General features: G+C 48.7%; 5 protein-coding genes across 5 annotated transcripts; 3 read left to right on the top strand and 2 right to left on the bottom strand.

Moving 5' to 3' along the window:
* Positions 1-12479: 12479 nt before the first annotated feature.
* AGPAT1 (1-acylglycerol-3-phosphate O-acyltransferase 1) lies at positions 12480-24850 on the top strand. Its single transcript, XM_056846137.1, has 6 exons — positions 12480-12666; positions 17354-17487; positions 20521-20696; positions 21717-21812; positions 22090-22162; positions 24521-24850. Exons 1-6 carry the CDS (start codon positions 12482-12484, stop codon positions 24661-24663), a joined length of 807 nt encoding a protein of 268 aa, XP_056702115.1. The 5' UTR covers positions 12480-12481; the 3' UTR covers positions 24664-24850.
* Positions 24851-33711: 8861 nt separating this feature from the next.
* On the bottom strand, positions 33712-51885 carry EGFL8 (EGF like domain multiple 8). Its single transcript, XM_056846087.1, has 9 exons — positions 51785-51885; positions 48560-48679; positions 46517-46629; positions 44622-44717; positions 42131-42295; positions 40425-40520; positions 39428-39504; positions 36343-36484; positions 33712-33822 (listed from the first exon to the last, which is right to left on the bottom strand). Exons 1-9 carry the CDS (start codon positions 51883-51885, stop codon positions 33773-33775), a joined length of 960 nt encoding a protein of 319 aa, XP_056702065.1. The 3' UTR covers positions 33712-33772.
* A 13031-nt stretch (positions 51886-64916) lies between these two features.
* GPSM3 (G protein signaling modulator 3) lies at positions 64917-69934 on the top strand. Its single transcript, XM_056846222.1, has 4 exons — positions 64917-64997; positions 66284-66431; positions 68153-68328; positions 69731-69934. Exons 1-4 carry the CDS (start codon positions 64917-64919, stop codon positions 69896-69898), a joined length of 573 nt encoding a protein of 190 aa, XP_056702200.1. The 3' UTR covers positions 69899-69934.
* A 5199-nt stretch (positions 69935-75133) lies between these two features.
* LOC130474533 (vesicle-trafficking protein SEC22b-like) lies at positions 75134-86321 on the top strand. Its single transcript, XM_056846198.1, has 5 exons — positions 75134-75225; positions 79070-79179; positions 80693-80853; positions 84525-84671; positions 86161-86321. Exons 1-5 carry the CDS (start codon positions 75151-75153, stop codon positions 86316-86318), a joined length of 651 nt encoding a protein of 216 aa, XP_056702176.1. The 5' UTR covers positions 75134-75150; the 3' UTR covers positions 86319-86321.
* A 4502-nt stretch (positions 86322-90823) lies between these two features.
* NOTCH4 (notch receptor 4) lies at positions 90824-122621 on the bottom strand. The gene is made up of 21 exons (XM_056845702.1): positions 122605-122621; positions 121143-121498; positions 118576-118698; positions 116998-117225; positions 115113-115268; positions 114191-114376; positions 112461-112574; positions 111781-111982; positions 110158-110303; positions 109669-109821; positions 108981-109129; positions 108348-108435; positions 107950-108183; positions 107197-107309; positions 104840-105252; positions 100994-101317; positions 98376-98539; positions 96572-96794; positions 94217-94307; positions 94029-94085; positions 90824-90921 (listed from the first exon to the last, which is right to left on the bottom strand). Exons 1-21 carry the CDS (start codon positions 122610-122612, stop codon positions 90883-90885), a joined length of 3567 nt encoding a protein of 1188 aa, XP_056701680.1. The 5' UTR covers positions 122613-122621; the 3' UTR covers positions 90824-90882.
* Between the last annotated feature and the right edge of the window lie 10783 nt (positions 122622-133404).

Consider the following 133404-nt stretch of genomic DNA (forward strand, 5'->3'; position numbering starts at 1 on the left):
GGGTGCTGAACCCGTTTGTTGTGAGAGCCGGAATTGATATAAGCCTCACTTGGTCAAGCCGGGCCATGCCTCACCAGCCCAGATTGAGAGGGGGGGGCTGCCTTTGCTGGCTCGCGGGCCGGATAAGAGCTCTCAAGGGTCCGGATCCGGCCCGCGGGCCTTATGTTTGACACCCCTGCCCTAAAGTGTCTTTTGCCATTTCTACTTCCCTGGTCTCCCAGGTAACCAGCATTTATTGCCATCCCGTGGGGTGGGGGAGAAACTAAGAATGGTGATGCCAGTGTGGTGTAGTGGTTAAGAGCGGTGGTTTGGAGTGGTGGACTTTAATCTGGAGAACCGGGTTTGATTCCTCGTTCCTCCACTTGAGCGGTGGAGGCTTATCTGGTGAACTCCTCCACATGAAGCTGGCTGGGTGACTTTGGGCTAGTCACAGCTCTCTCAGAGCTCTCTCAGCCCCACCTACCTCACAGGGTGTCTGTTGTAGGAAGGGGAAGGGAAGATGATTGTAAGCCGGTTTGATTCTTCTTTAAGTGGTAGAGAAAGTCGGCATATAAAAAACAACTCTTCTTTCTTCTTCTTCTTTTTCCCTCTTCTCCTTCTCCTTCTGAGCCGGGGGCATGGTGCTCCCTTTTGGCATAGAGGGGGGCAGAGGAGCACATGTATTCTTCCCAGCGGCGCTGAGGTATAAGCCAAAGGGTTGGTGGGGGGCCATGCCTGGGTTTGAAACGGGGATTCTTCTTGAACGCCGCAACCCGCGGGCCGGTAGACCATTGTGTCAGGCTCAAGGCGCACGCTGGGACGGGCGAAGCTGTCTCTGTTCTGGAAATTTCCACAGGAACGAGCAGTGCAGGAGAATTGCAGGGGAGTCCCCAGTCCCGTTTTCTCTCCCCCACCCCACCCCAGTCTTCAACTCCTTCCTCAGTATGGAAACGATGGCCCAGAGCTATTTGATAGTAGTTCTCAAAGTCATCCACCTGAAGAAACGTTTCTGTGTAGGCCTGGTCTTCTTCTGGGGCAGTGCCCTGATTGTAGAACCACCGTCCTCAGGGACCATGGCGTTGGCACCTGGGCCGCAGCATAAGCCGAAAATGTAAAAATTGACCGACACTCTTCCTTCCCCACACAAACACAGTCCACAACGCTTGTGAATCTGGGGAAGGGGGCTCTGGTCGATGGCTCTGGTACTGCGAAGCCTCCAGGTGCATTGAAAAGCCTCCTCTTGAGTTACTATATGGGAACACACACGAAGCTGCCTTAGAATCAGACCGCTGGTCCATCAGTGTCAGTATTGTCTGCTCTCAAGACTGGTAACGTTTTGGTGTCTGGTTATGTTTCCATCGTCTGTGAGCACAGAGGAAGGGCTTCATGCTCAGGGTTGGCTTTCTCGTCTCCTAATGGGGGAAGGCCCTTGTGTGAGATTCTCTTCTGACTACGGCAGGGCGCCCGCTGGAAGAGCCCATCTTGACTTTAAATCCCTAAACCTCCTGGGTCTGGTGTCTCTGAAGGCCCAGGTTTTTCTGTTTGTGCCTGTCCCGTTCACTGAAGTCGTCATCTGACCACCAAAGGTGCCTTCTACCTTCGGAGGCTGAGAGGTTACCGGGGACTGGTCGTCTTCTGGGGCAGTGGCCTGATTGTAGAACCACCCAGCGTGGTGTGGTGGTTAAGAGCGGTGGTTTGACAGACATTCAAAAGGAGTTTGTATCTTTTTACACTAAATTGTATCAAAAAGATGAAATATCAACTAAAAAGATGGAAAAATTTCTACATTCTACAAATATCAAAAAATTATCATCAGCCCAACAGAAACTTATCGATGAACCAATTTCTTCAGAGGAGCTAGAAGAAGCTTTTAATAAGCAAAAAACAGATAAAACTCCTGGCCCAGATGGAATAACAGCTTTGTTTTACCGTACCTTTAAACAGTTACTGCTGAATCCATTTTTGATGCTTTGTAATACAATAATGGAAACAGGAATGTCACCTGAAACATGGTCACATGATTTTATCTCATTAATTCATAAGTCTGGAAGAGATCCTGAAAAAGTAACTAATTATAGACCTATTTCATTCTTGAATGTGGATTACAAAATTTATGCCTCAGTTTTATCAGCTAGAATCCAAAAGTTGATTAAAGATCTGATTCATGAAGACCAAGCAGGGTTTGTTCCGGGAAGACAAATTAAGGACAATGTCAGGGTACTCTTAGATGTTTTGGAGTACTATGAACAGAATATTCAACATAAAGCAGCTTTTGTCTTCTTAGATGCAGAGAAAGCTTTTGACATGGTCTCTTGGGATTACATGAAAAAGACTTTGGAAGTTATGAATTTTGGAGACAATTTTAGAAGAGGTATAGATGCTATTTATACCAAACAGCAAGCGAAAATATTGGTTAATGAATCAATGTCAGGAGAATGTAATATACAAAAAGGGACGAGACAAGGATGTCCACTTTCTCCTTTACTTTTTATTTTGGTTTTGGAGTCCTTGTGTTGTAAAATTCGTGAATCCAAGGATGTAAATGGACTAAAAATAAACAAACAGGAATTTAAAATGAGGGCATTTGCTGATGATTTAGTATTGATTCTAGATGATCCTAATCAATCTACATTTAAATTGAAAGAGATACTGGACTCTTGTAATGTTTCAGAATTTAGAATTAACCAAGAGAAAACACAAACTATTTTTAAGAATGTTTCAGGATTGGAACAACATTTTATTGTTATGACAGGATGGCAGAAAGCGACTAAAGTGAAATACTTGGGAAATTGGATTTCTATAAAAAATGCGGATTTGATTACTAATAATTACTTCAGACTATGGGAAGAAATAAAGAAGGATATGATGATTTGGACTAATAAGAATCTGTCCCTGCTTGGCCGCATTTCAGCAATACAAATGAATGTATTATCAACATACGGTTAAATCATCCCTTTATAGGATATGGATTTGATACAAACGTCTATTAGAAACAAAAGCGCCATTATGGATTTCATCACAAGAAATGTTAACATTACGCCCATTAAGACCAGCTCAATTTGTAACATATCAAGATCTTTTGAAATGGGAAGGCACAAAATGTTCACTAAAAGAATATGAAGAAGTTAAAGACTTACTATCTTGGTTCCAGTATCATCAAATAAACTCGGTCTTTTTACAGGATGTGAAAATAGGATTTTCTAAAACTAAATCAACTTTACAGAAACTTTTGCTGGATACAAATGATCATCTTATTTCCAAGATGTATAAACTATTGTTAGAACTTTATTGTGAACAAGATCGAATAAAACCTACCATGATTAGCTGGGCACAAATGCTGGGTCATGATATAATGTTATAAAAATGGGAAAGGCTTTGGACGAGAGATTTGAAACTTATATCTTCTCAATCACTAAGAGAAAATGTATACAAAATGATGTATAAATGGTATTTAACACCGAAGAAACTAGCAAAATCATTTGCTTCAATGTCACCAAACTGTTGGAAATGCAATAAAGAAATAGGATCTTTTCATCATATGTGGTGGACTTTTGAAAAAGCTAAGAAATTTTGGGAGATGATATATAATGAGATAAGGTTGATTTTACAACAAAATATTCCTAAAACACCTGAAATGATGCTATTAAGTATGATACCGGATACCATTTTTAACCCATCAAACCTTTTTGATTTATGCCACCACAGCTGCACGATTGATATATGCGGCTAAATGGACGACAGTTGAGATACCAGACAAAAAAGATTGGATAAAAAAGATGCTGGAATTAACTGAGATGGCGAAGCTTACAGCTTTGATAAACCAGAATGATAATGTACAATTTTGGGGGGAATGGGAGGCTTGGAGAACTTATTGTGAAAAGCAGTTTTCAATGGGATCATTTAAAGGATATTCTTTGAACTAATCCCTTATCTATACTTTGTATTAATTTTATATTAGGTATTGATTTAATAATGTTGGCTAGGATAAGAACAGGTTAAAAATAATATCAGGATTAGCTCCATTAGCAAAGGTTTATACAATTTATTTCTAGATGGAAGAAGGAGAGGGGGAAGTCATTTTATTGTTAAATTAGTGATATTATTTGTTTTTTTATTTTTATTATTACTATTTAGTACTGGATGCTGTTTTTATGTTGATATATTAAATGAAGAAAATAAAAAATTATTTAAAAACAAAAGAGCGGTGGTTTGGAGCGGTGGACTCTGATCTGGAGAACCTGGTTTGGTTCTCCACTCCACATGAGCGTCAGAGGCTAATCTGGTGAACTGGATTGGTTTCCCCACTTGTGCACATGAACCCAGCTGGGTGCCCTTGGGCTAGTCACACTCTCTCAGCCCCACCTACCACACAGGGTGTCTGTTGTGGGGAGGGGAAGGTGATTGTAAGCCAATTTGATTCTTCCTTAAGTGGTAGAGAAAGTTGGCATATAAAAACCAACTCTTCTTCTTCCACCCTCCTTCGGGACCATGGTTTGGCACCTAATCTGAGGCGCCTGGTCAGACCAATTCATGTTGGCTGGCTGGATGAATTTTTGTTATAATCTTTGTTTCCTTTTGCTGCTGCTAGATGCGCTATGGGGGGGAAGGTTTTTTCGTGTTCTAAAACTGCCCAAAACACTCTGGCAGGAGGGTGGGATATAAATCCAGGAAGGGAAATATCAGGGCCCTACCCTACCAGCTTTTACACAGGCCAAAAGAGGGAGGAGTCTGTGGGAGCCATGTGAACAAAAGCCATGTGGGGCAGTGGCTACATGTCAGGCTGTTATCTCGGTTTCTCTGTTGCCTCTGTTCCTGTGCTGAACTGTCCAGACTTCAAGGACGACTCCACATACCAAAGCCTGGGAACACTACCCCTGGGAAAGTATGCTCTGTTGATGCTTTGTGTGCTCTGTAATCTCCCGCCGATTTCAAGCTTTATATTGCCAACTAACGAGCAAGGCCCTCATAGCTGTCATCTTATCCTATATGCACTGTATTGCCTATTTGACCAGTAAAGCCATCTGCTTGGATTCTAACTGTCTCTGTGGTGATTTCTGGTTCTTTGGGTCAAGAGCTGACATTATGACAGCTATCCCTACAACTCTTCTTCAACGATCCCCTAGTCAGGCTAGAGCCCTGGAGGGTTCGCCTGCCACTCAGATAGGAGCTAGGAGGTCGCTCTCCGAGTGAACCGGGACTACTACTTCTTGGAACCCTGGAGTCCTCATGTGGGGACCCTACCCTTCTACAGGACATAGTCGCTGAACTTTTTAGAACCACTCTAGAGGCTTGCTGCTTGGAGGGACTGGTACAGACACAGTGGCAATCCCTAGTGAAAGTTCTCTGGATGTTAACCTCGGATGATGCTAATACTCGATTAGATCTCCAGGATTTTGATCAGTTGTTGGATGATGCCCGGCTGGCAACTGAGGACTTACAGGTACTAACCGGATTATTGGACGAACTTATTGCCCGTGAGTCTCTCCCATTCACGGCCCCCACTACCCTGGGAAAAGGTACCATGGCAGGAGCCTCAGGTCTTTCCCTAATACCCGATGCAGCTAGCTGTCAAGCTGAAGCCAAGCGGGCCGCTGTCCATACGGCCCTCCTCTTTGCGGATTGTATAAAGGATACTATGGTAGCCACCTTGGCCCAACGTTTGGCCTCGACGTTTGGGGCCGACGCACCCGCTATCGCGGTTCGGATACAACCATTGCTGGGCGGGGAACCCGACCCCATACTCTCACTCCTGGAAACGGAACTTTTACCGCACGTTACCGCAGCTGAAGCTCTGAAACTTGAAGCCCGAAAGGTTCTCGAGGATAAAGAAGCTGCTGAAGCGGCTAAGGCGGCGGCCGAAGCCCAAGCCGCAATGGATAAGGAGTTACAATTGGCTGCGGATCGTGCGCGGACCGGCGGTCGCCCTAAGGACACTGTAAAGAGCGGCCCTCCGTTAGGTCTGTCTTTTTCCCCGGTGTTTGTCCCGTCGCGCACGACCCAACGCGCACGCCGCCTTGCAGACCGACGCCAAGACTCGGGAGTCTGCAGACGAGGACCTATATGGGGACAGTTCTCAATGGGCCACGAGTTTCCGGACAAGTAAACCTCATCGTACCGGTGGCCCAGGAGAGGATGTTCACCTGTTACGAGCCCAGAATCGAGAGTTATCTGACCGTGTCGATCAACTCCAAGAGCTAATGGAACAAATGCTTCAGGACAACAGGCAGTTGCAGCAAGCCCTGATAGCCCAGGCACAGCCCGTCCCAATACCGGGTCAGGGGGGACCAGTCCAACCTCCTGCACCACCTCCACCTCCCGGAGGCCCCGTTTTACCTGCACCCGGAGCACCTGTGCAACCGGGTCAGCTTGTGAAACCCGGTCAACCCATACCCGGTCCTTGGAAACAGCTCAAGTTGAAAACTACGTATGATGGATCTCTTGAAGCCCTACCCTGTTTCTTGCATCAGGTGGACAGTTATATGCGAGAACAGGGACAATTATTCCCTACCGAGGACAGCCGGGTGCGCTACGTAGCTTCCCTTTTAACAGGCAAAGCGGCCGACTGGATGGTCCTCCAATTCGACACCCGATCCCGCTCTATCCGTTCCCTCAACATTTCATGACTGCTTTACGTAGGAGGTTTGAGGACCCCTTTCTGGGGAAACGGGCCAAAGCAGAGCTGCTACAACTAAGACAGGGCTCTATTCCAGTCCGAGAATTTGCCGATGAATTTCAAAGACTGGCGAGCAAAATTGTAGGCTGGCCCGAGGCCACCCTAATTCACCATTTTAGGGAAGCCTTACACCCCGACGTCCTGAACTGGTCGTACATGCGGGGCGATCCCGACACTCTCAAGGATTGGATTCTATTAGCCGAAGAAGTGGAAAGCCGCCGGCGCTTTATTTCCCTTGTCTGCCAAAAACACAAGGAGAAAAGCGCCCAAAAGCCCCAGCCCAAGGCACCACCCCCCGCTATACGGAAGCCGACGCGTCCACCCCAGGATCGCGAAACCCGATTTCAAAGGGGTGCCTGCCTCATTTGTGGGGAACAGGGCCACTTTGCAGCGGTCTGCCCATACCGCCCTGAACCCTTTCGTCCCAGCACGTCAACTCGAGCTAGGGGACGACCGCAACGCAGAGGCACCGCGGCCACCCGCAGCGCAGCGCCGGGAAGACCCACACCCTCTGCACTTCACGCTGGAGACTCATCCGTTCTGCCTGCATCAACTGACCCAGCCGGGTCCCGGATTACAATTGCCCCAATGGGGGACAACTTTCCCTCTTCGGACGAAGAAAACCCATGGACTTCTCCGGCTTTAAACCTGGAATCTCCCCTTGATCTGTCAAAAAACGGCTCCGGTCTGTGGTGAGTGGAGCGTCTCCACAGACCTCTGCAGATTCTCCTGCTAAACCGACAGCTCCCACCAAAATAAAGGAAGTAGAAACCACCGTTTCTGTAGACGCCGTTCTACAACATCACGAAGGTGGCCCCCAATTACCCGTTAAAGCACTTATTGACTCTGGTTGCAGTCGCACTCTCATAAGCGCTGCCACATTTGCAGCACTCAAAGTCGAGTCCGAGGCTTTACCAGCCCCCGTCCAGTTTGCCCAAATGGATGGGAGCCATTTCAAAGGGGTTCCAGTTGATCATTGCACTATAGGGGTAGCGATGGGAATTGGCTCCCACTGGGAACAAATCGACTTTACCATAGCCCCTATTCGATTCGAGGTGGTCCTGGGAATTAACTGGATTAAAGGTCATTGTCCCAGTATCGATTGGGACACGAACACAATCTCCTTTGACAACCCTAAATGCGATCAGCACCGACAGCAAGTTGCGGTGCTGTCTCCACCCACTTCGGCTTTACTCTCCGAGGTCCCATCAACACCAGCCCTCCCTGAAATATACCAAGACTTCGCAGATGTCTTTAACATTAAAGAATGTGATGCCTTACCCCCTCACCGGGCTACTGACTGTGCCATTGAAGTGGTGAAGGACTGCACATTAACCAAAAGTAAAATCTACCCAATGAGCACTTCCGAGCGCACTGTGCTTCGGGACTTTTTGGACAAAAACCTTGCCAGAGGGTTCATTCGCCCATCGAATGCTCCCAACTCAGCTCCCGCGTTTTTTGTCCGAAAAAAGGAGGGCGACCTACGCCTCTGCATTGACTTCCGAAAACTCAATGCAGTTACTCAAACCAACGCCTATCCTATACCACTAATTTCAGATATCCTGGGACAACTACAAGAAGGACGTATTTTTTCTAAATTGGACCTAGTAGAAGCCTACTACCGCGTCTGCATCCGAGAGGGGGACGAACCCCTCACTGCCTTCTCTAGCTGCTTTGGAATGTTTGAATTCCTTGTGATGCCCTTCGGGTTGAAAGGGGCCCCGGGGGTCTTCATGCAACTCATCAATGAAATCCTTCATGATTTACTTTACCGCGGGGTAGTGGTTTATTTAGACGACATTCTCATTTATTCAAAAACCATGGACGAGCATGTCGCATTGGTCCGAGAAGTTCTACGCCGCCTACGCAACCACCAACTCTTCGCAAAGCTGGCTAAATGCGAATTTCACCAAAGCAAAATAACTTTCTTGGGATACATAATCTCCCACCATGGCCTTAGCATGGATCCGGCCAAGGTCCGTTCCGTCCTTGAATGGGCGCCTCCCTCCAACCGCAAGCAAGTACAACAATTCCTGGGCTTTGCTAATTTCTACCGCGGATTTATTCCAAACTTCGCCCAAATAGCACTGCCCATCACCGACCTTCTAAAAACCAAAGGGAAAGAAAACTCTGCCACATTGCCCTCCGCTAAAATACTGTGGACTGATCAATGCCAAGCCGCCTTTGTAGCTCTCAAACGCCTTTTCACATCGGAACCGGTGCTACGGCACCCAGACCCTAATCGAATGTTTATTGTACAAGTCGATGCCTCCGACGTAGCCATGGGGGGGGGCCCTGCTGCAAAAGGGACCTAATGGTCTCCTTCATCCGTGCGCTTATTTCTCTAAAAAAATTGCGCACTCCCAATTGAACTGGCCTATTTGGGAGAAAGAAGCTTCAGCTGTTCACCATGCTCTTATTCTTTGGCGACAATTCCTAGAAGGGTCCAAAGTCCCCTTCGAAGTTTGGACCGATCACAAGAATCTGGCCGCCCTCACAGGAACCCATAAGTTATCCGCAAAACAACAACGTTGGGCGGAATTCTTTGCTCAGTTTCGTTTTATCCTGAAGCATGTCCCAGGAAAACAAAACGTTCTCGCGGATGCTCTCTCCCGATTGCCTCAATACCCGGCAAAACTCGATCGGCCAACAGACTCTTTATTTACGCCCGCACAAAGAGAAGCCCTACCCGTATTGGCTGTACAAACCCGATCCCAAACGCTGCCCCAGAGACAGCACACGGTCACCAGCGGGCAAACTCCTCCAACCCTACCGGCTGCCCTGCTGCCTCCTCAACGGAACACCACGATGGCTCCAGCTCCGGCTCCTCCAACCCAACCAGCCGCTCAGCCACCCGAAGTCTGCGCACCGCAACACGTAAGCGTTTCCCCCTCGCCAGCCCCCCTACCTGCTCCTACTACTACTTTGAACGAGGGGGGGGGGTTCCCGTCTCCGATTCTTTCTTAAAGTCCCTGCGGGAACACTGCCTTATGGAACATTCTGATCAACCCTGCCTCCTGGTGTTATTGAACAAGGGGGCTCTTGGTTCAAAGACTCGAAATTGTATGTACCCAAGGCGCTCCGAAAAGACGTCTTACACTTGGCCCATGGAATGAAAACCGCAGGGCACTTTGGGTTCCTAAAGACCCTTCACCTGTTGCGCAGACAGTTTTGGTGGGGGGGAATGCGTTCTGATATTGACTCTTTTATTCGCAGCTGTCCTATTTGCGCCACAGTCAAACGATCTCAAGGCAAACCCCCAGGACTACTGCAACCACTTGAAATACCCTCCAAACCCTGGGAAGTAATTGCTATGGATTTTATGACAGATCTCCCTCTCAGCGGGGGAAAAACTGTACTATGGGTTATCACTGACTTATTTTCTAAGCAAATACATTTGGTTCCATGCGCAGGGATCCCCTCCGCTCAGAAATTGGCCCGCCTCTTCGTGTCACATGTCTTTAGACTACATTTGTTTCCGCGCAAAATAATCTGCGACCGCGGCAGTAGCTTTGTTGCAAAGTTTTGGAAAGCTTTTCTCAAATTAGTGGGGGTGGAACAGGGATTGTCTAGTGCATACCATCCCCAAACGGATGGCCAAACCGAACGTGTTAATGCTGTACTTGAATGTTATTTGCGCTGTTATGTCAATTACCACCAAGATAACTGGGTAGAACTGTTACCTTTTGCGGAATATGCTTACAATAATGCTGTACATCAGTCCACTGGTTTCAGCCCGTTTTATGCAATATATGGACAGGACTTCGGTCCTATCCCCCCTGTGGAGGATGTGGAAGGGGAGGGGGATGCCGACATTGCCTCTTGGGCACACACCCTCCGCACCACATGGCCCTGGCTGATTAGCAATCTTGCCCGAGCCAAGCGCATTTACAAAGCACAAGCCGATAAACACCGGTCCCCCGGTGGGGACCTGCAAGTAGGTAACCTGGTGTACCTATCCACCAAAAATCTGCGTTCCACCCGCCCGTGCCATAAGCTCAACGCTAAGTACATTGGCCCATTTCCTATCACTCGGATCATAAATCCTGTTATGGTGGAACTATCTCTCCCCAAAACCTTGAGGCGTGTGCACCCCGTTTTCCACATCAGCCTCCTGAAACCCCACATTGCTTCTCCGCAATGGCATCCAGAACTGCCTCCCGAACAGCCCATAATGGTGGGGGGGGGAGAACATTGCGAGGTTTCCAAGGTCCTAGACTCCCGTATTCACCATGGAGTTTTACAATACCTAGTTCGCTGGAAACACTTCCCCCCTGCCTATGACGAGTGGGTCCGCGCACGAGATGTCTCCGCCCCCAAGCTCGTCAACGCCTTTCACATTGCCTACCCAGACAAACCAGCCCCCTTGCAGGATGGGAGGGGGCCTTAAGGGGAGCAGGATGTCAGGCTGTTATCTCGGTTTCTCTGTTGCCTCTGTTCCTGTGCTGAACTGTCCAGACTTCAAGGACGACTCCACATACCAAAGCCTGGGAACACTACCCCTGGGAAAGTATGCTCTGTTGATGCTTTGTGTGCTCTGTAATCTCCCGCCGATTTCAAGCTTTATATTGCCAACTAACGAGCAAGGCCCTTATAGCTGTCATAATGTCAGCTCTTGACCCAAAGAACCAGAAATCACCACAGAGACAGTTAGAATCCAAGCAGATGGCTTTACTGGTCAAATAGGCAATACAGTGCATATAGGATAAGATGACAGCTATGAGGGCCTTGCTCGTTAGTTGGCAATATAAAGCTTGAAATCGGCGGGAGATTACAGAGCACACAAAGCATCAACAGAGCATACTTTCCCAGGGGTAGTGTTCCCAGGCTTTGGTATGTGGAGTCGTCCTTGAAGTCTGGACAGTTCAGCACAGGAACAGAGGCAACAGAGAAACCGAGATAACAGCCTGACTACAGCAAAGAGGCGCTAGGAAGAGATCGAGCAGGAAAAGCTGGTTGCATCCAACTGAACACAGCCTGCTTGGTGGTGGCCCCTTCAACATGGCACTCACCCCACCCTAGTCAGCAGGCATTCCATGAATGCAAGGCCTTCAGAGAATTCTTGAGGCGCCTAACTTTGGTACATTGTTCCTTTTGGTTCTGCCTCTTGTTTCTGAAAAATATATGTTCTTTACATTGGTGGCCTTCAAATTTATTACCTTTATTTGGGGGGGACCTTTTTCCATGATAGTTGGTCTGCCCAACAAGCCTGTGTTCCGGCAACAGAACCACTGAATGTTGCAGAGGATTCTGGGACACATTTTGGGGCTCACGTTTTTCTGCAGGACGTTGACCAGGCCTGTTGGGCCTCGCCGCTGCTTTGCTGGAATTAAGAATGCACTCTTAACGCTCTCATGTGGCTGTGAAGAGCTCTCTTTTAGCCAAGTTATATTCTCTTCCCTCCCCCCTTTTTTTTGCCATCGTCACAGATGACTTATGGTGACCCCTTGGTGGGGTTCTCAAGGCAAGAGACGTTCAGAGGTGGTTTGCCATTGCCTGCCTCTGCGTTGCAACCCCGGACTTCCTTGGTGGTCTCCCATCCAAATACTGACCAGAACTGACCCTGCCTAATTTCCAAGGTCTGGCAAGATCAGGCTAGTCTGGGCCATCCAGGTCAGGGCATTCTCATTTAGGACCCCCTAATAAAGTTCCTTGGAACACAGTATAAAAACACCCTTTTAGATGTCAGTTTGTGTTAAAGGTCGTTGTTGGCTCAAAACGTGTTTTGAGCAGGTTTGGAAGAGAGCAAGTTAATAAAAACCGAGCAGATGGAGCTGAAAACGAAGCTGATTCCTCTTCCTCTTCTTCCCCTCTCTTGTTGCAGGGACGATGGAGATCTCTCTGGGCCAGTGGCTGCTTATCCTGTTCCTGGTGGTGGTCCCACTTCTGTACGAATGGAGCGCCACCTTCAAGTATTTCTGCAAGATGGCCTTCTACAACAGTTACATCCTCTTCCTGGCCATCATCGTCATCCCAGTCTGCGCGCTTCGCGGACGCAACGTGGAAAACATGAAGTGAGTTTCTTGCCCTCAGCTCCCTTATTCGCACGAGCACATGAAGCTGCCTTATACTGAACGAGACCCTCGGTCTATCAAAGCCAGTACTGTCTACTCAGACCAGCAGCGGCCCTCCATGGTCTCAGGCGGACGTCTTTCACATCACCTACTTGCCTGGTTCCTTTAACTGGAGATGCTAGGGATTGAACCTGGGACCTTCTGCATATCAAGCAGATGCTCTACCACTGAGCCATGGCCCCTTCCCTATGCCCCGCAACACCTCCCCCCCCCCCCCGATACCTCTGTCCTGTCCATGGTCTCTTCTGTCCAAAATAAGCTTTCTTGCTTGGACACATTATAATTTTGTATTGTAATCCTTTCACCCATGAGTTGTAACTCCCGGCGGGATGACTTGTTTGGAGTGACCCACATTCGTATATATGTGGTGGTGGACAGCACCATCAAAGCCAACTTACTGCAACCCAGCAGGGTTTTCAAGGCAAGATATGCTCAGAGGTGGTTTGCTATTGCCTGCCTCTGCGTAGCAACACTGGACTTCCTTGGAGGTCTCCCATCCAAGTACTAACCAGGGCGGACCCTGCTTAGCTTCTAAAGATCTGACGGGATCAGGCTAGCCTGACCCATCCAGGTCAGGGTGCATATGTATGTACAGGAATAGATTGCAGTTTGCCTACTAAAGGAACAGTAAACATTTTCCTAGTTTCCCAAAGCAGTAGCCATCTACTGTACCCTACATGAAGGCCTCCTTTGGAACTGAAATATTAGAGTCATAGAATCATAGAGTTGGAAGGGATCACCAGGGTCATCTAGTCCAATCCCCTGTACAATGCAGGAAATTCACAACTACCTCCCCCACACACCCCCAGTGACCCCTACTCCATGTCCAGAAGATGGTCAAGATGCCTTCCCTTTCATCATCTGCTTAAGGTCATCGAATCAACATTGCTGACAGATGGCCATCTAACCTCTTAAAAACCTCCAGGGAAGAAGAGCCCACCACCTCCCGAGGAAGCCTGTTCCACTGAGGAACTGCTCTAACTGTTAGAAAATTCTTCCTAATGTCTAGATGGAAGATTAAGATATTAAGATATGCATGCAACTTGGAGGGGTGGGGGAATGTAGAACTTAGGAGCCATTGACATTTTCTGTCAGTCATATTTAAGGCAATCTCTGCAATAACCCAGGTGTCGGCCACCAGGCATTTTTCTTTGCATCCCCAATATACAAGGCGTGTGCTTGCATGGGGGTATTTATATGCATTGGTCTTCAGAGTCCATCCTCTTTGGCTAGGCTGCTGTGATGTCATGGAGGCGTCACAAACATCATAATGCCTACAGGTGGGTTTTTCAGAGGGGGGGAAAAAGAACGCTGACAAATAGCACGCTGACAAATAGAACGAGGGATGTGAAAGGTCTCTTTTGGCCAGCGGGTGTTGGGGGGAGCTCATACAACTTTGGTAACAGTGTATGAAAGATAATTGTAGTACACACATGCACACGCTGTGACAGGTGTGAAATAGTGATTAAGGCCGTCGTTCAGTCTTAGCACATCCAGCAAGATCTTCTCCCACCGTAAGTTTGGATTTGGTTCAGTTTTGGCAAGGTTCCTTCAGGCACAGGTGTGATGACTAGATGTGGCTAAGTGATAGCAAGAACCCCCGGCTCGTCTGCAATCCGCTGACAGAAGACTTAACTCTGCCACAATTATGCAGAGCTGGGTCACAGAGTCACGCCAGGATGTGCCACTAACCAGGCTGCCAGGCTGAGCGCTTCTGGTGAAGGGCGGGGTTTACATCAGCAGCAGTAGTAGAGAAACCGAAGGCCGGAAGGGGTTGGCTGGCTGGCCGCCCATCCTTGACCTGGGAATATGGGAGGAGAAAGCCTTGGGTCACGGCTAAAGTATCTGAAAGCAGACGTGACTCAGAAGCTTCCTGTGAACTGCTTGAACTTCTCACGCAGGAAGAGGAGGAGGTGGAGCAGGCCTTCCGAGATGGGACAGCAGATAACGAGTCAAACTGCAGAAGGTTCTTGTAGCATCCTGGGAGCCTGAGGGCACATCAGGCCTCCAGAAGAAGAAGAAGAAGAGTTGGTTTTTATATCCTGCTTCTCTCTACCACTTACAGTCACTCCCCCCCACACACACACACAACAGGCACCTTGTGTGATAGGGGGGACTGAGAGAGTTCTCAGAGAACTGTGACTAGCCCATGGTCACCCAGCTGGCTTCGTAGACTCATAGAGTTGTAAGGGACCACCAGGGTCATCTGGACCAACCCCCTGCCCAATGCAGGAAATTAACAACTACCTCCCTCCCCCCCCCCCGTGTAGGTGTAGGGAAACAAATGCGGTTCACCAGATTAGCCTCAGTTGCTCATGTGGAGGAGTGGGGAATCAAACCCAGCTCTCCAGATCAGACTCCACCGCTTTTCTGGGGAAAGCTGACATTTTGAGGAAACTGAAATATATACAATACTTACTTTGTAATAGAAATTAAACTTACAACAACATAAAAATGCATTATTTTATAATTTAAGTGAGGAGCCCCATGGCGCAGAGAAGTAAACTGCAGTCCTGTAGTCCAAGCTCTGCTCACGACCTGAGTTCGATCCCGATGGAAGTTGGTTTCAGGTAACCGGCTCAAGGTTGACTCAGCCTTCCATCCTTCCGAGGTCGGTAAAATGAGTACCCAGCTTGCTGGGGGTAAAGGGAAGATGACTGGGGAAGGCACTGGCAAACCACCCCGTAAACAATCTGCCTAGGAAACGTCAGGATGTTACTTCACCCCGTGGGCTTGCACAGGGGACCTTTACCTTTTATAATTTTAAGTACAATTTTATACATGATCTGGCATATTTATTGGGCGTGGATCTGACATCAAAAATCACAGCCCTCACAAACTGGTAGATTCTTATGGAGAAGTCCTTGTAGGGCCTGTTCCGAGTAAGTAAAACCTTGTCTTAAAAACATTTCATTCATTCCAAAGAAGAATTGCATAGCTTTATTCTTATTTTCCAATACTTTACTGTATTTCCAATTTTTCCATTGGAAATGTTGGGGGAGAGGAATCCTCAAGGAGCGAGAGAATATTTCTCTTCCCCCACCCTCCAGGATTTCTGGGGTACAGCAATAATTCCTCCTATGCCAATAAAGGTGTCTGAATCTGAATAATTCCTGGTGTGTGTACCCCAAATCGTTGCAGTTTGTACACCAGTCTGTGATGCCGGATTTAAAAATGGACTCCTTCTGCATTCCCGTGCAGCTGTGCAAAGGGCCTGAGGCTGAAAGCAGTGAGCGTAGCTGGGTAGTGAGCAAGCCATACTGGATCGGCATGCGTTCATTTGTCTCTGAGTCATGTCTTCCCTGGCAGAAGCGCTCTGTGGTGCGTGCACGTGCTGAACACTCACACAGGCATGCGCAGGGGTTGCTGGGATTGTTTGGCTTCAGGCTGAGTTTATGGGATTGAATACTTCCTCGAATTCCCCCCCCCCTATAGCTCCTTATCTCCCACGTGTGCTGACATACTAGCTTTCCACACAGAGCTCGGGAGGTGAACTGAGTCGAACTCTTGGTCTGTCTGTCCTGTCAGTTCTCTGTGGTTCTTAGAAGCCTTTGTCAGACAGGCGTGGTGTACATAAGAACATAAGAAAGGCCCTGCACATAAGAAAGGCCCTGCTGGATCAGACCAAGGCCCATCAAGTCCAGTAGTCTGTTCACACAGTGGCCAACCAGGTGCCTCTAGGAAGCCCCTAAACAAGACGACTGTAGTGTTTAAGGGTGGTGGTTTGGAGTGGTGGACTCTGATCTGGTGAACTGGATTTAACTGGAGATCCCCGGCATCTCCAGTTAAAGGGACTAGGCAAGTAGGTGATGTGAAAGACCCCTGCCTGAGACCCCGGAGAGCAGCTGCCGGTCTGAGTAAACAGTACTGACTTTGATGGACCAAGGGTCTCTGATTCAGTATAGGGCAGCTTCATGTGTGTGTGTGTTCAACCACCTCTGCTTAATCCCTTGCCTTGAAAGCCCCTTGCTGGGATCGCCGTAAGTCGGCTGTGACTTGATGGCACTGTACACACAGGCAAAAGAATCACGTTTCCTGTTTCTCCTGGGTCTTCATACATCTGTCTACCCATGTGACTTGCCTCTGTACAAATGCCCCTAGACATTTACAGGTTGTAAAAATGAAATCGGGGGGGGGGGAAATAACCATGTGCGAACTGGACAAGGTGACAGTCAGGGAGGGGAGGCCATCCATGAAGTAATGTAGGAAGGGGAAGGGCTGGGAACGTAGTGAAAGAGAGAGAGAGAGAGAGAGAGAGAGAGAGAGAAAGAGATGCTTCTGCTTCCCTCTTGTGTAGCTTCCTTCTTCCCTCCTCTTTTCAGTGTACAGATCCGCCTGTAGTGAGGATGGTTTTAAGAACATGTGTATTTATTGTAAATATGCAATCTCGGGCGGGAGATGGAGGTGGGTGGAGTTAGTGCACCAGTGATGATGACCTGTAGGGGGAGCCCCTCTGTTAGGGATAAGGTAGGTTTGTTCTTCCAGGACCACATAGCGCTCTTCTTGGCCACAAGGGGGATTGTGGTAACCCCTTGACAGGTCCCAACAGTTGGGCCTGTAGAAATGTGTGACATCTGTTCCCTATTCCAAGCGTCACCCGCTTTCTTTTCCTCCTCCTCATGTCCAGAGTAATCAGATCCATGATGCTGCATGTGAAGTACCTGTACGGGATCAAGATTGAGGTGCGGGGGATAGAGAACTTCAATATCAAGGAACCTTACGTGGTGGTCTCCAACCACCAGAGCTCGTTGGACTTGCTAGGTATGCTGGGGGGAATTCGCCAGACTGCCAGAAGACTACCCACGTGTGTGTGTGTCTGTTCATCATCATTGGCCAAACGTTTTTGTCCCATTCCAATGTCGAGGTTGAGTGTTAAGGAATCGTATGTTTTTTGCATAGATTGGCCAGTCCAATTAAATTGCGAATTTAATCATCATCATTACCTTTATTAGGCATTTACATCAGTATACCATAAACAGAATTACAAAATCGGTTAAAACAGATTACATTAAAAGGACATTACTTAGAAGTATGTACAAACTGCTCGCGAATCCTTTGTGCAGATAGGAGAAAACTAGCTACTTGTTGGGTAACGGTAGGGTTTCTATCAGATAAAAGGTACATCACCGACTGCTGATCTGAAAGACTCTGTTCACTAGGCAGTAGGGGTTTAATATAAGTATTCCTCGGCCTCATGTAAAGCTGGCAGTACAACAGCACGTGAGTTAAGTGTTCAGGATCCCCAGTCTTACATGGACAATACCTATCAATAAAAGGGATTCCTTTGTATCTTCCTTGTAAATTGTGAATTTAAAAAGGGGGGGTGCATGGAGAGGGGAAAGCATGTGTTGCTTTTGGACAACGCACCTGTGTGTTGCTGCTGGCATTGTTCACACATGCAGGAGACTTGGGTGGTGGAATAGACCATACCACTTCAGACTGCCGGTGGCGGGCTTTAGCTTTTTCTCATAGAGAAACTCTGTGCAAATATAAATTGCACTGCTGACACCAAGCCCTGCCTCTGTTTTTCTTCTAGCGTTGGTATTCTCTTTGCAAGGAGTTTATCATGCTGGAGCATTCCGACACGCAATCCTTCCCTGGCATAGCTGATTCTTCTGCCTCTGCCCCATGCTACCTCTGTCCCTTGCGTACGTCAACGGAGCCCCTACCAAAGACCTTCCCTCCTGTGCCTAAAGGAGAGAAGGCCTCTGAAACGGGGCTCCTTCAGCACACTCTGTGCTTGGCTGTTCCCCTGAAGCCATTCAAAGGGGCAGGTTTTTGGATGTAACATGGACCCATGATGTATTTCAACTGGGATTAGTTTCTGAAACCCAGATTGGCTCAAAGGCGATCATTCAAGCCCTGATTGGCCTTTACAAACGCTGATGTCATCGCTTTCTCTTTGTCCCCCAGCAGAGAATCTGCTGGTGTACTGGCCTAAGTTGTAATGAGAATGGTGCCGAGGAACAAGCCAGGCTGTCCCCATTCTGGCATCTTGCGTAACCGTAGCCAAGGCTAACTGGTTTAGAAGCCAGCTTCCAACTTGGGTTCCTGATGCACCCTCGCAAATCATAGTCATGGACTGGGCTTGTCTTTGGATGATCAGACTAAACACTCATTAAATCAAGTCACGGTTTTGCGTGACATCTGGACTATATTTTAAAAGTAGATCTGACCCCCCCCCCATCCTGCAGGAAAGCTCACTTGAGACTTGAATGGGCTGCTGGCTTGTAAAAAAGAAAAATGTATAATGCGTGACTACTGAGAATGGCCAGCTGTTAAACACTTGCCTCCAGAAAGATGGGTGAACTGGGAGAATCAGCCACAGGCTTCTCTTTTGCACGACAATGTTTAGAAGCTTGCTTGTCCCCCCCTCCCCCCCCCACAAGCCGCAGTCACTTACCTGTCCACAAACATCACCTGTTAACAGTCCGTTGGAACACCAGGAACCAGCTCTTTTTTTCCAACTCTCAGAAATGTGTTGTTTTGGTCACCTGGAAGTGGGTTTTTTAGTTACCCCAGGCGATCAGGCAGACATCCTGGGGTGGAGGAGCAGGGTTCAAGGCAAGTTCAGCTGCTGAATATGTAAATCTTGCTGGGTGACAGAATAGTGACTATTCGTGGATATTATTATTACTGTTATTATATTTATTATATATTATATAATAAATATATAAATATTATTAATTAAATAAATATTATAAATATCAATATTTATTTAATAACATTTATATATTTTATTAGTAGTATTAATAATTAAGTGTAAGGATAATAATAATAGTAATAATAATAGTAATACTGAAGTGTAAGGATGTGTCACTGGCCACCAAGATTAGATTAATTCATGCCATCGTATTCCCTATTGCTATGTTTGGGTGTGAAAGCTGGACATTGAAGAAAGCTGATAGGAAGAGAATAGATTCCTTTGAAATATGGTGTTGGAGGAGAGTGTTTCAGATACCGTGGACTGCCAAAAAAACAAATCAGTGGGTTATAGATCAAATCAAACCTGAACTGACCCTAGAAGCTAAAGTGACTAAATTGAGGCTGTGGTACTTTGTTCACATTATGAGAAGACAGGAGTCACTGGAGAAGACAGTCATGCTAGGAAAAGTCGAAGGCAGCAGGAAAAGAGGAAAACCCAACAAGAGGTGGATGGACTCTATAAAGGAAGCCTTAATTTGCCCTTAATTTGCAAGATCTGAGCAAGGCTGTCAAAGATAGGACATTTTGGACATTGATTCATATGGTCACCATGAGTCAGAAGCGACTTGACGGCACTTAACACACACTTATTATTATTAATAATAATAATAACAATAACAGTAGAATTTATACCCCACCGTCCCAGCCAAGGCAGGGCTCAGGGTGGCTTCCAGCAAAAATATACAACTACAAATGCATTGATTAAAACATACCCTATTAAAATCACAAATCTAGACTCAATTTAAAACACAGACGGTGCCCTAATTCCATAACCCCTATAAAATATACACCAAGGAGGTTGGCAAAGACAGACCTCTGCGAGGCCCAAATCCCTCCAAGAGGCCAGGAGGGCAAGGGTGGAGAAGGCACAGCAAGGAGAGGATCAGGAACAGTAGGACAGGGAGTATGGGGAAAGGGGCAAAGAAAAGGAAGGGGCAGGGGAGGATACCAGCAGGGGGCGCTTTCCAGGTGGGCAGGGGCTTGTGTAGCCTCCGGCCTGTGCAGGGCCATGGTGGGAAGGCCCCACCCTGGAGTGGTCGGGGCTGCCTCGGCCATTGCCGCGACTGACCTCGGCCGTTTCCTCCCCAGGGTTGATGGAGGTGCTTCCAGACCGGTGCGTGCCGATCGCCAAGAAGGAGCTGATGTACATGGGCACGGTGGGCTTGGCCTGCTGGCTGGGGGGCATCATCTTCATCAACCGCAAGAAGACGGACGACGCCATCAGCGTCATGTCAGAGGCCGCCCAGACGATGCTGCGTGAGGATGTGAGTCCCGTGGGGTGGGGGAGCAGAGGATCATGGGAGATCTCGGAGGAAGGCAGGTGGGGGAAGAAAGGGATGGGGCAGCTGGGGAGCTTCTTCATAATGAGGGAGAGGGAAGGGCAAGCATGGATGGAGGGCCCAAGAGAGAGGTGCCGGTGGAAAGTTGTCCAATTTAAAATTTCTGTTTAAGAACATCAGAAGAGCTCTGCATGATCAGACCAGTGGTCCATCTAGTCCGGCATCCCTGTCTCACACAGTTGCCAACCAGTTCCTCTAGAGAGAACAACAGGACACAGAGACCTGAGGCGTTCCCCCTGATGTTGTCTCCTGACGCTGAGATTCAGAGGTTGAGTGCCTCAGAATGTGGTGTCCATGCAAAATTTATGGCGTAGTCCTCTGTTCGGCCACAGTGTATCCAGGGGCCAGGGAAAATGCTTTTGGGAAATAGCAGAAGGCAGGGTCAGCTGCTGAAGTTGGAGGGTGAGAGATTCAAAACAGAGAAAATGAAGTATTTCTTCACACAATGCATAGTTAAATCGTGGAACTCCCTGCCCCAGGATGTGGTGATGGCTGCCAACTTGGAAGACTTTAAGAGGGGAGTGGGCATGTTCATGGAGGAGAGGGGTATTCATGGCGACTAGAGGAGCATGCCTATTATATTGGGTGCTGTGAAACACAGGCAGGATGGTGCTGCTGCAGTTGTCTTGTTTGGGGGCTTTCCAGAGGCACCTGGTTGGCCACTGTGTGAACAGACTGCTGGACTTGATGGGTCTTGGTCTGATCCAGCATGGCCTTTCTTACGTTCTTATTGCGCTGTGATCCCAAGGCAGGGGAATCTGGAGCAAGTGATCAAAGGGTTGCTGGCTTGGCGGGGCGCTGCAGTAATCTCTCGCCACCTTTAAAAAGCTAATCTCTAGAGGGGCTTGGGGGGGGCGATGACGGTGACTTTGCCCCAGGTGTATGTCTGTAGGTGGTTGAAGGCAGCAACTCACGTGGTCTCCTTTGCCCCCCCACCCCCCACAGGTCCGGGTCTGGGTGTTCCCAGAAGGCACCAGGAATCACAGCGGCTCCATGCTGCCCTTCAAGCGGGGTGCCTTCCACTTGGCCGTGCAGGCCCAGGTAAGGGACGGGGCATCTTCTGCTTCTCCGCATTCCCTCTGCTCCACCTCGACAAACTCAGCCCGTGCTCAGAATTCGCAACACCTGGCACCTCTACATGCCTGGGGTGTGCCCCTTTCTCTGCTGTGCTGTTCAGACCGGTTCATCAGCTTTTTGCCACATTGGCACCACAGCCTTGTATCTAAATTTGGGCAGGTGAGGGGTTTTTTTTTTTAACCGTTCTCTTAGTTTTGTTTTTTACCTTTTTTTCCTCTGGTCCCTCCCCTCGCCCCCCTAGGTTCCAGTCATCCCAGTTGTGATCTCCTCCTACCGGGATTTCTACAGTAAGAAGGAAAGGCGCTTTACTACGGGTGAGTCTGACTCTCTGGCCTTTCGTTAACCTGTAAAATCTATAACAAAAGAATTATTTTTATTATATGGTGTACACCAGCGGTTCCCAAACTGTGTTCCACGGAGTGGTGCTCCACGAAATATCTCCTAGTGTTCTGTGAAGAGATTGGAAAGAAAAATACTGCTGTCATTCGGTTTAGTATATAGGTACTAGGTGAAAATTAGTGCTTCATGATAAATTTATCTCCTGAAAAGTGCTCCATGACTCAAAAAGTTTGGGAACCACTGGTGTACACAATTCGTTAGTTAAAAACACAGGGCCTGGGATACAGGCTACATATAAAACCATCAGTATAAACTGTTACAGAGATCTCAAACACAGTTGATAATACACTCATTATAAATGACCAATACACGACCATACTTGTTTCGATCTATTGAGCCTTCCTCAGTGGTCATAAATACAAAACATGATTATTAAAGGCACATCCAGAAATACACCTTACAAGGTATTTTTTAATCTGAAATTAGAAAACCTTATATCTTGTGTGGCCTGATACTGTTAACACAAACCACGGGTCTTGCAACGCGGAAACTTGCTCACACAAAAATCTGGTATGAAATTACCAATGTTTACGGATGTATGTAATGCCAACCAGTGATAAAATGTATTGGCACCTGGCCTGACCCCAAAAGGGTGGCAGGGAGACAAATTGAAGTTTAAGGATAATGTCTGTGGCCTCTTGAGAGAAGAACATCCTGCAGAATTCAAACACCAAGCACTTTGCTGCTCCCGAGCCAGACATTGGCCCTTGGGGCACCTGTGAAATCCATTGCCCCTTGGCGAAGTCACTGTTTTGATAAGGGGAAGGGAAACTGAGTTGGTGGGGCAATGGGGCACGATCCTCGGCAAGGGATAAAGCCGATGATATGTAATTTCCACATTAAAATTGCAAAAAGAAGGAGTTTTTTTAAGGAATACTCGCTGTGATCGCTTCATAATTGAGCAGTAATCGACACAAACAAGATCTTTCACCTTTTAAAATCAAAAGCCAAGGTGTGCTTAGCTGGCATGCCAGGGTGTGCCGGCCCACTTGATTTGATTTTAATTATCACACAGCGTATCGAACCAGTGAGCCGGCCAGAGATGTTGGTCAGAGGAAGAGGGGATGTTGATTCGTAGCCTGAGATACGGGGGTGCCGAAGAGCAGGTTGAGATGGAGGATTAAGCATGTTTGGTCTCTTTGCCACAGTTCATATATTGCAGAGTCCAATAGGCTGCTCCCGATTGGCTGATGTGCTCCTTCCCCCTTTCCCATTGGCTGGCCCTTTGCGCCTCTCCTGGTTAGCGATGACTAATGGCTGAACCAGCATGGCCACTATTGTGACTCACAGTACCTTGAAATCAGCAAGTTCTCAGTCTCTGGTTTGAGAGTCTTCAGCAGGATTCGGGTCCAGTAGCACCTTAGAGACCAACAAGTTTTTGGGGGGCTTAAGCTTTTGGGAGTCAAAGCTCCATTCGTCAGATGGGAAAGGCGCTTTGACTTTCGAAGTCTTACGCCCAGAAAGTCTTGTCGGTCTCTAATGTGCTACTGGACCCAAATCTACTGCAGACCAATATGGCTACCCTCTGAAACTCTCTTGAGCAGTAACTGTGATAACTGGTTTGGGTGTTATGAATAAGCCAAAGGGCACAAGGCCTGGCAGGGTGGGGTGCTCCTGGCAGTTCAACCGGGCCTTGGAGTTTGGGTCCTGTGATATCTGTATGGATGGACACGATTTTCCTTAGACAGGTGCCCTGTTGTAGAGGGCAACAAGCAGGAAAGCTCTTGGAGGAGCCCTTTTGTTTGTTGGGGGGGGGGAAGTGCAGACAATAGCCTTCCTCTCCCTCTCCACTTTTTAGAAGGCTGCGGGGAGGAGGCGGTTTCAGAAGGGGCGGCTGCGTTGGTCCTCTGGCAGGAGAATCGAGCAGGAGTCCAGCGGCACCTTTTGAGGGCTGACAGAAATGGACCCCGGCGTGAGCTTTTCGTGAGTCCATGCTTACTTCCTTGGATCGAGGCCCCCTTCGAGCATCTGAGGAAGAGCGCTCCGACTCGGAGGAAAGCTCACACTCCATGGAATAATATTTTGTTAGGGAGTCGGTTGACATGTTGAGGACTTGTTTAATTTTACCAGAGTTCAAGGAATCGGTGGGCATTCCTCCTGCCAGGCCTCTTGCCATCTCCACTCTAATGCCATTTCTGTTTTTTCTCTTCCCTCCCTCCTCTTGTTTCCATCTGTACTCCCGCTGAATTCCCATCCCCTTGCCTGCCCCGGATTTCCCTCTCTGCCGTCTGCTGCTGCCGCTGCTGCTTCCCCGTCTGTCTTCTCCATCACAGGGCGCTGCCCCGTCCAGGTCTTGCCTCCCATGGCCACACGGGGGCTGAGCGCCGACGACGTGCCAGCCCTGACGGACCGGGTGCGCCAGGCCATGCTCGTTGCCTTTGAGGGGCTCTCGGGGGAGCTGGGTGCCCCACAGTGACCCCCCTTCTCCCCCGACTCTCCAGCCCTAGAGAGCTCCAGGGTGGGGTCTGGGAGCTGCTTGTGCCCGTGAGGAGCAGAGGAGGCGGGGCCGCAATGGAAGAGGGCGGAGCTTATTCCCAGCAACAGGACCAGGAGTGTGAGAGTCGTGCTACCGTCAAGCATGGAGAGGATGGATTGGCGGCGGTGTCTTGCATGGGGGTGGGGCTTAACTCGGCCACGCCCACAAGGAGCTGCCTAGGCAGAGTTGATCCCAGCCGTGCCCGTTTCTTCCTTCAGTTCTGGACCGGAATACTAGCCTATTCTCCTCCCCCCCTTTCCCCTTCTGACCCCAGGTACGTGGTACAGTCCCTCCCTCCACTCCTTGTTTTGTTGCTGTGAACCATTCCGCTTGGACCTCTTGGACTCAACCGCTCCAATCCCCACATGGGGGGGTAGAGACACTCTCTCATGAACTGGATCCCAGACATCGTGTGAACTGGAACCCCCCCCCCCCTTGAATTCTAATGGGAGGGAAGCAGAGGGGGAGATGGGTCCAAGTAGTGGCGGGGGAGGGGGAGGCTAGCGTGATCCCCTCCGCACTTAAACCGAATTGATGGTCCGGGACTGACCCCATCCCAGCTTTTTGTGAAAGGGAGCTTGAAGGAACGGCTTCATCAACCTCGATCTGCTCCATCCTCTCCCAGAGGGATCCGTTTCCGACTCAGCCCGAGAAGAAAGCTGTGTACTTGGATCTGTCCTCCTCTCCAGCGAGGACAGGTTGGGTTTTCTTTTGTTTTTTGCCTGAAGATGACCTCCTGGGACTGAAGGGAGGCTCTAATTAAAAAAAAAAAAATCATGGACAAGACGGCTTCCCTCGCTGAAGGAGAACGATGGGGTGGGAGAATGGGGTATGCACTTGAGCTCTGAATCCCTCGCCTGAACGGGTGAGGGAGAGCAAGAAGGAGATCTTTGTGTGCGTGCGTGTGTGTTTGGGGAGGGGGCCGAGATCATGTGACTTTCTGCTCCGGTTGAATTTTGTTTGAGAGGTAAGTCTTGGGGTGTTCCACTTTTGGGGGGGGGAGAAATGGGGGAGGGGAGCGATGGATCCTACTACGGCAGCGAGGGGGGGGTTGGAGAATATGACATTCATGCCCTCCTGTCCCTTTCTCAGTGTTGAAAAATAACCCTCCTTTCTCCTGTCCCCCCACTTCTTCTTAACCCGAGGTCAGTGTGGGATCAATAAATACAGCGCCCCCCCCCCAGCAGAAATTTACAGGGGGAGGGAAGGAGAGCCATGCAGCGGACTCTCTGAGGTGAGGAAGGCGGCCTTAATCTCAGGTGAAAGTCTCCCCAGAGGGCAAGAAGCCGAAAGAATTGGGAGGGCGTGAAGGGAACAGACCTGAGAAAGGATTGGCGCAAGCTGTGGGGGGGGGGGCTTCCTCTTGGGGGTGCATGACAGGCCAGGGGGGGAGTCAAAGACTTTAGGGACTGCAAACGTCTTTGTGCCAAGGCACCCCCACTTCTTGTGGGGGTAGAGAGAAGGGAATGACCAGGCAGGGACCCAGAAAGAAATATGGGTGGGGAAGGGGAGAACTGATGCTGGATACGTAGAGTTTCCCCCAGGCCGGAAGGAGGCAGAACTGTGTAAGGATTCAAGATCTGGGGTAAAACGGGGGAGAGAGATTGCAAATGGTGGTTACTGGACCTGCCTATATCTCTGGTGGGTGAAGTGCCCGGAAGATGAGAGAAGTGGTACAGTGTTTATTCACTGAACGGTAGGGGTTGGGTTTTGGTTTTTTTGCCAAATATTCCCTGTTTTTGGTGGGGGGGACTAGCCTCTGCTCCTGTTCTGCCTTTGGGGAATCTTTTTGCGTTCCCCCACCTCCCTCTCCGGAATATCTCTGAACTCTCCCCAGTCGAAGACCCCCATTTGCCTGTCCTTCCTCCGGTGAAGTGTGATGCCTTGCCTTGGGAGAAGGGGCAGGGGGAGAACCGTTGCTGGAGGGGGGGCGGGAAACGCCGATCGAAGGGGGCGTCGCCAAGTCTGTGTTCCCGAGATCTTCCTGCTTTTAATAAAGACCCTCAAACGAGCCCCATCCTCGTGTGTCGCCTCTTGTTCTGCCGGCGTGCGGCGAAGAGCAGTGGATGGTCATGCCTGTGTATGCCCTACCCCTCTGGGTGGGGGCAGAGGAAGCTTTTATGAAGCCAGCTGGGTGACCTTGGGCTAGTCACACTCTCTCAGCCCCACCTACCTCACTGGGTGTCTGTTGTGGGGAGGGGTGGTGATTGTAAGCCGGTGGTTTGGAGCGGTAAAGTCTGATCTGGAGAACCGGGTTTGATTCCCCACTCCTCCACATGAGCAGGGAAGGGGAGGCGATTGTAAGCCGGTTTGATTCTTCCTTAAGTGGTAGAAAAAGTCAGCATGTAAAATCCAACTCTTCTTTTTCTTCCCCCTCTTCCTCCTCCTCCCCCGAGGCTGTTGAAAACTGGCGATTGCTCTGCATTTCAGGGCTGTGGATAGCATGTGATGCCACGCGGACCCTCGTATTCTGCGGCACCCCATCGGACACAGTACAGAAGTCGCTAGTAACCTCTACCCTTGTGAAGATGTAGGTTTTTTAAAAGGGGTGTAGGGCAGGTGTCTCCCGATATGGTGCCTGTGGGCGCCGTGGCACCTGCTGACTCCCTTTCCTGGTGCCCACCAAGTGGGTGGAGCCAGGTGGGGCTTCTGCCCACCAAGACTTCTGATTGGCCCTGCAGATTTTTTAAAAAACGTGCTGTGGCTGCAGCTGCTGCCAAAACCACGAGGATCTTCACTGGGTAACCAAAGCTCAGCTGTAGCAGCTGTTTCCCGACTGGTTGTGCCTCCTGCGGCAGCCGTTTCGTGTCAGCCATCTTGTGTTGGGATTCTTCTTTTTTTTTAATATATAGTTTTATTATTTTTTCAATCATTGCTCTACATCTCATTTGACAATACATCCTATATACCAATCTTTGACTCGATAAAAAAATTAAAGAATTATTAGGTGTATGTCTTCAGTATTAAATATAATTAATTATAATTGACTTCCCCACCGACTTCCTCCCTCCCTACAAATATCTGGTGTCTCCTTTGTATTAATATTTTCTAATCCTTATAAGTCATTATTTTAATGTTATATGTGTTGGGATTCTGAAGGGGTCTGCTGGCTCGAAAAGGTTAAGGACCTCTGGTGTAGGGAATCCCTGTTTTGCCCAGGTTGCTTCGTGGCCTCCTGTCCCTGGACTACACAATAGAGTAAGGAGGGGCCTGGTCGAGATGAGGAAAGGTTGAAGGAGCTGGGTATGTTTAGCCTGAAGAGGAGAAGACTGAGAGGGGATATGATAACCATCTTCAAGTACTTGAAGGGCTGTCATACAGAGGAGGGTGCCGAGTTGTTTTCTGTTGCTCAAGAAGGTCGGACCAGAACCAACGGGTTGAAATTAAATCAGAAGAGTTTCCGTCTAGACATTAGGAAGAATTTTCTAAGTTAGAGCGGTTCCTCAGTGGAACAGGCTTCCTCAGGAGGTGGTAAGCTCTCCTTCCCTGGAGGTTTTTAAGAAGAGGTTAGATGGCCATCTGTCAGCAGTGCTGATGCTATGACCTTGGGCAGTTCATGGGAGGGAGGGCATCTTGGCCACCTTCTGGACACAGAGTAGGGGTCAGGGTGTGGGGTGGGAGGTAGTTGTGAGTTTCCTGCATTGTGCAGGGGGTTGGACTAGATGACCCTGGTGGTCCCTTCCAGCTCTATGATTCTATGAGATCTAGTCCAAAGTTAGAGCATTCCCAACAGATGGCTGCCCAGCCTTTGGCAAGGGACAGCCTGCCCTCTCCCCATGTTCTCCGTGGCCAAACACAGCCCTGTTAACCATGTGTGGCGGCTCACCGCAGGATCTGTTGAAAACCAAAACGGGGTTTTACGAACACCTGGCAAAGTCATACTTCGTGTTTGGCTGGGTGGTTTGCAGTGAGTTGCATTGTCTTGTAACTGTAGTCTGGCTGTCGTTCTGACCAAGAAGGCCTTTGCCTTCTTCCGAGCGTTATGAATGACAATCTGGCTTCCCGTTCACATTTAGAGCTTCCACCCACGATGTGTCACCCAGCGTGATTTCACTGTAATGAAAACTCTTCCTCAGTAAAACCCCTCCTTCGATAAACCCCTTCCTTATGGAAAATGATCTTTTACTATTTTTAACAATGAATTTGCTCCGCTTTGGCTGACGCTGCTGTTGGCTGCATCGTTCGGACTGGATTACCTGTGGCGCAGGGTCATAAGGACGTAAGAAAAGCCCCGCGGGATCAGACCCAGGCCCATCAAGTCCAGCCATCTGTTCACACGGTGGCCAAACCAGGTGCCTCTAGGAAGCACCCAAACAAGGCTGCAGCAGCACCATCCTGCCTGTGTTCCACAGCACCTAAGATAATAGGTCCTCTGACCTGGCCACTCCACAAGGTAACGTGTGTACCAGGGACACGGCGGCAGGCTCTCTCATCCGTTTTCTCAGCCGTCGATACCCGTAAAATAGCAGCACGATTATCCTGCCCTTCTCGCTAAAGGCAGCGGCAGGAGCACAGCAACCTGCACAGAAAGGGGAAGGAGGCAGGAGACTGCTCTGAGAGCCGAAGAGCGATGGAGTGCCCCGAAATCGAGTGCTGACAGGTGACAAGGGCTTCACAGAGCATGCTGGAGGCGGTCAGCTTTGAGATTCATTCTGTTCCCAGGCCATCCTGAGGCGGTTTTGTGGGAAACCTGTCAACATGGGAGCATTCTGTTTTGCGCTGTGTTGGCTTCTCTCCGTTGGCGCATGCTCCCTGGGGCTGCAGACCTTGGACGCTTTGGAGCACGCATTTTCCGGCCAGCCGTGGGTACCCCACCCCCTTTTTACATCCAGGTACCGCTCTTGAAAATCAGGACGGAGCCTTAGTAGGCGTGCTAGTTCCCCAGAACGAAAGCGGCTCCCTTCTCTGAACCAATTACTACTCAAATGTGTATATGTTTAAAACGTACTTTTTAATTTGATATATATTTATATAGAAACGGTGTGAAAAGCGGCTGGGTCAGATCCAAAAGTCATCTAAAACGGTTCTCTGGGCTCCAGCAGTAGCCAACCAGGTGTCCCCAGATTGATCCAAACCAGGTCACAAATTCAGAAACCATCCCCCTTATTTTTGAGACCCAGCGCTAAGAATTCAGGGCAGTGTGTACATTTTATATCTTATGCTGGCCTTTGGCTGTAATAAAGATGAACGAATGAGGGCAGCGTGTGCAGACGGATCTGTTTTTAGCCTCAGTGAGAGATGGCACGTAGCCCCCAAGTGATAAAACAAGGGTCACGGGTGTAGATTTGAACCCAGGTCTCCCTGATGCAATCTCTTCCGCAACACACTGGGTTCACAAGCAGGATTTGGCCTCAGTCCAGCTAAATTAGTCACAACTAATGAATAGATAGTGTGTCATCAAGTGGCAACTGACTCACGGCAACCCCATCTGCAGAGTGTTCAAGGCAAGAGACGTGCAGAGGTGGTTTACCGCTGCCTTCCTTTGCACAGCAACCCCTATCTTCCTTGGTGGTCTCCCATCTAAGTGCCGACTGTGGCCAACCCTGCTTAGCTAAAAAAAGTTCTGACAAACTGGCTAAGCTGAGCTGTTTGGCCTGCTAGTTACAGCTAAGCCCCACTGAATCCACCAAAGCAGTTTCTTCGGACGGCCGTGTCCGTCTGCAGTAGAACAGCTAGATTCAAGTCCAGTAGTGGAAGATATATACAATATGAATCATAGAATCATAGAGTTGGAAGGGACCACCTGGGCCATTAAGTCCAACCCCCTGCACAATGCAGGAAATTCACAAGTACCTCCCCCCTCCACACCCCTAGTGACCAGAAGATGGCCAAGATGCCCTCTCTGTCATCATCTGCCTAAGGTCACAGAATCAGCAGTGCTGACAGGTGGCCATCTAGCCTCTGCTTCAAAACCTCCAGGGAAGGAGAGCCCACCACCTCCCGAGGAAGCCTGTTCCACTGAGGAACCACTCTAACTTAGAAAATTCTTCCTAATGTCTAGACAGAAACTCTTTTGATTTAATTTCAACCCGTTGGTTCTGGTCCGACCTTCTTGGGTAACAGAAAACAACTCGAAGAGAAACCAGAGTATAACACCTTAGAGAGCAACAAGAGTTTCAGGGTGTGTGCTTCCAAGGGTCAAAGCTTCCTTTGTCAGATACAAGATTTGCCTTTTGAGAGTCAAAGCTCCAACCCTGATAAACCTTGTTGGTTTCTAAGGGGCTACTGGACTCGAATTTTAACAGAAACCACCAAGAGGTCCACAGGTTTGTGAGGAGGTGGCCCAGGGTTCAGTCCCTGGCATTCACATGAACACATGAAGCTGCCTTATACTGGGTCCATCGAAGTCGGTCTACTCAGACCGGCAGCGGCTCTCCAGGGTCTCCGGCAGGGGTCTTTCACATCACCTACTCGCCTAGTCCCTTTAACTGGAGATGCCGGGGATTGAACCTGGGACCTTCTGCAGGTTAAAAGGGCACCTGGGTGTTGGGAAAGCCTGAGACCCTGGAGAGCTGCTGCCTATCAGAGCACTGTTGTGGTGTGGAAGAACTAGAGTTGAGTCCACTAGCCCCTTAGAAACCAACAAGAGTCTAAGCTTCAGATACTAAGAAAAGGAGCTTTGACTCTCAAAAATTCATATCCCGAAAATCTTGTTGGTCTCTAAAAACACAAGAAAAGCCCTGCTGGATCAGACCAAGGCCCATCAAGTCCAGCAGTCTGTTCACACAGTGGTCAACCAGGTGCCTCTAGGAAGCCCACAAACAAGACGTCTGCAGCAGCACCATCCTGCCTGTGTTCCACAGCACCTCGTATGATAGGCATGCTCCTCTGATCCTAGAGAGAACAGATATGAATCAAGACTAGTAGCCCTGGATAGCCCTCTCCTCCATGAACATGTCCACTCCCCTCTTAAAGCCTTCCAAGTTGGCAGCCATCACCACATCCTGGGGCAGGGAGTTCCACAATTTAACTATGTGTCTAAAGTGCAACTGGACTTGAATCTAGCTCTTCTGCAGACCAACATGGGTACCCTCTGAAACTATCTGGGAGTATAACAGAAATTCATATGTGCATAAATGAATTTAAATTTGGTTATGGCTCTAGTTTCATTGGGGTTTAGGCATGACTATGTAGCAGGATTGGAGCCTCTATTTCTAAATAATACTCATTTACTTCATTTATGCCCTGCCTTTCTCCCCAACGGGGACCCAAACTGGCTTACTTTGTTCTCCTCTCCTCCATTTTATCCTCACAGCAGCCCTGTGAGGTAGGTTAGGCAGTGTGTGTGTAACAGACCTGAGGTCACCCAGCAAGTTTCCGTGGCAGAATGGGGCTTTGAACCTGGGTCCCCCCACCCGATCCTAGTTCAACACTCTAGCCACTACACCACACAGACTGCCTAATAGCTGGGATTTGCCAAAGCCATCCTCGCTGGAGACATTTCAGAATCAAGTAGCAAATAGAAGATCCATCAGATGAACAACAGTTACAGGTAATGAAACTCTGTTTTTCCATTGGCAACCTTTGGAAGAACCACACTGACTGACAGTAAGGTTACCAGCTCCAGGTTGGGAAATACCTGGAGATTTTGGGGGTGGAGCCTGTGGGGTTTCGGGAGCAGAGGGACTTCAATGCCATAGAGTCCAATTGCCAAAGCAGCCATTTTCTCCAGGCAAAGTGATCTCTATATCACTGTATCGGGGAAATTTTTCTGGGGCATATTGGCAGGAGACTCATCGAAATAAATGTTGTTAGCCACTGGATTTTTGCTTTCTATTGCTATGTCAGACCAACACAGCTACCCTTTTGCCATTTACAGGGCAGTCATCAGGGACAAGTTAAATACTTGACTAATAATACATTAGGAGCCCTGCGGCACAGAGTGGTAAGCTGCAGTATTGCAGTCCAAGCTCTGCTCACGTCCTGAGTTCGATCCCGACGGAAGTTGGTTTCAGGTAGCTGGCTCAAGGTTGACTCAGCCTTCTATCCTTCCGAGGTCGGTAAAATGAGGACCCAGCTTGCTGGGGGTAAAAGGAAGATGACTGGGGAAGGCACTGGCAAACCACCCCGCAAACAAAGTCTGCCTTGGAAATGTGACGTCACCCCATGGGTCAGGAATGACTTGGTGCTTGCACAGGGGATATCTTTACCTTTTAATAATGCATTACCATTTCAAACAGAACGTTAAATGTGTTCGCATCCAGTGGTTTTCAAAACAAAGGCCTAAAAGAGGAACGGCGTGGGTAGCTGGCCTTGCTGGAGGTTGCCGGTGATGCGACTCGACAGAAACACGGTGTTGGAAACAAAATAACCGAGCAAAGCAAATACCAACTCTGGATTTTGGCAAGGAAATTTAAAAGGGGGGAATGGCTCTTTTTGGCACATGAAGGCCTGAGTTAATTCACTGTTTGGACTGGTCACTTGACTTTTACTTATTCTTTAAAACACGGGAATGGTCCAACCCAAGCGAGACACTTTTAAGTAACCTTGAGTTCAGTCAGGTGAGTTCAGCTTGTGCCTTCGTGAAGTAAAGAGGGCTTAAATGGCTATAAAGTGGGCTGGAGCAGGCCTGGTGTCTTGCTCTGGCCTGGAACGCTCCCAGATGGATCCTGTGCAGATCATAGGATTGCCAGGTCCCTGTTTGCCATCGGTGGGAGATTTTTGGGGTGGAGCCTGAGGAAAGCAGGGTTTGGGTAGGGACTTCAGTGCCATAGAGTCCAATGGCCAAAGTGGCCATTTTCTCCAGGCAAAGTGATCTCTATCGGCTGGAGATCGGCTGTAATTGCAGGAGATCTCCAGCTAGTACCTGGAGGTTGGCAACCCTAGCAATTCAGAAGCTTGCCTCCAGCATCTCCAACCCTCATTTATTCACCTGAGGGCGTCCCTATCACTCTGCGAAAGTTGCTTTTAATGGTTTACCCAGCGGTGCTCATTTAGCATAAATAAAGGGCCAGGTGTTAATGGCAGCGCCACGTAGCCACTATAGTTAGGAGTCATCAAGGCGGGGGGAGGGGGAGGTCGACCTCGAAATCCATGTTGCGTCCTGGCATCACCGGGCGATATTGTAGCCAAAGCTGTTTTTGCCATTCTGACAGGCACCTGGAAGGGAAGAGCAGAAAAACAAGGTTTTTTTGGGGGTGGGGGGATAATTCATAATTGACAATGCCGTGGAGGGGTGATAAAGTTGCCAGTTCCACTGGAATAGTTGCCAGTTCCACAAATGAAGAGTTTCACCTTGATTGACCTCACAGGGACATCTACGCCAGCTTCCGGGGAAATGGCTTCCATTAAAAAAAAAAAAGTAGTCTGTGGCCCCTGAAAGACAGATCTATTGTGGCAGAAGCTTTTGAGGCTTGGTGGTAGTGGAAAGGGCTGTCAAATCACAGCTGACTTGCAGCAAAACCCTGATGGGGTTTTCAAGGCAAGAGCCAAGCAGAGGTGGTTTGCCGTTGTCCACCTCTGTGTAGCAGACCCTGGACTTTCCTTGGTGGTCTCCCATCCAAGTAGAGGCCAGGGCCGATCCTGCTTGGCTTCCAAGATCTAGGAGTTCCTTTTGTGATTAGATGTTAAATTAGCACAGCAAACCTAGGATGAGTGTATGGCGATCGATAAGAAACAGTAGAGAAGCTGGGTGGCCATAAACCAGGTTTGGGATTTAAAAAAAAAACCAAAAACCCCATATTGTGCCAAAGTTAACTAGGCCAAAGACTCCATGACAGCTTTCCCGATAAGAGTGTAGCTGTGTGTGTGTTGATAATCTATTTTTATCTTGTCTACGCTGGAGCTTTGCACAGGCTTGCCACAAAACTCCTGTACCTCTTGCATTGCTGGGTTGTTGGGCTCTACTATTTAAAGATTGTGTGTGTACACGGGTGTAAGTAGGGTTGGGAAATTCTTGCAAGATTTGGAGAGCCTGAGGAAGAAGAAGAAGAGTTGGTTTTTATATGCTACTTTCTCTACCACTTAAGGGAGACTCAAACCGGCTTACAATCGCCTTCCCTTCCCCCTTCCCACAACAGACACCCTGTGAGGTAGGTGGGGCTGAGAGAGCTCTAACAGAGCTGTAACTTGCCCAAGGTCACCCAGCTGGCTTTGTGTGTAGGAGCGGGGAAACAAATCCCCAGATTAGCGTCCGCCACTCATGTGGAAGAGTAGGGAATCAAACCTGGTTCTCCAGTTTAGAGTCCACCACTCCAAACCACCGCTCTTAACCATTACACCATGCTGGCAAGGTTCGGGGAGGGACTATAATGCCAAGTAGTTTGCCATCTAAAGCAGCCAAATTTCTCCAGGGGACCTAAGGTCTGCAGACTGGAGATCAACTGTAATCCCTGGAGATCTCCAGGCCCACGGGTAGTTTCCGTGGCTATCACCCCCACCCAACTACTTCAGGGCTTCATTTTCATTATGCACGTCTTTTCTGACCTTTAGAAGTCACTTCTCTCTCCCACGTTTGCCCCATGTTTTCTGGATGCTGCCAGAAACAGCATCCAGAAAATGCGGGGAAAACATGGGGAGAGAGCGGAGTGACTTCTAAAGTTCAGAAAAGAAATGAAAATGAAGCCCCGAAGCAGTCGGGGGCGGTGGGGGGTGGGTGATCACCATGCAAACAACCCGTGCATAAAAGGCCTATGAGAAATTTCTGTTTCAGAAAACCTTCTTGGCTTCAAGGTGCCACCAGACTTTCTCGAGCTGTGCTGCAATTGGCTGATTTCGCTGGCTATTAGGGAGCGGGGCCTTGTCCTTGCATCTTCAACAACGATTTGCAAATCTAGCCAATGAAGTTAATTCTGGCAATGCAGACTACGCCACTGAGAAGGGGCCACGGCTCAGTGGTAAAGCATCTGCTTGGCGTGCAGAACGTCCTGGGTTCGATCCCCTGAATCTCCAGCTAAAAGGATCAGGTAGAAAGCGACGTGAGAGCCCTCAGCCTGAGACCCTGGAGAGCCTCCGCCAGTAGACAATACTGATCTTGATAATCTGACTAAGTAGAAGGCCGATTCATGCATTCAAAAGCTGCTCCTGTTACCTGTTCAGTTTCTTGGACTGCTGTTAAAAAGGAGGTAGGGTTGCCAGGTCCCTCTTCACCACAGGCAGGAGATTTGGGGGCGGAGCCTGAGGAGGGCAAGGTTTGGGGAGGGGAGGGACTTCAATGCCATAGAGTCCAATTGCCAAAGCGGCCATTTCCTCCAGGGGAACTGATCTCTATCGGCTGGTGATCAGCTGTAATAGCAGGAGATCTCCAGCTAGTACCTGGAGGTTGGCAACCTTTGGAGGAGGACCAGGAAGAAAAGGGGGCAACCTTTCCCCCTGGCCTAATGGGCGCCGGTTTTTAGTGCCTGGATGTATTCCCAAACCACCCAGGCGCCTTAAGGCAAAAGGGGGCACCATGAAAAGGTTGAAGAGGGTAGCCAAGGGGCAGGACGAGGCTGCCTGAATGAATGGAAGTGATTTTTCCTGTTGTGAAGGAAGTGTTACATTTCTGCCAGTCTGTCTTCTACCTGGACAACTCCTAGCGGAAGCGAGAAACCCAGTCAAGTAGAGGAATGTTTTCTCAGGGCTGCTAGCCATCGTTGGTAGGAGGGAGGTATTGGGGGGTGGGGTCTTTCTGGTACTCACAGTCCCCCAGTTTCTCTTCCAGAAAGAGGAGCTGGTCGCTGAGGGATTCCACCTGGTCCAGGTACTGAAGGCGACCCCACAACTCTTTCATCTGGGTGGGTTCCAGGAGGGGCGGCAAGGCGGAAACGGCACGATCCAGGCGCTGCGGAGAGAGGGAGGGAATGACAGTAGAGTATTGGAAAAACACAAATCCCAACCCATCAGACTCCCCGCCTCAGTTCACTGGCTAGGCATAGGGTTGCCAGCTCTGGGTTGGGAAATACCTGAAGGCGGTGGAGCCTGAGGAAGGCGGGGTCAGGGGAGGGACCTCAGCAGGGTATAAATGCCATAATCCACCTGATGGTTACATTTGCTAAGGTTACCCTTCGTGGGATCTGTTATGCATGCAGCACTTTGAAATTGATTACTATGGATGTGCAATAACAGAGGAATATGCTTGAAAGACTGATGAAGAATCCAAAGAATTTGAAACGGACGTATCTTCCTTGAAGCAAATCCTCCTTGAACCTATTATTGTCAGAACTACTCATTTACCTGTATGATACTTATACAGAAGATTGGTGTACATACAGTGAGAGACATTGCACTCTTGTTCAGATATATTCCTTGTCTTACCGTCCATGAGATGGGTTGTATAGTTGATGTATAAGATTTCTTGTTAATATGTATGTGTAATTGTTTGTGCGTAATTGTTAGACACAGTAGCTCATAAAAATATTTTTTGCACTTCATTATACTGGTTCGCTCCTAACCTCCAGGTGGTGGCTGGCGCTCTCCCGCTATTACATCTGATCTACAGGTGACAGAGATCAGTTTGCCTGGAGGAAATGGCCACTTTGAAAGATGGACTCTATGGCATTATACCTCCCCTCCCCAAACCCATCCTCCTCAGGCCTCACCCCCAAAATCTCCAGATATTTCCCAACCCACCTGGCAATCCTAAGGTGAACTGATCTCTGTTGTCTGGAGATCAGTTGTAACCCCAAGAGTAGGGTTGCCAACTGCCAGGTAGTAGCAGGTGATCTCCTGCTAATTCAACTGATCTCCAGCCGATAGAGATCAGTTCACCTGGAGAAAAATGGCCGCTTTGGCATTTGGACTCTATGGCATTGAAGTCCCTCCCCTCCCCAAACCAAGCCCTCAGGCTCCGCCCCCAAAATCTCCCACCGGTTGAGAAGAGGGACCTGGCAACCCTACCCAAGAGATCTCCAGCCACCATCTGGAGGTTGGCAACCCTAACTAAGCCTCATCCCAACTTGCACAGTCTTCTTAGGGGAATACTGACAGAGCGGTAGTGCTAACTGTTTGAAGCGGCCTGCTGGGGCTAGATTCTGTCACATGCACAACACCCATCTCTCCATCACTGCTTTGACCCTCATCCCGCAGATCTTTTCTGTCGCAAGGTCATCTCACTTCACCAGACAACAGCTGTCCCTGGGGGGAAGCCACCCAACAGCGTCAAAAAAGCTGCCGCCTCTCTCCCAAAGAGAGCTGCCAACTCCGGCCTGGGAAATTCCTGGACATTTTGGGGAGGCAGAATTTAGGGGGAGATTTCACCCAGAATCTGTGGTCCACTATAGAGCTGGGGTCCCCAATGGGGTGACTGGGCGTAGGGTTGCCAGGTGCCTGTTGGCAGCAGGCAAACCCCCGGTATGGTGCCCCTCTGCCCGCCGACCAGCTGAGGGCTGGCGGGCAATTGCGCACACGCGCACTGACGCGAACCTCTGATTTGCAACCGGAAGTGCCATGTCGCGAGGAGCCTTTGAACGCTCAAACTCTTAGTTTGAGTGGTAAAGGGCCGCTGTAGCCCAGTGGTCTAAAGGCTCCTCGCGACGCGGCACTTCGGGCTGAAAACTGGAAGTGCAATTCGGCGCTCGCATGTGAGTGTGAGAGAGAGGTCTTCTTGGAAACCTCCCGCCGAAGGTAAGGGGGGACCTGGCAACCCTATGTGGGCGCCATAGCACCTGCCACCACTTTTCCTGGTGCCCGCCAAGTGTTTTTAGACCGTGGCTGGGGGCCAGATGGGGTTTTTGCCTCGCACGGCTTCCGATAGCCCACTGGAGACTTGATTGGCTGTGCAGATTTTGGGCTGCAACTGCTAACACAGTGCAAGGGTCTTCATTGTGTGGCTGAAGGTAAGATGGGGCAGCCATTTTGTGGCTGGTTACGCTGCCTGTGGCAGCCATTTTGTGGCGGTGCTCACTGCGTTGTGTCAGAATTCCAAAGGAGTGGAAGGAAAAAAGGAGGGGAATAAAACCCAACCTAAAAACAAAAGCTTTTCACCCAAGGTTGGGTGAAAAGAATATATTTATAAGTCTATGTATAAATACCGAAAGTATAATTTATTAGAAGCGCGATGTAAAATTTAAATTATTTAAAAGCATTCAAATAGCACAATGGCATTTCCTGACGTTGATAACTATAACCACATACCAAACGCGTTTCGGCCTATGGGGCCTTCATCAGTGGTTAATTAAAACCCTTTGTTAAACCTGCACACATTTACAGAAATACATTAATGAATACAAATGCAAACACAAACAGTTCAAACCCAACCAGGCATGTGTATATGTTGCAAATTCTATTCCCAATTACTCAAACGTCTGGTGTAATAGGTTCTTGTTGTAATACTGGTTAGTATAAGTCTCTCAAATACTATGTGTGCAGGTATCAACCTAGTAAAGCAGTGCAAGGGTCTTCATTGTGTGGCTGAAGGTAAGATGGGGCAGCCATTTTGTGGCTGGTTACGCCGCCTGCGGCAGCCATTTTGTGGCGGTGCTCACAGCGTTGTGTCAGAGTTCCAAAGGAGCCCACCAGCTCAAAAAGGTTGGGGACCCCTGCCATAGGCTGCCATTTTCCCCAGCTGCCATTTCCCCCCGGCGAACCGATCCCTGTAGTCTGGAGATCAACTGTAAGTTCAGGAGAACTCCTGGCCCCACCTGGAGGTTGGCAACCATACTCCCAAACAGCTGCTTGCTCATCCGCCACTTATACATTCAAGAGTTTGCAGCCCCTTCGTTTCAAAACCGTTTACGGAGGCAGATGAACATAATACTCTTCTTTCTTTCTGTTTAAAAAATCTCACCTTTTCCAGCTGCTCTAGTTTCACTTGAAGTTCCTGGACTTCGTTGGAAATCCTCTCCTGCGTCTCGAACGTTTGCTCTGGGAGGAAGGGAAGGAGAAGGGTAATGGTGAAGAGGATGCGAGATTGGAACGACAGCACATCAGTTGTGTTTGGGGCTGCCAGCTCCAGGTTGGGAATTATCTGGAGATTTGGGGTGTGGGGTCTGAGGAGGGCGGGGTTTGGAGAGGGGAGGGACTTCAATGCCATAGAGTCCAATCGCCAAAGCGGCCATTTTCTCCAGGGGAACTGATCTCTATCGGCTGGAGATCAGTTGTAATAGCAGGAGATCTCCAGTCACCACCTGGAGGCAACCCTAGATCGAACCCAGGACTTTTCCCCACGCCAAGCAGATGCAAGTTGATGGGAGATCTCCAGCCACCACCTGGAGGTTGGCTGTTGTGTATGTAAGTAAGTATGTTAACAGTAAGCAGGGGAAACCCGCTGAGCTTGGGGTTCTCCAAGGCTCCTAAGACTGTAAGTGCCCAGTCACGGTCTAGGGGAAGTAGCCGCAAGCGGCCAGGGGGGCATATAAGCGGGGGGTCTGACCACTGTAGTTCAGTTCTGTTTTATTCGCAATAAAGCGGTTGCCGTTGGAACTCCATCTCCGACCTCGTGTGTCCTCCCCACGCGGACTTAACATTGGCAACCCTAGTTCTAGATCAAACCAAGCCTGAATTGTCCCTAGAAGCTAAAATGGTCAAACGGAGGCTAGCATACTTTGGTCACATCCTGAGAAGAGAAGAGTCACTGGAAAAGACAATAATGGTAGGAAAAGGAAAAGGCAGCAGGAAAAGAGGAAGACCCAACAGCCTCATCTCACCTACCTCACAGGGTTGTTGTGAGGATCAAACAGGCAAGGGAGAACTATGTTCAATGCCGAGATCCTCTGAGGGATAAAAATGTCTGAGATAAACACTGTACGGAGGAGCATATTCCCTCCTGCAATCGACACCCTTACCTGTGTGTTTGCTGTGAGAACCAGGCCCGATTCGTTGCTCCTCTGCCTCCTTGGTTCCCCAGTCCTCAGCACCCTTGTCTCTCCACACACGCACCCCTGCAAATACAGAGTTGTTAATGCCTCATGCCCTCCTTCTGTGAGGGATTTCTTTCTCTCTCTTTCTCATGTTGGGACAAAGAATCTCAAGAGTCCCACAATCAATGGAAAGCATAGGGTTGCCAGCCTCCAGGTGAACATAAGAAAGGCCCTGCTGGATCAGACCAAGGCCCATCAAGTCCAGCAGTCTGTTCACACAGTGGCCAAGCAGCTGCCTCTAGGAAGCCCCCAAACAAGACGACTGTAGCAGCACCATCCTGCCTGGGTTCCACAGCACCTGATATAATAGGCCTGCTCCTCTGATCCTGGAGAGAATAGGTATGCAGCACGACTAGTATCCATTCTAACTAATAGCCATGAATACCCCTTTCCTCCATGAATATGTCCACTCCCCTCTTAAAGCCCTCCAAGCTGGCATCCATCACCACATCCTGGGGCAGGGAGTTCCACAATTTAACTATGCGTTGTGTGAAAAAATACTTCCTTTTATCTGTTTTGAATCTCTTACCCTCCAGCTTCAGCAGATGACCCCGTGTTCTAGTATTATGGGAGAGGGAGAAAAACATCTCCCTGTCCACTCTCTCCAAACCATGCATAATTTCATAGACTTCTATCATGTCTCCCCTTAGCCGCCTTCTTTCCAAGCTAAACAGCCCTAAGCGTCTTAACCGCTCCCCATAGGACAGTTGCTCTAGTCCCCTAGGCACCTGGAGATCTCTTGGAATTACAATGGATGTCCAGACTGGAGAGATCTGTTCCCCTGGAGAAAATGGCTGCTTTGGAGGGCGGAATCTATGGCAGTATGTGTGTGTGTAAAGTGCCGTCAAGTCGCAGCCGACTTATGGCGAGCCCTTTTTTGGGTTTTCATGGCAAGAGACTAACAGAGGTGGTTTGCCAGTGCCTTCCTCTGCACAGCAACCCTGGTATTCCTTGGTGGTCTCCCATCAAAATACTAACCAGGGCTGACCCTGCTTAGCTTCTGAGATCTGATAAGATCAGGCTAGCCTGGGCCGTCCAGGTCAGGGCCGTATACCCCGCTGTATATGGCAGTATTTCCCCCACCAATCCTTGATGGCCTGGTGGGCAACAGAGAGAGAGGCCAGGAGATCTCACAAAACCTTAGAGCTTACTGGTTAGAGTGCCAGATTATGACCTGGGAGATCCAAGTTCAAATCCCCACTTCTGCCATGATCTTCACTCACCTCGGGCCAATCACACACCGTCTCTCATCCTAACCTACCTCACAGTGAGGGTGGAGGGTAAAACGGAGGAGAACAGAACAACGTTGTAAGTCACTTTGGGTCCACATTAGGGAGAAAAGTGCGGTATGAATATCTCAATGAATACATATGGCGTTCCAAGTCTCTTATGACAGTCAGATTGTCTCTGGTTGTTCTGTGACATCACAGCAGCTCAACCAATGCCTGAGGCAGACAGAGATTTAGATGATTCAGAAACTGTCAGCAAGAGGATTTGGCTAAACTGCTTTTAGGGAAATTGCCACCGCTCTCCAAAGTGCTTTTTGAATGCGAGACAATTAAGCACACGCTACAGCTCATTCCTGCCCCAAAAGGAACCCAGCCCAGCAGCCGTGCCACTGTAGTACCCGCCTTTGCTGTTGGGCCCGGGGGCAGCCTGGGCCGTAGGAAGCAGGTGGCAGCTTTTGCCATCTGGAGCCAGCATATAGCCAGGGTCGCACTGGCAATAGTAGCTCCCTGGGGTGTTGACGCAGTGCTGTGCGCACAGCGGGACAGGTGCCCGGCACTCATCCAGATCTGAAAAAAGAAAATAAAAAAAGAGAGGAACCAAATTTAGGAGTCTGCAGGTTCATGAAGCATGACACATAGATTCAGACAAAGAGTATGCCCACCTGCAAAGATCGAGAGTATCTTAAGGTAGTTTTAAGAACAGTGACTTTTTTCTCCTTGTGACAATTCATAGTACCGGGATCTCTAACAAAGACTGTTAATCTGCAGCAAATTTTAGAAGAAATAAGAAAATACGCAGGCACTTTCTGGCCAAGTACATTGGGCATTCAGACTAGGGGTGGTCTTAAACCCATGGGCAGCAGGACAGCTGCCGTGGCCCCCACACTAGAGGGGACTGACCACCCACAGGCCCCATCCTGCCTCACAGAGGGAGGAAAAAGGGCAGGGTTCCTCAGCGTCCAAAAGTAATATTAGTATATCACTCTGGCCTTTTATGTATGGGTTGTTTCCATTGCCGTCAGGCCCCGAGTACTTCGGGCCTTTGTTTTCATTATTCATTTCTGACCATCAGAATCATAGGATCAAAGAGTTGGAAGGGACCACCAGGGTCATCTAGTCCAACCCCACACACAATGCAGGAAGTTCACAACCTCCCCCTGCCCCCACAACCCCAGTGACCCTTACTCCATGCCCAGAAGATGCCCAAGATGCCCTCCCTCTCATCATCTGCCTAAGGTCATAGAATCAGCATTGCTGACAGATGGCCATCCAACCTCTGCTTAAAAAACCTCCAGGGAAGGAGAGCCCACCACCTCCCAAGGAAGCCTGTTCCACTGAGGAACCACTGAGTCTCCCTTAAGTGGTAGAGAAAGTCATCATATAAAAACCAACTCTTCTTCTTCTTCTAACTGTTAGAAAATTCTTCCTAAAGTTTAGCCTGAACCTCTTTTGATTTAATTTCAACCCATTGGTTCTGGTCCGACCTTCTGGGGCAACAGAAAACAACTCGGCACCATCCTCTATATGATACCCTTTCAAGTACTTGAAGCTGGTTATCATATCCCCTCTCAAGTCTTCTCCTCTCCAGGCTAAACATCCCCAGCTCCTTCAACCTTTCCTCATAGGACTTGGTCTCCAGACCCCTCACCATCTTTGTAGCCCTCCAGCTTGTCTACATACTTCTTAATTTGCAGCGCCCAAAACTGAACACAATACTCTAGGTGAGGTCTATCCAGAGCAGAGTAAAGCGATACCATCACTTTGCGTAATCTGGACACTATACTTCTGTTGATACAGCCCAAGTCGCCTCACTCTCCCCTCACAGTTTCCCGGATTTTGTGGATGCTGTTTTACCCCAAGTTTAATATCTGCCTTGATCCCAAATTGAAAGCTGGTCCTGTGTGTACTTGTCAATTCAGGGTTTTCTCCACATGCCAATTCTTGCTTCTCCCTCCCACTTGTCTTTCCCTCCCATCCATCCCCTCCCCTCCAAGCTGGAATACTATTCAGCTGCTTATTTGGTCAGTTTCACAGTGAGTGTGGGTCAGTTTCAGACCTCTGCCAGATGGACAAGTGTGAGAAAATGGTTTACACAGCCCAACGGATGTGGAGACACACAAAAAGAGAATCTACACACACACACACACACATATGGATGCACACAAGAAGGGAAGCACGTGGTCAAAAGGGCAGCAGGAAAGGGGGGGAATTCAAACAACAGAAACTGGCCAGGGAAAGAAAACAGAGGAAAACAAAGGAATAAGTCGGGTGTGGGAGGGTTTGCAGTGAATTATGGCTACTCGGTTCAGTTAAAATGAATGAATCTCGCTGGGTGGCTGGTGGGGGCTGGTGACATATTTTTTTAAAAAATAGACTACAGCCAATCACAAAGCAGTATTTGAAGGGGGAGAAGAATAACTCCTCCACCATTAGTTCTGAAGCTCCACAGTCCCCCTGGTGATGCATAAATTTAACCCCAAACACTCCGCGAATTTCTTCAGGAGCCCCTGTGCATACTGATTTGAGAATTCAAGATCAAATCCTGTGCGTCGAGAGCTGCTGCCCTCTGTGGGGAAATGGCAGCCCTAACCACGCGGAGCGACGGAGAAGTTTTAAAGGCTGGTCCCCATGTGAATGTGTGACTGAGAGTCGAGTTGGGCTCCTTTTACCTGACTTGTGTCATACCTAACATGCATTTTTGGCCCTGAAAAAGATCAGACTTGATATTTTGTTAAAGAGTCACTCCTATGGATCTTTCGCCATAAATTTAGCCACATGCAAATCGGGATGTCATTGGCTTTTCACCATGCCTATGGTAAGTGAGACCCAGTGGATGAAAGAGAAAGAGGGAAACGGCTGGGCTGGGAGCCCACAGCTCCAGGCTTCCACTCACCGACATGGCAGTACCGTCCCCCCCAGCCTGGCGGGCACTGGCACTGGTTTGGTTGGACGCAGGTGCCTCCGTTCTGACATGGTTTGTGGCAGACAGCTGCGAAGGGAAAGGAGCAGATGCAACTAAGTTTGTTGTGACACATTTAGAATCATAGAATCGTAGAGTTGGGAGGGGCCAAACAGGCCATCTAGTCCAACCCCCTGCTCAATGCAGCCTACAGCATCTCTGACAAATGTTCATCCAGCCTCTGCTTAAAGACTGCCAGTGATGGGGGAGCTCACCACCTCCCTAGGTAGCTGATTCCACTGTTGAACAACTCTTACTGTAAATTCCCCCCCTAATATCCAGCCAGTACCTTTCCACCTGTAATTTTAATGCATTACTGTGGATCCTATCCTCTGCTGCCAACAGGAACAGCTCCCTGCCCTCCTCTAAGTGGCAGCCCTTCAAATACTGAAAGAGAGCAATCATGTCCCCCCTCAACCTCCTCTTCTCCAGATTGCACATTCCCAGCTCCCTCAGCCTTTCCTCATGGGGCTTGGTCTCCAGGACGGCATTTATCCTGGACAGCATCTTTGCTAGTGATGCTTTTAACTCTGACATGTGAAAAGCTGTTAGCGTGGCAGGAGGTGCCATTGAAAAAGCATGTGTATATCTCGAAATGTAGTTTTTCACTTGAACAGAAGCCTATGCACGCAGGTTTCGGAGGGTAGCCATGTTGGTCTGCAGTGGAACAGCTAGAATCAAGTCCAGTAGCGCCTTAGAGACCAACAAGGAAGGGATCTTTGACTCTAAAAGCTTATGCCAAGAAAATCTTATTGGTCTCTAAGGTGCTACTGGACTCAAAGCTAGCTATTCTACGCAAGCAAGAGATGCTGGGGCGGGGGGATCCAGTTACTTGAAAAAAACATCAGAGCAGTAATTCCCAAACCATGCCAAGGGATACAGTCATTAAATGATGAAAGATTTCTCTCAACTCCCAAATACCCACTCATGGAGGGGGAAGAAGAGGCTGCCTGCTATGTCTATGCGTGAGTGCCTGCTCTGCCTTTGCCTCCTTCCAATCAGCCGCCACCAAAGTGAGGTGACTGGCATGTCACCACATCAGGTGAGTGACTGGATGATTGCACGATTCCCAAGGTGAGGACACCACAGAGGCAGTTGCTCTCAGAGGAGGCTGTACATTGTGTCTCTGCATGATTCTTGCCTCTTTTCTGCTGTTGATGTTGGACAGGATGCTGTCCCACCACTATTATCAGGTGTCTCCCGATACAGAGACACAACAGAATTGCTCCTCATCAAAGGAAACTGGAATTTCTGAGCTGTCCTCAGAAGGCAGAACAGGAACTCACACAGGAAACAGAGCCTCAGCCCACCATGCTGAGAGCCTGATCCAGCTTTTCATAGAATCAAAGAGTTGGAAGGGACCACCAGGGTCATCTAGTCTAACCCCCTGCACAATTCACAAGTACCTCCCACACACACACCCAGTGACCCCCTCTCCATGCCCAGAAGATGGCCAAGGTGCCCTCCCTCTCATGATCTTCCTAAGGACACAGAATCAGCATTGCTGACAGGTGGCCATCTAGCCTCTGCTTAAAAACCTCCAGGGAAGCTCACCACCTCCCGAGGAAGCCTGTTCCACTGAGGAACCGCTCTAACTGTTAGAAAGTTCTTCTTAATGTCTAGACAGAAACTCTTTTGATTTAATTTCAACCTGTTGGTTCTGGTCCAACTTTCTGGGGCAACACAACCAGAGGACTGTGCTCCGGTTGTACTGGAGCTTGACTTTAAAATGGTGGTGGCAGCTTCACGGCAGCCATGACAATGTCGTGATGTCTAGTTTGGCCCTCAGTTGAACAGGATGAATAAAGCTGCACCGTCCTTGGACTAACCTTCCTCACACTTCTGGTCCCCCAAGTGCCGTTTCTTCCATCCTTGGCAGCAGATGGCGTTGGCCTGCAGGATCTCCTTCTTCACTTGCCGCGTGGCCACCCGGTACATAGTCCTAGGGGAGAGAAGCCGATTGTCCTTGGAGGCCCCCCCCCATTCTCCCCTCCCCAGGGGTCCAGAGCCCTTGGCCTCAGATCCACAGCCACTGGGCACAGGTAGATAGCTGGGCCTTGGGCTTTGTTCCCAGCATTTAGCAACTAGAGATATACTGCCTCTGAACATGGAGGCTCCAATCATAGCCCCTTCAGTTAATAGTCAGCATGGGTCGTGGATGGATCTATTCCCCCAATGAATAGGTCTTTAAAGACAGCTTATTTCTATTAATGATTCAACACAGTTCTGGTCCTTGACAGTAGAACAGTCCTGATTTCTACCATATTTTGCTTTGACTACTAGACCACCCTTCCCTCCTGAAGACCCCTAGACTCCCCCAAACACACACACGAGATCCTACCAGAGTTCACTATTTCCTGCTCTAAACACTAGACCAGAGCATAAATTAATTTGCAAAAAAAATATTCTTTTCAAGGGAACCCCCCCCCCCCCAATCTGGGTGGACTTTGGAGTTGGAATATTTGGGAACGTTTCAGAGCTAAAATCCACATTTTGAAAACTCTCAAGTGTTCTGGATGTATGCCCGTGGCTGCAATCCTTGAGATGTTTACTGGAGAGTAACTCCTACTGAATTCCAGAAGGAAGACAGATGATTTTGATTCCACCCTTCATATTAAAGCAAGGCTATTAAACAGTCCTTATCGGCTACAGAAATTAAGCCTCACCCACACACAGCTCAGCCTGCCTCTGTTGCACCCCCCACTCCAATCATGAATCTTAGATTGGAAGCTCTTTGGGGCAGGGATCGTGCATTTTTGAGCTCGCATTTTAAACTACAGGCATTTTCTTAAGGAAGGGGGGTGTCAGTCGGGTTTTGTTGTACTGCCTGTGTTTTTAATCTTGGAACGGTCAGCCTCCTTCAGCCAAAAAGGAAAGGAGGAGTATAAATATTTTAATAAATAACTATTAGAAGAGTTTTTAAAAATAACAGACCTCTTGTGGGCTTCTTCTGTCACAGTTTGGCCCTTCCTTCAAGGATGGGTTATGAGATTCTCCCATCCTCTTGTTTATCCTCACAACGACCTTGCGAGGTAGGCAAAGCTAAAAGAAGGTGACTGCCTTAAGGCCACCCGGCGAACTTCATGGTGAGTAGGTATTTGAATGTGGGTCACCCAGATCCTAGACCAACATTTTAACCACCGCGTCTCACTGCTTTAGCTTAAGTAGAGATATACGTAGGCCACCTTGGGTTCCCATGGTTGAGAAAGGTGGGATATAAGTGAAGTAAATAAATAAATTCAGTGCCACACACACCAAAGGTGTCAACTTCATAAAAATAAGTGCCCTTGTCTCCATGCTGGAATAGTGTAGTGGCTAAGACCGTGAACTGTGATCTGGGAGACACCGGTTCAAATCTTGCCTCTGCCACAAACCTACTCAGTGGCCGTGGGCAAGCCTCTCTCTCCCCCTCAGGCTGCACCCCTCACCTGCCGTATCATGATAATGACACTGTCCTACCTTACAGGGATGTCATAACACTTACTGTCATGAGCTGTTTTGAACACTGAAAGTGCTATAGAGATGCTAAGGATTACTTTCATAACATTGTGAAATTTGGTATTTCTACATCACCGTATTTCACCCCATGACATCATCAGGCCACAGCCTATACAGCTCAAGATCTGGGACGCAGATCTGTGCACCCCTACAAGGTGGCTGACGTGATTCTGGTGCCAGTCCAGCAGGGGAACCCCCTATGCTTGAAGTGGGTCAAGGAGACGGTGCCAGAGTAGGGCCAAGGCTGAGAAGCCGTGTGTGTGTGTGCGGGGCGGGGGGAGTTTTCAAAGGGAGCAGCAATAAAACCTGCCACAGCTTCCACCCACCCCAAAAAACAATCTGGGACGCAGGAGATCTGGCAAGCCTTCGCTTACCTGTAGGTGCTGCAGACCCGGGGCCCAGGGCACAGCGTCAGGTAGGGTTGATGCTGAGGCTTGGCATACGTTTCATTGTAGACGAGAGGGATGCGTACGACGTGGCGGGAGCACACCTGGCTGCAGGTAGAGAAGGAAGAGAACTGAGAACCCAAACTTCATGGCAGGCTGGTCAACACCAATTCCTGAACCAGCCCCGGCCTGGAGATTGAAATAGTTTAAACCAGGGCTGGGTAGTAGGGTTGCCAACCTCCCGGTGGGGCCTGATGTTCACCAGGAATTATAATTCATCTCCGGAGTAAGGAGATCAGCTCCCTTGGAGAAAATGGCATCTTGAGAGGTATGGTTTTGGTATAGCAGAGATTCTCGATGAAATCCCTCCCCAAATTCTCTCCTCCGCAGATGTCACTCCCAAATTTCCAGGACTTTCCCTGGCCAGAGTTGGCAAGCTACCTGTGTAGAGCGCTAAATTCATTGGCCTACCAATCCACATTCTTTCTGCAGTCCTTCACAACAAATTTACAAATCACATGCAAATACACTAAATGGTGTCCCTGTAGGGTGGTTTCAGTCCTGGCTCTGACTTTTTTCTTTAATGAAAAGAATCTGGGGGAGGGCGCTTTGAGCAGAGAAATGGGCTGCTTCCACACACAGCTTATTCTGTGCTTTGCTTTCCAAACTGGAATACTTTTTTGGGGGGGGTGGCACAGTCTAGGATTTTCTGGGACTTTCTGCATGCTGAGCAGATGCTCTAGCGCTGAGCCACAGCCCCTCCCCATCTGCAATATATTATCATAGATTGCAAGTCGCACAACACCTGGCCTCATCGTCTCGCCTGTCAAATGAAGCAGGACAGCAGGGCTTTTTAAAAGATAAATTCGGAACTGTAGAGCGGTGTGTGTGTTAAGTGTTGTTGAGTTGCTTGCGACTTATGAATTAACGTCCTCCCAAGTGCCCTATCCTCAACGGCCTTGCTCAGGTCTTACAGACTGAGGGCCGTGGCTTCCTTGACTGACTCCATCCACCTCATGTTGGGCCTTCTCCTTCCGCTGCCTTCGACTTTTCCCAGCATGGTTGTCTTTTCCAGGGACTCTTGTCTTCGCATAATGTGACCAAAGCACAAGAGCCTCAGTTTAGTCATTTTAGCTAGGGAGAATGCAGGCTTGATTGGATCCAGAACGTACTTATTTGTTGGTTCTTGTAGGTTATCCGGGCTGTGTGACCGTGGTCTTGGTATTTTCTTTCCTGACGTTTCGCCAGCAGCTGTGGCCGACATCTTCAGAGGAGTAACACTGAAGGACAGTGTCTCTCTTATTTGTCTTTTTGGTGGTTTACTGTAATTTGCCCGCACAGCATGCTATGCTACAAAACACCTGTCCGCTTTCTTTGTACCCACACACATGCTTTGCCGCTTAGAGTTGCATTCCATGACATTTAGAAGCCCACACAGAATGGCAGGAAATCCCCAGAAAATGGGAATTTGACCTCACTAATGCAAAAGAATTGCTGTGTTCAAGCCTCACACGTAGGTAGGGTTGTCAGGTCCTTCTTCGCCACTGGTGGGAGGTTTTTGGGGCAGAACCTGAGGGAGGGAGGGGTTTGGGGAGGAGAGGGACTTCAATGCCATAGAGTCCAATGGCCAATGCAGCCATTTTCTCCAGGGGAACGGATCTCTGTCGCCTAGAGACCAGTTGTAACAGCAGGAGATCTCCAACCACCACTTGGAGGTTACTGGTAAGTAACAAAAAAACAAAAATACAAAGAAGGCAGCACAGAGGCTCAATAAACAAAAATATATAATGTAATATACAATATAATGTAATATAATGATAATATAATGTAATATACAATATAATGCAATGTACAATATATATACAAAAATATATAATGTAATGTAATATATAACAGTATACTACCAAAGCTAACATCCATGAAACAAAACATAAAACATCAAAGAATCTATATGTCTACAATGCCACCAATAATAGATGAAGATTGCAGCAATAGTCCAAAAGTCCACAAATCCAATATTCAAAAATATAACATATCAGAGCTAGGGTTGCCAAATGCCAGGTAGTTGTCTGGAGATCAGTTGTAACCCCAAGAGTAGGGTTGCCAACTGCCAGGTAGTGGCAGGAGATCTCCTGCTAATTCAACTGATCTCCAGGCGATAGAGATCAGATCACCTGGAGAAAAATGGCCGCTTTGGCAATTGAGCTCTATGGCATTGAAGTCCCTCCCCTCCCCAAACCCCTCCCTCTTCAGGCTCCGCCCCCAAAAAACCTCCCGCCGGTTGCGAAGAGGGACCTGGCAGCCCTAATCAGAGCAAAACTGCTGGAAGTGAAAGCACAAGGAAACCTGAATCTAGCAAAAACTAAGTCCTGCTGGGGAGACCCCCGCAGGGTCCGGTTATCTTCTGGGCATGTAGTGGGGAGTCACTGGGGGTGTGTGGGGGGGAGGTAGTTGTGAATTTCCTCCATTGTGCAGGGGGTTGGACTAGATGACCCTGGTGGTCCCTTCCAACTCTATGATTCTATGATTCTAAGAACGTGAATTCCGGATAATTCCATGTTTCGATTCTCCTTCTTCAGCTTGCCGTGAGACTTTAATGCTGATTCCGTGCATAAAAACCCGGGATTGACATAACAGCTTATAAAGCTCCAAAATGCAGCTGGCATAGAAATAGAAGAGTTAGACCGCAGAGGGTTCAGCCCAATTCACCCCGAGTACTCGTGCTGACAGGGCTCCTATGTCTTCTGCTTTCTGCACAACAGGCAGAAAAGTCAACGGGTGAACCATTTTCCATATGTGTCTCCACTGTCGAAAAACAGCATCTGCGGTATTTCAGCCTAGCAGGTAGCTGCCAGACAACCAGACCCCCACCCCGTGTGTGTGTGTGTGTGTGTGTGTGTGTGTAAACCTAGATAGGCCTATCTTCTATTGAATAATTTAATCCTTTGATTTAAAAAACATTCACACAAGTGGCCATCAGAATATCCTGTGGCAGTGAGTTCCCCAGGTAGACCACATTGAGTGAGGAAGTGCTTCTTTATGTTGGTCATTAATTTCTAGTTTAATGGCACAGTCTCAGGTTTTCAGCCTTTCCCATTGTCTTCACACCTTTTTGTCAACCTCTGGTTTCTTCCCATTGAACCTGGAGAATTTATAGATACCCTGCTTGTGCTCTCCCACTGGCTGATCCCCCTTGTCATCTCTTCAACTTACCTCTCTGGCTGCTTGCTTTGCCCAGATGCCTCCCTTAAGAGGAAGGCAGTGAGGAGTCCCCCACAGAGGAAGGCTGTGGAGCCAACTCTTGGCCACCCCATATCACAGTAGGAATGAGGGGTTCCAAACGAAGGACCTGTGAGATAGAAAAGGACCGATTAACTGTGTTGACATGATAAACTAAATATCCAGGAAAAAATACCTCATGCATGTTGAGAGTTAATGTCAAGATAGCATAAGTGACGTCATCTTTATTTTCTGCTGGGTCCCTTTGTACCCTGGCTAAAAATGAACCTTTGTACCCTGACAAGTATGGTTGACAGGTCCCTCTTTGCCTCTGGCGGGAGGTTTTTGGGGTGGAGCCTGAGGAGGACAGGGTTTGGGAATGGAAGGGACTTCAATGCCATAGAGTCCAATTGCCAAAGCAGCCATTTTCTCCAGGTGAATTGATCTCTATCGGCTGGAGTTCAGTTGAAATAGCAGGAGATCTCAAGCTATTACCTGGAGGTTGGCTACCCTACTGACAAGTGTTTCTGCTGGCTTTGCTTTCCTAAAAAGACTAATTGTCAAAAAAGAATCATAGAATCATAGAGTTGGAAGGGACCACCAGGGTCATCAAGTCCAACCCCCTGCACAATGCAGGAAATTCACAACTACCTCCCCCCGATAGTGACCAGAAGATGGCCAAGATGCCCTCCCTCTCATCATCTGCCTAACGTCACAGAATCAGCATTGCTGACAGATGGCCATCCAACCTCTTCTTAAAAACCGCCAGGGAAGGAGAGCTTACCACCTCCTGAGGAAGCCCGTTCCACTGAGGAACTGCTCTGTTAGAAAATTCTTCCTAATGTCTAGATGGAAACTCTATTGATTTAATTTCAACCCATCGGTTCTGGTCCGACCCTCTCAGTCAACAGAAAATAACTCAGCCCCATCCTCTATATGACAGCCCCTCAAGAACTTGAAGATGGTTATCATATCCCCTCTCAGTCTTCTCCTCTTCAGGCTAAACATACCCAGCTCCTTCAACCTTTCCTCACAGGACTTGGTCTCCAGACCCTTCACCATCTTTGTTGCCCTCCTCTGGAAATGTTCCAGCTTGTCTACATCTTTCTTAAATTGTGGTGCCCAAAACTGAACACAGTACTCTAGGTTTGGTCTAACCAGAGCAGAGTAAAGTGATACCATCACTTCACGTGATCTGGACACTATACGTCTGTTGATGCAGCCCAAGATCGCACTTGCCTTTTTAGCTACCACATCATACTGCTGACTCGTGTTCAGTGTTTGGTCTACCAAGACCCCAAGATCCTTTTCACACACACTACTGCTCAAACAAGTCTCCCCCATCCTATAATTATGCATTTGATTTTTCCTACCTAAATGCAGAACTTCACATTTGACTTTGTTGAAGTGCATTTTATTAATTCTAGCCCAGTTCTCCAGCCTGTCATCCTGTATCTTGGCTCTGTCTTCTACCGTATTTGCTACCCCTCCCAAATACCCCTCCCAAAGACCAGGCGTGCATCCTTGAGTGCTGATAAGGGGGAACAGAGTAGAATTTTGACTAACCCTTCCTGCAGTTTCAAGAAGCTAGATACAATTCTTAAGCTGCATTAATACATCAATACGTGCTTATTTCTAATAGGATGAGATCATTTTTCTTCCCTAGTAATGCTGAGATGTCATCAAAACTATAAAAGTACTATTCAAAATGAACTTAGTAGAACTTCCCTTGTTTTCAAGGTGCTACTTAGACTAGGGCCTTCTATGCATGTCTGTTTCCTTCATGGTCACCCCTCCAATGACTTCAGGTCTGTGGTTTCTACACATGCCGTTTCCGACCGCCAGAGGTTGCCTTGCCCTCCCCCTGCCTTTCCCCGCATTTTCAGCGTCCTGTTTTATCTTGAATTTGAAAACGCAGGCAGAGGGGTGACCGCGAAGGAAACCGCCATGCATAAAAGGTCCAGGTAAACTTCTCAGCTCGAGCCGCTGTGAAAATATTACTTTTGTTGTGTATGTATACAGTTGGGGAGTAAGCAAGGGGAGACCTAGGAGCTTGAGTTCTGCACGAAGGATCCTAAACCCTGCTCACCCTATTGGTCAAGCAAACGGACCCCATTGGCTCTAAGCCAATATGTATCATTGGTCACCAGGAGGTTATGTCCCCTTATCACGGATCAAGGGGGGAGTGGCCGCAGGCGACCAAGGGGGCATATAAACAGGGGTCGCTCATTGTGTTAGGCAGTTCTGTTCCTGTAATCAATAAATGCAGTTGTTGTTTGAACTCTGTCTCCGACCTCGTGAATCCTTCCCACGCGGACATAACAACTTTCAGGGCTGTTTTGTTTGGAATGCATCATTTGGAACCTAAGGTAAAATTCCCCGTCAACATACACAGCAGAGTTGCCAAATGTCCATTGGCTTCTGTAGTTGTGTCATTAGAAGGAGCTTGAACTGCTGCAGCCATGAGCAGGTGATCCTGCTTAGCTCCAAGCCATGAGATTCACTGGTTGATCCCTTTATTTCAGACAGATGTTAAAGTCCCAGGAGCAGGCGAGGCTTTTGTTCTATCTGGTCAGTTGGCAGCCCGAACCTACACATTCCTGATGTTACTGAACACTAAGCGGTTTCTTAAACTCTCCCTTCTTCTTTCATTGAGACTTCCCAATCAACCCTCAGATTGGGGAAGGGCTGTGGCTCAGTGGTAGAGCCTCTGCTTGGCATGCAGAAGGTCCCAGGTTCAATCCCTGGCATCTCCAGTTAAAGGGGCTAGGAAGGTAGGTGATGTGAAAGACCTCCGCCTGAGACCATGGAGAGCCACTGCCGGTCTGAGTAGACAATACTGACTTCGATGGACCAAGGGTCTGAGTCAGTATCAGGCAGCTTCATGTGTTCATGTGACTGCCCACAAGTTGAATCATAGAATCATAGAGTTGGAAGGGACCACCAGGGTCATCTAGTCCAACCCCCTGCACAATGCAGGAAATTAACAACTACCTCCCCCCACATCCCAAGTGACCCCAACCCTCCCCCCGCCAAGTAGAGAAGAACACAAACATTTCCATAAGTTGGCAATGCAGAACAAAAAGGTTCACCCATGCCAAATAATGCACTTTCAATCCACTTTCAATGCACTTTAAAGCTGGGTTTTACAGTGTGAAATGGCAAAATCCACTTGCAAACTATCGTTAAAGTGCATTGAAAGAGTATTGAAAGTGCATTATTCAGCATGTGTGAAAGCATCATGAGTCTGCGGCTGACTGGGGGTTTGAACCTGCGGCAGCTCCTGATTCTAGCTTAACACAATAGCCACTACGTCATTGGTGAGCCAAATCTTTCCCTCCCCTTCCAACACACACACATACACAAACCTACCTGCTTCTTCTTATCTTTCTATCAGCCTCCAGGGCTTCTCTCAGTCTCGGCTGCCTTCGCAATCCCAACCTGACGGCTGCCGAGTCCGGCTGGCTGTTCCAACCCAGCTGGGCTTTGTGCGTGTGAAAAGAAACCGCCAAATCCCCACCTCTCTTGGACCGCATCCATCCAGACACCCCTGCAGCAGCGGCGGCAAAGGCTAGCAGTGCCCCCACCCACCTCTGGCTGCTGCCCCCTGGCATTTCATCCCTTGGCATGAGTCACGGCCCCCCTGACCCCGAACCCGCCAAAGAGGCGAGCGGCCCAAACAGGGCTCCATTGTCCCCTTTCCTCCTCTTTGGATTCCTCGCCCCCAGAACAAACCAGCCCATTGTCGGCGAGGCCTCGAAGCCATTGTGAGGAAAGGTTTCCCCCCCACCCCTTACGAGATCAAGATATTTGGGGTCTGGGCAAGCGACGTGTTGGGACCAGGGGGGTGTTTGCGGCGGGAGGCGGTGGGAGGTTTTGGGCTTTGAGCGAGGGCACCGTCAGGCCCGTCACAATCGCACAAAGGCAGGAACTGGTCCTCAGCCGGGACGGAAAATCTCTCCCACAGATGTCGGCCTTTAAAACAAACTGACCGGCCGCAGCCACACATTGTCTCAGCACAGACCCTTCAGATGCCAGGGCTGGGTGCCTGGGGGGTGGGAAGCAACTGCAGACACTCCCCCCACGCCGAGGCCTACTTTCAGCTCAGCAGACAAGACTCGGTGCCAACCGCAAGCCCACCTTCACTTCAAAGCGGTCCTACTGCTGAATGCCAGGGTAGGGGGTATTACCTCCCCCATGTATATAACAGAACTTCAACAGGTGACGCTGTCCCCGCATGGAATTGCAGCAACCAGAAACAGTTTTCTCAATCAGCGGGTTTTTTTTAACACTGTTCTTTTAATGCTGAAATGCCTGCAAACACATTACAGCGACAGGACAGGGAAAGCACCCCCCCCCCATTATACAGGGAAGTGGCTTCACGGGTTGAATTTGTGCCTGCTGTAAGGAGAGATGATTGGGGTGGGGGAGAGACGATCGTGGGGAATGAGCTTAGATTTCCAAACGCTAACGTTTTTAAAATATATACCCTGCTCCCTCTAGCCTAAAATGAAAATTATAGCATTACCGAACCAGCCCAACAATAGCCAGATGTTATATAGGGTTGCCAGGTCCCCTCTGGCCACCAGCAGGGAGTGGGGGGTGGGTGGGCAGTGTGGCCAGATCCAGGTTGGGAAACTCCTGGAGATTTGGGGGTGAAGCCTGCGGAGGACAGGGACCTCAGTGGGGTATAGACTCTTAATACGTTGGTGGGGATGCATAGAAAGTGCGAACAGTATTTTTCATAACATTTTCAAACTCTTAATACATCGCTGGGAATACAAAGTGCGGTAACAGCCGTTAACTAGTAAATCACAAATATATTCCAATGTCTAAATCTACAAAATGGTAAAAAGTACAATAAACATAGTCATGCGATATATAGAAACATACAAAAAAAGATAATTTCACATCAAATCCACACAAGTGTAAATACAGGTAAGTGTAGAGAGTGTCTCATAAGAACATAAGAAAAGCCCTGCTGGATCAGACCAAGGTCCATCAAGTCCAGCAGTCCATTCACACAATGGCCAACCAGGTGCCTCTAGGAAGCCACTAACAAGACGAGTGCAGCAGCACCGTCCTGCCTGTGCTCCACAGCAGCTAAGATAACAGGCATGCTCCTCTGATACTAGAGAGAATAGGTATGCAGCATGTCTAGTATCCAAATAGTACTCCTTCAAGTAGTACTCCTGTAATAAATATATGGTGTGTTTTTTTTCTTTCATAACAGGGTCAAAATTCATCAGATGTCAGGCTGGCGAGGAAGATGGCCGTTTCAGTTCTTCAACAGTTCCTCTCCCGAAACCTTAATTTCTTCAATTGTTGTATGTCTCCTTTAACCTATTATTCAAAAAGGGCAAGAGTCCAGTAGCACCTTAAAGACTAACAAAAATATTTTCTGGTAGGGTATGAGCTTTCGTGAGCCACAGCTCACTTCTTCAGAAGAAGTGATCTGAAGAAGTGAGCTGTGGCTCACGAAAGCTCATACCCTACCAGAAAATATTTTTGTTAGTCTTTAAGGTGCTACTGGACTCTTGCCCTTTTTGACTACTGCAAACAGACTAACACGGCGACCCACTGTGAATTAACCTATTATTGATAGATATAAACTCCCCATGGGTAGAAACTGGTCCTCCTGCCTAGAAAGGCTAGTCAAATCAATAGGAAATCAATACAGGTTCCCTGTAGCCTTGGCCTGAATTGGGCCTCGTTCATAGCACAAATCGGATCAACGGGGCTCGGGGAGGACTGCAGGAAAATATAACTTGCCAGAGATGCCCTCAGAGACACAGAATCCAGTGAACTCACATGCCTGCATTGATCCTTCATGGCTAAGTGGGGTTAGTTTTGGGATTCCTTCATTGCAGTCCATGTGAGAAGTGAGGGGGAGGAGGGAAGACCAGACAAAGGCACGAGCCCGGCAAGGAGCCAGGGTTGTGCCCGTTTCCACTGAATTGGGGTTAAATTTGGGTAAGGAAGGCAGGTTGGTGGGATCCGGGCACCTGCAAAACTCCCCCTCCCCGCCCTGTCTTTTCCTCTTGCTCCTGAGGAGACGGTCTCCACCCTTGGGGGGAGAGACCAACAAACCGCAGCCTGGCTGGTTTCTGACCTCTGGGCTAGTTGCCAGGATGCTTTGTGTGAAAGTCAGCATTAAATTGCGTAGCCCACGCACCCCACAACAGAGGGCCAGCTTGTTTGTTTCAGCCCTGTACGCGCTACGGGTCAGACTGGAGGGTCCAGGACATGCCCTCCTCAGGACGGATGAGGGCTAGCGACATGGCGGCGTGGCTGCAGCAGCTGCGGGTACGATTTTCACATCTGCTTCCGTCCATAACCCTTCCTTCATTTGCCCCCCGGCTCCATGCTGCGGCCACCCAGGCACCAGAACTTTGTAAATCAAAAGTTGTCTGCTCTGTAAGGAATTGGAGAAGCTGGTGAAAGGTGACGTCGGGGATTAGGTCGGCTCTCTCCTGGTTCCCCCAACCCTCTGCTGTAGATCGGGTCAGACCCTGTTGAATCTGGATCTATTCTAAAGATGCCAAAATTAGGGATCTGCCAAGAGTGCTTTGTGATGGAGGGCTGCCAGCTCTGGGTTGGGAAAAACCTGGAAGTTTTGGGGATGGAGCCTGAGGAGGGTGGGGTTTGGGGAGGTGAGGGACCTCAGTGGGGTACAATTAGGGTTGCCAGGTCCCTCTTCACCACTGGCAGGAGGTTCTTGGGGCGGAGCCTGAGGAGGGCGGGGTTTGGGGAGGGACTTCAATGCCATAGAGTCCAATTGCTAAAGCGGCCGTTTTCTCCAGGTGAACTGCTCTCTTGGCTCGAGATCAGTTGTAATAGCAGATCTCCAGCCACCACCTGGAGGTTGGCAACCCTAGGTATAATGCCATAGAGTCATAGAATCAAAGAGTTGGAAGGGACCACCAGGGTCATCTAGTCTAACCCCCTGCACAATTCACAAGTACCTCCCACACCCACACCCAGTGACCCCTACTCCATGCCCAGAAGATGGCCAAGATGCCTTCCCTCTCATGATGTGCCTAAGGTCACAGAATCAGCACTGCTGACAGGTGGCCATCTAGCCTCTGCTTAAAAACCTCCAGGGAAGTAGAGCTCACCACCTCCCGAGGAAGCCTGTTCCACTGAGGAACCGCTCTGTTAGAAAATTCTTCCTATTCTAGGACAACTGATGAATTTCGACGTAAATGGGAAGGCTATTTTGATTATGTTCAACAATGGGGATAGATTAGCAGGAATAATGTTTAGATTTATATAATGTAAGAATTAGCATAGATGGAAATTATAAGGGTAATGAAAAACTCTTGAGATGTAAGATGAACAGACTATCCGAAGGAGTATAAACTGTGTATGAATGTATGAGAGATTATATGTTTGTTTGTTTGAAAAAACTTAATAAAATTATGTTACAAAAAAAAAAATAGAAAGAAAATTCTTCCTACTCTAGACGGAAGTCCACCCTTCACAGCTGCCATTTTCTGCAGACGAACTGATCTCTGTCATCTGGAGACCAGCCACCATCTGGAGGTTAGTAGGAAGACAGCAGTCTTAAATCCTGGGCAGTTCAGTCTGCTTTATTACAATGACCCTTTATTAATGTGACCCTCAGGTTCTATATGTGCTTGATGCTGTTGTTACAGCTTAACTTTGATGCAGAAGGATCAGCAGCCCTTTTTTGGGGGAGCTAAAAAATAATTTATGTTAAAAATACTAACAAATTGCAAACGTTAAAATACTATTGAAGCAATTATTGATTGAAATTTATTTTTAAAGAAGACCTAAAAAGACCATAAACCTCCCTAATTGTATGCTTCTGACACATCGTGAGGTAAGCTAACATTGCCCAATACATTTTCGCATAATGTTTCGTAAGCATTAATGGAGGCGAAAGGAATGTTGTAATATTTATATAAATTTTATAGGCTGATGAAGCTATGCTTTGGTGAAAGAGCTACAGAGGTATCCGGAATAGTGTTTCCTCCTTCTTCGGATCGGACTTCGTGCCAACTAATTTTTGACACTGTCGACCACATTTGGATTAGAAGAAAATTTGCCTCGGATAGACTTTTGGACTTTGCTATTAGGCTTGTGATAATCAAGTGTAAATAACTGCATATATTTGTACACCTTGTGGTTGTTTTTCACTGTTTGCACGTTGTTAGTGAATTGTTGAATCTATTGAGTCGTGCTGGGTTTTTCCCCCCCTTAGCTTTTGGTTACCAGTATTGTGAGTAATTTTTACATTGGTTCTTGTAGGTTATCCGGGCTGTGTGACCGTGGTCTTGGTATTTTCTTTCCTGACGTTTCGCCAGCAGCTGTGGCAGGCATCTTCAGAGGAGGAACACTGAAGGACAGTGTCTGTGGCAGGCACTCCTCTGAAGATGCCGGCCACAGCTGCTGGCGAAACGTCAGGAAAGAAAATACCAAGACCACGGTCACACAGCCCGGATAACCTACAAGAACCAATGAACTCTGACCATGAAAGCCTTCGACAATTTTTACATTATCTTGATTTAGTACCTGGAGGTTGGCAACGCTACTTAGAGACTAACAAGATTTGGGGGGCGTATAAGCTTTTGAGAGTAAAAGTTCTCATACCCCCCAAATCGTCTTGGCCTACTGGACTCAAATGTAGCTTTTAAACTCGAGCGTACTAAGTGTCACATTCAGCTTTCAAAGAGGGACAGGAAAGGGATGCAAAATCAAACCGAAGATTATTTCGACACCCGTCGCGGGCAGACAGGCCCACGGTGGTTGATTTCCCAGCAGGCCTTGCAGCCGCCCCAGAATAAGGTGCCGTTTCGGAAAGCGAAGGCTGAACAAGTGAAGGGGAAGAGAAAGCACCTGTCCCCTTCTTTGGCTGAATTTGCTGGCCGGTGTGGAAGAGGAAGGCCGACGTGGGAAAGCGCCTGTAGGCCCGGAGAGCGTGAGCAGCCCCTGCAACAGCGGCAGCGGGAGGAAGTGGTGGTTTCCCGTGTCGAAACCGGGGCGTAGCCAGAGAGAAGCAAGAGATGAAACAAGCCAAGGAAGAAGGAACAAACAAACAGCCCGCGGCAGGACGGAAGAGAAGGGCCGGACGGCTGCGACGCGACGGGAAAGATGGGGACGTGGCACCCCCGGCGGACGCGGGAGTGACCTCGACGGTGAACCTGAAGGGCGGGGAGAAAGGTGAGGAGAAGCAACAGAGGTGTGGAAGCGACCGAGATGGTTGACAGATTTCCCACGCGTGAGCTGCTTCAGTGTAGGAAGCGGCGGCCTAGACGGGCAAGACGCCGGCCCCGAGGCCTTGGAGCGCCACTGCCGGACAGAGCCGGCAGCCCTCGGTTGGATGGACCGAGCCGGACCCAGCGTTGGGTGCGAAATTCATGCGTGTGGCCATGCATGCATTTCCACTAGGGCGGCCCAAAACCCGGAGAAAGGAAGGTCCTTCCCCCTTTAACAGAGGCTCTATGGGGATATTACGTAGTGGGTGAGGTTCTTTACCTCTGGGGTTGCCAACCTCCAGGGGGTATGGTAAACCAAAGTTAGCGTGCTGTAAGATAATTAGCAAACCACAAAACAGCAACAAACTGCAAACAATTCAAATGTATGCTTGATAAAGCATATAAAGATACATGCTGTATCTAATGCAATAATGGACACTGTCCAAAAGTACATACAAGGCCACAATAAGGATAATATACAGTCCTAGAATATTAACTAGGAAAGTGTGCTTCTCATTCTAGGACAGTGTCCATTCCAGCACAACTAGGGTTGGCAACCCTATAGAAGAGGATCCATCTTGTTTCCTAGGTTATTTATGTACAGAAGGTTTTGTCTTGGATTTGCGTCTCCCTAGATGCACACTTTCATCATCCGAATTCTCAAAACTCTGCATGGGGGCTTATATTTGAATTTTGAGAATTCAGATAGGGAAACTGTGCATCTAGAGAGCGGCAAACCCAAGGCAAAACTTCCCATGCATACATAGTCTACTGTGTCTATGTCAGTGATGTGAACCAGAGGACTTTCACAGTTGCCAGATATTGCATTAAAATGTTTTTCTGTAATCTCAAAATAAATGCCTCTGAGCAGATGCAAAGTTCTTCCGACAGGGGGAGGGCCCGGTGGGAGGTACTTGGGTTCTGGAAATCCCCAGCCTCCTTCCTGCTTTGCTGGTATTCATTTCCAAAACAAAAGTTGGTTCCCTCCTAGCCAATGACTGCAAAGGAAATGGGGTAACTGTGAGAAGAGATTTATAAAACAGAGACAACTGCTCCTCCCTGTCCCATAATACTTGAATTCAGTGAAGTTTATCAACTCTGAAATACCTGGAGATTTTGGGGATGGGGCCTGGGGAGGGCAATGTTTGGCGAAGGGAGGGATCTTAGTGGGGCATAACGCCATAGAGTTCACCCTCTGCCATTTTCTCCAGGGGAACTGATCTCTGTCGTCTGGAGGTCAGCTGTAATCCCAGGAGATCTCCAGGCCACACCTGGAGGTTGGCAACCCCATTCTAGCTCATCTCCAAAACATGACACGGCAGCTCTCAGAAGCTTGAACCTTGTGTTACTCATCATGAAGCGCTTAAAGATAGAGAAGCATTGCCAGAAGGACCGTGGCAACCTTAAACTTGTCACAGTGGGTAGCCGTGTTAGTCTGTCTGCAGTAGTAGAAAAGAGCAAGAGTCCAGTAGCACCTTAAAGACTAACAAAAATATTTTCTGGCAGGGTATGAGCTTTCGTGAGCCACAGCTCACTTCTTCAGATACTTCAGGTATCTGAAGAAGTGAGCTGTGGCTCACAAAAGCTCATACCCTGCCAGAAAATATTTTTTGTTAGTCTTTAAGGTGCTACTGGACTCTTGCTCTTTTAAACTTGTCAGTGAGCTGAAATTGTCAGTTTTATTCTGGCTTCCTGTTTTCTTTCCATCGGTCCTGGCGCTGGCTAGGGCCAGAGCGCCTCAAGGCCGCAGTCCTAAGCATATTTATCAGGAAGTGGGACTCGTAAATCAGCAGGGATTTCCTTCCAGGCTTGTCCCTTGCTGATCTCTTCAGCATAGGGTTGCCAACCGCCAGGTAGTAGCAGGAGATCTCCTGCTATTTCAACTGATCTCCAGCCGATAGAGATCAGTTCCCCTGGAGAAAACGGCCGCTTTGGCCATTGGGCTCTATGGCATTGAAGTCCCTCCCCATCTGGGGAGCCACCTCTCTGTCTGCCTCCAGTTTCCCCCCTCAACCTCCCCCCTTTCTCTTAAACCCTTTGGTTTAATGTTTTAGTCCTCAACTGAAATAACAGTTTTCAGCTTTTATTTTTAAAGCTGTCCCAGCTTTGTCTACAATACATGTAGACAAACCAGGCAGGAAAAGCCTCCCTCCATCAATTTCTGTATACATCAGAGTGTAGGGTTGCCAACCTCCAGGTGGGGCCTGGAGATCTGGAATTGCAACTGATCTCCAGCGGACAGAGATCAGTCCCCCTGGAGAAAATAGCTGCTTTGGAAGGCGGACTCTTTTACGCGCGGCTGTTTTCCTCGCGGTCGGTCACCACTCCGGGGACTTCGGGTCTTTGTTTCGATTATGCATGCAGTTTCCGACCGTCAGAGGTCGCCTCGCTCTCCCCCTGCATTTCCCTGCGTTTCCAAATTCGAGATAAAACAGGTCCCTCAAACCCCAGGCAAAAATGCAGGGAAACGCATGGGGGGAGCGAGACGACCTCTGACAGTCAGAAACGGCATGCGTAATCAATACAGGTACTAGCTGGAGATCTCCTGCTATTACAACTGATCTCCATCCGATAGAGATCAGTTCACCTGGAGAAAATGGCCGCTTTGGCAATTGGGCTCTATGGCATTGAAGTCCCTCCCCTCCCCAAACCCCGCCCTCCTCAGGCCCCGCCCCAAAAACCTCCTGCCGGTGGTGAAGAGGGACCTGGCAACCCTAATGATCAAAACAAAGACCAGAAGTCGTCGGAAGGGTGACGGCGAGTGAAACAGCCATGCATAAAAGACCCTTGACATTATACCTTACTGAGGTCCCTCCCTGCACCAAATCCCACCCTCCCCGGACTGCACACCCAAAATCTCTGGGAATGTCCCAACCTAGAGCTGGCAACCCTATCGGTAGGGTTGCCAACCTCCAGGTACTATCCGAAATGGAGGGCACCTCTGTGCCTATACCAATGTGGTTAGAAAAACATCACTGGAGATAAAGTGTACATAGGTAACAAAGTTCTTGTATTGTGCTCAATTAACAATGACATACAAAAGTCGAATACATAAACACATCACAAACATATACAATATGTACAATCCATGTTTGATGCAGTCTCTGCGCAACAGAATAATGCAATTTTCTTGGTATATATTTGTAGCTAATACCAATTTAAATGGTCCAAAAGGTACACATTCAAATAATCCCAAGAGTTCCCTTATTGGGTGTAGATGGGAGACGGCCGTTTCAAGGTCTTTTCTTCAGCCCCAAATTCATTCAAAGTTATGTTTCCAAGTAATGTTTATCTAGTACACCATCAAACTAATTCACTGGTTCCCCGAAGGATACTCCAGAGTGTAGTACCTTTGTACACTTTATCTCCATTGATGTTTTCCTAACCTCCAGGTACTAGCTGGAGATCTCCTGCTATTACAACTGATCTCCAGCCGATAGAGATCAGTTTTCCTGGAGACAATGGCCGCTTCTGCAATTGGACCCTATGGCATTGAAGTCCCTCCCCAAACCCCGCCCTCCTCAGGATCCACCCCAAAAACCTCCCGCCAGTGGCAAAGAGGGACCCAACAACCCTAACTAAGGTGCCGCTGGACTCGAATCTAGCTGTTTCATTCCGTTGTATCGTTCTCAAATCCTCACCAAAAAAGACCTTTTTTGGCTTACGTTACTTAGCAAAACATCATTTATCTTGACAGAGCCACATAATTACCCTGTAGGCGTCAAAGTGGCCATTTTAGTTGAGTGTCTCAACCCAATTCCTGCTTACCCCACCCTCTTATACTTCCTCTAGGAAGTCGGGATCTTTGGCTGCCAAGGAACTTATTTCTTGTTTTCATGTTTTAGGGTTGGGGGGAAACGTTGCTTCTCTGCACATTTCACCCAAGTCTCCCCTCAGCAAAGAAAATGGAGCATGAAATGGAAGTGATGGAAGAAGGAGAGCGGCTGTTGGGTAAGCAGCCTGAGAAAGAAGCAGCATGGGAACAGGTAAGAGGCACTCCACGCCACAACGGTTACCAACTCTGGGTTGGGAAATATCTTGATATTTTAGGGGTGGCGCTTGGGGAGCAGGGTTTGGGGAGGGGAGGAACGTCAACAGGGTATAATGCCATAGAGTCCACCTTCCAAAGCGGTCATTTCCTCCTTGTGAATTGATCTCTGTTGCCTGGAGATCAGTTGTAATCCCAGGAGATCTCCAGCCACCACCTGGCAACCCTACCTACAAAGGGCAGTAGAGCCCCCACTAAATATCGAGTACGTTTTTGTCCCACCCTTCATTCCAACAAGCCATGCACCATCTAGGGTGGCCAACCTCCAGGTTGTGGCTGGAGATCTCCTGCTATTACAACTGATCTCCAGCCGATAGAGATCAGTTCCCCTGGAGAAAATGGCCGCTTTGGCCATTGGACTCTATGGAACTGAAGTCCCTTCCCTCCCCAAGCCCTGCCCTCCTCGGGCTCCGCCCCCAAAACCTCCTGCCAGTGGCGAAGAGGGACCTGGCAACCCTAGAACCATCCTCCACTTTATCCTCACAACCATCTTGTGAGGTAGGCTGGGGGTGGAGAGGCAAAGGTGGCTTCCGTGGGGGGGCAGGCTTTTGTGGTTTCCCGGTTGCTGGTGCCCCTGCAGATAAAAGCACAGCAGCTACAGGACTACCAAAACGGCCGGCTTCCTCAGTTTCCCTGCCCCTGTCCCCTGGAAGTGGCCGCCACCCCCCCTCCCCTGGGCCACTTGCAATGTTTATGTTGAAATCAGAACTAGAATATCGCTATATTGATATACCATTTTAACTATAGCGGTTGCAGGTTTCATTTTTTATTAAAAAGTAAGTCTCTTGCCCCTCCCCTCGCCGAGATGTGTTGTTTTTCTTATATCTCCACAAGGGAAGGAGGCTAGAAACTTACTTTATTTAAAAAAAAAAAAAAAACTTGCTATCTCTATTGTCACAATGGCATATTAATACAGTGAAATTTTATTGCACACACAAGCAAGCACTCCAGGTTAAAGCGCTGCTGAGTTTAAAATTGCAAAATCAGAGGTATTGGAAGACCTGGTAATGTAGCACGAGGGAGTGGGTTGATCCTGGGGGGGGAGGGAGGCACCCATGCGTTCAGACAAAGGGGATTCGCTTCATTCCACGGAGAAGCGAGATACAAAACAGCCATGCCTTAATGGCCTTGGTTTTCCAAAGGATCCCTCCCCCAAACAAATGTCCCATTCCTAGCCTGAGATCTGCCTTTTTTCCCCTCTCCTCCTCCCCCCCCCACTTCAAGGCTTCCTTGCGAGAAAGTGCCAGTGTCCTGCTGAACCAGGGTGCTGTCCTGTGTCCCAGACAGAGATCTCGACGGCGGCACGATCCTGCGCGGCCCTGGAAGTCCCTGCCTCCCACTCCAACGGGAGACCTAGAGGCAGATCCACCAGGTAATACAGCTCAGTCCAGCCTACTCTCTCAAGCAGGGGGTAGGCGCTCCCTGGCATGTGTGGCGAGCGGGAGCGGCACAACAGGCCGTTTTGCTTGGCATGCAGGGCCGGATCTCTACTCAGGCACTACTGGGGCCAGCTGTGGGGGAGAAGGCTGGTGGCACGGCTTATGCCAGTCAGATCCCAGATGCACACAGCCACCGGCTGAGTCCAGGCCACATTCCTGAGATGGTGGCAGCGCACCCGAGATGCTCCGAGCATCTCTGGCCAAGTACAAACCCCCACCTGTCTTGTTTGTGGGCACACCAACATCCTCACAGGTAGGAGGGTGACTACCCCTAGAATAGGGTTGCCAGGTCCCTCTCTGCCGCCAGCGGGAGGTTTTTGGGGTGGAGCCAGAGGAGGGCAGAGTTTGGGGAGAGAAGGGACCTCAATGCCATAGAGCCCATTTGCCGAAGCAGCCATTTTCTCCAGGGGAACTAACTTCTATCGGCTGGAGATCAACTGTAATAGCAGGAGATCTCCAGCTAGTACCTGGAGGTTGGCAACCCTACCCTAGAGTCCAATGCCATGATTTCCAGCTTCTCTCCCAGCACCTGCTTATCACCACCATACATTGAAGAAGAGTTTTTTTTTTAATATGCCTACTTTCTCAATAAAGGAAGCCACAGCCCTCAGTTTGCAAGACCTGAGCAAGGTTGTCAAAGATAAGACATTTTGGAGGACATTGATTCATAGGGTCGCCATGAGTTGGAAGCAACTTGACGGCACTTAACACACACACACACACACACACACACACTTTCTCTACCTATTAAGGAGAATCAAACCAGTTTACAATCTCCTTCCCTTCCTCTCCCCACAACAGACACCTTGTGAGGTAGAGGTGGGGCTGAGAGAGTTCAGAGAGAAATCTGACTGGCCCAAGGTCACCCAGCTGGCTTCATGTGGAGTGGGGAATCAAACCCGGTTCTCCAGATTTGAGTCCACTGCTCCTAACCATGACACCACACTGGCTCTCCTAGGCCTTTTATGCAGGGACGTTTGCCCACAGTCACCCCCACCGACTGTGGATTTCTGCAGCCCAAAGTTCTGTTAAAGACACAGGGGCAGAGCAGATGGGGCTTTCTGGTCAGTTGGCAACTGTACCTTGGAATCAGAATTGTGCATGTGGCATAATTTTGAGAACATTTTTTTTTAAAAAAATAAAAGGCAGCTCTTAGCTCACAGTGGAACAGTGTTTTGCTTCTTGGAAAATAAGTCAGCCTAGAGTTGCTAACAGACCTGAAGGAAAATATCCCATTAATAAATGAAGCTGCCTCATATTGAATCAGACCCTTGGTCCATCAACGTCAGTATTGTCTACTCAAAATTGCAGCGGCTCTCCAGGGTCTCAGGTAGAGGACTTTTAGATCACCTGTCCTTTCTAACTGGAGCTGCTGGGGACCTTCTTCATGGAAAGTAGAGGCTCCTCCTCTGATCCACATCCCCTCCATGAGATGTTGTTTATCAGGTGATGTTATTTACCTCCATGCCATGAAAAGCTTCAGCTCCCTATTTCTACACATCAGACATCTATTAAAGGGACAGGACATTTTTTCCCCTTTAGGCCTATTGGCAGCTCTGCGGGAAATTCGTCTCCTGTGTGCTTCTTTTGGCCCTGACTTAGCTGTCCCAGGATGCCAGGAACCGCCACCGTCATCTCCTTCTTTTCCTTCCAGTTTTCTCCTCCATGACCTCTCTCCAGGCTGAGGAGTTCTTCGATATGGTGGCGAAAGCTCAGGCCCGGAGGCTCAACGACCAGCGGGCTGATTTTGCAGGGCCTGAAGGCACAAGCGGAGGAGAGAGTGTCGCTGTCTCGGAGGACCAACTCTATGACACTATCTTGGCTCATCAGGTGAGTCTCTCTGTCCCTAAGGAACTTCCTAGGGGTTGCAGGAGCTGGGTCGGTAGGGTTGCCAACCTCCAGGTAGTAGCAGGAAATCTCCTGCTATTTCAACTGATCTCCAGCCGATAGAGATCAATTCACCTGGAGAAAATGGCTGCTTTGGCCATTGGACTCTATGGCAACCAAGTCCCTCCCCTCCCCAAACCCCACCCTCCTCAGGCTCCGCCCCAAAAACCTCCCACCAGTGGCAAAGAGGGACCTGGCAACCCTATGGGTCGGCCTTCCCACTAGGTAGGGTTGCCAGGTCCCTCTTCACCACCGGCAGGAGGTTTTTGGGGCGGAGCCTGAGGAGGGTGGGGTTTGGGGAGGGGAGGGACTTTGATACCAAAGAGTCCAATGGCCAAAGCGGCCATTTTCTCCAGTTGAACTGATCTCTATCGGCTGGAGATCAGTTGTAATAGCAGGAGATCTCCAGCTACTACATGGATGTTGGCAACCCTACCACTAGGGGGCTGTCTAGGGCAGATGTTCACAGAGGTACCAGTTTCCCTGCAGCAGCAAGGCTAGGCTTTATTTATTCGGGCCTACCTTGCAGATCCATCAACTTCTAGAAGTCCAAAAGAGGCAAGCAGGGGTTCCTCCCCGTGATCTTAAAACCTTCTCTTCTGTCCACACTAGAAAACCCAAGATGGTATCATGCATAGTTAAATTGTGGAACTCCCTGCCCCGGGATGTGGTGATGGCTGCCAACTTGGAAGGCTTTAAGAGGGGAGTGGACATGTTCATGGAGGACAGGGCTATTCATGGCTACTAGTTAAAATGGATATTAGTCACAATGCATACCTGTTCTCTCCAGGATCAGAGGAGCATGCCTAGTATTATTAGGTGCTGTGGAACACAGGCAGGATAATGCTGCTGCAGTTGTCTTGCTTGTGGGCTTCCTAGAGGCACCTGGTTGGCCACCGTGTTAACAGACAGCTGGACTTGATAGGCCTGGGTCTGATCCAGCATGGCTTTTCTTATGTTCACACACCACTTCACCAGAGCTGTGGGCCCTCTCCAAATGACACACATGAACACACACATGAAGCTGCCTTATATGGAATCAGACCCTCAATCCATCAAAGTCAGTATTGTCTACTCAGACCGGCAGCGGCTCTCCAGGGTCGCAGGCAGAGGTCTTTCACATCACCTACTTGCCTGGTCCTTTTAACTGGAGATGCCGGGGATTGAACCTGGGAGCTTCTGCATGCCAAGCAGATGCTCTACCACTGAGCCACAGCCCCTCCCCATTACCTCTCCTCTTCAGCTGAAACTCCTATGTACAGAGCTCCTTCATCCCATTCAATTTTGCCCTTGTTCTGTTCAGTCCGTTCCCTAGTAAGAGTCACTCACTTCCCTTTCACCACAGAGCCAGCGTCTGGAGGACCAGCGTACGGAGCCGCCTATTCCGGTGGGTATCCAGGGGCTGCTGGATTTGCTGCTCAGAGCTCAGGGGACCCGGATGGAAGACCAGCGATCGACTCTTCCCCCTGGCCTCGCTGCGACAAGTTGTTTGCCTTCCCCAGCCAGAGTATGAATCCGTCTGAACCCTTCTCTGAATAGCTGTGATTCTCATGACTGAAGATGCAGCACTGAAATGTGTGAAGCTGTGGCACACCTGTAAAGGAAATCACTGGAATTAAGTGGAATCGCTTAAAAATTTTTTGAAGATGCCACACTGCAGTAATATGTGCGAAACTAAGGCAGGCTCTCTCCAAACACAGCATCGCAGATTGCTCATTGCTTCCTGGCCGGGATTTTCAACTAAATGGAACTACCTCTTCTCCATCTGTTGGCAGAACACCTCCACTTGTAGTAGCAGAAGAGGTGTGATGCCTGCATTAGCACCAGCCGCAAGCTATAGAGCAGTGTGCTAGCTTTCACGTTTCACAGAACTCTTCCTGAAGCTGAATGTTAATCCACAAAAAGAGAGGGGTGATTGACAGAGAAGAGGAAAGTGCCCTGGTAAAGCTCTGTTATTTCAGGAAACTGTTTTCAAATTAATTTAGATTGTTTGTAGCACAGATTATCTTGCATTGCAACCAAAGCCAGCGCTATTAGGAGATAGTCTGGTGTTGTGGAATTAAGATTTACTAATTTTTTGGGGGTGGGGATTGACAGATTCACTTTAGCTAAATTTGCTTGTAAAAATCAATTTTATGTACTTTTATATGGTATAGTGGTTAAGAGCAATGGTTTGGAGCGGTGGACTCTGATCTGGAGAACCGGGTTTGATTCCCCACTCCTCCACATGAGCAGCGGAGGCTAATCTGGTGAACTGGATTTGTTTCCCCAGTCCTCCACATGAAGCCAGATGTGCGACCTTGGGCTAGTCACACTTTCTCACCCCTACCTACCTCACAAGGTGTCTGTTGTGGGAGGGGAAGGGAAGGTGATTGTAAGCCGGTTTGATTTTTCCTTAAGTGGTAGAGAAAGTCGGCATATAAAAGCCAACTCTTCTTCTTCATTGGAGATTTGTTTTGTTTTTTAAGGCAAGATGCCCCAGTCTAGGTACTGGTTTATTTAGAAGTTTTATCCTGCTTCCACATTGTGCACTCCTAAATGGTTTGTGTTCTTTCGCAATTAACTAGAAGCAAATTTATAACTGTCAGTCTGCAAACAGAGGTCTTTCCCCCAAGAACCTTCCACTGTTAGTGCGTAAATCTTTAGCACAGTATCCGTGGACATATCCAGGGTAGCAATAGATTCCCACTTCCCTTCTGCTTGGCCCTTTTTTTTTTTGCCTGTAAAGATGCGAACAAATGCAAAGCTCTTCCGTGTGGCTTCATGCCATTTTTTTAAAGAAGGAAGAGGAAGAATTGGCTTTTATACCCTGCTTTTCTCTACCTTGAAGGAGTCTCAAAGTAGGTTACAATCACCTTCCCTTCCCCTCCCTACAACAGACACCTTGTGAGGAAGGTGGGGCTGAGAGAGTTCGGAGAGAACTGTAAGAACACAAGAACATAAGAAAGGCCCTGCTGGATCAGACCAAGGCCCATCAAGTCCAGCAGTCTGTTCACACAGTGGCCAACCAGGTGCCTCTGGGAAGCCCCCAAGCAAGACGACTGCAGCAGCACCATCCTGCCTGCGCTCCACCGCACCTAATATAATAGGCATGCTCCTCTGATACTAAAGAGAATAGGTATGCAGCAGCATTATCCTGCCTGTGTTCCACAGCACCTAATAAGCTGGAAACAAAAAGGTGTGGATTATACTCTGCACACAAAAGGCAAGACGGTTGTGTTATATTCCTCTACTCATACAAAGGCCGTTTGAACTGGGGTTAAAATCACCACAACTGAGCCCTTGGGAGGGGGGAAAAACAAGAAGATAATAGGGAAAACAAGGGAATGCAGTGGTTTGTGAACAACACCATCTGGTTTCTGAATGAATGAATGGTGTCCGTTCTTGAGAACTTCACTAGCTGAACAGGAACTAAATTATTGACTTTGAAAATTATGGTACTTCTCCCTGGCCTTACTATTTATCAGCAAGACTTCAAAATTTCTGCATATGCTCTTCCAAACATTCACATTTTCAAACAATAAAATTTTCCCCTTTTGAAACGTCAGCTTTCAGTGTCGAAGGTTTGACTGGCGTTCAGATTTGTGCAATGTTTTGTTTCCGCCACGATGTGTAGTACAGTCTTTCTGAACTGGCTGCTGCAAAATCGGAGAGAGCTGGCTGGCACAAATCCCATCTGAGCTCTGGTCCGATTAAAGATGGGGCAGGGGGAGGGGGGGATATATGGTCACTACCTCACAGCAGGGAGATTTGGAAAGTTAAAGCAGGCTTCTCATTACGGCTGCCAGGTCCCTCTTCGCCACTGGAGGGAGGTTTTGGGGGCGGAGCCTGAGGAGGGCTGGGTTTGGGGAGAGGAGGGACTTCAGTGCCATAGAGTCCAATTACCAACGTGGCCATTTTCTCCAGGGGAACTGATCTCTATCGGCTGCAGATTAGTTGTAATAGCAGATCTCCAGCTAGTACCTGGAGGTTGAAACCAAACAAACAGCACGCAGGCTCACTTATAAATAACCAATTAATAGCCACACCATATTGACAGATGGGAGAATGGTGTAAGCTGCTTTGGTTCTCCACTGGCAGGGTACAAATGAATAAAATTAATTTAAAAATAGACGGTTCTCCACACCACAGAGATGAGTTTTCCCTGGAGGAAACGGATGCTTCAGAGAGTAAAATCTACAGCATCCCATCTACGGTTGCCAACCTCCAGGTGCCAGCTGGAGATCTCCTGCTACTACAAGTGATCTCCAGGCAACAGAGATCAGCTCCCCTGGAGAAAATGGCCACTTTGGCAATTGGACTCTATGGCCCTCCCCTCCCCAAACCTTGCCCTCCACAGGCTCCGCCCCCCAAAACCTCCCGCCCCTTGCGAAGAGGGATCTGGCAACTCTAATCCCATCCCTGCCGAGCCCCTTCACCTCCCTAAATTCTGCCTCCCCAGATCTCCAAGAATTTCCCAAGGTGGAGCGAACAACGTTACAGAGCAGGGACCCCACTTGGTTTCTAGTTGGGAAATGCTGCGCTTCCCTGAAACTCTGCATATGCTCAGAGACCTTCAATTAAGATACCAAAAACCTATTCTTTAAGCTTACGTTCAAGGCACGTGGTACATTTCAGGCTTACAGCAAACCTGGGAGGTTAGTTAGGCTGAGAGAGAGGCTGACTCAAAGTGTGCCGGGGAGATCCAGGACACAGTGAGGGTCTGAACCCAAGTCTCCCAGGCCCTCCGGGGTTTCCAGGTCCCTCTTTGCCACCGGCTGGAGATTTTGGGGGCGGAGCTTGAGGAGGGCGGGGTTTGGGGAGGGACTTCAATGCCATAGAATCCAATGGCCAAAGCGGCCATTTTTCTCCAGGTGGACGGAGTTTCACACTGCGAAACGCACACGAATCCGGAAGTGTTGTTTTGGATTTTCATTTGGATTAAGGAGAGAACGTGCAAGCCTCAGGATTCCACCAAGGTCCTGCCTAATATTCAAACCATGGTTTAGTACTGTGTTTGAATCTAGTCGGTCACTGGAATGTGTGTGTGTGTTCGTATACTTCTATAAATGAAAAGGGCAGTCCATGTGTGTGTTCGTATACTTCTATAAATGAAAAGGGCAAGAGTCCAGTAGCACCTTAAAGACGAACAAAAATATTTTCTGGGAGGGTATGAGCTTTCGTGAGCCACCGTGTGAAAATCATTTAATTTTTTAGTAGAAAAGGGCAAGAGTCCAGTAGCACCTTAAAGACTAACAAAAATATTTTCTGGTAGGGTATGAGCTTTCGTGAGCCACAGCTCACTTCTTCAGATACAGCTAGAATGTGAATCCATCTGTCTTTAAGTAGAGGAGAGTGAATTCAGACCTTGCATTCATGGCTCATGACCAATGCTGATTTCTCCACACCCATCTCTCCCCTGGACATCACAGACTCTTCTGCATACCACACCTAATCCCATCACCCCTGCTATTCACATTTACATACTGTTAACATTTACATACTAATGCTTGTCTGAATTCACTCTCCTCTACTTAAAGACAGATGGATGGATTCACATTCTAGCTGTATCTGAAGAAGTGAGCTGTGGCTCACGAAAGCTCACACCCAGCCAGAAAATATTTTTGTTAGTCTTTAAGGGGCTACTGGACTCTTGCCCTTTTCTACGAGTTAAATTGACAGAGTTACACGATACCTGACGAATACCTGAAGAAGGGAGCTGTGGCTCACGAAAGCTCACACCCTGCCAGAAAATATTTTTGTTAGTCTTTAAGGGGCTACTGGACTCTTGCCCTTTTCTACGAGTTAAATTGACAGAGTTACACGATACCTGACGAATACCTGAAGAAGGGAGCTGTGGCTCACGAAAGCTCACACCCTGCCAGAAAATATTTTTGTTAGTCTTTAAGGGGCTACTGGACTCTTGCCCTTTTCTACCACTGCAGGCAGACTAACACGGCGACCCACGGTGAGTCATCTTCTATAAACGAATACATAAGCAAAACCCTCCTTCAGTGAAAGAGGACGTCGCTCAAGCGACTCTGAACCAGAGACACTTCGGTGCGAACTAGAAATAAAAAGTGCAAATGCTTCTGTGGATGCTGACAGTTCAACTATGTTGGAAGTGCAGATTTAGAGCACTGGTTCCCCAGGGGTCCGCGAGAACTAAATTAAGGTCCGCGAAACCAAGTTATAAACCCATACTAAATTAACATTTTCAATTAAAAGTTCTCTATTATAAAATATATATGTTCAAATACTATTCTAAGTTTAATGTTTCACTAACAGTTAAGTTGAATGTTTCAGTAACAGTTTCATGTTTCACTAACAGTCTGAGATTCTGGAGAGCCACTTCCAGCGTGAGTAGAAAGTATGAGCAGAAAGTGATGATTCAAGTTTATTTTCAAACTCTCTGAATTTTTATTTTGAACCTCGGGGCCCCTGCCCCGAACAAAAAAGTCCTAGTGGCCCCGGGTCAAAAAAAAAAGGTTGGGAACCACTGATCTAGAGGCATCCCACGCGCAACAAAGCTCAGAGTGGGGCCGGGCAGAAAGGAGGAGCCTTTGCAGCCAGCAAGCGGGGAGGAAACGGGGGTGTGGTTTTTCCCCTCCTCCTGTGCAAAAGTTACTCCTGGGAGTCCCGCCCCGCCTGGGAGGCTTCCCCCTCCTCCCACCCCCTCGGCCACGTCAGCTGGGAGACCAGATCCAGCTGCAGGTTGCAGAGTTGGGGGGGGGGGCAAAAGCCTAACACCCCCCCTGCAAGATCTCGCCCTTTGCTCCGGCCAGGATGGTGCTGCTGACTATGATCAGCCGCGTGCAGGACGGGCTTCTCTTAGCAGCCTCCATGCAAGAAACGGAGCAGGTAAGGAGGGCGCCGGCAGACCCTTCCTCCCTGCTAGGGTCTCCTTCTCCCCCCCCCCCGGCCCCCACTTTTGGAGGTTATTTTCCGGACCGATCTGTTCCTCCAAGGAGCTGGGGGGCGCCATGCACAAGCTCTCCGTTTGATCCTCCCCCCCCCACGACAACCCTGCGAGGTAGGCTAGGCGGAGAGGGGCCCGGAGTCCTAACAGAGGGGTTGGAACCCCGGCCTCCCAGATCTGGTCCAGCACCCCCATCGTTGTTGCCACCCCGGCTTTTTGACCTGCAGCACGGACTAAATTTTTTTAGAATTGGGGTGTGTGTGTGTGATTTTAGGTGGGGTTTTTTTTTTTAATCAATTGGATCGTTGACTATTTTTCTTTTGCAAAAGTGAATCTGTGAACAAACTCAGGTCAATCCTAGTTGGTAATAGTAATATGTTTATTCTTTTGCAAAAGTGAATCTGTGAACAAACTCAGGTCAATCCTAGTTGGTAATAGTAATATGTTTGTTCTTTTGCAAAAGTGAATATGTGAACAAACTCAGGTCAATCCTAGTTGGTAACAGTAATATGTTTATTCTTTTGCAAAAGTGAATCTGTGAACAAACTCAGGTCAATCCTAGTTGGTAACAGTAATATGTTTATTCTTTTGCAAAAGTGAATCTGTGAACCAACTCAGGTCAATCCTAGTTGGTAACAGTAATATGTTTATTCTTTTGCAAAAGTGAATCTGTGAACAAACTCAGGTCAATCCTAGTTGGTAATAGTAATATGTTTATTCTTTTGCAAAAGTGAATCTGTGAACAAACTCAGGTCAATCCTAGTTGGTAATAGTAATATGTTTGTTCTTTTGCAAAAGTGAATCTGTGAACAAACTCAGGTCAATCCTAGTTGGTAACAGTAATATGTTTATTCTTTTGCAAAAGTGAATCTGTGAACAAACTCAGGTCAATCCTAGTTGGTAATAGTAATATGTTTATTCTTTTGCAAAAGTGAATCTGTGAACAAACTCAGGTCAATCCTAGTTGGTAATAGTAATATGTTTATTCTTTTGCAAAAGTGAATCTGTGAACAAACTCAGGTCAATCCTAGTTGGTAATAGTGATATGTTTATTCTTTTGCAAAAGTGAATATGTGAACAAACTCAGGTCGATCCTAGTTGGTAATAGTAATATGTTTATTCATAAAAAGCAATAAAAATTTTAATTTTTTTAAAAAAAGTAATAGGACCAAAATGTCCTGTCCCATTGTGTGTGTGCGTGTGTTAAGTGCCGTCAAGTCGCTTCCGACTCATGGCGACCCTATGAATGAAAGTCCTCCAAGATGTCCTATCTTTGACAGCCTTGCTCAGATCTTGCAAATTGAAGGAGGCTGTGGCTTCCTTTTATTGAGTCCATCCATCTCTTGTTGGGTCTTCCTCTTTTCCTGCTGCCCTCCACTTTTCCTAGCATGATTGTCTTTTCCAGTGACTCTTGTCGTCTCATGACATGACCAAAATACAGGCATAATGGGCTGTTATTTACCGACAGGCCAAGAAACGTTTTAGCTGCTTATTTCCACACGTTCAGCCTGTGTTCAAGGACGAGGTTCCTTTTCGCCTGGCCTGTTGTCAGCTCTAGTTATTAAAAGCGTGTTCGGGATCACAGCACTGTCTCTTTCCAGACATTTCATTCCCTCTGCAGATGGCCACGTGGAAAGGGGAGTTGCCAGTCTATAAGCAAGTCTTCTAGGGCAAAGCTTCTTAAAGTGTGGGTCGCGACCCCGTAGGAGGTCACGCAACTGAATGTGGGGGTCGCGAAAAATACCAAAGAATTGTCTTTAAATAAATTTCTTTATGGTTTGTTATCAGTAAATGTTTGATTTGTATACCTATTTTATATACTTATATACCCCGGGGTTGGGAAAAAATTTCTCGGGCGAAAAGCAGTTATGAGTGGAAAAAGTTTAAGAAGCCCTGTTCTAGAGTAGCCAACCGGTGAAGTAACCCCGGTTTTGCCTTTGAAACCTGCTGAAGCTATTAGCAGGTGATCCTGCTTAGATCCTTTGGGTCCACTGGCCACTTTTTTTGGATGGGGGGGAGCCGATTTTCTCTGAAAGGCACAAGGAGCAGGTGTGGCCGCTTTTTCTCACCTATCTGGCCTAGTTGGCAAGCCGAATGGCTAAGAACGTGGACCAGGACGTGGACCAGGATGGGATGCTGGCTTTCAGCTGTAGCAGATCAATGGAACCTATATGTTCAGAGGCAGTCTATCTTCCAGGATTGGTTGCCAGGAGGAGGGGCAGGTGAGGGCTGTTGCCTTCATTCCCCGCACGCGGCCTTCCTGGAAGCCTCCGGCAGAACTGTAATAATTCTGTAAAGGTCCAGGATAAAAATGGTGGAGAACTTTTATTGGAAACCAAGTGAGGCTGGATCCTTGGATCTTGCTTGGACATAAACTATGAATAGCTAGCAACCTGGATGGAAAGTAGAATCTTACTTAAGGCAAATGGTAGTGGGGGAAAGTGCCGTCAAGTGGCAGCTGACTTATGGTGACCCTGTAGAGAGGCAGCATGGTGTAGTGGTTAAGGGCGGTGGATTCTAATCTGGAGAACCGTGCTCGATTCCCCACTCCTCCACATAAAGCCAGCTGGGTGACCTTGGGCTAGGCACAGTTCTCTCAGAGCTCTCTCAGTCCCACCTATCTCACAGGGTGTCTGTTGTAGGGAAGGCGATTGTAAGCCGGTTTGATTCTCCTTAAAAAGGTAGAGAAACTCGGCATATAAAAACCAACTCTTCTTCTTCCTCTTCAAGACCAGAGATGTTCAGAGGTGGTTTACCATCATCTGCCTCTGTGTAGCAACCCTGAGCTTCCTTGGTGGTCTCCCATCCAGGTACTAACTAGGGCTGACCATGCTTAGCTTCTGAGATCTGAGATCCGGCTAGCCTGACCCATCCAGCTCAGGGTGAAAAAATAATCCTAGTACCTCTGAATTTATCAGCCAAATTGCTGGGAATTCAGAGAAACTGTTACACCTCTTTGCATAGTGCAGTATATTGATATAATGATATTCTAGTGCTGATTTTTAAAAAAATAAAAAGACCCCCAGTGGTAGGAGAAATGGCTGCTGAAGGAACAGGGCCAATTTTGAATTTCCCCATTCACAGAACAACCATCCAGGCTTTACTGTGATTTCCCCCAAAACTTCAGAGCAAATTCTAAGCCTTTTATGCATTGGTTGTTTCTGGGGCAATAACCCCACCCCACCCCCGGCTACTTCAGGGCTTCGTTTTCATTATGCACATCTTTCCCAACCTTTAGAAGTTACTTTGCTCTCTCCCCTAGTTTTCCCATGTTTTCTGAATGCCGCCAGAAACAGCATCCAGAAAATGCGGGGGAAACGCGCGGAGAGAGCAAAGTGACTTCTAAAGGTTGGAAAAGTCATGCATCATGAAAACAAAGCCCCAAAGTAGTTGTGGGGGGTGATCGAAACTGAAACAACCTGTGCATTAAAGGCTCTGGTTTGAGAAAATCCAGGGAAACCCCTGGAGATGCCCAAACGCACCAGGATGCTATGGGGGTACAGGAAAAAACCACCCTTGGCAAACGCACTGAACTCAGGGCAGATAACCCATGCAGAAGACACCCAAGCATCTGTCAAGGGAATAAGTGCAGATTTCCCCCTGGGGTTGATGCCTGTAGTCCCTTTGAAACTGTAGAATACATACGGTGATATTTATTACTAACTAGTATTTGTCTATAGGGCCACTTTGTTTCATCAAAAGCATACGTAAGCCTTTGGGTTACACAGAGTTCTCCGTCAAGCTGACACACGGCAAAGCGGTTTAAATCTCCTCTCTCCTCCGCAGTCTAACCGGAACTTCCAAGAATATCACAACCAAGCAAAGCAACTTTTCCGGAAACTCGGGGAACATTCACCGACGCGGTGCTCCCTAGAAGCCGGACCAATGACTTTCCAGTAAGAGCCTGGGGGGAAAGACCCAGATCTTGATTTCATTCCAGCTGCCGTAGCCACAAAGATTGCCATAGGATTCTCAAGGCAAGCGAGACAGAGGTGGTTTGCTATTACCTGCCTCTGCGTAGCAACCCTGGCCTTCCTTGGTGGTCTCCCATCCAAGTACTAACCAGGACCGACCCTGCTTAGCTTCTGAGATCTGATGAGATGGGCCTTACCTGGGCCATCCAGGTCAGGGCATGTAAACGTTGCTGAGTTCATAATGATTCCCAAATGCTATCTGCTGACAGAAAGACTGTCTTTAACCGCCTCTTAACATTCCACAGTCCAAATTAAATCCCTTTCAGTATTGTAGGTTGCATCCAAGGGGAAGGGGGTGAAAAAACATACGGCGCAAGAACAAGTAGGAACGGCATCCAGCCTTGCCCCCCCGTCACTCCTGCACAAAAGTATAAATACAACTGCAATGTTGGTAGGACCCCCTGCTGCCTGGACCGCCCCTCCTTTCCCCTCACTTTCCTTACCAAGTCACCATGGCAGCATGCTTTGGCAGGGAAAGAGAAAAAGCCCTTTAAAGGGCTCGGGTGTGTGTGTGTGTGCAGAGCTTATTTCTGCCATTCTGAATGTGGAGGTTAGCTCCATGACTCTCTCCATGACGGTACGAGGGTGTGTCCGCAAGTCTCCGCTCTGCAGCTGTCCCACTTTTTGGGAATATTGACAGTTGCTCTTTTTTCAGGGCTCGACTTCTGCCCTAGGATCTCTGAATATTAAATCTCGGCTTGGGTGCATCATGATTGTATCATGCATGCGCATCCATGCATGCGCATGCCTGCTAAAGCACTGGATCGTAGACCAACAGCCCGCCGTTCCTATCATTTGAACTAACCCTAACCTGTGGCCAGACTGCTGGGTTTTCTCAGTGTGTCTCTGTCCAGCAGAACTGTCAGGCCTTGCTCTCTACCAGGGGTATAGGCTGTTGGCCTGAGTGAGGCCAGTGCTTGGCTGCGTGTCAAGTTCTCATGCCAGTAATCTGTGTACAGTATCCCCTGTCCTGTTTTCCCCAGCTCCACAGATGTTGGGCCGCTGTTTAGTCTTTCTCTCTGGGAACTGCTTACCTCGGGATTGCTTGCTCATGTTTACTTCCCATGCCTGCAATGCTTTATACCATGTAACCTGCCAATGTTTCCTCATTACAAGCTTTACCTGTTTTTAGAGACAGTCAGTTTCTTTTATCTGTCCTATTGCTCCTAATAAAGTGTTACTGCTTCAGAGCTGCCTGCCTGGACGAGTTTGCTTTGGGATGCTAGGGACAGACGCCTGAGCCTGACAAGAACCCGTGCTCTCCTGGACTCTCAGAGGGGTCGGATGCTGTGCGAGACAGGGAGGGCAGAGCCATCAGCCTCGTCAAATGTTGACCGGGAGGGTGGCAGCTCTCGGGGAATGTTTCCTTATCTGTGGATTGAGGCTTCTCACCCTTCTTGCTTCACACGCCCTGCTATTCCCCTCACCCCCGCAGTTACTTGATCAGCCAAGGCGTTTGCTACCTGACGCTGTGTGACGCCGGGCAGCCCAAGAAGTTGGCATTCTCCTACCTGGAAGAGCTGCAAGCAGAGTTTTGGGAGCTGTACGGGAAGAAGGTGCCCTTTGTGTCGAGGCCTTATGCCTTCATCGAATTCGGTACGTGCTAAGACGGAGGATGATCAGGGATCTCTCTCGCACACGCCTCCCCACGCCCTATTGAGATCTCATCAGCATGGTGTAGTGGTTAAGAGCAGTGGACTCTAATCTGCGGCGGAGGCTAATCTGGTGAACTGGATTTGTTTCCCTGCTCCTCCACTTGAAGCCAGCTGGGTGACCTTGGGCTAGTCACAGTTCTCTTAGAGCTCTCTCAGCGCCACGTACCTCACAAGGTGTTTGTTGCGAGGAGAGGAAGGGAAGGTGATTGTAAGCCGGTTTGATTCTCCCTTAAGTGGTAGAGAAAGTTGACATATAAAAACCAACTCTTCTTCTTTTGGGCAATGCAAATTCATGTATGCTGAAGATCTCTCTACTCATAATCCATACTGTGCGCACAGAAATTTGTCTTTGGTCAGTCCTGAATCTACTGGTCATCAGTTTTCTTCAGGTGGCCTTTGTATTCAGATGTTACAGAACAGGGTGAAAAATATCCATTTCTGTGCAGTAGGGGGAGCCCTGGCCGTTGTGCCCCACTTGAGGGCTTCCTTGAGGCATCAGGATGGCCAGGGTGGGAAACATAGTGCTGGAACAGTTGGTACCTTTGCCTGTTCAGTCATGGAGGTTCTGACATGGGGGCTCTGAGAAAAACTCTGATATGGATTCCCAGTTGCTTCCTGGTTAGCAGAGTACACAGGCTGAGTTCAGTGTTTGCTGTGTTTCGCTAACATTGACCTAAAATCATTGGGGTTTTTTTTTTTGCAAAAAATCACAATACTCAAAAATTGGTGGGGTTAACATTTTAATCTTCCTGAGCGTTCTAGTGCTGATTTAAAAGTAGCAGTCCTCAGAAAAGAGAAGCTTTAAGGGGAGATCACAATGTGAGATTGCGGAACTTGAGTTCATTTACAAATTCAAAACAATGGCTCTCCCCCCCCCCCCCCATTCCCCGGAGCTGAATAAGGACATAGGATTCTTGTTTCACGACAGTTTCAGAGAGTGGCCGTGTTGGTCTGAAGTAGAAGAGATAGAATCAAGTCCAGTAGCACCTTAGAGACCAACAAGATTTTGGGGGGAGCTTTCGAGAGTCAAAGCTCCCTTTTTCAAATATCTGACGAAGAGAGCTTTGACTCTCGAAAGCTTATACCCTGGAAATCCTGCCGGTCTCTAAGGTGCTACTGGACTTGATTGTAGCTCTTGTTTCACTATAAGTGTCAGCAATGCTGATTTTATGACCTTAGGCAAATCATGAGAGGGAGGGCGGGAAGGTTTGCATCAGTGTTTGGCTCTCATGGCGCTTTCTTGCATGCCCAGAGTAGTTCCGATTGCCACTTTGGGGTCCACTTTGGGGTCAGGAAGCAATTTTCCTCCAGGCCAGATTAGGGATCCTAAAGGGTTTGTGGGTTGTTGTTTTTTTGCCATCTTCTGGGCATGAAGTGACACTGGAGGTGTTGGGGGGGAGGTAGTTGTGAATTTCCTGCATTGTGCAGTGGGTTGGACTAGATGATCCTGGTGGTCCCTTCCAACTCTATGATTCTGTGAGATGCTAATTTCCTGTCCCTAATCTGATCAAGCTGATTACAATATACCTTGTACCTTTGCATCCTTTACAAGCATTCTTTACAATTCCCCTTCCACCTTCTGACTGAGATATAAGCACTCGGAGATCCTCATTCCAGCTTATATCTGATGAAGGGTGTGTTGACTCTTGAAACTTTCTACCCTGGAAATCTTGTGCTTCTGGACTCGAATCTAACTCTTTTGCTTTGGCACAGTGTGCAGCTGAGGCCCCGTGGCACTCACCGATGTGTGACTGCCAGATGCTTAGGGGATAAAATCTAAAGGGTCTCGAATGGAACAGAAAACCCCCAAGGGAGTTCAGGCGGCTCTGGAGCAGTTCCCCTGCCAAACAGTGGAAGGCAGCTGCCCTCAGCTGGGTCGTAGAGACAGACTTTCATATGTCTCTGGGCTCGGACACCTCTCCCCGCGCTGTGAGAAAGCCCCCTTCTTTCCCCGCAAGCTGAAACCAAACTTATTCTCTTCCCCAAATAGGGTTGCCAGGTCCCTCTTCGCCACCGGTCGGAGGTTTTTGGGGCGGAGCCTGAGGGCAGGGTTTGGGGAGGGACTTCAATGCCATAGAGTCCAATTGCCCAAGCGGCCCTTTTTCTCCAGGCGAACTGATCGCTGTTGGCTGGAGAGCAGTTATAATAGCAGGAGATCTCCAGCTAGTACCTGGAGGTCCGCAACCCTATCCCCAAAGCAAAGGGACAATCCCGGCTTTCTTCCCCAGTGCCGGAGGTGCCTTCGCCTTGGTGATTTCACGGAGCACGCATTTGAAAGCAGCCGCCTCCATCTTAGGCCGACGCTCGGCTTGGCGCTTTGCCGTGACTGGCCCTGCTCTTGTGGTAGCCATGTTGGGGTGAGGCTACTGCCCTTTCTCAAAATTTCCGAAGGGCTCACCGACTCGACAGGGTTGGGAACCCCTGCTTTGCTATGCCAGAGCCTGCCCAATGTATTGGGACCTGCCCTGGTTATCACACAGAGTCAAACCCCTCTCGTCTTTTCCAGACGTAGCACGGCCCTGCTGTCATTTCCAGGTTCTCAGTCACGTCAACAGTCGGCCATATCGTCCTCTCCTTTCGTGTGGCAACCACAGTCCAGTGGAAACTTAATTCCTCTGAAGGCCGTGAGGCTTAAAGGCTGTGATGGTGGCCTTGTTTTACTAAGGCAAGGGGTTGTGGGAAAGCCGCCATGTTTCTTAGCCAGGGAGCAGCGCAAAGGCGAGCAGCTGTAGCCTAACCTCCGTGAAATGGCAGTCTGAACAATACTGAACTAAATGGTAATAATCCATAGATCGTGCACCGCAGTGAACCCACATTATGTACCAAGGACTGCAGAATTTTATGACATGTAAATGAGTGCATATTGAGCACATTTGCATCCTTTCATCTTATTTTGTAAAATTTGTTCTCTTTTTGCTAGTAACAGGAAAGAGCAAGAAGATATGCAAAGCAGCAAAGCTAGGGATTCTGAAATCTCATCCTTCAAGTCTATCATAGCCTTAGGGACTAGAAACTTTGCTGATGTGAAATGAAACAATGAAATGAAACTTTTCTCAGATGCCACAGAATTTCATGACCGATATAATTTTGTTTCGTTTTTTTAAACAGTTTGGTTACAGCATTGCAGAATAATATCCTGAATCTTTAGTTATGAAGATAAGCCCATTTCACACATTAACAGTAGATCTGGTAACTTCTTGTGGCTCTCTGAAAACATGTATGCCATATAGGTACATTTTGTTAAATATGTCACGCTTTACATTTTTAGGTGTACATCTTTTTAAAAAAACCTAAAAAAGTAATGTGCTTATCACACCTAATCCAATCACACCAGCTAATGCTATTAACTTGCTTTTGACATTTATATTGCCATTGTGTGTTTAACTCACTCATCTCTACTTAAGGATAGATGGACTCACATTCTAGCTGTATCTGAAGAAGTGAGCTATAGCTTCCTGCCAGACATTTTGTTAGTCTTTAAGGTGTTTCTGGACTCTTGCTCTTTTCTCTTGTGTTAAGAAAGGTAATAGGTTACTAAGTATAGTCAAGCATATTGATTTGTCTAAGGCTACGGCTCATAATGAACAATAACCACTGAACCCCTTATCTTAGACACGTACATCCAGAAGCTGAAGAAGTCGTACCAGGACACCTGGTCGAAGCGCCACCTGAACAGCATCAACCTAGAGCTGCAAGATGTTCAGAAGATCATGGTGACCAACATTGAAGAGGTCCTCCAGAGGGGAGAGACCTTGTCAGGTATTGAGGGACCTCTTGAGGGTGCAGACAGATAACATGAATGGGCGGAGTACTTGAATGGGGGGGGGGCTTAAGCTTTAACATGGGGAGAGAAGGCCAGGCCCGGGCCCTTCATTCTACCCCCTCACCCTGAGATTTAATGTCTTCCCCTGGAGACCGTGAGGAGGCTGAAACCCTGAAAGTTCAAGTTACTCCCTTCCCCCCCAAGTCTTGACTGTCCAATTGTGGATACCACAGTGTCCGATTCCAAGCTACTATAGGACTCCTACAACTAGGATTGCCAACCTCTAGGTAGTATTCAAAAGATGAAGCACAAGAAAAAAAGCCCAAAATCAGGCTACTGAAACACGATGTTGCTGTTTAGAAAATTATATTGGGAGGCTAAACCTCACATAGGACAACCACAGTTGCAGAAAGAAGACCAGGCGGTCTGGTGTTAACAAAGTACAAAAACGCACAAGCATTACACAAAAGTAGAACAAGGCACAAAATGCTCAAAGTCATAGAAGTCCATACAAAGAAATTAATACAATAAAGCAACGGAGAAAAGACACTGCACAATGGGCTTCCGGTAAAATCCCATTTCATAAAGAATTTTTAAGCTTTTAGTCCTTCCGTATGCCAAAGGATTCATTCATGAAGGCAAGGAATATAGCCTCCTGCTTAGTATGGACGGCTGTGTAAGACGTCTTACACTAAGGGTATATTCCTTGTCTTCATGATTGAATCCTTTGGCATACGGAAGGACTAAAAGCTTAAAAATTCTCTTTTAACAGGTCTGTTGAAGATTTCCTATATCTAGGGGTTCTAAATAGGGAATTTCCAGAGGGAGGGAAATTGTGGGATGGGGTGGGAATGTGCAGTTCTCTTTTGGAAGACAGTTAGGCTCTCCTTGGTTGTTTGTGCATGGGAGTTTTACCTGAGTTTTACCTGACCCACACTTTCCAGTTGGGAATCTCTGCACTACCAGTCTCCAAAGTCAAATGAAGTCCCACCCCTTTAAATGCTGCTTTGTAATTGGTTTACTTCACAGTGCTCACTGTGAAAGAAGATCCCCCCCCCAAAAAAAAAACCAATTGCCGCACAAAAAAGCTTTTTAAGAACAAAAAACGGAGCAGTCTGAAAGGGGGGGGGGAGAAATCCAACCCTCGGTTTTTAAAAGCCTTTCTTTTGCTCAGAAAGAGCTCCGAGGAAGCAGGAAGCATTTGAATCCACGCTGCTTTGTGATTGGCTGTGAGAGAAAGCAAACTTCTGTGTCCAGTGCCTTGCCTTCTGCATGGAGATTTCAGCCGGGCTGAGCTCAGGGAAGAGGGAAGAGTCGGGTTAACAGAGGAATGAGAAGACCCAAACATTGCGAGGGCTGGCAGCGAGGTCATCTCTAATGGACGGAAAACTCATGCAGAGCTCCAAGGAACAACTGAGTCAGACAGGGGGCGAACGTGAGTCCAAGTACCCATGCATAAATGACCCTTGTCTCTCTCGTTTCCAGCTCTGGATTCTAAAGCCAGCAACCTGTCGACTCTCTCCAAGAAATACCGCCACGATGCCAAATTTCTCAATAGCCGCTCCGCTTACGCCAAAGCCGCCGCCACCAGCCTGGTCTTTGTGGTGATCATGCTCTACATCCGCTTCTGGTGGCTGGTCTGACGGCTCCCCTCTCTGCCCCCTCTCACTTCTTCCCTCGCATCTCATCGGGCCCTGCCTTCTGGAGGGGGGGGTGTGAAGAAAAAAAGAGGGGCTGTCTTTCTCCCTCCTGTCTCATTAAAGAACAAACCAGGACCTGCAGCTGGAGAAATGGGAACTTTCAAAGGATCCTGGGCCTTTCCTCTTGTCGCAAAGAGATTTATTATTATGTTTTTAATTGACATGGCAAGTTTCACCACTTGGTGGCCAGAACTGCAATGACTGTTGTTAGAAAATTTAGTACTGTGGCTATTTATAAATGTTAACAGTCTGGTTTTGCTTTTAGCACGTGCAAAAAGTGTCTTACACTTTCCTCTGCCAGCAGTTAAGGGGGGGGGGGGGGAGATAGCATAGGAGAGAAGGGAAGCACATTTCCTGAAAAATAGCAAGAACAATCTTGTTTTGTGATTAGGGTTCTGGAAAGGCAGCATGATAGCAAAAATTCAACTGGTAACACTCCTTTTCTTATAGCTCCATGTCAAACCAGTTGCATCTGTTGAATTTCTGTCTGACAGCTGTCACGGGCACTGTCAAAAAGAATACAAGCAACCCCAGGTTTGTCCTTGGGGGACGCAGCTGTCATAGCAGGCCTGCACCAATTAAGCTGTCTAAGATGGGCCTATCGGGGTCATTTGATAAATCTGAAATCATTGCCTGCTTGGAATTGCACAAAACAGGTGGTTACTATGCCCTGATATCCGGCTGGCATCCCTGTTTGACTGTGGAGTTACCTTTATGGTTTTTTCCCAGCACCAAGTTGCATCTGTTGAACATCTGCCTGCCATGCAGGAGTTTGATGTGCCTTTCAGCCCTACCTAAACAAAGGCTGTGGGCTGGAGAGAAGCCTGGCCCCCACCAGCACACTAAAACGGTGAGTTGATGTTTACTGTAGAGGTGGGTACTTTTCCAATAAATTTTATTTTTCATGAAGCTGCCTCTCGGTGGATGATTGGGCATAGGAAACCTTGTTTTGCTGGCAGGGGGATAAACAGGTGATTCTTTCTGCATTATATTTTCAAGCGTGCAGGGTGAGAGGAAAAGCGGAGAAAATTAGCACTCTTCCAGCTTCTCTTCCTCCAGGGAAACCTCTCAGAGAAACAAGTGTGCAGAACAGCAGCAAAAGATAGCAAACGTTATGTGTTTGAAAACCACTGAGAAAAACATTTACAAACTGACCCTTGAGAGCGACACTCTTATCTTGCTGTCTTGTTGATATGCACAAGTCAAAAACACATGGACAGACGATCAAGCATCGAGACAACACGAGCATGGGGGGAAAAGACAGGCAGATAAGACAGGGGCAGAGGAACACAGGAAATAACCAATACGCAGTTACAGAGGACGACAGGGATTTTTATAATGTGTAGCTGAGCCCTCAGTGGCTACCTTGGGGCTGTTTTTCAGCTAACTAACGGAAGGGCGTAGCCTGGTTTCAAGCCACCCCTGGTCTGTCTCCTTCAGAGGACTCCGGCCGGACTGAAGCAGCCAGCGCACAAGCCAAGTGTAGACACGGTAGCGTGGAGGGAGGAGCAGCCGCTCTGAAAAATGGCCCGGAGTGACCCTCCTACCTTGAGACCGCCCCCAAGTCTTTCTCTAAAGCAAGACCTAGTTTATGAGGAGGGTTTCTCCTCATAAATGTAGGTTTGGAAAGGCATCATTATTCATGAGTACAATCACCTTCTTGCTGTGTGACATCAGATATCGTTCTCTGACATTCCTCTGATGTCATAGCTGTCTTCATTCTTCCATGAAGGGCACCAGAGCGCTGTTTCCTCCTTTGCTCTGAGTAAGCCTCAGTTTTGTGGCATCCTCCAGTGATAGCTGCTCTCCTTCCCTGCATGACCTCACTGGGGAATGTCCCATCCTGGCTCAGTTGGCTGCCACCGTGCCCCACCGCACCAGCCCCCATCCCGTCCACACCCAGGGGGTGTTGGAGTCACTCCGGAGGTGGCCGCACAGCCTCTTCTGATAAGCTTGTAGACAGTGTGCAAGGAGGAAGAACCTGCAGAGGGACTTCATTTTCTAGCACAGGGGGGAGCTGCCGTTTGCTGGCGTGCCACGATAATTTGCGGGGGTTGGGAGTTGAGCGATGGAGTTGAGGCCGTGGTCTACGTGACAGGAGCTGGCCAGTTGCGAGGGAGGGACGGGGAGGGTCCAAGAGGGACAGGATGTCGTGGTGGAGGCGCTCCTGGGCCACGTCCCTCGCCAGGCGGCCCACGTGGTCCGGGACATTCTCCTTGGCACCGTGTTGTAGAAGGAGGCAAACCACTTTGTAGCTCCCCTCTTGGGCAGCGAGGAAGAGTGGCGTCTGTGCCTGCAGGGAGAAAGAGAGAGTCGAAATAAAGAGCAAACGTCACGTTTCACCTACCTTTTTTAAAACTAAGAAGCCTCAACTTTAGGCTAAGCCGGTATTGAGCAGGAGGTTGGACTAGATGGCCTGTGTGGCCCCTTCCAACTCTACGATTCTACCTACTTGAGCCTTGCCCTGACCTGGATGGCCCAGGCTAGCTGGATGTCATCAGATCTAGAATCTAAGCAGGGGTAGTGTTTGGGTGGGAGGCCGCCAAGGATGTCCAGGGTCACCACACCTAGGCAGGCAACAGCTAAGCCACCTTTCAGCATCTCTTGCCTTGATAACCCTATGGGGTCGGCAGAAGTCAGCTGCGACCTGACGGCGTTTCCAATTCAAGAAGAGTTGGTTTTTATAAGCTGACTTTACCACTTAAGGAAGAATCAAACCAGCTTATAATCACCTCCCCTTCCCCTCCCCACAACAGACACCCTGTGAGGTAGGTGGGGCTGAGAGAGCTCTATCAGAGCTATGACTAGCCCAAGGTCACCTAGGTGTCTTCATGTGGAAGAGTGGGGAAACCAACCAGGTTCATCAGATTAGAGTCCGCCACTTATGCGGAGGTGTGGGGGATCAAACCCAGTTCTCCAAATCAGAGTCCACCACTCCAAACCTCCGCTCTCAACCACTAATAGAATCACAGAGTTGGAAGGGACCACCAGGGTCATCTAGTCCAACCCCCTGCAAAATGCAGGAAACTCACGTCCACCTCGCCCACACACCCCCAGTGACCCCTCCTCCACGCCCAGAAGGTGGCCAAGATGCCCTCCCTCTGATAATCTGCCTAAGGTCATAGAATCACAGTGTTGGGAGGGACCACCTGGGCCATCTAGTCCACCCCTCTGCACAAGGCAGGAAATCCACAACTACCTCCCCCCCAACACCCCCAGCAACCTCTCCTTCATGCCCAGAAGATGCCCAAGAAGATGCCCTCTTATCATCCCCTTAAGGTCATTGAATCACAGTGTTGGGAGGGGAGCCCTCCCCACATCTCCAGTGACCCCTACTCCACGCCCAGAAGATGGCCAAGATGCCCCCCCCTCATCACTACACCACACTGTGGCCCCCTGATCATTTGAGTGGCTCATTTCAGTCTCTCCCACTGCACCGTATCCTTTTTGAGAAGGAGCAACTTACCCGATTGTCCTGGGCATCCTTATCGGCTCCGTTTCGGAGGAGGACGAAGGTGGCGCGCTCGTTGTTGACGGCCGCAGCCCAGTGGAGGGCGCTCTTTCCTGCAGAATGTTGAAAACAAGATTGCCATGGTTGGAAGTCCTGGGGGCTAAATTTGTTATGGATAATGAGCGAGGCCCATGAAAGATACCTTTTATTTCTGAAATGCCATAAAAGCGACATCCAGAAATAATACTTTTGTTGCCCTATAGCAAGAATTTTCCTGTTTGTGAACAAGGCGAATCAGTTGTGAATGAGAATCAAGGCAAGGGGTGGGTGGGTAGGGTTGCCAACCTCCAGGTACTAGCTGGAGATCTCCTGCTATGACAAACTGATCTCCAGCTGATAGAGATCAGTTCCCCTGGAGAAAATGGCCACTTTGGCAATTGGACTCCAAGGCATTGAAGCCCCTCCCCTCCCCAAACCCGGTCTCCTCAGGCTCCGCCCCCCAAAACCTTCCGCTGGTAGTGAAGAGGGACCTGGCAACCCTAGGGGCGGGATTTGAACCTGGGTCTTCTAGATCATAATTTGACACTTTGACCATTGCACCACACTGCCTTATAAAGAACAGGTTTGTAAATTTCTTGCCAGGCCACAATATTTTTATTATTTTATTCACGTATAATATGAGGCTGGTGAAGGGCATTTGGTGTGTATGTTGGGTGGGGTCACATGCTGTGCAAGGCAGAACTATGGCCCTTGCTAGTCATTTTTTTAAGCTATAGGTTTACTTACGATTAAGGGAGTGGATTTCAAAATGCTGGGGTGCCCTACGTTTCCCACACTTGTGGGGCAGGGCAGAAGGCATCTGGTGCATCTAAGGAAGCGAGTTCTGATTCCCAAAAGCTTACACTGGAATAAATTGCGTCGGTCTTTACGGCGCCACCGAGCGAGCTCCTTGTTTTATCCGCCCACTTTTACCTCTCTTGTCCGTGGCCCCGACGTCTACACGATTGGCGACCAGCTCCTCCACCATATTTTCGACCCCGAGTCGCGTGGCCAGGATTAGCGGGGTGGACCCATCGTGCGCGGAGGCGTCCAAGTCTGTCTGTCTATGCCGGAGAAGAATCTGTTGAGAACAATCTTGCTGTCAGTACCGGGTTCTTTTCTAAATAAATGAAAGACAGGGGAGTGGAGTCCTGTGCTCAGTGGCATATTCTGGGGCTTTACGGTACCTCCTTCAACATCACAGTGTTACACACGGTCCTGAGGAAAGAGGATTTTTACCTTGTTAGTGCAAACAGTTTTAAAAGGCCTGGGTGAAATTCATCTCACAAAGCCTAATTGGATCTGTGAGCAGATCTGGAAGAGCAGGGAAGGATAACCAAAGGGTGAGGTTACCCAGCTGGGTAAAAAACTGAGCGTATTTAACTTGTAATAGAAGAAGACGTGGAAGAAGAGTTGGTTTTTACATGCCGACTTTCTCTACCACTTAAGGAAGAATCAAACAGGCTTACAATCACCTCCCCTTCCCCTCCCCACAACAGACACCCTGTGAGGTAGGTGGGGCTGAGAGAGCTCTACGAGAACTGTGACTAGCCCAAGGTCTCCCAGCTGGCTTCAGGTGGAGGAGTGGGGAAACCAACCCGGTTACACCGGATTGGCCTCCGACGCTCATGTGGAGGAGTGGGGAATCAAACCCAGTTCTCCAGATTAGAGTCCACCACTCCAAACCACCGCTCTTAACCACTACACCACGCTGGCTCTCAGTCATATACTGTAGAGATATTGTAATATACTGTAAAGTTCTCCCCATGCTGTTTTGTTGATTTTTGGATACTTTCTGATTACTATTAACCTTTTGTATCAGGGCTCCGTCAATGAACCATGAGTAAATATTTCATTTGCTTCGGGGGGGGGGGGGGGAAGGGCCTGTGTCAAATTTGAGCCAGCCGTTCATCTCCTCTCCAGCCTCATCACAGAAGACTCATCATAGTCAGATCCTCTACTTAGAACTCCCCTCCCTCTCCCCGCCCTTGTTAACCTGGAATACACCCAATGCATCCGCTGCTATGGCGCTGTGCAAAGGGGTCCGGCCCCACTGATCACGGGCGTTGGCATCGGCCCCAGACGCCAGGAGTCTTCGGGCGGCATCGGCGCGGGAGTATCGGGCTGCGAGGTGAAGGGGCGTCTCTCCGGAGTTTTCTTCTTGTCTGTCTGCCCATGACTCCTCCGCTTCTGATATAGGAGTGTGGGCCAAAGGCATCAGCGGGGTCAGACCACAAACTGAAAGGGTGGAAGGTAAGGGGAGTGAGAAGAGCGACGCGTGCATTTTATTTGTTTGTATTCCGATACCAATACCCTTTAATGGCATAAATATATTCCACTTTCCTCCCCAGTTGGGACTCGAAACGGCTTAAAACCACATTCTCCCCTCCTCCATATTCTTACAACAACAACCCTGTGAGGTAGGGCAGGCTGAGAGTTTGGGACGAGCCCATGGTCACCCAGACAGCTACTATGGTAGAAGTGGGGAATTTAAACCCTTGTCAGCTACTCTATCCATTACATCACACTGGCTCGGAGCCCTGTTGCCCATTACCCTTCTCATAAGCACAAATTATATAGATAAAACATATGAGCAACATTCAAGTCTGCTGGCACCTGAAAGACCAACAAAGTTTTTATAAGAACACATAAGAAAAGCCATGCTGGATCAGACCAAGGTCCATAAAGTCCAGCAGTCTGTTCACACCGTAGCAAAACGGGTGCTTCTAGGAAGCCCACAAGCAAGATGACTGCTGCAGCTTTATCCTGCCTGTGTTCCACAGCACCTAATATAGTAGGCCTGCTCCTCTGATCCTGGAGAGAATAGGTGTGCATCACAACTAGTATGCATTTTTACCAGTAACCACTAATAGCCCCGTCCTCCATAATAACATAAGAAAAGCCCTGCTGGATCAGACCCAGGCCCATCAAGTCCAGGATTCTGTTCACACCTTGGCCAACCAGGTGCTTCTAGGAAGCCCACTGTTATGTATGCAATAAACCTAGAGAGTTAAGTGGGAACAGCGGGAACCCAGAACTGATAGTCCATCCAATAGTCCTATTGGAGCACCGTTTGAACCCACCAATTAGAGCACAAGAGGGGAGAAAAGTGCGGGCTATCTGAAGGCATAAAAGTAGGGCGATTGGGCTTTGCTCCCAGTTTGCCATTACGGTTTCCTGGAATAAAGATGTTGTACCCGGACTCAGTCTCCCTCGTTGTGTACCGCCCTCGCTACATAAAACCCACAAACAAGACAACTGCAGCAGCATTGTCCTGCCTGTGTTCCAAAGCACCTAATATAATAGGCCTGCTCCTTTGATCCTGGAGAGAATAGATAAACGTCATGATCAGTATCCATTATATTAATTATAGTCCAGGGTATAAGCTTTCGAGAATCAAAGTTCCCTTTGTCCGATACCTGACCAATCTGCTAAAGGGAGTTGTGACTCTCAAAAGCTTATAGCCTGGAAATCTTGTGGGCTTTAAGGGGCTACCGGATTCAAACCTTGCTCTTCTACTATAGACGAACAAGGCTTACCCACTTGAAGCTACCTACAACATAAAAATGTGGTCAAAGTAAGTCTAAATTAGAGGAAAGAAGCTTACAGACTGTATACTGTAATACTGTAGGCTCAAGCAAAGAAGACACTCGTGGATGGGGAGAGCAGAAAATTGCTCACCATGAAAAAAACTGCAAAGTACCTCCAGAGCTACGAAGAACAGAAGATGAATTAGCTGCCTAGGGAGGTGGTGAGCTCCCCCTCACTGGAAGTCTTTCAGCGGCGGCTGGACAAACACTTATCAGGGATGCTCGAGGCTGATCCTGCATTGAGCAGGAGGTTGGACTAGATGGCCTCTGTGTGGAGCCTTCCAACTCTATGATTCTATGTGCAGTCTCTCCCACTGATTGTAGCCTTTTGGCTACCAAGAAAATGTGTCCTCCTTCCAATGCCTCCATGAGTCAAAATCTGACAGGAAGCTTTTTCTGACATGACATCAGCCCTATGGTTGGCACATCCCTGTATTTTCTCCTTCCTTTGCAGAGGCGGGACTCTCTGTTTTGCCAGGAAGGCAGACCTCTTTATGTACCTGACCCTTGAGTTTTGACATCCTTCAGCTTGGCATTCTTCTCCTGGGCTGAGGTCAGCTTGTTTGACTGCACTTGTTTCTTTGTCCTAGACTGGTCTTGATTTTGGTCTGAAATGGAATCAGGATCATCCTGCTTTAAAAAAAAAGAGAGAGGTTGTGAGACCTGCTCTGGTGCATAACCAGAACTGCAGAGCTGTTTATTTATTTGCTTCTGTTATAGTCTACGTTTCTTATTGCGGCTCAAGGCAGAACACAGAATACCTTGATATTCTCGAGGCTGAGAGGTCCATCGAAGTGGGGGCTTGAACACATATCAGAATCCTCTACAAATTCAGTACCTGACTTCCTTGGCCTGCGTTGAAACGGCAGGGGGGAACAAAAGAAAACAAAAGGTAGTAATACACAGGATGCTTGATAGGTAATCTGCAGCAGGCATATAAGGTTCTCCCAGTCTCTCGGATCAATCCACCAAACTGCTTCTTCCTGTCTTCCTCCATTCTTGAGAGAACTGCGACTGACCCAAGGTCACTCAGCAGGCTTCATGTGGAGGAGCAAGAATCGAACATGGTTCTCCAGATTAGTGTGTGTGTGTTAAGTGCCGTCAAGTCGCTTCCGACTCATGGCGACCCTATGAATGAAAGTCCTCCAAAATGTCCTATCTTTGACAGCCCTGCTCAGATCTTGCAAACTGAAGGCTTTATTGAGTCAGTCCATCTCTTGTTGGGTCTTCCTCTTTTCCTGATGCCCTTTTCCAGATTAGAGTCTTCTCTTAACCACTGCACCATGCTGGCTTCATAAACCCCGCCTGCCATCCTCACTTGTTTTCCTCATCAGCAGAACAACCAGAATCACCTAACATAGGCTGATGTATTATATATTTTGTGCCAGCGGAAAACAGGCTGGTAGGCAACGCAGCACTACACTGGTTCTCTCAGGATAATCATCCTGAACTACCTAGAATCATAGAATCATAGAGTTGGAAGGGACCACCAGGGTCATCAAGTCCAACCCCCTGCACAATGCAGGAAATTCACAACTACCTCCCCCCCCCCAACACCCCTAGTGACCAGAAGATGGCCAAGATGCCCTCCCTCTCATCATCTGCCTAAGGTCACAGAATCAGCATTGCTGACAGATGGCCATCTAACGTCTTCTTAAAAATCTCCAGGGAAGGAGAGCTTACCACCTCCCGAGGAAGCCTGTTCCACTGAGGAACCACTCTAACTTGCAAGAATGTTTTTTTTTTAATTGAAAATACATGCAACACACACATTCCAGAAATTACATTGTTTCAAGGAAACCAATATTTGGAGCACTTTGTCATGATTTAACAAAATGTCATAGAACAACATAGTTGCCTCAATATTCTATATTATGCCTATCTTAAATTTACAGTTCTAAGCAGTGAACAGCTGTTATAGAGCCGTTTTTATTTGATCTATTCGTTAGTCAATTTTTAACGTTACTAAAACGATTTTGTAAAATTTATGTTTATATCAGCCCTACACAATGTTGTAGGAGCCCCGTGGCGCAGAGTGGTAAGCTGCAGTACTGCAGTCAAGAGCTCAAGACCTGAGCTCAATCCCAACGGAAGTTGGTTTCAAGTGGCCGGCTCAAGGTTGACTCAGCCTCCCATCCTTCCGAGGTCGGTAAAAGAAGGACCCAGCTTGCTGGGGGTAAAGGGAAGATGACTGGGGAAGGCACTGGCAAACAACCCCGTAAACGAAGTCTGCCTAGGAAACGTCGGGATGTGACGTCACCCCATAGGTCAGGAATGACCCGGTGCTTGCACAAGAGACTACCTTTACCTTTTTACACAATGCTGTTACTTAACCTGCTTGCTATTTCTTTTTTATTCCCGTTTAACCTAACTACTTAAAATTATTCAGTTTACTAATCAAAACCATTCAATCAAAAATGTAACTAAACATAATCAAAGTACCACTTCTATCTTTTCTGAAACTCTCCCACCGGTCTTCTGTTTACTCGATGAGTGAGTTTTGCCATCACCGCATATTCAGACATCTTTCCTCTCCAGCTTTAAAAAGGTAAAGGTCCTCTGTGCAAGCACCAGGTCATTCCTGACCCATGGGGCGACGTCACATCCTGACGTTTTCTAGGCAGACTTTGTTTTGCGGGGTGGTTTGCCAGTGCCTTCCCCAGTCATCTTCCCTTTACCCCCAGCGAGCTGGGTACTCATTTGACCGACCTCGGAAGGATGGAAGGCTGAGTCAACCTTGAGCTGGCTACCTGAAACCAACTTCCGCTGGGATCGAACTCAGGTCGTGAGCAGAGCTTCGACTGCAGTACTGCAGCTTTTACCACTCTGCGCCATGGGGCTCCTACCACTTCTATCTTTTCTGAAATTCTCCCATCGGTCTTCTGTTTACTAAATGAGTGAGTTTTGCCATCACCGCATATTCAGACATCTTTCCTCTCCAGCTTTACCTTGCAAGAACGTTGTAAGACTTAACCAAGGCAATGCAAGTGATGTGCTCTGAATTTTTTGAGGCGTGATACAACAAACATTGCTATTACTTCTGTATTCTTATATCTAGCAAGGCCGAGGGGCTCTTTGCAAGGACGATCACACAGGCTATCTTTCTCTATACTCACTTCAGTCCGATTGCATCTTCGCCCACAGGTTCTCTCCGGCATCGCCGCTTCTTGCCCTGCTGCGGAGCAAATCCAGGTGGAAGCCAGAGCAAGCCGTGTTCCCGCCGTTGGGGCCGGCGGATCCTCCACACCCCCAAAAAGATGCCAAGCACAACTGCCGCAACTCCGGCCACCACACAGTAAATAAGAGGGCCGGGAAAACGGGAAACTGAGGCCTGAGGATCTAAAGGTGGGAAGCAGAGGGCGTGAAATGTGGGCCTTGTCCTTATCTGTTACTACACTACTAACGCTGAGAAGCCTACATTTCCCAGGGTTCTCTAGGGTGTTAAGCAAGTTCAAGCCTGTGGGCAGAAGGATAATGATATTAGAAGGCTTAGTGATGCCTGGGGATGTGCTTGTGGGAAGCTGTCATCGAAAAAGCTGAGGGAAACTTGGATGTATTCTTTATCTGAGCTGGAAAAAAGTTCACAAAATTTAAATTGTGGTTGATTTCGCTTCCAAATTAAAACTCTAAAACTGTTGTGGCCGTTCACCCAATTTTTTCTTCTTTTTTTTTACCTCAGCTTGATTCCATGGAACATGATTCTAGAAAAAACCTGAATGTTAGGGCCCTGAATGTTAAGCCCTGAATGTTAGGGCTTGTGGAGGAATGTTAAGGTGCTGCTGCTGAGGGTGAACCTTGTGCTTTTAACGGAAACTGGAGCTGTAGAAATCATTAAGTGATGCTTTTTACCTGCAGCATATTGAGCAGCTGTTAAAAGCACAAGAGCAGAGGCTGGTAAAGTCAGCATCCCAAATCTAAAACATCTATAGTTAACACAGGAGGTGTGGAAAACAACATTGTGGCATGCTTTTGAGAGAGTTAATGGGACTGGACCAACTAATTCCATTAAAACACAATGCTTTCTTGCAATATAAAGCTGAATATATCCCAGAATGGGGTTTGCAAGGCAAGAGATGTTCTGAGGTGGTTTGCTATTGCCTGCCTCCGCGTCACACCCCTGGTATTCCTTGGAGATGTCCCATCCAAATACTTATCGCGAGTACAGCGTGCTTATCAGTAGGTCCAAGAACTCTCCACCAGACGGTAGCTGCTACAAAAGTGCTTGTCTTTATTTACAGTGCATCAAATCCAGTATACACTTTACAGTTCTCTCCAGCATAGCCTCTGGCTTGGCATTATACATTTCCACCAACACTGAGCCTCAGAGGCTTTTATACATATAGCTTCCCCAGATAATTACCTGGCCACCTGCAGCATTGCATCACTCTGCCGGCCATATCTGGTTGTATCCAGTCCACCCTGCTGGTGCAAGTCGTTAAAAACCCCTTGCATCAGCTAGATTCAGTGGATCTAATCACACTGACAGCTCCTTCTCAACCAGCTGTCCTGTCATAATATTATAGCATGCTTACATATTCTTGACAATACTTGCTAGGGTCGTGTTTGAGAGTGTGTGACTGGCCCAAGGTTACCCAGCAGGTTTCCCTGGCATAGTGGGGATTTGAGCCGGGGTTTCCCAGATCCTAGTCAGACACCTTAACCGCTACACCACAACCGCTCTCTTCAACTATGCCCAGATGTAAAATGTAGTTGTGTTATTAGTGCCAGCATTTCTCCAATTTACATATGTAGTGGCTATTGCAGTACTTAAGGGAAGCCATACCAGTGTGTGTACTAGATAATGGCCCTGAAATTGCAACCTGAGGCCCTAAAAACAAGTCCCAGAACCAAACTCTTGAGATCAAGCCCTGCAGCCTCAATTTGCTCTCAGAGAAAACTGAAGTTCCAGTCCCCGTGTACCGTTTTTCGCAGACTCAATCCAGGCAGCTACCACCGTGTAGGGAATGAGGGATTCGAGGGTCCCTTTGGCTGCTAAGGCCCCCAGGAAATTCAGGGCAGATTTGGGGGACGTGGGGCACAGCCCTGAGCACAGATTCTCATCCATGGCCAGGAAAACGGTAAACCTATGATATACAAGACAAACAGGTAACATTGTCGTCAGGGAATGAGTCGCTAGAAAGCTAGGTCAGGAAGAAGGTAGTGGGGTGTGGGGTGGGGATAGAAAGCTCTAGAATATTAGGGTTGCCACCTTTATTTTTTGGTCTGTCTATGTTCCTGTGATTTTTGCAGCCAGATAACAGGCAGATTCAACAAGCATGGCCTTTTCCAACAAGGCAAATCTAGGGGAAGATTGATGAGTTGCATTCCTGCTTTTTCATTTATACTCCGCCTTTTTCCCCAATAGGAATCCAAAGTCACTTGCATTGTTACTCCTCCATTTTTATCCTCACAACAACCCTATGAAGTAGGGTAGGCAGAGAGTGTGTGAACTGGCCCCCGATCACCCAGCGAGCTTCCCTGGCAGAGTGAGGATCTGAACCCAAGGCTCACAGATCCTAGTCTGATGCTCTAACCACTACACTACACTGGCTCTCTCTGAGTCACCTGTTGAATATAATACAGCTGTCAAAATCACAGAATGCCTGCCCTTAAAAAGGTAGCAACCCTCTAGAGAACCCTCAAGAAAAGATTCTGGCTTTATGCCTGGCACAGCGCTTGTGCTAAGTAGAAGAGTTGGTTTTTATAAGCAGACTTTCTCTACCACTTCAGGAAGAATCAAACCGGCTTACAATCACCTTCCCTTCCCCTCCCCACAACAGACACCCCATGAGTTAGGTGGAGCGGAGAGATTGTGACTAGCCCAAGGTCACCCAGTTAGCTTCATGTGTAGGAAAGGGGAAACAAATCTAGTTCACCAGATTAGCCTCCGCTGCTCATGCGGAGAAGTGGGGAATCAAGCCTGGTTCTCCAGATCAGAATCCACTGCTCCAAACCACTGCTCTTAACCACTACACTATGCTGCCGCTCTAAAAAGTGTGCAGGAAAGTGAAAAATTGCCAAAAGCTTGTGCTGAAACATGAAAGGACAATTTATGTATTTACTTATAGCACTTGAGTGCCACCTCTCTCACCAAAGTGATCCAAAACGGCTCACAGAAAGATATACGAACCCATCAGATTTCAACATATAAAATAAAAGCTGACAGAAACAAACAAAATAAAGATATCCTGGGTTGTGGCTGGTTGATGCTGCTGCCTGGCCCAGCAGCATCTTTAAATTGCCTAACAAGATAAAGAGGGGAGTGGTACCTAGGACTAAATGACCTGGGAAAAGTACCACTATGGAAACACAAAGCTGTTTTGTGTGTGTTAATTAATGGTGTATTCTTTCATTTATGAACTTTTATACAAAAATGGTAACATAAATCTTGAGCTAGCGTACTAATGAGATAATTGAGACAACATTAGACAAGGTTTTGTGGTTTCTCCTTGGCTGTTTATGCTTGGTAATTAGCAGCGCGTTCCAGGCTGAAGTGCCCCGCATATTTTGTTGAGTTCTTCACGCTGAACCGTAATTCCAGAAGTCACTGAAGCCAGCGCATACCTGCTTCGCATTTCTTAAGAGCCCCTTTAATGCGACCTTTGTTATTTGCTCCATCCCTGCCTCGAAGCATCCCACTCAAGGAAGCATGGAGAATCACAGCCACGGGTTAGCTTTGCAAAGGACGATTGCTAATTGCTATGCAAACGAAGGAACAAAGGAGCAGGCGAGTGGGGGGGTGGAATTTGTTTGACTTTCTCCTCTTGCATCAAGACTGTGAATAGGCATTTTAAAGGTCAGATTTTAAAAGGAACTTTGAGCAAGCATCAAAATCGACCCCACATAAATGGCCCTTGTTTCACTGCTGATTCTTCAGAAGTCTGTCTCTTTAAATTTCACAGGTGAATCTTAGCTGCTTCCTTAGAAGTCTTAGTGATTCTGACCCCTGTTTACCAAGAAAATTTTCAGTTAAACCTTGACAAAGACCTTTGCGAGAGAAGAGACATGAGCCCGAAGGAGGGGGGTTTGTCAAGGTTTCACTGAAAATGTTCTTGGTAAACAGGGATCAGAATCAGTAAGACTTCTAAGGAAGCAGCTAAGATTCACCTGACAGACCTCTGAAGCAGCAGCAGTGAAACAAGGAGAAATCGTGAAACCTTGTCTTGTCTAATGTTATCTGAAGTATATCATTTGTACACTAGCTCATGATTTATGTCACAGTTTTTGTTTAAAAGTTCATAAATGAAAGACTATACCATTAATGAACACATACAAAACAGCATTATGTTTCCATCGTGGTGCTTTTTCTAAGTCATTTTGACACAGGGGTGTGAGCCAAAGGGCTCTTGGCTCTGAGCCTAGAGCTTACAGCCTAAGTCCTGGGTCAAAATGACTTAGAAAAAGTACCACTGTGGAAACATAAAGCTGTTTTGTATGTGCTCATTAACGGTATATTCTTTCATTTATGTGCCTCTGGCAAGGATCGTGTGGGGCAGACAAATCGAGTTGTCCGTACAGAGCGAGGGCCTTTCTCTTACCCGATGGTCTCGGCAGCAGATTTCTCCTTTGCCCCTGTCCAGTTGCTGCTGGTTCCAAGCTCTTCTTTTCCCGTGTAGGGGTAAATTCTCTCTCTCCCCTGAGGGTCCCGTTGAAGCCGCAGCGCCCCACGCAGAGCGACAGCCAGGGAGCGCAGGAACTGGGGCAGCCCTTCTCGGGGTAGGAGAATCACCAGGCCCAACGCTGGGCCCTCCACGGAGGCAGGCCAGCAGTCTCCCCCGTCCCAGCCACAAAGGACTGTGTCGCAGCCTCCATCACAGTAGCCGTCAGAGAAGTGGTCCCAGCAGTATCGCTCATACAGAGGGCTGAGGAGAAGAACAGGCACAGAGGTGGCTGAATTAGGGTTGCCAACCTCCAGGTACCAGCTGGAGATCTCCTGCTAATGGAGATCAGATCACCTGGAGAAAAATGGCCGCTTTGGCAATTGGTCTCTTTGGCATTGAAGTCCCTCCCCTCCCCAAACCCCACCCTCCTCGGGCTCCGCCTTAAACATCTCCAGGTATTTCCCAACCTGGCACTGGCAACCCTAGGCTGAATGGCACGCTCTAGAAGGGGAACCCCAATCAGTCATCCTCCAAGCCTCCCTTAAGTCCACCATAAGGTAATGTGTAAGTGATGTGTATGTGAACACAGACTAACATACACAAGGCCTGCTACACTATAAACTATGAGTGAGCAGCAAGAATAGTTTCTGACCTGGATAGCCCAGGCTGGCCTGGTTTTTCTTGTCAGATCCCAGAATCTAAGGAGGGTTGTTCTTGGTTGTTACTTGGATGGGAAACCACCAAGGATCACCAAGGAAGTCCAGGGTTACTACGCAGAGGCAGGCAATGGCAAGCCACCTCTAAACATCTCTTGCCTTGAAAACCCTGTGGGGTTGCCAGATTGGCTGCGACTTGACAGCGATAGATAGGCAGACAGACAGACAAACAGACAGATGGAGATAGACAGAAGGAAGGAAGGAAGGAAGGAAGGAAGGAAGGAAGGAAGGAACCATAGAGTTGGAAGGGACCACCAGGGTCTTCTAGTCCAACCCCCTGCACAATGCAGGCAATTAACAACTACCCCCCCCACATCCCCAGTGACCCCAACCCTCGCCCCACAATGCAGGATCCCACAATCAAAGAACTCCCGACAGATGGCCATCCAGCCTCTGCTTAAAGACCTCTAAAGACGGGGACTCCACCACCCTCCGAGGAAGTGAATTCCACTATTGAACAGCCCTCACCATCATGTTTAGGTGGAATCGCTTTTCTATTAGTTTAAATCCATTACTCCGTGTCCTAGTCTCTGGAGCAACAGAGAACAAGCTAGTTCCCTCATCAACATGACATCCCTTCAAATATTTAAACATGGCTATCATGTCTCCCCTCAACCTTCTCCAAACTAAACAAACCCAACTCCCTAAGTCTCTCCTCATAGGGCATGGATTCCAGACCTCTGACCATTACGGACGGCCTCCTCTGGACCCGCTCAAACTTGTCAACATCCTTCTTAAATTGTGGAGCCCAAAACTGGACACAGTATTCCAAGTGAGGTCTGACCAATGCAGAATACAGTGGTAGTATTACTTCTCTTGATCTAGACACAATACTCCTATTGATGCAGCCCAGAATTGCATTGGCCTTCTTAGCTGCCATATCACACTGTTGACTCATGTTCAGTTTGTGGTCTACTAAGACTCCCAGATCTCTTTCACACGTACTGTTGTCAAGCCAACTATCTCCCATCCTGTACCTTATGTTGTTTCTGCCTAGGTGAAGTACCTTACACTTCTCCCTACTGAAATCCATTTTATTACTTATGGCCCAGCTCTCCAGTCTATCAAGGTCATTCTGAACTCTGACCCTATCCTCCGGGGTATTAACTACCCATCCTAACTTGGTGTCATCTGCAAATTTGATTAGCATGCTCTCTATTCCATCATCCAAGTCATTTATTAAAATATTAAATAGTACCGGTCCCAGGACAGACCCCTGTGGTACCCCACTGGTCACTCCTCTCCAGGATGAAGTTGTGCCATTAATGAGCACCCTTTGGGTTCGGTTGGTCAACCAATTTCCAATCCACCTAACAGTAGCAGTGTCCAGCCCACATTTTACTAGCTTTGTTTCAAGATGATCATGGGGGACTTTATCAAAGGCTTTACTGAAATCAAGGTACACTACATCTACAGCATTCCCTTCATCTACCATACTTGTCACTCTATCAAAAAAAAAAGAGATTAGTTTGGCATGACCTGTTTTTGAGAAACACATGTTGACTGTCATTGATCACGGCATTCCTTTCTAAGTGCTTACAGACTGTCTAATTATTTGCTCTAGTATTTTACCTGGTATTGATGTCAGGCTGACTGGGCGATAATTGTTTGGGATTTCTTTCCTTCCCTTTCAAAAGATGGGAACCACATTAGCCCTCCTCCAGTCTGCTGGAACTTCTCCTGTTCTCTATGAATTCTCAAAGATTATTGCCAGTGGTTCTGAAATCACTTCAGCCAGTTCTTTTAACACCCTTGGATGCAGTTCATCAGGCCCCGGAGACTTGAATTCATCAAGAGTAGCCAGGTATTCCCGTACTAGCTCAGTGTCTATACTATGCTGTAATTCCCCTAGTGCAACCTCTGCTCCATTATTCCCAGGTTGAGCACTATTCCCCTTTTGGGAGAAGACTGATACAAAAAGGGAGTTAAGTAATTCTGCCTTTTCTGCCTCCCCTGTTAATAACTCACTGTCCTCTCCACACAATGACCCGATCGTTACCTTGCTGTTCCTTTTGTTATGGACATAACCAAAAAACCTTTTTTTTTAACTTCCTTGGCTAGCCGGAGCTCATTCTGCACTTTAGCCTTCCTGACTTTATCCCTGCGTGGGTTGGCTACTTGTTTGAATTCCTCTTTGTTGATTTCTCCCTTTTTCCATTTCTTGTACATGCCCTTCTTAAATCCTATCTCAACCAAAAGTTCTTTAGACATCCACCCTGGTTTCTTCAAACCTCTACCATTTTTTTCTCCTCGTGGGAACTGATTTAAATTGTGCCTTCAATATCTCCCTTTTAAGAATTTCCCATCCTTCATGTACTCCCTTCTCATTCAATATTCTCACCCACGGGATCACACCTAGTAGTTCCCTAAATTTACTGAAATCAGCTTTCCTAAAGTCTAGAATACATGTTTGACTATTTCTTGCTTCTCCTTTCTGCTGTATAACAAACTCCAGGAGAACATGGTCACTCCCACCTAAAGATCCCACTCCTTCTACTCTTCTAAAGATCCCACTCCTTCTAGGAAGGAAGGGAGGGAGGGAGGGATGGAGGGAGGAAGGGACAGGCGGACAGACAGATAGATAGACAGATGGGTAGACAGATGGATAGATGGACGGACAGGCAGTCAGACGGATGGGTGGATAGACTGATGGACAGATAGATAGAGAGAGAAATAGACAGACAGAGAAGCTACAGAAATATAGATGCTTAATCTCGTCAGTTCTCGAAAGCTAAGCAGGGAAGGGAGACCACCAAGGAAGACTCTGCAGAGGAAGATGATGGCAAACCACCTCTGCTTCTCACTTGCCTTGAAAGCCCCTTGCTGGGGTTGCCATAAGTCCGAAGGACTTGACGGCACTTCTCTCTCTCTCTCTCTCTCTCTCTCTCTCTCTCTCTCTCTCTCACACACACACACACACACACACACACACACACACAATGGGATGCTGTCCATGAAAAGCTTCAGTGGCCCATTTCTGCCTATTAAGCCTCTATTAAAGTGCCAGGGTGTTTTTCTCCAAGCCTGTAGGCAACCCTTTCTGTGATACCCCTGGGTGGCCACTCACTTGCACCGCATCTGTCGGCTGCAGTCGTAGCCATCGAACAGGCACTCCTCGTTATCGCAAGGATGGTGGCATTGTCCATCCCGGAAAGTTGTCCAGCACATGTCCTGCTTGGGGCAGCCGACCCAGGGATCTAGCACCCCTAGGGAGCAGTCGCCCCCATCCCAGTAGTTTTCAGGGGAGCTGCAGATTCGGTCACAACGTCCATCTCCTGCCACCTGCTGGCATTCAACGGTAGTGTTGGAAGCAGGGCAGGACCTGGAAGAGCACTGGGGCAGGCGGCAGTCTGGTCCGGAGAACCCCCCCAAGCAGAGGCATTGGAGTCCGGACGGATGGAAAATGCAGACCCCTCCATTGTGGCAATAGAGGATCCCGCACCGAGGAGCATGCAGGTCGCAGGTGGCTCCATCATAACCCTAAGTAGGGAAAGAAGGTTTATTTTGGGGGGGTTGGGGGGACTAATTTTGAGTCACAGCACAATCAGAAACCATGATTAGCATGGTATAGTAGTTACGAGTTGTGGTTTGGAGCGGCGGACACTAATCTGGAGAACTGGGTTGGTTTCCCCACTCCTCCACATGAAGCCAGCTGGGTGACTTTGGGCTAGTCACAGTTCTCTTAGAGCTCTCTCAGCCCTACCTACCTCACAGAGAGTCTGTTGTGGGGAGGGGAAGGGAAGGTGATTGTAAGCTGGTTTGATTCTTCCTTAAGTGATAGAGGAAGTCGGCATATAAAAACCAACTTTTCTTCCTCTTCTTCTTCCTCTTTTCTCTGAATTTAAAAAAGCTATTTTATACCAGCCCGGACTTGGATGGCCCAGGCTGGCCCAATCTCATCAGCTCTCGGAAGCTGAGCAGGGTCAGCCCTGGTCAGTATTTGGACGGGAGACCTCCAAGGAATACCACGGTCGTGACGCAGAGGCAGGCAATGGCAAACCACCTCTGAACATCTCTTGCCTTGAGAACCCTACAGGGTCACCGTAAGCTGGCTGTGACTTGATGGCGTTCTCCACCACCACCACCACCATCGTATACCATGCAGGGCCCCATTGGCCCATCTACAGTAGTACTTTTCATTTAAGTGTGTTTTCCCCCTGCCCTTCTTCCACGGAGCTCAGGACATTGCTCTCCCATTTTATCCTCACAACCAACCATGTATAGTATATTGTCGAAGGCTTTCACGGTCAGAGTTCATTGGTTCTTGTAGGTTATCCGGGCTGTGTGACCGTGGTCTTGGTATTTTCTTTCCTGACGTTTCGCCAGCAGCTGTGGCAGGCATCTTCAGAGGAGTAACACTGAAGGACAGTGTCTCTCAGTGTCAGGTGTGTAGGAAGAGTAATATATAGTCAGAAAGAGGTTGGGTTTGAGCTGAGTCATTGTCCTGCAAAAAGTATCAAAGGTAATGTGCTAATCATCTTGATACTTACAGGACATTGATTAGCACATTACCTTTGATACTTTTTGCAGGACAATGACTCAGCTCAAACCCAACCCCTTTCTGACTATATATTACTCTTCCTACACACTTGACACTGAGAGACACTGTCCTTCAGTGTTACTCCTCTGAAGATGCCTGCCACAGCTGCTGGCAAAACGTCAGGAAAGAAAATACCAAGACCATGGTCACACAGCCAGGATAACCTACAAGAGCTCATGTATAGTATGGTATCTGAAGAAGTGAGCTGTGGCTCACGAAAGCTCATACCCTGCCAGAAAATATTTTTGTTAGTCTTTAAGGTGCTACTGGACTCTTGCTCTTTTCTATCCATGTATTGTATGCTTGGCTGAGAGAGGGTGACTGGCCTGAAGTCCGCCCAGCAAGCCTCATAGAGAAGATGGCATTTGAAGGTGGGTCTACCAGATACTAATCCAGTACTGTAACTATTACAACACACTGCCTTTGTGCTACCTACGTTTTCCTACCTACTAACAGCGGGTTTTTTGCATTTTCTGAAAACCGGCTCTTAAGCGTTTTCAAAATGGTTCCACCAGAGAAAATCCAGGTCTGGGAGGGCTAGTACCTATTGGCTAGTACCCGTGTTGTTGGTTTTTTTGCAGTTCTGCATGAGTTTTGCTCCCTCTTGTGGTCAATTTGATATGACGCAGGTTTAAGTCCAGCGTTTCTCCCTGCAGATTTAAACTGCAGGTTTTCATGCCGGACTTAAACCTGTTTCATATTGAATTGACCACTAGAGGGAGCAAAACGCTTGCAGAACTGCACCTCCCCCCTCGAAGAAACAGGAACTTAGAAGCAAGGAAAAAGAGAATGCAGAAAAGCCCTACCTCTTGTTTTAGAAACTCGACTTCTGTTCTCAGTGACATCTGGCTGTAGCTTCGCAATTTGGCTAGCTCTGTTCTTACCTGAGGACAGTGGCAGGTAAATTCCAGAAGATTGTCGGGCAACACATGACAACTTCCTCCATTGAGGCATGGGTTTGGCTGACAACTGTTCATCACAGACTCACACAGAATCCCTGGGGGAAAGGAAGGAAAGCAAAGTTCGGAGGGGCTGTTGTTTTTGTCCAAGTAACAGTTTGTCTCATCCAAACATTCCATCCCAAGCGAAAGACTTAGTTTCAAGTTGCCCACAGTTCTCTGATCACTCCAGGGCCTTGGGGAAAATGTCTCCCAACCTACTCTATCGCCCAGGGCTTGCCACCTTGCTGGCTACCCTCATTGGCAGTGGAGAAGCACCTGCTGGATTTATTTATTTAGGGAATTTTTATGCCACCTCATCTGGGGAACTTACCTGAGGCAGCCTACGAAATAATAAAACACAAACATTGTGTGTGTGTGTGTGTGTGTGTTAAGTGCCGTCAAGTCGCTTCCGACTCATGGCAACCCTATGAATGAAAGTCTTCCAAAATGTCCTATCTTTGAAAGCCTTGCTCAGATCTTGCAAATTGAGGGCCGTGGCTTCCTTTATTGAGTCAATCCATCTCTTGTTGGGTCTTCCTCTTTTCCTGCTGCCCTCAACTTTTCCTAGCATGACTGTCTTTTCCAGTGACTCTTGTCGTCTCATGACGTGACCAAAATACGATAGCCGCAGTTAGGAGTGAAGCGGCTTTCATCATAAAGCGCACATCTTATCGATGCCCACCCCCCGTGTCTTACCTGTATACCCTGGCAGGCACAAACACTGGAAGCCGTTGGCATGGGACTGGCAACTGTGGGCGCCGGAGGGGTGGCAAGGTTGGGAGAAGCAGGGGTCTACCACCCCCTGGCAATGGTCACCAACATACCCAGGAGGGCAGAGGCAAGAAACCCCTTCAGGCCGAGCCAAGCAGGTCCCCCCATGATAGCAATGGGAAGTAGGAAGGGAACAGGGGTCCAAATCACAAGTGGGACCTGGAAGAAGGATAAGAACATAAGAACATATGGAAGGCCATGCAGGATCAGACCCAGGCCCATCAAGTCCAGCAATCTGTTCACATGGTGGCAAACCGGTGGCTCTAGGAAGCCCACAAACATTGGGCATTGGGCTATCATGTGTTCTGTCTCCCCTTACGTACCTTTGGTCCCCAGGGGGCAGAGGCACTGGTATCCATCAGGTGTCTCAGTACAGACTCTTCCATCGGGGCATTTCTTCCCAGGTAGGCACTGTGAGGAAATCTGGGGTTTGTGGCCTGGATCTATTTCTGATGATTGACTGTTTCCTAGTGTCTTCTTTTCAAAAAAAAGAATTGTAAATATTGGTATTCTCCCTAGCAGCTGAAATGACTAAACTGAAGAAGAAGAGTTGGTTTTTTTATGCCAACTTTCTCTACCACTTAAGGAAGACTCAAACCAGCTTATAATCACCTTCCCTTCCCCTCCCCACAACAGACACCCTGTGAGGTAGGTGGGGCTGAGAGAGCTCAGAGAACTGTGACTAGCCCAAGGTCACCCAGCTGGCTTCATGTGTAGGTGTGTTAAAACCAGCCTGGTTCACCAGATTAGCCTCCACCGCTCATGTGAAGGAGTGGGGAATCAATCCCATTCTCCAGATTAGAATCCACCGCTCCAAACCACCACTCTTAACCACTACACCACGCTGGCTGTCCGAGGCCATTTTACTTTGGTTATATAATGAGAAGATAAGAAAGGATAATAATGCTTGGAAAAGTAGAAGGCAGCAGGAAAGACCTAACACGAGATGGACACACCTGACAATCATCCCCTCCAGATGGATACGGGCATTGGTCTCCCTTCTGGGTTGTCTTTTGGTGGCAACGAGAGCCTTCCCAGCCAAGCGGGCAGAGGCAAAATGGAGCAAATTCCTTCACGACGCACTGGCCTCCGTTTTGACAGGGGTCTGTAGCAACACATGGGAAGACAAGGGCAGGGAGAATAAAACAAAAGCTTTTAACAACTTTCTGTTTCACTAGGCAGAATTCCTATGCTTTGAACCACTATCTGATGAGGCGGATATCAATTCCAGAGCCTTTTGCCTGACAATGAAATAGCTTTACCTGTTAAATGTCTGACTGTCATGAAGGGATTAAAGACACAGAAGCCATGCTAACAATAAAGTGGCCAACCTCCCAGCTGATCCTATACATGTTAGAATAACGCCTGCCTGACAGTCGATGGCCCAGGCTAGCTCAATCTTGTCAGATCTTGGAGGTTAAGCAGGGCCGGCCCTAGTCAGTATTTGGACGGGAGACCACCAAGGAAGTCCAGGGTTGCTACACAGAGGAACACATGAAGCTGCCTTATACTGAATCAATTTTACCTTATCCTTGGTTTCGTTTCCACCATCCCCCAGACTTTAATCTCATATCTTTTAAAGCAGATTTCCTAAATACCTGTGGATCGTGAGAGAGTTTGCACTGCCTCCTCCTACATACTCACTGGGTGAACAAAGGTCGAGGGTTAGGTGACATTTCGGTCCTGTGTACCCTCCGGGGCAGACACAATGGAAACTTCCCGGGCTATTGAGGCACGATCCGGAATTGAGGCAGGGGCTGGAACTGCATTCATCCACGTCTTCTTCGCACGTGGCACCTGGAGGGTGGGGAGGGGAAATGTGTGTGAGGGCGCGAATCAGTGCCCATAAGTGGGGTTGCCAACCTCCAGGTACTAGCTGGAGATCTCCCGCTATTACAACTAATCTCCAGCCGATAGAGATCAGCTCCCCTGGGGGAAATGGCCGCTTTGGCCATTGGACTCTATGTCATTCAAGGCCCTCCCTCTTCAGGCTCCACCCCAAAAATCTCCAGGAATTTCCCAACCCGGAGCTGGCAACCCTACCCATCGGAGTTGCAACAGGGTTATGGGGTATTGGCAAAATTGGGTAGAGCCCAGGGAAGGGCTGGCATTTGGGATTCAGGAGCCTGTTACCTACGTAGCCGCTGGGGCAGACGCAGTGGAAGGCGCCTCCGTGGCTCTGACACGTGGCCCCCTGGTGGCAGGGGCTAGGGTCACATGGATCTACCTCCACACCACAATCGTGGCCAGTCCAACCCGCCAGACAGATACAGCGCGGCCTGTAAAGGAACACAAACAGAGTTGCCATTGGATTCTGTGCAGACACCGAGCAAGGAAAGAAGAGGAGGAGAGAAGGAGTGAGGGAAACTTCACCTCCCAATTTCTCTGTGCCAGGCAGATGATAAAGGCACAGGAGTAGGCCTGTTTTGTTTTCTTTTTAAGTGGAAACCTTTGACATCAATAAATTAATAAATACAGGGGAATCTGGATGAGTTAGTGGTGGCAGCCCAAGGATGGGTCTCAAAGGCCAGCTTTGAGGAGCTCCGCCACCATCTTCTTATGGCCTTTGCTTTTTAAAAACAACTTGTATGGTGAAAGGTGGTGTTGCTTAGCAGCTAGAGTATCAGATTAGGACAGAAGACCCGGGTTCTGGTCTTCACTCAGCCATAAAGCTCATCTGGTTGACATAAGAACATAAGAAAAGCCCTGCTAGATCAGACCAAGGCCCATCAAGTCCAGCAGTCTGTTCACGCAGTGGCCAACCGGGTGCCTCTAGGAAGCCACAAACAAGACGACTGCAGCAGCACCATCCTGCCTGTGTTCCACAGCACCTAATATATTCAACATGCTCCTCTGATCCTGGAGAGAATACATATGCATCATGACTAGTATCCATTTTAACTAGTAGCCGTGAATACCCCTCCATGAACATGTCCACTCCTCTTTGAACATGTCCATGAACATGTCCACTCCATGAACATGTCCACTCTCCTCCTAAAGCCTTCCAAGTTGGCAGCCATCTCAGAAGGCTTTAAGAGGGGAGTGGACATGTTCATGGAGAGGTACTGACATTGAACCATTTTCAGTCTCTTGACTTCGTCTACTTTTACAATGTTGAGAAGATGAAGTTTTGGATCCCGTACCTCATTTCCGCTCGTGCTCCCTTCATTCACTGGGAAGGTAATCCTGTGCTGCAGAATGTTTTCTTCTTGCCTTAGGCACTTTTCCGCTCCTTGAAAGACATTGGTCTTGCTAGGGTGGAAGTGCCTATTGTCTGAGGAACTCATGCTCCACAGCTAGGATTAGCTTCCCAGCTTCCACTAGTTCCTCGTAAATCCATGGTGTAGTGAAATTATCTAGACCGGCATATTCTGGTTTGTCAATTTCAATCCTAACCAAAAAAAACCCTTTTTTTTTTTACTTTTGGAGAGGGAAGGCAGCATAGTATAGCTTGCTTCGTCAGATCTCGGAAGCTAAGCAGGGCCGGTACATGGAAGGGAGACCACCAAGGAAGACTCTGCAGAGGAAGGCAATGGCAAACCACCTCTGCTTCTCACTTGCCTTGAAACCCCCTTGCTGGGGTCACCATAAGTTAGCTGAAACTTGATGACGCTTTTCACACAGATTGGCCTTTTTGCGGAAATGTGAATGTCTGCATGAATGCTCATCCTGCTGAGGTCTGGTTCAGATTCAGCCCCTGGGAGTGAGGCTCAGGAAACCGTCCCTTCAACCCCCACACCCCTGCCCCTCGCATACCCAGATTCAGTCCCTTGGCAGCTGCCCCCATTGAGACACTGCCAGTTGGGACAGGGGTCATCCAGCTCTGTGCAGAGGGGTCCGGTGTAGCCCGGGGAGCAAATGCACATGAAGGTCCCTGGTGTGTTTATGCAGCTTCCATGCCTACAGGGGGAGCTGAGGCACCGGTCTGTGTTTCTTTCACACTGGGATCCCTCGAAATCTGTGGAAGGGGAAACCTTGACACTGTCATTAGACTCCACATGTAAGTCTGCTCTTAGAATCATAGAGTTGGAAGGGACCACCAGGGTCATCTAGTCCAACCCCCTGCACAATGCAGGAAATTCACGACTACCTCCCCCCACACACCCCCAGTAGCCCCTACTCCATGCCCAGAAGATGGCCAAGATGGCCATCTTGTCCTGTTGTTCCATCCACCCTTCCCACGATTCCACTCGCTCCTTAGAAGACAGGTGGGGAGGCAAGCAAACAGGATGGCCAGTCCCTGCCCCATGATGTGATCAAATGTACATTCACATCACTGGGAGAAAGGGAGGAAGGAGAGGGGAAATAACAAGGTGAATTCAGGGGTGCCCCTAAAGCACTCTGGTTCATTTACATTTGCCCTAAGCAGCCCATTAATCCTGGATTCAGCCTGTTCCCTTTTTACACAGACACATCTGTACTTCCCAACTGCTCACCTTGGGGGCAGACGCAGCGGAAGACCCCTGCAGAATTCTGACACTGGCCCCCGTTCCTGCAGGGGGTGCTCGCACAGCCGTCCACCTCGAGCTGGCATTGGGGTCCCTCAAAACCTACCCGAGGAAGGCAAAAGGTCAACGGTCAACGTGCCCTGAATAATTTTCACTCCAGGGATGTGATATAAGCTCAGAAAAATCAGCCTTGAATGGGTGGAGAGGGACAAGTCCGATTGTCCCCCCCTCACTCAATAACATTGAGAGCCAGTGTGGTGTCGTGGTTAAGAGCGGTGGACTCTAATCCGGAGAACTGGGTTCAATTCCCCAGTCCTCCACATTAAGCCAGCTGGGTGACCCTGGACTAGTCACAGTTCTCTCCGAATTCTCTCAGCCCCACCTACCTCACAAGGTGCCTGTTTGGGGGATGGGAAGGTGAGTGTAAGCTGCTTTGAGACTCCTTTCAGTAGAGAAAAGTAGAGTATAAAAACCAACTCTTCGTGTTCTTCTTCAATAACATTAGAAGCAGGTATTGCTTTGGGCTAGAGAGAGACACAGCCATGTATAATGATTAGACTTAAAATCTGGGAGATGTGGGTTCAAAGCCCCCAATCTGCCATGATGCTGTCTCAACGTAACCTACCTCACTGGGTTGTTGTGAGGATAACATAGGAAAGTGAGAACAATGTATGCCAGATTTTTTAAAAATGTATTTGTACGGCTTCTATAAGGAGCCCCGTGGCGCAGAGTGGTAAGCTACAGTACTGCAGTCCAAGCTCTGCTCACGACCTGAGTTTGATCCCGACGGAAGTTGGTTTCAGGTAGCCGGCTCAAGGTTGACTCAGCCTTCCATCCTCCCAAGGTCGGTGAAATGAGGACCCAGCTTGCTGGGGGTAAAGGGAAGATGACTGGGGAAGGCACTGGCAAACCCACCCCGTAAACAAAGTCTGCCTAGTAAATGTCGGAATGTGACGTCACCCCATGGGTCAGGAATGACCCGGTGCTTGCACAGGGGACCTTTACCTTTACCTTTTTTTAGGGCTTCTATGGCAGGAGGCCTCCCTCCTGGTGATTACTGTTGCCTATTGCCACTCTGAGCAGCAGTGGGAGAAAAAAAAAAAAACACTGGCATCCTCCGTGCCAGTATGCCACCACTGGGTACACCCCGAAAATGGCAATGGGTAGTTCTAGGAATTGTTGAAAACTCTATGGTCGCATCCAGAAGTGAAGCAGTGATGCCTCTCCACATCCCTGTCCCCTAACCCTCCCACTGATTGCCAGGCTCTGCCTGGCACCCCTAAGTAGAAGAAGAAGAGTTGTTCTTTTATATGCTGATTTTCTCTGCCCCTTAAGAATCAAACCGGCTTACAGTCGCCTTCCCTCCCGCTCCCCACAACAGACACCTTGTGAGGTAGGTGGGGCTGAGAGAGTTCAAAGAGAACTGTGACTGGCCCAAGGTCACCCAGCTGGCTTCATGCGGAAGAGTGGGGAAACCAACCCGGTTCACCCGACTAGAGTCCACCGCTCCTAACCACTACACCACGCTGGTATTCGATAGATAGGCAAAAGGCAGTCCAATGTAATTCCAAGCAAGCCCGAGGTCTGGCATGTCTTCTTTTTCAGAGGGATACCCATCATTGTACCCGTAGATCAGGGTGACTAGGGCACCACCTCCCTGACCCCCTCCCACAGAGGTGCTGAGGAGGGGGAGATCCTGGTTTGGCCTTGCTCCTTACCCAAGGGGCAGAGACACTGGAACTGGCCCAGAAGATCCAGGCAGGAAGCTCCGTTCTGGCACGGCTGGCTGAGGCATTCGTTGAGGTCCGACTCACAGCGTGAGCCTGCGTAACCATTGAGGCAGTGGCAGGCAAAGGAGCCGGGCGTGTTGTGGCAGCTTCCGCCATGTTCACATGGATTTGCCCCTGGAAAAGCAGAAGACATGGATGAAGGAATATGGCTTTCCATGAAAGACAGTAATTCATAGACAGTGCCCTACGATCAGGGCCGGATTTAGGTTTGATGAGGCCCTAAGCTATTGAAGGTAATGGGGCCCTTTATATGTCCAGCTGTCCTTTGTCAACAACAAATTGTCACTGTTTTTTGTGTTGAATATATGCTATATGGTAATTTATGGACCTAATAGGTATCTAAAGCCATTTGCACATAACAAAATATGTATTTTATCAAAGTAATTGTTGAACTGAAATACAATTAAGAAGTATATTAATAGTGAAATAATTATTAAGCTCTAACTTAAAATGATAACACTGTTGCTGTATGTAGATTTTATTTTATTTGTTTTTTATCTTATATTTTGGAAATGTACATCCAGTTGTTTTTTCCTTTAAATTTTTTTGGGGGGCCCAAGAGAGTGGGGCCCTAAGCTATAGCTTGTTTAGCTTATACGTAAATCCGGATCTGCCTACGTTGAAACCAGGCCTCACTGAGTCAGGAGGCTCACAGCACCCTGCAATGAATGAATGAATGAATGAAGTAAAGGCTTCTGCCAGCCCAAAGCACCCATCTGCGGAAGAGGATGCCCACAGTATAGGCTTGCCAACCTCCAGCCAGGTGTATTCAGATGTGGGGATGACTTGCTGGTGCTCAGATATGGCCATGCTGATGATGGGCTCCCACCGTTCACTGCCACCACCTTACCCATCTGGCACTCGTCGATGTCCTCATAGCACATGGGTCCAGCATAACCTTGCTGGCATACACAGGTGGCATGGCCCGTCCGGAGGTCAGTGTCACAGTGGGCATCAGGATGGCATGGGCTGCTGAGGCAGGCATCATGCAGGTGGCAAAGAAGGCCTGTGGTAGAGGATGTGAGTGGTTAGCAAAACAGTTCCTGAGCTCCTGGAAAGGCTTGAAACCCTTCCATAGTCTATTGCCTTAAGAACTCCGACCCCTCACCTTCAGAAGTTGGAATATTTGTGAACATCCTGCGACAGCACTCTGCCTCTGCTAAAGAATGTCAGAGGCTATAACGCAGCATTACAGGCATCTATGCAATAGATGTGCCTGTAGACCATTCATTGGCAGAGTTGCAGCGCTGTCGCAACATGTTCATAAACATTACAACTGTTGAGGGTGAGGGGTCATACTTAAGAAACTGAAAATTCTTAAACCAATTTATGTAATTTCAACCCTTCCTTTGCCTGATTGTTTATATGTTTTTATTGAACTGTTTAAATATTTTATGTATACTCTATTTTAAATGCTGTTTTAATGTGTTCAATGTTGCAATGTTTTATTGTTTTAATGTTTGCCATCTTGAGAACTCTAATGAATAAAACATCCAAGGCAACTAACAGATTTTAGAACTAAAAGTATTTCATAAAGAATTCAATGTAACAAAGCAGAAGAATAAACCCATAATACAAAACATATCTGACATTCTAATAGTAAAGTGTGGGCCCATCGGTGGATATTTATATATGTGGAGCAGGCCCACATTGACAGGACAAAGATTTTTCTCCAAACTTGGGGAAAAACCCCAGGTTTGCAGGAAAAGATTAAACTTGCAATAAAAAGGTAGTGGGTGGGTAAGAAACCCCAAATGTACCACTGCTGCAGTGTGTGTGTGTGGGGGGGGGGGGAAAGAGCACCAGATGGGGGGGAAGGTGATGTCACATCACAACATTTACTAGGCAAACTTATGTTTACAGGGTGGTTTTGCCATTGCCTTCCCCAGTCACCCACACTTTACCCCCAGCAAGCTGGGTACTCATTTTACCGACCTCGGAAGGATGGAAGGCTGAGTCAACCTTGAGCCGGCTACCTGAAACCAACTTCCGTCAGGATCGAACTCAGGTCGTGAGCAGAGCTTTTGACTGCAGTACTGTTGCTTTACCACTCTGCGCCGCGGGGATGGATGAGAAGAATGCTCCTCACTCCCACCCATGCCTTCAGCAGCCCTCCCCACAGCCTCAGTGGTTAGAGGCCAACAGGAAAATTTAGGGAGGGCGCCTCAGGTGGCGCATATGAGAAGGAGCCCCCTGGCCTGCTCCCACCCCCTTCGTAGATGCCACCTAGGGTTGACAGGTCCCTCTTCACCACCAGTGGGAGGTTCTGGGGGCGAAGCCTGAGGAGGGCAGGGTTGGGGAGGGGAGGGACTCCAATGCCATAGAGTCCAATTGCCAAAGTGGCCATTTTCTCCAGGTGAACTGATCTCTGTCGGCTGGAGATCAGTTGTAATAGCAGGAGATCTCCAGCTACTACCTGGTGGTTGGCAACCCTAACACCATCCAAGCCGTCCTCCCTAAACTTTCCTGTCAACTTCTAACAGCCGAGATTGTGGGGAACAGCACTGGATGTGGGGAAGGGGCAGAAGGCTCACAACAAAATCTGCATCATTTTGCAGCGGATGCCCACTTGTAACTGTCTAATAACGATAAACTTTGGGCCATCGACAATCATAAAGATGGCAGCAATGAAACTAGCCGGTTTTTTTTAATCAGAGCAAATCAGAGGACGTTTTTTTCTATCCATGCAGTTGGCAACCCTACAACACACTCACAAATACAGCTACAACTCCCACCTGTGCGCCCGGGAGGGCATGTGCACAAGAAGGATCCCACGCGGTCGACGCAGGTGGACCCGGGATAGCAGGCAGCCAAGAGGCAGTCGTCCACGTTGTGGGTGCAGGTCTCGCCCACCCAGCCGTTGCTGCAGATACAGCGGAAGCCCCCCGGTGTGTTGTGGCAGGTCCCCCCGTTCTGACACAACCGTAACTGGCACTCATCGATGTCACCGGAGCAATCCCAGCCTGGAGGAAAAGGGATAGTTCAGAACTCCTGAAGGTTATAGTTTCCAAATCCTTTAGCAGGCCTCAGCCTCTGTGCCCTGTTGTTGGACCTCCAGAGGAACTAGTTAAGAACATAAGAAAGGCCCTGCTGGATCAGCCCAAGGTCCATCAAGTCCAGCAGTCTGATCACACAGTGGCCAACCAGGGGCCTCTAGGAAGCCCCCAAACAAGATGACTGCAGCAGCACCATCCTGCCTGTGTTCCACAGCACCTAACATAATGGGCATGCTCCTCTGATACTAGAGAGAACAGGTATGCAGCATGACTAGTATTCATCTTCCACCTGACCCTGGAGAGCTGCTGCCAGTCTGAACAGACAATACTGAGCTTGATGGACCAAGGGTCTGATTCCGTATCAGGCAGCTTTGTGTGTTGAAGCTGGCCACTAGTATTCATGGGGTTGCCCACTGTGTGAGACAGGATGCTGGACTAGATGGACCACTGGTCTGATCCAGCAGGGCTCTCCTTGTGTTATCTGTTAAACCAAGAACGGAGTGATTTAGCTCAAGGGACTTTTGGAGCTACTTAAAAAGCCATGGAAACTACCAAATCCAATGCCAGCGTTTTGAAGATCAATGCAGCGATTTGTCCATAACACTAAATTTTTCAACCCAAGGAGAGCTCCCTTACCCCTACTCATGTTGCTGTAGGCTGTTCCACACATACTTTATTCTGAAGTCATTCGCTCTGACAAATCTAATGAAGGGAGCTTTGCCTCTTAAAAGGTTATACCCTGAAAATCTGGTTGATCTCTAAGGTGCTACTGGATTCGAATCAGTAACCCCTTCGATTAGCACTTGTTAGCCACTCCAAGATTTCATTTGTAGTGATGCTGAGGAGGAAATGCCCCTGAAGAGTGACAACTCTTGACAACTCATCCCAAAACTTATAAGCTAAAATAGATAGTGATGCGTTGTTGTTTTTTGCCGCCAAGTTACAGCTAACTTAGGGTGACCCTGGAGGGTTTTCAAGGCACGAGACTAACAGAGGTGGTTTGCCAGTGCCTTCCTCTGCACAGTGACCCTGGAATTCCTTGGTGGTCTCCCATCCAAGTACTGACCAGAGCTGACCCTGCTTAGCTTCTGAGATCTGACGAGATCAGTGATTTATCTATCAGAAAATAGGGACCTTCTTTGGGAAATACGGAAAACTATAGAATGTGGTATTATGACAATTTAGATTCTTGAATTCTCTGGGAAGGAAGAAGAATTGTGGGAGCAGGGGATGCAGGAAGGGAGTCCTCTAAAAGTGGACTGAGTAGTGATGGGGCAGAGTGAAAGGAAGGTATATATTAAGAAACTGGTTCTTTACCTGTCCACCCTGGGGGACAGTGGCAGAAATACGATCCCACACCATCCTCGCACGTCCCCCCGTTGTGGCACTGATGCTGTACACAGTCATCTGGGTTCACCTCGCAGTACTGCCCTGTGTAACCTGTAGGGGGAGACATTGAGGAGGCAAAGCCATTCTCCAAGCTTGGCAGCCATAGAATCATAAGAGTTGGAAGGGGCCATACAGGCCACCTAGTCCAACCTCCTGCTTAATGCAGGATCAGCCTAGAGCACCTCACAAGTGTTTGTCCAGCTGCTGCTTGGAGACTGCCAGTGAGGGGGAGCTCACCACCTCCCTAGGTAGCTGATTCCACTGTTGAACAACTCTTACTGTAAAGGATTTTTTCCTAATATCTAGCTGGTACCTTTCCACTGGCAATCTGAACCTATTATCACGAGTCCTGTCCTCTGCTGCCAACAGGAACAGCTCCCTGCCCTCCTCTAAGTGACAGCCTTTCAGATACTTACAGAGAGCAATCATGTCCCCCCTCAACCTCCTGTTCTCCAGACTGAACATTCCCAACTCCCTCAGCCTTTCCTTGTAGGACTTGGTCTACAGGTCGCTAATCATAGTGATCCTCGGTGTCGAGTTTTCACTTTACAGAAACAGCTATCTTGAATCATTACTCTTAAGCTCAACCATCCCTCTTCATCCCTACAATTAGGCCTGCCAGTTTCACACCCCTGCATCAGCTCCAGGATCCTGGAGAATTTAAGGCAGCTTTTGTTTATTATTTGCAGGTTTCAAAAAGGCACTGGGGCAAAGATATTTTAAATGTTTTAGTTAATGTATTTTCTTTTTCTCCCTCATGGAGACTCAGAGTGGCTTATCACATCATTCTCTTCGATTCCACTATATCTTGTTACGATATGGAATCCATACGTTACCTTAGGTCTTCCCTTGGCTTCTTTGCCGTTACTCTGTGAATTGGGCTTTGCGCAGCCCATCCCCACTCTTTCCCCTCCCTGGGAACCCCTCCACTCTGCCCCATTTACCCCAGTGTTTTAGTCCACGGAACTCAGGACATCTCCTCTTCAGGACAGGTACCGTATCACCCGTCATCTGGGACCTGCCACATTGGCTACCGTCACTCTTCTCCTCCTTCTTAGAATCTGTATGAACGTTGTGTATATGATGTTTGTGTGCTTGTGAACATATCTGATTAATTAAGTAAAATCTTTTAAACTGAACCCTTTTGCCTTCGTCTTTTCTATTGAATCTCGGATTGGACTCCCGTAAACATTGGTTAACGATCCCTAGGTTATGCCCATTGCCAGTTATTGAACGCTAATTTCCCCATATTATTCATAACCGAGCATTTTGGCTAACCATCTTCACAACAACCTCATGAGGTAGGCTAGGCTGAGAGATTGTGAAGGGCCCAAAATCACCCATGAAGCTTCCGAGGCAGAGCAAGGATTATAATCTGGTCGTCCCAGGTCCCAGTGTGACACGCTAACCACTGTACAATGCTGGCTTTATATAATTAACCAAGTACCTATGATTTAAAAAACTGAAATATCATCTGCTTGGGATTCCAATTCAGAATGGGACCACGTGGATCCTAAATAGTTACACCTAAATAGTTACATCTAAACTGGGCTTAGAAGGGTATAACCCTGTTTAGGATTTGTTGGAAGGAAAAAGACAGGCACTGGTTTCCTTCCGAGGCTAATGATAGCACCAGGGGACAGCATCAGTATCAAGTGGGGAAACCATCAGGAAGAAAAAGAGTCGAATCTTTTCTCACCTCACGCTGTTCTAATCCAAACTGGGACTTGATACAGCTGTTATTTCTATTGGAAAAACCACTGCAGAGAGTCAACTAAGGATATTCCACAGTTTCGACTAGTTCAGGGAGAGGCGATCTTTTTGGCCTGAGTGCCAAAAGCCCTGACATCTCTCAGTGATAGTGGAAGTGGGCTAACAAAGAAAAGGTGGCAGTGGGGGGGGGGCAGAGAGAAGGGTAATCCTTGACCAATACCACTGGGAGCAAGGCAAGACCCAGTGACGCTGCCAGAGTCTTGGACCCAGACATTAGGAAGAGTTTGCTAACAGTCAGAGCGGTTCCTCAGTGGAACAGGCTTCCCCGGGAGGTGGTAAGCTCTCCTTCCCTGGAGGTTTTTAAGAAGAGGTTAGATGGCCATCTGTCAGCAATGCTGATTCTGTGACCTTAGGCAGATGATGAGAGGGAGGGCATCTTGGCCATCTTCTGGTCACTAGGGGTGTGCAGTGGGGAGGTAGTTGTGAATTTCCTGCATTGTGCAGGGGGTTGGAATTGATGGCCCTGGTGGTCCCTTCCAACTCTATGATTCTGCCTGTGCAGTTCTGGGAGACGATGATGGGAATAAGCCAAGTGAACCGGGTTTGATTCCCCACTCCTCCATATGAAGCCAGCTGGGTGACCTAGGGCTAGCCACAGTCCTCTCAGAACTCTCTCAGCCCCACCTACCTCACAAGGGAAGGAGATCGTAAACCAGTTTGATTCTTCCTTAAGGGGTAGAGGAAGTCGACGTCTAAAGACCAGCTCTTCTTCTTCCGCTTACCTGGGGGGCACAGGCAGCCGTGGTACCTGTCCCCGACTTCGTGGCAGGTGCTCCCGTGGAGGCAGACCCCAGGGGTGCAGGGCCCCAGACGGTACTGGCAGAGCGGGCCAGTGGAGCCGGCTGGGCAGACGCAGCGGAAGGAGCCGATGGTGTTGAGGCAACGGCCTCCGTTCAGGCAGGGGCTGGGATTCCTGAAGCATTCGTTCACATCATATTGGCAGGTGTGGCCCTCGAACCCTGGCCGGCACTGGCAGATGATATACGGGTAAGTGTTGAGGCAGGTTCCCCCGTTGGCACAGGGATGAGCTTGGCAGAAGTCTCGGAGCTGGCAGTTCTTTCCTGGAAATATACCAAACCTGGAGACAATGGGGTGGATCTTACCCCTATCCTTACCCTCCAGCGTGGTGTATAGGGTTCCCAGATCTCTCTAGCCACCGGCGGGATATTTTTGGGGCAGAGCCTGAGGAGGGCGGGGTGTGGGGAGGGGAGGGACTTTAATGCCATAGAGTTCAATTGCAAAAGCGGCCATTTTTCTCCAGGGGAACAGATCTCTATCGGCTGGAGATCAGTTGTATTAGCAGGAGATCTCCTGCTACTACCTGGCAGTTGGCAACCCTAGTGGTGTAATGGTTAAGAGAGGTGGTTTGGAGCGGTGGACTCTAATCTGGAGGACCAGGTTTGATTCCCCACTCCTCCACGAGCAGTGGAGGCTAATCTGGAGAAGCGAGTTGGTTTCCCCACTCCTCCACATGAAGCCAGCTGGGTGACCTTGGGCTAGTCACAGTTCTCTTAGAGCTCTCTCAGCCCCACCTACCTCACAGGGTGTCTGTTGTGGGGAGGGGAAGGGAAGGCGATTGTAAGCTGGTTTGATTCTTCCTTAAGTGGTAGAGAAAGTCAGCATATAAAAACCAGCTCTTCTTCTTCTTCCACAAAGTTCCTCTGGAGAAAATGGCTGCTTTGGAGGGTGGACTCTGTGGCATTATATCCTGCTGAGCAATCTTCCCTCCCCAAGCCCCACCCTCCCCACCCAAATTCTCCAGGAATTTCCTGGAGGTTGGCAACCCTACTTTAACACATGGCTGTGAGGTAGAGCATCTCCTTGGTATCCAGATTCCAGGTTCAATCCCCAGTATCTCCATTTGAAGGATAGGGTTGCCAGGTCCCTCTTCGCCACTGGCGGGAGGTTTTTGGGGTGCAGCCTGAGGAGGGCGGGGTTTGGGGAGGGGAGGGACTTCAATGCCATAGAGTCCAATGGCCAAAGCAGCCATTTTCTCCAGGTGAACTGATCTCCATCGGCTGGAGATCAGTCGTAATAGCAGGAGATCTCCAGCCACCACCTGGAGGTTGGCAAGCATATTGAAGGACCAAGCAGTAGGCAGGGTTTGATTCAGCATAAGGCAGCTTCATGCCTTTAATCTGTGTTCACATTAAGTCAGGAGTCTGTGCTTTTTTCCTGACCTACCTGTCCATCCAGTTGTACACTGGCAGCGGTACTGGGTTCCAGAGAGCGCCTGGCAACTTCCTCCATGTTGGCAGGGCAAAGGGAGGCATGGGTCTGCAACCACCCCCTGGCATTCCTCCCCGGTGAAACCAGGAGGGCACACGCAAGCGTAGGCTGGAGGGCTGGAGGCTGGAAGGATCTTGTGGGCGCAGGTGCCCCCGTTCTGGCAGCGCCCAGGGGTACAGGGGTCTGGAAACTGGCACAGGTCTCCCATGTAACCAGGAAGGCACCTGGCAAGGCAAGAAAGGAAAAAAAGGAAAGGGTAAAAAAAAAAAAAGCACCGCTGGAAGCCACAGGAACTGAACCTTGCAAATAAGAAATGTAAAATGAACACAGCAGGAATGCCACTCAGTAACGGGTCGCCTTTGAGTAATTGTTTAAAAGAATGCTGCTTCCTGGAAATCTCACAATCCCTGGCATGAACGCCCTCCTCGCTTTTCCCGGATATGTGGGGTTTGCTCAGCTATATGACGGGCAGAATTTCAACAGGCTCAGCCAGCAGGTGCAGCAACGGGGTGACCTGTTGAGTTCCTGGTACAGTTCTCCCAACCCCCACCCAGGTTTAGAACAACTGAACGATGAGCACAAATTCAGCAGAGGCAGCTTTGCAGCATAGGGGGGGATGCAGTGAAGGAGAAAATCTGTGCCACTTGGTTATCCGCCCGTCATACCAGGCCTGTGCCGAAACCAAAATACTCATCACTGTCATGAAGAACTGGGATGTTGCTGCAGGCTTACAGGCAGGAGAAGGTCCCACTGGAATTGCTCAGACAGCTCCCTCCATTCTTGCAGGGATCCTGCATGCAAGAAAGGCCTAGAAGAGAGGTAGAAAGACTGAGGATCATCTGAAGCCGCCGTTTCGTCCAGGGGAGCTCGCTCCAACCCCTTAATCATCTTGGCTGCCGTCTTCTGTCTTCTTGTGTGACAAAAGCCTATCAAATCTGTACAATTGCTGGTGTATAGGGTTGCCAGCTCCGGGTTGGGAAATACTGGATATTTTTGGCGGGGGAGCCTGAGAAGGGAGGAGTTTGGGGAGGGGAGGGGAGGGGCTTCAATGCCATTGAGTCCAATTGCCAAAGCGGCCGTTTTCACCAGGTGAGCTGATCTCTGTTGGCTGGAGATCAGTTGTAACAGTGGGAGAACTCCAGCTACTACCTGGAGGTTGGCAACCCTACTGGTATGCATCATCTTTACAAGATTTAGGTTCATGTAATGGCATGCAGGTGGGAAGGATGACATGCCCTTAACATTATGACTCAGCGATGCTAGAGATCAGGTATAATACTGGGAGAACTCCAGGCAACACCTGGAGGTTGGTAACCCTACAGACAAGGAAAAGCCCACAACTAGCAAACAAGCATATCAAGGAAGAAGGGTTCAAACATAGCCATCTCACCATATGCTTAATTTCTATATGCAGGGATATTTGTATGTGTATGAACGAATGGCCATTAAAATTATATAGCCCAGACACAAGTTGGCCCCTTTCTTTTGCTGCCTGTGAAGCAGAAAACTGCATGAACAGATCTGTAAATCATTTTTTAAAAAGGGCAACAGCTGCCATTCAGGGCCGATTCAGTTCAGATCTGTTGTACATTGCCGGGAGGAGACAGAACACCTTTGCGTTAGGGTTGCCAACCTCCAGGTACTATCTGGATATCGACTTCTATTATAACTGATCTCCAACCGATAGGAGAGCAGAGCATCAGTTTTGTGTGCAGAAGGCCCCACCAGACTGAACCTTAAGCCGGAGGGCAAGGAAGAACTTGGGGGAACACAAATGTGTGCTTTCTTCCTCAGGTCTGATAACCATTTGCATGCATGCACCGTCAAACACGTTCACCCGTTACATTATTCCACCGCCACCCATTCCTAAATCCGTCAGTTGCATCCGCGCTCGTTCACACATGCACGTAGTTGCACATAACTGGTCCGGCCAACGCTTTGCACACCCATGGCTTTCCGGCTAGCTCAGATGGATGCGGCTACGTATGCATCGAACACAGGCATTCCCTCAAAGGCAGAAAGCAAGGCTGACAACCTTTCAGCCGGCGGCTGTGGCTTGATCCAAAGCATCAAGCAGGTGGTAACATTTCCCCCTCCACACACACACACACACTTTTGGGCTATGCAAAGTTTTGCCAGGCTGATCCGTAGAGTTCAAGTGGCTTGAAGACACTGATTGGAAAAACTGGTCTGGTTAACCTACCGCCATGCAGGATCCACACCAGCCCACCGGTTGTCCCACCTTTACTCACCTCGAGCAAACGGGCTATGCAAAGTTTTGCCAGGCTGATCCGTAGAGTTCAAGTGGCTTGAAGACACTGATTGGAAAAACTGGTCTGGTTAACCTACCGCCATGCAGGATCCACCCCAGCCCACCTGTTGCCCCACCTTTACTCACCTCGAGCAAACGGAATCAAAGCCAGCAGCAGCAGCAGCAAATGCTTCATTCTGTTTTAGAGACCCTCCCGGTCCTGCCCCCCTCTCTTCTTTCAATTCCTACAGTGGTCCCCCCATCCAAAGGAGGGTGTGGAACACAAGGCCGTCGGTCAGGCAGAACCTGATGAAGGGATGTCCCTTGGATGCCCCCCACCCACCGAGCCCCCCCATCAGTGCCCCAGGCAGGGCTCTATGCCTGAAGGAATTCTTCTCGGTCACCCCACCCACCCCCACCTTAAGAACAAGGCACATCCTGCCGTCCCTGGACTCCATTGTGGGAGGCTTCCTGCCCCACACAATACATGGGAGGAGAAAGATTTCCTGTTGCCCAGGGCACTGTTGTCAACATGCAAAAAAGGGACAGGGGGGGAATACTGGGAGGAGGGCACAGGAATCCAGAGGGGGCACAGGGGCCTTTAAAAAAAAACCCGAAACAAAACCCAGAGGAACTTATGTAGCGAGAGAGCTGCAATTGGCAGAGTCCATGCTTAAACAGAGAGCGTCAGGACCAGGCCAGAAACCCTCCCACTGGAGACAAGGGCAGTGCCAGAGCTGAATAGTTAGGGTTGCCAACCTCCAGGTATTGTGGGAAAGAAACAGCAGCAGCACAAATTATCAATGCAGTTATATATACTGGGTGCAAAAAATATATACAGTGACTACATAAATAACAAACAATACATAAAAGACAAAAATGACAAAAAATCACTTAATGAAGGTAAGTACTAAACGTTATAACTGTCACTGATATGTCAATTTTCTTTTACAGAGTTCAAGCTTCCAGGTAAGTGGAAATGTCCCAAAGTATATTGCAGACAAGTAAACAGCTGGAAAGAAGATGAAGATGGATGTGTTGCCTAGATCGTTGTCCACGTTTCGCCAAGGCTTCATCAGCTGATCACTCTCTCAATAAGAATTCTTGTACATATACATGACCATAATAGGTACAATTCCAACTGCCAAAGGGCTTCGTGATGAATCAATGTATATATTTTTTGCACCCGATATATATAACTGCATTGATAATTTGTGCTGTTGCTGTTTCTTTCCCACATTATACAGCACAAGAGCCTTTTTTCTTCCGGTCCAACCTCCAGGTATTAGCTGGAGATCTCCTGCTGTTACAACTGATCTCCAGCCGATAGAGATCAGTTCACCTGGAGAAAATGGCCGCGTTGGCAATTGGACTCTATGGCACTGAAGTCCCTCCCTTCCTAGGGTTGCCAAGTGCCCGGTGATGGCGGATAAAATCCTGCCAATCCACCGGGCTGCCCGCCAACCAGCTGAGGGCTGGCGGGCAACACATGCACGCGCGCACGCTGCACACACGTCACTTTTGGGTTTACCCGGAAGCGATGCGGACGCTCTGGCAACCTCCGCTAAAACTCTATGGAAACCATAGAGTTTCAGCAGAGATTGCTAGAGCATCCGCATTGCTTCCAGGTAAGCCCGGAAATTATGTAGGCTTGGCACGGGGGGTGCGCGCCGCAGCCACGGCCCTGCAAAGCACCCGCCAGTGGAGCTACGGGGGCTGGCAAGCCTATACCCTCCCCAAACCCCGCCCTCCTCAGGCTCCGCCCCCAAAACTTCCCGCCAGTGGCAAAGAGGGACCTGGCAACCCTATGAATAGTTCATTTTGGTGTAGAAGCCTCATATTAAAATCTTGGCTCAGTGCCAAAGCTTCCTGGGTGGTCTTGGGTACGTGACTGTCAACATTTGTCAAGCAGAGGCACAAATCCTAATCTTGCCATCATACCTGCTCAGTCAATCAATGGCGGACAGGAGAAAATAGACCTGGATTTTGGCGGGAAAAGGGGGGGTATTATTATTTTAACAAAGACCTGCAGCGAAAGATTTGGTGACTATAATATGTCAACTTTGGCTTTCTTTAGTTTTGCAGTTTCCTGTCTATTCCCAGTTTTCCTCCAAGGCCTGGTTTATCATATGAGGGGGGAATTGATAAGCCTGTCTTATTGTATCAATACCCAATAACAATAAAACAGTAGGAGGTTGAAGATTCAAAGCAGTTTGTTTTATTGGCCAATACACAAAACGCCTGGTGAGAATTTGTCAGGTTGCTATCTCGGTTTCGTTATTGCCTCTGTTTCTGTGCTGTACTGTCTGGCCGTCAAGGTCACATACCTAGGCCTGGGAACTCAGCTCCTGGGAAAATGTATTCGGTCTATGCTTTGTAATCTCCCGCCTTTTCCTGCTTTATATTATCTCCCAGCTAGTGAGGCTCTCATAGCTGTCATTCTATTCGTTTGCACTGTATGCCTATTTGACCAGTAAAAGCCATCTGCTTGGACTCTATATGACTTTGTGGTGATTTCTGGTTCTGTGGGCCAAGAGCTTACATTATGACAGCTATCTCTTCACCATTCTACTAGCCAGGCTGGAGCCCAGGAGGGTTCGCCTGCCACTTGGATGGGAGCTGTGCAGCTCTCCAGGTGATCTACTACCCTGGAGCCCTTCTCTGAGGATCCTACTCTGTCACAAGACATAATTGCTGAACTTTTTCGGACTACCCTAGAGGTTTGCCGCTTGCGGGGACTGGTGCAGACACAGTGGCAGTCTCTAAAGGGGGTTCTCTGGATGTTAACTTCGGAAGGTACTAATACTCGTTTAGACCTTCAGGATTTTGATCAATTACTGGATGATGCCCGGTTGGCAACCGAGGATTTACAAGTACTGACCGAACTTTTGGACAATCTCATCTCTCGGGAGTCTCTCCCATCCAGGACGTTGACGCGCTCTGTTACCCGGGAAAGAGCTACGATGGCAGGAGCCGCGCCGGAAGTTCTTTCCCTGGTACCTAATGCAGCCGATTGTCAGGCTGAAGCCAAGCGGCTTGCTGTTCACACAGCTCTCCTCCTTGTGGACTGTACAAAGGACACCCCGGTGGCCACCTTGGCCCAACTTTTGACCTCAACATTCGAGGCCGACGCGCCCGCAATTGCAGTTCGGCTACAGCCACTACTGGGCGGGGGACCCGATCCCATACTTACACTCCTGGAAACGGAGCTATTACCGCGCGTTACTGTAGCTATAGCCCAGAGACTTGAGGACGCCAAGGTTCTTGCGGATAAGGAAGCTGCTGCAGCAGCTAAGGCGGAGGCCGAGGCTCAGGCTGCCAGGGCTAAGGAGCGGGCACTAATGGACACCCGTCCTAAAAACAGAACAGGGGGCCCGTTAGGTCTCTCTTTTTCCCCAATTTTTGCTCCGTCGCGCACAACCCAACGCGCACGCCGTCTTGCTGACCGACGTCAGGACCCAGAGGAGTCTGAGGAAGAGAACCTTTACGAAGACACCTCTCAATGGGCCACGAGTTTTCGGACAAGTAAACCTCAGCGCACTGGCGGCCCAGGTGAGGACGTTTACCTCTTACGTGCCCAGAATCGGGAGCTCTCCGACCGTGTCAATCAGCTCCAAGAACTAATGGAGCGTATGCTTCAGGACAATAGACAGTTACAACAAGCTCTCTTAGCCCAGGCGCAGCCCGCTCCACTCCCGGGGCAAGGGGTTCCCGGCCAGCCACCCGCTAACGTGCCTGTTCTGCCTCCGCCTCCCGGAGCTCCCGTTGTACCGCCACCCGGACCGCCTGTTCAACCGGTTCAGCCTGTACCCGGACCTTGGAAGCAACTCAAATTGAGAACGACTTACGACGGGTCCCTCGAGACTCTGCCTTGTTTTTTGCATCAAGTGGACAGCTATATGCGGGAACAAGGACAATTATTCCCCACAGAGGATAGCAGGGTGCGCTACGTGGCTTCCCTTCTAACGGGTAAAGCAGCAGAATGGATGGTCCTCCAATTCGACACCCGTTCCCGCTCTATCCGCACCCTCAACAACTTTATGACTGCTTTGCGAAGGAGGTTTGAGGACCCCTTCCTGGGGGAACGAGCCAAAGCGGAACTGTTACAACTCAGGCAAGGCTCCACTCCGGTTCGAGAGTTTGCCGATGAATTTCAGAGACTGGCGAGTAAAATTGTGGGTTGGCCCGAGGCCACCCTAATTCACCATTTCAGGGAATCCCTACACCCTGATATTCTGAACTGGTCATACATGCGGGGGGATCCTGATACTCTTGAAGGATGGATCCTATTAGCCGAGGAAGTGGAAAGCCGCCGACGCTATATTTCCCTTGTCCGCCAAAAGCACAGGGAAAAAGGCACCCAGAAGCCTCAGCCCAAGGCGCCACCACCCACTCCACGGAATCCCGCACGCCCGCCCCAGGAACGGGAAGACCGATTTCTGAGGGGGGCCTGTCTTACTTGCGGAGGAATGGGTCACTTTGCGGCGGTCTGCCCGTACCGCCCGGAAGCATCTCACCCCAGCACGACAACCCGAGCCAGAGGTCGTCCACCACACAGAGGCACCGCGGCCACCCGCAGCGCAGCGCCGGGAAGACCCACACCCTCTGCACTTCACGTTGGAGACCCGACCTCCCTGCCTACTACTGATGACCCTGCCGGGTCTCGGATTACAAGTGCCCCATTGGGGGACAATCCTTCCTCGGATGAAGGAGACCCATGGAATTCTCCAGCCTTAAACCTAGAATCCCCCCTCGACTTGTCAAAAAACGGCTTCGGTCTGTGGTGAATGGAGCGTCTCCACAGACCTCTGCAGATTCCCCTGCTAAACCGAATGCTCCCACTAAAATCAAGGAAGTGGACACCACTGTCTACGTGGACGCAGTTCTACAACACCATAAAGGTGGCCCCCAATTGCCCGTCAAAGCACTCATTGACTCCGGTTGCTGTCGCACTCTCATAAGCGAGGCCACTTTTGCTGCTCTCAAAGCCGAATCTGAGGCTTTGCCAAACCCTGTCCAATTTGCCCAAATGGATGGGAGCGATTTCCAGGGGGGGCCAGTTGATCACCGAACCGTAGGGGTAGCGATGGGAATTGGTTCCCACTGGGAACAAATAGACTTCACCATAGCCCCTATCGGATTCGAAGTGGTCTTGGGAATTAACTGGATTAAAGGACATAGTCCCAGTATTGATTGGGATACGAACACTATCTCCTTCGCTAGTCCCACCTGCAACCAGCATCGGCAAAACTTTGCTCTGTTGTACCCGCCCGTTCCAGCATTAACCTCCACTGCCCCAGCACCACCGGTCCTACCTGCCGTATACCGGGACTTCAAAGATGTCTTCGACCTTAAAGAATGTGATGCCTTACCCCCCCACCGGGCCTCAGACTGTGCAATTGAAGTGGTAAAGGACTGCACATTAACCAAGAGTAAGATTTACCCTATGAGCGCTTCCGAGCGCACTGTCCTCCGGGACTTTTTGGACAAAAACCTCGCCAGAGGGTTCATTCGCCCATCGAATGCCCCAAACTCGGCCCCTGCATTTTTCGTCCGGAAAAAAGAGGGCGACCTTCGCCTGTGCATTGACTTCAGAAAGCTCAATGCGGTTACCCAGACCAACGCCTATCCTATCCCATTAATATCGGATATTTTGGGACAATTACAGGAGGGCCGTGTGTTCTCTAAGTTAGACTTGGTGGAAGCCTACTACCGGGTCCGTATCCGCGAAGGGGATGAGCACCTCACTGCCTTCTCTAGCTGTTTCGGAATGTATGAATTCCTCGTGATGCCGTTCGGATTAAAAGGGGCCCCGGGGGTCTTCATGCAACTCATCAACGAAATCCTACGTGACCTACTATATCGTGGGGTGGTGGTCTATTTAGATGACATTCTCATTTATTCGAAAACTATGAACGAGCATGTGGCTCTGGTCCGGGAAGTCCTGCAATGCCTGCGTAACCACCAACTTTTCGCAAAACTAGCTAAATGCGAATTTCATCAAAGCAAACTCACGTTTTTGGGATACATCATCTCCCACCAAGGTCTTCGCATGGACCCCGCCAAAGTCCAGGCCGTCCTCGATTGGACTCCCCCCACCAACCGTAAACAAGTGCAACAATTTCTGGGATTTGCAAACTTCTATCGGGGATTCATCCCTAACTTCGCCCTACCCATTGGCTCTACCCATTACGGACCTGCTTAAAACTAAGGGAAAGGTGAGCTCGGCTGCCTTGCCCTCCGCGAAAATCCTGTGGACTGAGCAATGCCAAGCCGCTTTTCTGGCCCTCAAACGCCTCTTCACTTCGGAACCGGTGCTACGGCACCCAGACCCAAATCAAATGTTCATTGTGCAAGTCGATGCTTCCGATGTAGCTATGGGAGGGGCTCTCCTCCAGCAAGGACCGGATGGTCTTCTTCACCCTTGCGCTTACTTTTCAAAAAAAATTGCGCACGCTCAATTAAACTGGCCCATCTGGGAGAAAGAGGCCTCAGCAGTTCATCATGCACTGACTCTATGGCGACAATTCTTGGAAGGGTCTAAAGTCCCCTTTGAGGTCTGGACCGATCACAAAAATCTAGCTGCCCTCACGGGTTCCCATAAACTGTCGGCGAAACAACAACGGTGGGCGGAGTTCTTTGCTCAGTTCCGTTTCACCCTGAAGCACGTCCCTGGGAAACAGAACGTTCTCGCGGATGCCCTCTCCCGTTTACCACAATACCCGGTAAAACTCGAGAGACCAACAAACTCTCTGTTCACCCCTACGCAACGTGGGGCCCTACCTGTGCTGGCTGTGCAAACCCAATCCCAGCATCAACACGCCGTACCCAACTTACAAGCTCCGCCAGCCCAACCGGCTGCCCAGCCGCCACCGCAACGGACCGGCGTTCCCGCCCCTCCTACCCCTCCGGCCGCCCAGCCGCCTGCAGTCCGCGCGCCGCCGCACGTAAGCACTAGTCCCATAACTTTTCCTAAGACCGCCACGACCGAAGGGGGGGCCCCCTCCACAGTTCCCATCTCCGAGTCCTTTTTAAGTGTCCTTCGGGACCAGTGCCTTTTAGAACGCTCCGCTCATACCCTACCTCCTGGTGTTTTGGAACAGGGGGGGTCCTGGTACAAGGACTCGAAATTGTATGTACCCAAAGCTCTCCGGAAGGACGTTTTGTATTTAGCTCATGGAGCCAAAACAGCTGGGCACTTTGGGTTTCTGAAAACCCTTCACTTATTGCGCAGACAGTTCTGGTGGGGGGGAATGCGTTCCGACATTGACTCTTTCATCCGCAGCTGTCCTGTTTGTGCCGCCGTGAAACGATCGCAGGGCAAACCCCGGGGACTGCTACAACCTCTTGAAACGCCCAGCAAACCTTGGGAAGTGATTGCTATGGACTTTATGACTGATCTCCCTCTCAGTGGGGGAAAAACTGTGTTGTGGGTTGTTACTGATTTGTTTTCTAAACAAATACATTTGATTCCATGCGCAGGGGTCCCCTCTGCTCAGAAACTTGCCCGCCTCTTCGTGACGCATATCTTTCGTTTACATTCGTTTCCGCGTAAGATAATTTGTGACCGCGGAAGTGGTTTCGTTTCTAAGTTTTGGAAAGCTTTCCTCAAGTTGGTGGGAGTGGAACAAGGGTTGTCTAGTGCATACCATCCCCAAACTGATGGTCAAACTGAACGTGTCAATGCTGTACTTGAATGTTATTTACGCTGTTATGTCAACTACCACCAGGATGACTGGGTGGAACTGTTACCTTTGGCAGAATATGCCTACAATAACGCCATGCATCAATCCACAGGTTTTAGCCCATTTTTTGCTGTGTATGGACAAGATTTCAGTCCTATTGCTCCTGCAGATGATGTGGAGGGGGAAGGGAACCCCGACATTGCCTCCTGGGCACACGCCCTCCGTACCACTTGGCCCTGGCTCGTTAACAACCTCGACCGGGCCAAGCGTAAATACAAAGCACAAGCGGACAAACATCGCTCCCCCGGGGGTGATCTGCAAGTAGGTGCTTTGGTTTACCTTTCCACCAAAAATCTCCGTTCCACCCGTCCGTGCCATAAGCTCAGTGCTAAATTCATTGGCCCTTTCCCCATCACCCGGGTCATAAACCCTGTCACGGTGGAACTGGCTCTCCCCAAATCCTTGAGACGTGTGCATCCCGTTTTCCACATTAGCCTCCTCAAACCCCATGTTGCTTCTCCGCAGTGGCATCCGGATCCGCCTCCTGCGCAGCCCATCATGCTGGGGGGGGGAGGAACACTTCGAAGTCTCCAAAATCCTTGACTCTCGTATTCACCATGGCAACCTGCAGTATTTAGTCCGCTGGAGACATTTCCCCCCTGCCTATGACGAATGGGTACGCGCACGGGATGTCTCCGCCCCCGACCTCGTCAACGCCTTCCACATTGCTTACCCGGATAAGCCAGCCCCCTTGCGAGCTGGGAGGGGGCCTTGAGGGGAGCAGAATGTCAGGTTGCTATCTCGGTTTCGTTATTGCCT

Source organism: Euleptes europaea, chromosome 1 (genome assembly GCF_029931775.1).
Source record: "Euleptes europaea isolate rEulEur1 chromosome 1, rEulEur1.hap1, whole genome shotgun sequence".
Lineage (NCBI taxonomy): Eukaryota > Metazoa > Chordata > Lepidosauria > Squamata > Sphaerodactylidae > Euleptes > Euleptes europaea.

What these genes read in the sequence shown, in the direction of transcription:
- LOC130474533 (XM_056846198.1), top strand. Translation starts at nt 75,151, where the DNA reads ATGGTGCTGCTGACTATGATCAGCCGCGTGCAGGACGGGCTTCTCTTA. An exon ending in CCATGCAAGAAACGGAGCAG is followed by an intron (nt 75,226 to 79,069) that starts GTAAGGAGGGCG and finishes TCTCCTCCGCAG; the next exon opens with TCTAACCGGAACTTCCAAGA. An exon ending in GAGGGGAGAGACCTTGTCAG is followed by an intron (nt 84,672 to 86,160) that starts GTATTGAGGGAC and finishes TCTCGTTTCCAG; the next exon opens with CTCTGGATTCTAAAGCCAGC.
- AGPAT1 (XM_056846137.1), top strand. Translation starts at nt 12,482, where the DNA reads ATGGAGATCTCTCTGGGCCAGTGGCTGCTTATCCTGTTCCTGGTGGTG. An exon ending in AGACGATGCTGCGTGAGGAT is followed by an intron (nt 20,697 to 21,716) that starts GTGAGTCCCGTG and finishes CACCCCCCACAG; the next exon opens with GTCCGGGTCTGGGTGTTCCC. An exon ending in ACTTGGCCGTGCAGGCCCAG is followed by an intron (nt 21,813 to 22,089) that starts GTAAGGGACGGG and finishes TCGCCCCCCTAG; the next exon opens with GTTCCAGTCATCCCAGTTGT.
- EGFL8 (XM_056846087.1), bottom strand. Translation starts at nt 51,885, where the DNA reads ATGGGGTGGCCAAGAGTTGGCTCCACAGCCTTCCTCTGTGGGGGACTC. An exon ending in AACTAGAGCAGCTGGAAAAG is followed by an intron (nt 36,485 to 39,427) that starts GTGAGATTTTTT and finishes CTCTCTCCGCAG; the next exon opens with CGCCTGGATCGTGCCGTTTC. An exon ending in GGAAGAGAAACTGGGGGACT is followed by an intron (nt 33,823 to 36,342) that starts GTGAGTACCAGA and finishes CTTCCCTTCCAG; the next exon opens with GTGCCTGTCAGAATGGCAAA.
- NOTCH4 (XM_056845702.1), bottom strand. An exon ending in TCTGCTGCCGAGACCATCGG is followed by an intron (nt 98,540 to 100,993) that starts GTAAGAGAAAGG and finishes TGTATATCATAG; the next exon opens with GTTTACCGTTTTCCTGGCCA. An exon ending in TCAGCCTCGAGAATATCAAG is followed by an intron (nt 94,086 to 94,216) that starts GTATTCTGTGTT and finishes TTTTTAAAGCAG; the next exon opens with GATGATCCTGATTCCATTTC.
- GPSM3 (XM_056846222.1), top strand. Translation starts at nt 64,917, where the DNA reads ATGGAGCATGAAATGGAAGTGATGGAAGAAGGAGAGCGGCTGTTGGGT. An exon ending in AAGAAGCAGCATGGGAACAG is followed by an intron (nt 64,998 to 66,283) that starts GTAAGAGGCACT and finishes CCCCACTTCAAG; the next exon opens with GCTTCCTTGCGAGAAAGTGC. An exon ending in CCTAGAGGCAGATCCACCAG is followed by an intron (nt 66,432 to 68,152) that starts GTAATACAGCTC and finishes TTTTCCTTCCAG; the next exon opens with TTTTCTCCTCCATGACCTCT.